This window comes from Sinohyriopsis cumingii, chromosome 15 (assembly GCF_028554795.1).
Source record: "Sinohyriopsis cumingii isolate HCF-2022 chromosome 15, ASM2855479v2, whole genome shotgun sequence".
In the NCBI taxonomy this organism is placed as follows: domain Eukaryota; kingdom Metazoa; phylum Mollusca; class Bivalvia; order Unionida; family Unionidae; genus Sinohyriopsis; species Sinohyriopsis cumingii.
Window position 1 is genome coordinate 11,755,268 of NC_142975.1, and position 144,179 is coordinate 11,899,446.

At 37.3% G+C, this 144,179-nt stretch overlaps 1 protein-coding gene across 2 annotated transcripts; it reads right to left on the bottom strand.

The window, feature by feature from the left end:
- Positions 1-3,484: 3,484 nt before the first annotated feature.
- Positions 3,485-114,767, bottom strand: LOC149781264 (uncharacterized). 2 transcript variants are annotated; one of them, XM_089935351.1, is made up of 14 exons: positions 114,509-114,767; positions 109,408-109,475; positions 95,579-95,774; positions 92,067-92,222; positions 63,210-63,365; positions 60,189-60,273; positions 54,967-55,028; positions 45,434-45,539; positions 40,448-40,539; positions 32,706-32,732; positions 24,218-25,309; positions 22,492-22,827; positions 17,743-17,766; positions 3,485-15,637 (listed from the first exon to the last, which is right to left on the bottom strand). In XM_089935351.1, exons 2-14 carry the CDS (start codon positions 109,441-109,443, stop codon positions 14,175-14,177), a joined length of 3,831 nt encoding a protein of 1,276 aa, XP_089791477.1. In that variant the 5' UTR covers positions 109,444-109,475; positions 114,509-114,767; the 3' UTR covers positions 3,485-14,174. The 2 variants fall into 2 exon arrangements, with proteins under 2 accessions (XP_089791477.1, XP_089791476.1); XM_089935350.1 differs by having other exon boundaries at positions 114,495-114,767.
- Between the last annotated feature and the right edge of the window lie 29,412 nt (positions 114,768-144,179).

Consider the following 144,179-nt stretch of genomic DNA (forward strand, 5'->3'; position numbering starts at 1 on the left):
AAGCTTTTACAAAACAACCTAATAAGTGATTTTGTTTCTAAAACATATAACGCATATTTCTGTAACTAATATTATACCAGCTATCCAGTTGTCAATGATATAGACTATGTTAACACTATCTAAGTAATCAGAAATAGTATTAGTGAAGCGCAGTCTTAGTGTCACAAGCAGTCCTGGTGTCCTAAGCAGTCTTAGTAAACGAAGCACTCCTGGTGTCCTATACAGTCTTGACTCTTTGCTCTTAATAACCATAATACATGTGTAAGTCTTTTTCTTTATTAAATTTATTGTAAGTACTTGCCGTACGAGAGTTTTATAATTCTTTTTAAAAAAATTATTTTCTCATGTTATCTACTCGGGTGATTTAAGAATCTTAAAATATTTTCTTCAGTTTTACATTTATGAATTGATTTGCTTCTCTCCACTTATTTTCTAAACATTACTATTTTTGTAAACTATTATCAAGTTAGCATTATGTTTTTCAGATTATTTTCGAGCTACTTTCAAGCTATCTCTTAAATGAGTAATTATGGTTACTGCCCTTCTAAAGTAGCTATCTCCTGGTTTTCTTGACTTTGAGATTAAAGAACTTATTTGATTATCTCCCTTGCTTCACTTGCCTTTTTTTTATTAAAAATAATGTCTTTTAAAGGCTTTTAAGCTAGCAGTTATGCTGACATCAGTAATCAAAACCTAAAACGCACCAAATTATCTAATTATGTTGTTGTTAAGTATTATTATATCAACCCTTTCTGTAATTCGCTTAACATGTCAATTATAAGTTAATCAAGGTTGTTTTCCCCTGCAATTATTGCTTATGACAAATACTAATGTTAGCTGATCTGCAAAACATAAATGTTTTCTAAGTTTGTTTTGATACCTTTTATTCAATTCAATATCAGTTAAGTGTTTACCAGTTATTTAGTTGTATGTTCCACTTGCAACAGTAAGTTTTAATTCATGCTTGTTAGATTTCTATTATTTGTACTTTTCCGACGCAGCCTTCCGTCCCCGTTATATTTTGTATAAAGTCTATACAAATCCCCTCATTCATTTTCAAGCTGATTTTGATTCATTTATGAAGAACAAAATGGGTAATGGTTGGAAAGGGATTACATAACATAATCAAGTCGATACTACTTAAGACCAACATACACAAATAATACTACCGAAGATCTTGCTAAACAGACATATAGAAGAATTACCTCCTGTTCCTGTACTATCGGTATTTAATCAGCTAAACCGTTTCCGCGCACTACATAGTTAATGGTTAATTATTACTAATAATTGGTCATCCATGGATCAGAGACAGTTGAAATTAATTATAATCTAATCAAACGTTATTTACATATTTTAGAAAAGGTACTACCAAGAACAAGTTTAAACTAAGATCCAAAGTTCTACAAAGGATGACACACATATAATAATAGCACCTGCCTCTATCGCTGGACACTGAAGTGAAAATGTTCTGCTAAAAATAAATTAGAATCGAGAAAAGGTATAAATGCAGAAACAAACTAGTCGTTCATTACCTCTTGAAATATTGCTAATAGGTAAGTCACTTTTTCAACAACTTTGGCCTTATACAAGTTCAACGTGTTTACCATAATGGAATGGGAATAGAGAGATGGTTCATCTGTTTAAATCGTATTCTATGCTCCATCACTCCCAAAGACATTCAGCTACATCTATCGTAAAGAAATACTAAGTGCAGACCAAGCAAGAATTCGGCTTTTACATTGACTCCTTCACTTCAAAGTAACCATCAGAACAATGTTTCTGCATCCAAAATGTCACTAATAGCTTTGCAATAAACAACAAGTTTTATCTTCACAGATACGTCGTTAGTTTCTTATATCATTATTGCAACATTTTCACTTTCTTTAATTTTTTGTTTTAAATTATCTATGTCAGCAGGTCTTACATTAGCACAGCTAGATAGATGGATTGATGCACAGACAGATGGATGGATGGATAGATGGATGGATGGATATCTACAGCACGCTCCTTTATACCACGAATTCGGATATAACACGGATATGGCGTGGTTCCCAAATATTTTTACATATATTTTTCTTCTACGACAAAAATTGTACTTTCTTAAAAGTACGTGTAAAATGTTTATTTATTTTATCACACTGTAATCCTTATCTATTCACGTCATTATAAAAAATTGAATTACAACTATAACAACATTTTTTGAGTGGTTTGTGTATAAATCTTAATTTTCTAATTGCTAAATGCGATCTACATAATTTATGTGGAATAAGTCCATGTGCGAAAAAGTGTGTGAATTCTTTGTGCAATTTTTTAATTAACAAAAACAGCTTAAAATAGCTGAAATAGTATTCTGCTGGCCCGGGGTAAAGTCTTGAGGGTAAAAAAACCAGCCAGGACCTAGGAGTTAAACACTACTTGCAATGATGTCTGTGTTGCAAATCATGGAATTATATTCCTTGATCGCAACAGGTGTCAATTTATTTTTTTTTTTTTCGGGGGGGGGGGGGGGGGGGCAACCATAGCTACTCAGCTGAGACATCGACGCTTTCAAAGGGACCATGTTGTTGTCTCTGCACCTGTCCATGAAAACCCGCCGCTTCGTATCGTAAGCCTTCAAACAATAGGGCTTTCTTGCTCATGCGATTCTCTCAAACATGGAAGGCTGAAACGGTTCTACTCAAGATTCTCCTGATCTGAGCCATGCGTGGAGAAATTAGTTGGGCAAGTGGGGTTGTTCCAGTAGATTGAATTTCACATGAATTTACCTGGGCATATCTATTGTTGGGCCTAGCATATCTTTCACCTTGGGCTTGTGCCGTCTGAGAGGGGATACAACAACTATTCTTCTAGTCTGGTTCCTCATTTTTTGAATGCCTCGGTATCAGAACAGATGGAGTGGTGGGTAGCCTCAACTGACTGCCAGAGCATCTACGGACCAGGTCTTTGGATTCTGAATGAGATGAAGGTGGCCAGCTTTTGTTTCCACGGTGTTATCCGATGTTCCCAAAGAGGGCAATTCCGCTAAAAAGATGAAAGTGACCAGTGACCGCGCCGTATGCAGAAACTGGTCCCTTCTTGACAGAGAATCAGCAAAAACATTTTTTTGTAGAAATGTGTCTTACCTGGACCGATATTCTGCGACGGAACGTTAACTTTATAAATAAAGGAACAAATATTAAAATCACAGATATGATTATCAAACCTTGCATAACATTACATCACCCATTTAAAGGACTGATACAATTAACGAAGACCAAGAATGATTCATATAAGCAGTGCAGGACCCGGACGATGTTCATGCTGTATTTGCGAGGTAGACGCAAGTATTATTCAATATCAACGGCGAAACGAGAATATTTGTTGAGGGTTCGCATTTCATTCGAAACGACCAAATGTTAATCGGGGTTGTGTTATATCCAAGGTAGAGATCTGGGAACATAGAAACCAAAGCAATCGGCAGACAGACACGATAACAAAAATGATATAACTTTTGTTTTAAAAATGTTTATTTTATTATCACGCATTTCAATATCAAAACAAGTGATTGATTTCACTGACACAAATGAAATATTAAAGTAGGTCTGAAGGGGTATCAGCGGTATAACCATATATACATGTAAATGATCCAAGTACAAAATGTTACAGCAAAAATAACGTGAACGACACACGGCCTCGTCGGCCATGTTTGACATGGTGCTCTACCATCGATGTGGGCACTAGTACGGTATGATTAACTTCGAAGATTATTAACCAGTAGGTATCGAGGACTTCAAACTTTGCTTAACATATATGTAGTCTTTAACTAAACTTAATTTACAAAAATCACGAACGTTGTATCATACGTACAATATCTGACCGCTAACCTTTAAATCTCAAAATCATGTAATGTTTGAGCGAATCTGAAAAGATTTGAAACCAAGTCCTCTTAATTAAATTTAGTCAAATTCTGTTCAGCACTCTTTTTAAGAGGGTGTCGAAATATTTACATTATTGTATTAAAATGGTGGTCTGTGATCTGATACCGGATTGGAATTAATTAAATTGAAATCCTTACCGCCTTAATGATTACTGTACAATTTAGTAATATTCCGTGGAAATAGAACATCACGATGTTCTCATGAACATTTATCTAATTGGAGAAATATCCCCATTCTTAATATTTCAAAAATATGTATGACTTATGACCTAGAAACGGATACTATTTTAATTTTGTGTATTTTCCACAATAGGGAAAGTTGCCTAAAATTTAACGAAGCAGAAAATGCTCAATTACAATATCATTAGAAATTCTAATGGTTGACATACGTGAATAAATTGCTATTGCATGATTAATGAATATAAGGAATAATAATAATCTTGCTTTAATAGGTGGCACAAGTTCCTGTTTGTATGCCTGTAATTTACATTTTTAACGTAGCTTTTAACACTTGTAGGCATATCGCTACGATGCTGTGTGACAGTTTATAGTGATGTCCAGCACTGGGGCTTCATGCCGCAGACATGTAGCATTATGTCCCACCCAGTCATCTTATCCTGACACCAGGCTGACCAGTCGTAGAACTAACCTCTTAATGCTGAGTGCTGTTAGTACCATTTTTATAAATCTTTGGTATTCCTCGGCTGGGGTTTGAACCCGCGACCTCCCGCATCCGAGGCGGATGCTCTAACACAAGTTGCTGATGAACTAAATTGAATTCATTAGATACACATTAAATTTGTTAAAATCTATGATTTTTACTTTAACAGTTGAAAGAAAAGAATTCATTTATGCATTTAAAAATAAATCCAGAAATTTATCCAGATGGTGGAAATAAACAAACTCATGGCTGTTTTCCCCTTTACATGTAACATTTGATCATTACAATAAAAAATTCATAATAATAGTCTTAGTAAGGGGAAACCCCCTCTCCCTTGAAAATAGAAATACACGGCATATTTAAATAAATGATACACAGGGGTAGAACAATTCATTGCCCATCAAAATATTAATGACAGGCAACATTGTGATCCAGCAGAAAAGCCCAGTCTGGCCACATGAGGTACCAACAAATGTTAAAAATTACAATGTAATTTATATATTTTCCAGTGACAAGCGCGGCGATTAGTGTCCCTCGTGGTACTTTCAGCATTGTGCTTGTTTTATCTCCATACATGTACATGTAGTTGAATGTTAGGTGATTGCTGTTGGTAAGAGGCAACACTACCGTATATACCGCTTTTGAGTTCAACTGCAATCTACACAGGCATAATGCACTGGCAGATCTGGTTCTGTGCAGTTTGCTAGGAGTAATCAGTAGAACAAACAATATAGACCCTAATTTGCAAGCACATTGTGCTACAACAGATCAGAATCTTAGTTATTTGCAATTTGACTGGACATTTAAGCGAATATGTATGGTAATCCTTATGTGTCAGTTATTTGTTTAAGCAACCACAGCCAAACTATCAGTCACTCAGGGAAAGCCCATAAACTAATATTAATTGTGAATTTTCTTTTTTTTCCCAGAAAAAAACCCAAATGAAGCAGTATCTTTCTTCTGACCTTGAAGCTTATGATAAGTATCACTGGTTTTGATTGGCCAGTTAAAAAAAGGATGCCCCTGTTGGCTATAACTTTAAAAGACCAAACCAATCATAATTGTTGTTGCATATTATACTGGATCATGACTAAACAAAGGTCCCTGGAGGATTATTTCCAGTTCCTGACAGTTTAGTTATAGGATTCAAAATAACAATAGATTAATGATAAAATGAAAAATTATTATGTTACATCAGAAAAGCAAAATATGGAAACGGCTGTGGTCAATGGTGGCCAGCTGATGGTCAACATGATGGCATAAAATATTAAATTGTCTTTATATAGAGGAAAATATTAAATGTGTAAACTTGCATGACACATTAGCAGTACTGATGTGCAATTAGGACTAACTAGCTGTGTCATAAAAGTTGTTGAATAATTCTATTAGAGCAACCTTGTGGACAACTGCAACAATTTAATAGGCAACCAGACAAATCTACTGGGCAACAGGAGTTTCAAAAGTGGTTGCCCAAAAAAAAACATGTATTTTCAAAAAATTTCTACCCATAAGAAACAAAAGTATACATGTAAATAACTGTACATTCTGCTACATTTTGGTCTAACACCATTTATTCATAACCAATGTTAATAAACATACTATATATATATATATATATACATATATATATATATATATATATATATATATATATATATACACACATACACACACACATTTGACACAAACGCTTGTTTGACACACTTATCTTTTCTATCTTTGACAGAAGTTCAAGGAATAAGTCCGGAATCCATGATAGAAAAGGGGGAGCAACTCCATTAAAATGTAGCTGAAATGTATACAAAAGTTGCAACACCTTCAAAGTGTCAATTGCAGTAGTTAACAAACATGTTCAAGCTCCTACTGCCCTCATCTCCAAACAAACTTTTCCAAATTGAAACAGCTTTAACATTGGGTCAGAAACTTACAAGAAATAAAGCAACTTTTTAGCCCAGACTGTAAGGTCCTTCATATAACACAGTTCATTTCATATGGCAGTAGGTATGGACAGGGATCCAAGTCACAATATGTAAGTAACACTATCTATATTTTAGTAATTATACGAATATTGTTTTCTGAAATTTTCAACATTGTCGTTTACTACAATAGTGTAAAGAAGTTTTAACCCTGAAAACTTGATTAAAGTAAAGTTATTAGCTTCAGATCTATTTCTTTGCAGTCAATTACTTTATTGATACAAACTCATTTAAAAATTTGCCAATGTATGATCAAGCCTGCCAAATTTCAAATGTGAAGAACAAACTTTAAAAACATAACTATGAATACACAAAATGAAAAAGACTTAAGGGCAAATGAATGTAGCAGGCATTTTCCGTAATTAATGGTTTTACACTGTACATCTTTATTATAGCAAACAAAATATATTTAAATTGTTTGTTAAGTAAATAAATATATTTTACCCGTAAACATACAGAACACAAAAGTGTTGTTTCTTCTTTTCATTCTGGTTTGTTATTTATGAGTGAGTTTTAATTTGATATTCAAAAGTAGTTTTGGAGATGAAGGTAGCTACGAAACATATCCATATTACTGAAATTACAAAGCAGGTCTTACATCCAGCATGGTGAAAGTTCATGAAATTCTAAGGAAAAAGGACTGTTACATATATCATTATCAGAAAAAATCACATACAGGTGTACTTAAAATATTATATTACATGTAGTACAAGTATCATTTGTGGCCAGAGAAAATGGAACCAACTTGTAACAAAAATGCCGCATGCAAAAAAATTAAAATCATCTTGTAGCAAGAATGCCGCATATTGAAAATGGGACCAACTTGTAGCCAGCATGCCAAATACTGAAAATGGAACCAACTTGTAGCAAGAGATCCATGTACTGAAAATGGAACCAACTTGTAGTCAGAGTGCAGAATACTGAAAATGGAACCAACCTGTAGTCAGAATGCAGATTACTGAAAATGGAACCAACTTGTAGCCAGAGTACCATATACTGAAAATGGGACCACCTTGTAGCCAGAAATCCAAATACTGAAAATGAGACCAACTTGTAGCAAGAATGTCACATTTTGAAAATGGGACCAACTTGTAGCAAGAATGTCACATTTTGAAAATGGGACCAACTTGTAGCCAGAGTGCCAAATGATGAAAATGGAACAAACTTGTACCAAGCAAGTCATGTACTGAAAATGGACCTGACTTGTAGCCAGAGTGCTAAATAATGAGAATAAGACCAGAGTATACTGCAAGACTTTCTAAAAGAGGGACTACTGTAAAGTTTCTTCTGAATGACCAAGGAAGAGCAATAGCTGTTGAAACTTCACAAAAAAAGGATAGTAACCACTACAAAGACTGAATGGAAAAAGAATGAAGTGAAAATGAACAAGGAACTCTGTATGTACTCTACTCCAACAAATGGACAACTCTTTGAGCTGCAGATACTGCAAGAATCAAGTTTCATGATTTTGAAAATATTAATCTCAAAATTACATTCTGGAATAAAAAATATATCTGACATCTAATATAAGAGAATTTGAAATGGAATATGATAAAAACCAACAAGAAATGTGGTCATGGAACTTGGCTGCCCCATGACAGTGCCTGAGGTATTTCCTGAACAACAACAAAACTAAAAGAAAGTGTAATGGATGGATGGACAAAGGTAATGCTAATTATCCCACCTTTGCCATCTGAATCATAAAAGTTATTTATTGATCAGTATCATATGTATAAATTTCAGACCAGGATTATTTCAGTCCAAATCTGGTCAAATTCTGTTGATTGGTTTTGAAGATGTTTAAAGGTTTTTCAATTTTTTCAAATCTGTAATAGTGGCCACATTTTCATACATCATTTGACAACAAGTTTAATACTCTTCATGTGAGGAAGATTTCTGTAAAATCTGGCCAAATTCAACTGAGCAGTTTTTGAGAAAATGTCATTTAAAGGTTTATCAACTTTTAGTAATAGTGGCTATATTTGAGGGCAGGCTAGCATCATTCGGTGATATTCGAAACACCAACATGACTTTATGCTTCCTGCCCAGTTTGGCAGAATCAACCTTGTGATTTTTTAGAAGAAAATGTTAATTGTCTCACGCCTGATTTATGACAGGTGCAGTTTTGCATGGTCCTACCACAGACTTGCCTGATCTTATAGCGATGAAAGCTAAACATCACTGCATCATATGAACAGATCTCTCACCAGTGAGAGCCCATGCTTCCTTACAGTCAGTTTTATGGTACTGGACTCTTGTTTTAAAAAATGACAACAATTTTCTATAAACTGGACACTTTGTTTTTGACAGAATGTCATAGCCTTCCATTTTCAAAATTTTATAGAAAACTCTGTATGGAAAATCTTTTACTCATTTAACAATAACAATTTTTGTTGCAACTGCAACCCCTGTAATTATGTGCAAGTCAACTCTTCAAAACACACCAAAAAAAATATTACAAAAGGTTTCAAATAGCTATTTTTTCTATGATACACAAAGAATGACTCCCTTATGATAAGCCCAGAATGCTAGCCTTCTACGATTAGTCCATATGTACACTATTATTATATGTAACACTGAAGTATAAACTGCATAGCTGGACTTGATGATTTTTATAGTGTCTTCTTTAGAGGCAAGAATAAGAAAGAAAAATGAAAACTGGAAACACCTAGTGTTAATGCTCAATTGTACAGACCATTACCATGTCACTTTCACTCAACATATAAATCTCTCATTCACACTCAAGTCTGGTTGAAAAATACTTGCTTAAAACCAGAAACGATTTCATAAATAAAAGTTAAAATAATTTTTTGCAAGTCAAATATGGGCTCATTATGTATCCATCACCGGTAAAATTATGATAGGTAAGCATACATGAATATTTAAAAACTACATGGAAAGGAAGAAAACTGTCCTTCCTTGGATGAACCTCAGCAGCAGTGTCAGCTTCACTGTAAAGAACACGCTATTCGCTTTCATTGGGCCTCCGTCATCAGGCACTGAGAGGATCCTTGCTCTCTGGGTGTCAACATCCTCGGGCCCAGCTAACACCTTCAGCGTGTACGCCCCAACCCTCTGCTCCACCCACAAGGAGAAAGACATGTCTGTGAGGCTCTGGATCAAGCAATTTCCAGTATCCCCAACAGTTATGGCCTTTACCTACTAGGAGACTTCAATGCTAGGGTGAGAGCTGACCACGTGGCCTGGCCCACCTGCCTCAGCCCTCACGGAAGGGGTAAGATCAACGAGAACAATAAGCTACTGCTGGAGATGTGCTGCTCCCACAGCCTATGTGTGACCAATACCTTCTTCAAATGCAAGGAGATCCATCAGGTGTCATGGAGACACCTATGTTCCTGCCACTGGCACCAGGTAGACCTCATCATCACCAGGCATTTGAAACTGGCCAGTGTCTTCCTACCAGCTACTACAGTGCCGACTGTGACACTGACCATGCCCTCATGGCCAGCAAGGTGCAAATAATACCCAAGAAGCTGAACCACACCAAGAAGGGTCACTCATGCATCAACACTTGCTGTGCAAGCAACCCAGAGAAGACATAGCAGTTCATCAGCACAATGCAAGAGGCTCTCACCAAAGACACACCTGATGACATCATGGACTCCAAATGGTCCCACCTCTGTGATTCTGTGTACAATTCAGCCATCACTGCCTACGGGAAGAAGGAGTGCAAATATGCCGACTGGTATGAGGCCAACTGGGAGAAGATGGGTCCTGTGACTGAGGTGAAGAGTAAAGCCCTCCTGGCATACAAGGCTGCACCAAGCTCTAGTACACAACAAGCCTTCAGGACTGCCAGGAACAATGCCCAGCAGACTACTTGCCACTGCTCCATTAATTCCAAGGTGAACGGCAGGATTGCCAAGGAACCAGTAGTTATGGCCAGACTGAACCAGAGGGTCTGGAATGACCCCAACTTTACTGAGAAGACCAAACTGTGTGTCGACCAGGCCTGTGTGCTCAGCACACTCCTCTACAGCAGCGAGGCATGGACCACCTATGCAAGCCATGAGAGGAAACTCAACAGCTTCCACCTTAGATGCATGCAGCACATTCTGTACATCCAGTGGTAGGACAAAGTACCCAACACAGAGGTTCTGGAACGCGCCAACATGAACAGCATATTCTCCATTCTCAGCGAGAGGCACCTTTGCTGGCTTGGCCATGTCAAGAGAATGGACCCAGGTCGCATTCCTAAGGACGTGCTATAAGGCAAGCTAGCAGAAGGTGCACGACTGACTGGATGGCCACATCTGCGTTACAAAGATGTCTGCACGAAAAGACATGAAGAAAGCCAACATCAACATCAACGACTAGGTGAGGTGTGCGGACGACTGCTCCACCTGGCACCTAGCTGTCAGACAGGGTGTTCGGAAAGCCGAGGAAGCGAGAAACACAAACCTCACTGCAAAGAGAGCCAGAAGGAAGGCGAAACAACAACAGCCTCAACAAGCATTGATGTTCACCTGCAGCAAGTACAACAGAGACTGTCATTTTAGGATCGGGCTCTTCAGCCATTCGCAAAGGTGCAGATAGGACACCTAACTTTAAGTTACATCATCGTATCCCGAAGATGGATGGCTGCTGAGAGAGGTGAAAGATATTTGTTTGCTTTTGAATAAAAGTTCCTTTAATGGTTATTTCTTCTTATTATAATTGCTTCAAAATAATTATTGATAAAATCAAGTTTTTACCTGTTAAAGATAAAAAGTAACCTTTTAAAGCCAAGAAAGTCATTCTTCCAATTTTGATTAAAATAACACTGACTGCATTATGCAGTTGCAATAACTGTTGCTACTGACAACAAAATTCACCAATAACTTCTCTTTCACTAGCATAATACATTAGTATTCAATTGTTTATATTAACCATTCAAAAAAGAATGTAACAGCCGTTGGACAAATATGGTGGCGATTTCTGTTAGTCTAAATAAGTGCCATTGTCTCAACATATCAACAGCATGGGCATATGTCATTATCCATAGCTGTCCATTTTGTCCCATTAATGTCTGTCATCAAACTTTCTCTCACTAACATCAGAACATATGCAATGCATACATGCCAGCCCATGGTGAGGAAAAAGTGTAATCCAAGTGGGCAAAAAGAGTAAAATAATAATCCACATATAACATGATAAAAATTCAATGATCATATGTACAAAATGACATCAAATTACTGCTTCAAACTTTCATATATAGCACTATGAGCTTTAAAAAGCAACAGACTCTCAAACTGCATTTCAAAACACTTTGTACCAGCCAAGATTATGAAAGTTTTGAACACCAGTAGGGCAGTAAGTGATGGGTTACGGAACCTGGATCTGAATTCAGTTGTGTTTTTTTGTTAGCAATACAAAACAATCTTTCACAGTCAGCATTAGAATGATAAAAAATCAATATTCCTCTCATAACCTGACAAGGGAGAGGAAATATTTATCTTCCAATTATTGTTTTTTAGCTGGGAAGTAAGGTGCCATTGGACATCAACTCTGTTTGCATGAAATACATTATCAGTTAGAATGCCAACTTGATACGTCAGTTGCTCTTCTAATTTACTAGCAGGCTTTCCTGTGGCAAGGTGCATCATATGACAGGGACAAACTGATATGTACACTGATGGAGACAATTTTCAAAATATATAATGCAACTCCTTTATGAACTTATCTTTATTCAAAGCATTATTAAGCAAATAAAAATATTTTCTCTCAAGGAATCTACTGTTAATTCTGGTAATGAAAGAACACTCTGACTGTGCCCTTTTCATTGTCAAAGTCTCTTACACAGAATGGGTACAACCTTTTTGTCATAATCACTGCTCCTGTCTGTTGCAATACTAAACAGCTAAATTTTCATGACTTCTGCAATTTTAAGTGAATTATCTTCTTCTAAATACCTAAATATATTAGATGATTTTATTCTTGCACATGCGAATTTTCAGCAATTCTGAAATCAGAAAACATTCGTTTCAACAAATTAAAGTGTCTACTGCTAGGGGTAGTCCATGTTCCATTAAGAACTCTGTAAATAACACCTCAGGATTTATAAAACTCATGTCCACAATTTAGTTCTGATGTAAAAAAAAGAAGTTACCTTAGTATTGGAGTTAGTAAAACAAGTTAATTCAAGGTTTTTCTGTTTTACCACCATGACCAATATTAAAAACCATCACAATCAGCCTGCAATGGGTGTGAAGCTGCCCTAAAATGGAATGCTGTATTGTGTAATTGTTTTCATTTTTGAATCGGTTTTTCATCTTTTTATAATCCCTCTGAAGTTATTTGAAAAACATTTTTGCTCTAACACATGCATCAAAAAGAATATTTTTAGCACTAAATACCATCAGACTGGTTCTGTACCAGATTTGAATTAGAACAAAGACTCTGCAAGCAAAGATTAAAAGTTGGAAAACCAATCCGTTGTCTCCTAAGCCACACAGCTGCTATAAATAGAAACTGAGGTCAAAAGTTGAAAGTAGAAACCAGCGTGTTTCTTGGAAATAGGGCAGCTGTTATAAACAGAACATAATACTGTCAGGAAAGTGCATGCACATCTACGGGCAAGTGTACTTTTATGTCGTAGTTATGTACAAGCCATCTTTTCTAGAATATGGTCTGAAAGATCATTAGGATGTTAATAAAAATGAGAAAACAAATTATTAATTTTTGGGGATATACTGAAAACACGTAATCTGCATTTATGCGTAAGGTGTAAATGTAGTGAAAAAAATCATAATGATTAAGCCAAAAGCGTAATGGTTGGCATGCATGGCAATGATCAAAACGAAATTTTATATCTGACATTACATTAAGACTTAGGTCAATTCTGATCATGCATACTTTGGGACAAAAGTTAATGTAGTTATGGACACTATTTGACTTCCAATTACCATATATGCATGTTCACACATTATGCCCAACTGCACAGACCCAGCTCTGCCAGTGCATAATATGCCAATTGTGGCCAATGCGATTTCTTAGGAATAATCAGTAGAGCAAACACAGACCTTGTTCTGTCTGCACATGATGTGATGGAAGATCAGGGTTTATGCTGCCTGCTGTTTGACTTGACCTTTAAGTGTGTACATACAGTACATCATATTAGTGGTGGTATCTGTGTTCTACAGAAATATAACTTTGATTAAAGAATTCTTTTTATCGTCATCGAAAGAAGAAAGCAACATATATTACTAACCATATTAAAAAAATAAACCCTAATTTTTTGTAGAGTGAACATCATGAAATGAAATAATTAATTTTGTATTTACCCTTAAAGCTCACTACATGATGGTTTGGTTCTGTTGGTTTTACACAATTTTTCTGCAAAGGAATGGATATACATGGTGGCCAGTACAATTCATGGAGGAGGGAAAATCTAGGAAAATCCCAGGGAAACCACCAAACCAGAGGAAGTTAGTGGCATGCATTCTCACATATCCCTGTTGGCCAAGCTGAGACTGGAACCAACATGGCTGATAGTGAGATGTCAGAGAACCGTAAAGGCAATGCCTCAGATCACTCGGCCACACAAGTTTCCTCCCAATACAGTATTTATGTATATGCACAAACAGATTTTCACTACTAGTCTAACTGAAAAGATTTTCTGTCACCTGTCCTGTAAATTTTGGATAGCCTGTTCTTCAATGTCAATGCCTGACTCATCAGAATTTACACTTAGGGAGCTTGAATTGAATTCATTATGTACATCAATCTGACCCCTACTGGGTTCTTGCAGCTCCCTGTTTAGTTCGGCATCTCCATTTGAACATACTCCCTCGTCCTCACTATGTGAGGATCTCTGATCTGATGAACTCTCATCCACAACAGGATCTGTATCACTGACGAAGTCCTCAGCCTCTTTCTCAACTTCCTCCTGGCAACTTTTACTGTCCCTAAAACCACCATCCTTTCCAACATTCTCAAGACTTTTTGTCGCCTTATTTACATCCTCTTTATTCTGTAAGGAACGATATGAGTCACTAGTTTCTTCAGTGTCTAATTTGCTCTTTGCAGCACTGTTTAATTTGTTTTCCTCATGTTCCAGTTCTGATGAACTCTCATCCACAACAGGATCTGTATCACTGAAGAAGTTATTGCCCTCTTTCTTTATTTCCTTCAAAGAACTTTTACTGTCCTGAAAACTACCATCCTTTCCACTGTCTTCAACACCTTTTGTCTCCATTTGCATGACATTGTCCTCTTTGTCTTGTAAGGAATTATAGGAGTTACTAGTACTAGTTTCTTCAGTGTCTAATATGCTCCTTGCAGTACTGTTTAATTTGCTTTCCTCATGTTCCAGATCTGATGAAAAGGACCGGACTTGATCATCATTATGTAATGGAACATTTCTTAGATTAATCTCTTTATGTGAGGCATTTGCTCCCATTGCATGAAAATCCTTCCTTGATGTCTTTCCTTGAACCTCATCAGAACTATTCTCTGCTGTATCAGACGGGCTACCAGGATATACCAAGCCTACACAAATATCTCTGAGCTTTTCCTGGTCTTCAGCTATGTTAACTTTACAACCAATTTTCTCTGGATCATCTTCACAATCAGAATCCTGTCTTTCCAGTTCATTTCTGTCTCTCTCCAGAGTTGAGCGTAACAATGTTTTTGGGTCTGTTTCTTCTGACTGTTGACGTTCTTTAACTTCAGTTTCAAATACTTGTCTTGGTTCCATTGTCCTATTTACTTGATGGTGCGAAGGCACTGAAGCCCCATCTGGTCCTCCTCGACTCTGACTGGCCATCATCTGGATCTGAGATCCATTCCTTGTTGCAGATCTCAAACCACCTGTTCTTCTGGGCCCAGTATTTTCCATTTGTGTGTGACTTGCTATGCTCATTGGATTGGTACTGTAAGAAAAACTTGGGGGAGCATCTTCGCAACAGCTGCTTAAAGAAGGATTACTGGACTCTAGAGATTCATCCCTGTTTGATGCACCCCCAGCAAAGTGGACCACACCATAGGCCATGGATATGTCAGTAGATGAGTCAGCTGATATACTATCATCGTTTTCCACTGTTACTTCATCTTGTCTCTGGCTCCGAGTTTCTTGTCTCATAGCTTAAAAATGAAGGAAAAAAGATACATATCAGACATGTACTCAAAACTGTATTATTAATTGCAGAAGTCCAACAAAATTGTAATGGCATTTTCAAGAATTAAAGAAAGCAGCTACAATTAATGTGCTAGTGTACAATTAACAACAATACTAGTTTCAGTTTTTTACATACCCATACTGGCCGAGCTGAGACTCAAACTAATGTGGACATAGGTGAGATTGTAGTGTTCATTAAGGGTACCGTTACGACAACCATCGCCCTTTAAGTGACAGTAATCTAGACATTCACCCTTTTGACCCTAATATTGATAAGGTTCTTTCTTACCTCAAGTGCAAGCCATCAACAAAATCTGATAACTGTAAATGGTGGGGAACTCAAGCTACTGTCTGGAAGCAAACATTTTTGTCAATGAAGAGCTCAATGGAACATTTTCTCATCACAATACAATAGTCCTTCTAAGGGACTGAGGATCCACTGGCCCAAAGGAATGACCTGACTCCAAGATAAGAACACTGCTCCTTGTTAAAACTGTTTCTGATATTCTTGAGCAATAAAAAGATTTTCAAGGTGGTGGCCATAATGGTTGTTGGACTGGCATCATTTTCATTTAGAACCAACTAGACATCATATAAAGTCTTGTGATAAGACCATCTACTCATATGGAGTAGCAATGACAATATTTTCAATATGGCCACCATAGTGTCTGTATTAGATATTAAATTGGTATTATTTTGATCTTCAGCTGAAAACACCACTTGTTTTTCTTTCATTTAGGAGTAGCAATGAGTAAGATTGGATCAAATAGTCTTGTGATCAAAACCTTTTCTTGATATGACCATCCATTTAAAAGGAGAAATAAAAAGAAAATATTTCCATGATGGCAGCCATATTGGATATAAGAACAAAACTGACATCATAAGAAGTCTTTTGGTAAAATCCCAAAGTTGATGTGACTTTTCATTTAAAAGAAGATGGCCATACTGGATGTCTGAGAGGCATAATTTTTATTGAGGATAAACTTGGGATTAATGAGATGAATGCAAATGGAAAATTTCAGCAATAAAGTAGAGATGACAAATGTTTTCTCATGGACAGATGATAGAAGATAAACAACAGGTCATCTCATAAGCTCTTTTGGTCCATGATAAGTTGAGCTAAAAAAAAGAAAGATGCAAACCACATGTTAGCATTACATTTTGTTCCAGAGTGACAGTGATAACAAACTTTCAATGTGGCTGCTGTGGCAGCAATATTGGATGTCAGATTGGCACCATTTTCATTTAGAACCAACAAGACATCATAAGAATTCTTTCACTGAAAACTCCATAATTTATTAACATGACCATCAGTTCAGGAGAAGTAAAATAACAAAAATTTCAAGATGGCTCCAGTGGCAGCCATTATGGATGACTGAGTGGCACCAGTTACATTCAGGATCAACCAGACTTCATACAAAGTTATAATGAATATCCTATGCTGATATGACCATCTATTGAAAAAAAAAACAGCAAGAGCAAGACTTTAAGATAGCTGTGGCCACATGGTGGTGGCGTGGTGGTTCATATTGGCACCCTATTGATTTTGACCCATCCAGAGATCATAAGATGTCTTCAGGTGAAAATTCCACATTGGTATGACTTTCTGGTCAGTCACAGTAGCAAATACAATATTTCCTAGAATGGCAGCCATACTTGGGAATCAGATTGGCACTAGTTTCATTTAAGATTGACTAGACATAATAAAAAAACCCATTCTGTTTTGTGAAATCCCATGTTCATATGAACATACATTCAGGAAATAACAATAGGAAGATTTTCAAGATGGCCACTGTAGAAGCCATACTGGATGTACGGGTGATGCCTTCAGATGATTGGTATGCAAATCCTCCAAATAGTTTTGGGGAAGCAGTGATAAGAAACCTTTGCAATCAGATAGACGGCCATGGAAAATAGGCCATCCCATAAGCTCTTCTGGTCTATGACCAGTACAGGTACAGTAATATGCATTGACCATAAGAACCAACAAAAATTCATATTCTGTCATGATGATGTTTCATTGTGTAAAGTGAGCCTTATTTACAGGGCAAAGGAAAAACTGAATACTCACGTGGAACTTTAGCTGTGGGTCGATCTGGAACAGTGAAATAGAAAATAAGGAAAAACATTGGAATAAATACAATTACTATTATGTTCTAGTCATCTTTTGACAAGGCTGTTCTGTTGTGATGCGGGCACTACTTTCATAAAAAAAATTAACATATGTTATGTAACTTACACAAAAAATGTTGCTGTGTAAAAGTATTCTAGTGCCATACCAAATGTTATTATCTCATTTTAACCAGCTTGTTACAAAGCATGTGTTTAATGCAAACATCACAGCATTATTTACAAATAATTAGCATGCAAGTTGTTACCCACACTTGATGCTTTATGAAAACTGGACCGGAAGTAAGCAAACACCCTGACAGGGGTAATTTCACCAAATCTGTATTTCAGTTGTTTCATTTGCTGTCTGCAATTTATTCATGTTTACTGAATGTTTGTCAGCAAATTTCAGACTGCTCCAGTGGCCTAGTGGTTAAAGCATTCACCTCAGATGTGGAAGGTTACAGGATCAAACCCCAGCCAAGTCGTACCAAAGGCTTTTAAAAATGGTAATAGCAACTGCCTCGCTAGGTGCTCAGCATTCAAGAGGTTAGTATTGGGAATGGTCAGCCTGGTGTCAGGATAATGTGATTGGGTGGGACATGATGCCCCAATGCTAGACTTCACTATAAACTGTCAAACTGCAGACATCAATTTGAAAGCAATATGACTGAAATGTTTTTAAAGCTATATTAAAAATCCAAATTTTACACAAACAAATATTTCATTTTATTCAAATAAAAACTGTACATGTACATTGACCAGTGATGCCATTGGAACATGCCTAATAGGAAAGAAATACTACAGTAGGTGCCATTGCATATACGTATATCTTGTTTACCAAATGACAGGCTGCTAAAACCATACCAAGAAACCTTGATTTTATTAAAACAATCCGCCATGCATGGTTTTTTATCCTATTACCACTTAACTTTATTGGTTAAATGAATCTAGAAAATAGATCATTCATAAGCTTTAGTAAGTTCAAACCAAAAAAGCGACAGGGTGAGAAAAGGCACCTCTGAAGTGAAGAGCTACCAATGTGGACAAAGGGAGCTTACTCTTGTAGCATGGTTATAAATGTGATGGCAAGATGACTCTGTGTGTTTATTATGATTATCTTTAAAATAAAAAAGTTGACCTAATCTCAAATAACATTTTAAAAAAGTGCACACTGCAAATATTTAACTTCAGAAATTGTACAATCTGAATCATAATTTTCATATGAAAATTTTACCACTTTAATGCAATGTGAACCTTCGTTATTTTGGTAAGTTACATGAAAAAAAATAATTTCACCAAAAAAATAAACGTATGAAACATTAAGCTGAGAACAATTTAATGCTAAACACAGAAATTCACATACAATCAATATGTCATGCTACCTCTGGGTTAGACAAACTTAGCAGGTGTGATTATGCAATAATCCTACTCACAGCCAGTTTGAGATTGTTACGATGTCCATTCAATCTGAATAAAATGTTATTGATATATGTGGTAAACAGGTTAATCTAGGTAATTTATTACTCACGTACTCACTGTCAAGAAATATATAATTCTAACATTTGTATTGTACATTCTGATGTGAATCAGTTGAGTAAAATCAAAACATCGAAGGCACAATGATTCTCTGTGTTATGTGTGTGATACAGATACAAAAAGATAAAGTCATGTATACAAAAAAATATCTCCTCAAAATTTAAAAAAATAGTGAAAGAATATGGATAAGAATCTTTTAATTAAAGATATAAAAATTATTATTATATGCTCATTCTTTTCCCCGTTAACTTTACATTGTTGGAATTGTTCAGTATTCCCCGATACTGAACGCACATGACAATACACATATAGCATTCACGTGAATAAAGGAACTACTTTCTATTGTAAACAAGCAATGACGCTGACACCAGCACTTTTGATTTGTAAACAAATCATATACACTCGTGTAAGAGGCTCTTTACGTTGTGGTTATTTAAATTTTTTTCTGAATGAACTAAAACATGTTTCGTAGACTGCAAAAAAAAATAAAAAAATAAAAAAAAAACCAAGCTGTTTTGGCACAATCTGTATTGATACAATGTTACGGATTTAGGCTAACTACATTATATAAAAGACGGACGATTATGTCCTTACAAATAAATACAAGTGACAAGGAATATACTGTATTCTTTATATGGTGATAAGAATGGCAAAATAATATATACTTACAGTTTTACATCCTGAATTTCCTCAAAATGTTTTTTCTTAATTCTACAAATCTGAATTACATAAGCCATGTCATAAGTTTTCAATCTGGATTACACATTTCGAAAGTGTGCTGTAATTTCTATGATAAGTGCAATTGCATCCTCCTTACTGCACTCAAAATGAAATACACATTAAATTCCATAGTGTCTTTTTGAAAATTGCAATTGAAAGACTTCATATTTTCCCACATTATGATTTCAAACATTCAATGACAGAAACAGAAACACATTTGCAGATGTAAATACGCTTCTCCCGCGCCACTTCAATCCGATGTATTTCATGTATAATTTGCACAGATGAATCCAGTCCAAAATCACAAACTTTCGTCGAATCAAAATACCAAAATATATTCACTCCAGATCAAATGGAAAAGTCGTTGCAATGCGCATTCATTCACAATATGACTGCAGATTTCAATTTTAACTAGAAACGCAATTTTCTTTCGAAAGTTATGTCGACCGTGCGACTAAGTTCAAATTTATCTCGGCGGAGCTATGTGCGCATTAATAATGATGTCATTTTGTAATGTCAAATATGCGCTTGTGTATTTAGCTTGGAATACGGCATTCATTCATTCACGTTGTTTCTTGTAGTGTATTTTGTTTATATAATTAAACCTTAGGTAGAATTAAAAAATGAGCATAATAATAAAAAGGTTACTGCATTTGTATGGGAAAATATGAACTCGTTTTGTCAGAAGAATATACTGCACTCACAAGTTCGTGCAGTATTCATTCCAAAAACTTGTTCATATTTTCCCATACAAATGCAGTAACCTATAAATACAGTATATCCTCTCAAAGACCTCACCAAACAAAAATCCCCATAAACCTGAATATTAAAGTCCTTGTGTTAAGGTTATCCTTTTTTAATTTCTAAGAAATGTTCAATCATACATGTCAATTATCACACTAAACTAAAATGTATGTATGTATGTATGTATGTATGTATGTATTTATGTATGTATGTATGTGTGTCTGTTGTCTGTCTGTCTGTATGTATGCATGTATGTATGTATGGATTAATGGAACTTCAGCACAATCTTGGCTATACAGGACCAACTAGGTGTAGGTACCCCAAAATTTGCACACACAAAGATAGAGACCAAAATGGGTAAAACCTTAAAATGCAAAGTCAAAACATTTGATATAAAACACATTCTTTAAAACGTCCAAGACCTACTCAGCTGGAACACCAACCGAGAATGTACCCAAGGGCACAAATGTGAATCTCTGGGCAAAAATGTGAATCCTAGGCCAAAAAAGTTGTCTGTATTAGTAACTTTTTATGAAATGCATAGTGTGCAGATCAGAACATTTCAACATCCCAAAACCTGGGTTTCTGATGAGGTTAATAGATGTTTTTATTAACCTTTATTTTCGGTTGGTATCACTTTCCTAGGTCAATAAAATATACCACTATATACCATCATTTGTATCACATGATACATGAATTATTTTCACTCTTGCTGCATGCACCGAGAATTTATCTTGACAGTCTGAACAGCTGAGGTACCAAACAAATCTGTAGACATCAACAAGGTATTATTGCTACACCTGTTCAGCCATGATTTAACAGAATAAAATCCTCACAAAGGATATCCCCCCCATCTTTGTAACACCTGTATAATTTTCAACAAAACAGAAAGATCATGATACTATCTTGATTGATATAAAATATTACCTTATAAACATGTAACACTATGAGGAAATGAAAATTCCTGAATGATTTTGTTGTATATATTTAACTATTTGATACACTGGAATAGAAATGTTCTGTTCCGGATCTTTTTACATAATGAGTGTATATCTTTATTTAGCTTTTTTATCATTCTAAATGTATCACATTAATTTTGTTTTCAAACTATAGGTAAGTATTATTTAACGCTTAATTGTACATTAGTTGAAGCTGTTCTCTTAAAATTTAGCAACATTCATCAGCAATACAAGTATAAAAAATGTTACAATGGCAGCTGACATTGATTTTCAACGTCAGAATGCTATAAGTGACTGAAAACAGAAGATTTGTATTTGTTGTTTATAAAAACAAAATGCCATCTGAATTTTTTAAATTATTACCTGCGGCTTTTTGGAACCATTAGTAACAACAAAACAGTCAATTCTTTATGAAGACCAGCCTACCAGAAAAGTTCAATTTATGGCTTGGAATCAAACTTAAATATAATAACCACTGAGGAGGGGCAGCTTGATTCGACCTCTGTTAACAGGTGGCATTTATATTCACTTATGTAAGTATTATTCATTCATGTAAGTATTATTCATTCATATAAGTATTATTCATTCATATAAGTATTATTCATTCATATAAGTATTATTCATTCATGTATACATGGGAAGCAGAATGTAAGTATTATTCATTCATGTATACATGGGAAGCAGAATGTAAGTATTATTCATTCAGGTAAGTATTATTCATTCTTGTATTCATGGGAAGCAGAACCTACCTGCTGAGGATATCGATCTGTTCAAGAAAGGTCTGAATGGTGAGCTGTTGCTAGCACTGGTTGGAGAAAGTGGCATGGTTGAATACTGGGGACTTTGTGGACTGCCTTCTTCACTGTGTATTCTGGGTTCCTCATTTGGTATTCTGGAATCCTCACTGCATGTTCCGCTTTCTTGATTTGGTGTTCCGTGATGTAGATCTCTGTTTGCACTGCTGGTGAGCGGAAGTACTCTTACGACCTCTTTTTGAGGTAATTTACTGATATGTTCGTCTGTCCTGTTATCTACATCACCAGTACACATTGCTTGAGGAACTGTATTTTGTGCAACATCATCTTCTGCAAAAGTTTGTGTAACAGTTAAGCTGTCATTATCTGAAACACTATTTCTTGTATTGTTACAACAATGGACTTCAACCACTTAACAGAAAACACCAAACCAATAAGTTTAATAAAATTCAACAATAATTTATACCCCTGGAATGCAAAATAAAAGTTTACAAGGAACTTACAGTATTGTGAATAAATTGCCAAACATTTCTAAAAGCTCTATCACAAGTCCAAAAGTATAATATTTCCATCAATGAATTCCAGTGTTCTGAACAAATTCCAATCTTAAATGTGCTGATGTACCAATAGCCTGTTCTGTGCTGATGTGCTAACAGTCTTGCTGTGTCCCAGTGATATAATCAACAATGTCATAAATGAAATCACAATAATCCCCAAATATTGGTTTGGTCCACAAGGTCAGTGAGCACTTTGTAATTCCATTTAATTTAATAAAATAAATCATCTCAAATTATAACTGAACACAGCAGCACAATCCTGGTTATACAGTACCAAGTATGTGTAGATACCCCCAAGATGGCACACAAATCAAAGGTAATACAACAATGAGTATAAAAAAAAATACAAAGTCAAAACTTGATCCAAAACTCATTCTTTAAAAAGTCGAAGATCTTCTCAGCTGGAACATCAACAAAGAATGCATCCTAGGACAAAGGTGCACCCCAGGGTAAAAATGTTGTCTGTAGTAGTAAACTCTTATGACATACAGGGCATGTAGATCATACCCCAAATCTGTGTTTCTGATGAGGTTAATACACATTTTTATTAACCTCTGTTTGCAGCCAATATCCGTTTGCTAGGTCAATAAAACATACAATATATAACATCATTTGCATGTTTTCACTCAATCTGCACAAAGGTGTCAGAAATGGGAAAAGAAAGGAGCATTTATAATGAGTACGCTCATGTACATTTAAATTTTAACTTATATACATGTAACAATATTCTTCAATGATTCTGTCTGATATTTTTAATTACTTGGTGAACCAACATAGATATTTTCAGTTCATAATCTTGTTTTCATATAATAAGTATATATCTTCATTTAACCTGTTTTTATCTTTCTTAATTCATCCATTTTTTTTTCAAACTACATCTAGGCATTGTTTAATGCCAAAATGTTGATATGTGGAAGTGGTTTTCTTCCAATTTAACAAACTATATCAGCAATATAACCTTGACAAATGTAGCACTGTTAGCTGAGAGTGATTTTCCATGTCAGAATGTTATCAGTGACATAAACAGAAGATTTAAATTTCTTGGTTTGATTTTAACAAAATGCCATCTGAAAATCTTACTATATTTTAGTCTTTAAGAAGCTAGTAATAACAAGAGAATGTAAGTATTATTCATTCATGTATGCATGGGAAGCAGAACCTACCTGCTGAAGATGATATCGATCTGTTCAAAAAATATCTGAATGGTGAGCTGTTGCTAGCACTGGTCAGAGAAAGTGGCATGGTTGAATACTGAGGACTTTGTGGATGGCCTTCTTCACTGTGTATTCTGGGTTCCTCATTTGGTATTCTGGAATCCTCACTGCATGTTCTGCTTTCTTGATTTGGTGTTCCAAGATGTATACCTCTGTTTGCAGTGATAATGAGTGGAAGTAATCTTGTAAACTCTTTTGCTTGTATTTTACTGATATTATCATCTGTCCTCTTATCTACATCACCTGTACATATTGCTTGAGGGACTGTATTTTGTGCAATATCTTCATACCCAGAAAGAGTTTGTGCATCAGTTAAGCTGTCATTATATGCAAGACCATCTCTAGGGTAACTCCAACAGTGACTGTTTTCCACAGGAGAACCTCTTTCACCAAAGTAATCAGGATATCCTATATCCGTTCCTAGGAAAATCCTTTTTCTCCCATCTAAATTCTTATCCATCACATGACTTGAGGAACAGGGATTGTTTGAATCTGATGAAAAAAGAATACTAGAAGGCGGGTCTGTAACTTCAGCATGTACAATATTTTGGTTTTCATTCACTATGTCCCTACCTTTATTTTGATTATCAGTTTTACGATATCGAATTTGAACTGCATTAGAACCAGTCTGCAAATCTCCAAGATCTTTTCCAAGGTTATTACTTGGTTCCATTTGTTCTGCTGGGTTTTCTTGCCTATTTCTTATATCCATGTTCTCATTTTGATGAGTTCCCTCCCTTGGTTCTGTCAAATATTCAGGACTTTTATTGTTTGATAATGCAGACTGCTTCCTTTCATTTATGTATCCATGAGCACCTAAATCATTGCTGGATTCTGATGATTTAGGAGAATCCATGTCGTCTGCAACTTTATGGTTGTCAAAGTGATGATGACTACCAGATACCGACTGCTGTCTATTATATCCATTAGACTGCTGAATATTTGTCTCAGGAATGTTGTTTATAAGATGTGAGGATTCACTCTCTCCCTGATACTCTGTTGCAGGTCCCTGGTTAGCAACAGCAATGGTTGGAAATGGACCTGAATCAAGAAAAGATTTTCAGAATGTACTTTTTAGTGAACAAAGCTAATTTTAATTAATTACCTGTTACCACTGCACAGATTACCTTTTCCATGACACCAAATCCATTCCAAGTGAAATACTGCTTCCAATTAATAATTGACGACACAGAATTGTTGTTGTTTTGCAGGATTGAACACAATTTTTCAGCACAAGATAGGCCATGCATGGTGGCCAGTATAAATGGTGGAGGAAGAACCGGAGAAAACCTCGGAAAGAACCGAAGAACATGATCCCAATTTGACCCCATAGTTGAAGCCAACATACAGAATACATTCCTCTTTTGACTTGGACAACAGGATATCCAAACTGGTTGGGATGAGGTAACTTCCTCATTATTAACAGGTATGCATCACACAGTTAACATTTTACGATCCCCCACTACATTTCAATAGCAGTAATACATTACCTATTCCTATTGCTTTGCTGAATTTTCATTATGAGTGAGACTGATGGCCTAAAAAAAATGGTTACAAGAAAAAAATACACTTATCCTTATGTTAGGAGAGTTCACTACTGTAGGCTGGCAGAATAATTTGTTGTGCTGTAGCGATTGGAACTGACTTGCAAATGACTTTATTTTGTGGGACCTTGGGTGACTGAGTTGTCTAAGGCAACAGATCACTGACATCACACCTCTGTGTGCGTGGGTTTGAATCTTGGGCTCAACCTGCATAAGAATGTAGGAAAGCTTGCCAGTAGCTTCCCTTAGGTTTGTGATTCTTCCTCCACCTCTTTTAACTGGCCACAATGTATCATGTGCTGAAAATGGCATTAAATCCATATCAACTTTACTCTGGTGTTTCCAAAGATCAAAGGTAATTGGACACAAATTTAGTGACTTCCAGAAGGCTGTTCTTATAGCTCTGTTAAAAGAGGAACTATTTTAAGCTGGCTGAAGATGCAGCAATAGCCTACTCTTCTAAAATTCTCAAGAAAGTAGTTCCCTCTCAGTGAGTGAATACTAAGCTCTCTTAACAGTGAGTACAATTGGAGGAGTGCTTGTAAGTTAGAAAGAGAGAATCCTGACCCTTCCTTCTCCCTATCTCCCTATAAAGTAAGCTAAACAAAACATTATGGCCCTAACTGGGCAAAATAGTTTCTTGATCATCTGCAGAATTTGTGGATTGTTGTGCAAGAGACAGCAGGTAATTCTGTGTGGTAATTTCCTGGGCTCATCCATCAACAAGTTGTGTAGTTTGTTGAATGACAGCAACTGGATCCAAAGAGGGGTTTTAAGGATGAGTTGAGACCTGATGATCCTTACTTAGTGGAGAGCCTGTGGAAATATTTTTAAAGCTCTGAAGACATAAGTGTACAAATGATCCCAATTCTGCCTGCCAGTATCCAGCACCATGGCTATCTGATCTGGTACAGAAGAAACAAAAAATGAATTTGTTCAGTTTCACACTGAAAAGGTCAGCTAATAGTTTCTCCCAGAAGTGGAAAAGCACCTTTGCTATTGACTGGTGCAGAGACCATTACATAAGGACTGCCATTGGCTATCATTTTCCATCAGCCTAGAATATGGCACATTTTGAAAGTGACTTGTCCAAGGCTGCTGATTGAAGGAGGTTCTAACCTCCACAGAAAACTTGCTGCCTTAGGAATACTACTACTGACATGTTGTCCTAGGCAAACATGATGCCTTGTGAGTATTGCATATCTCTTTAAGGCTAGAAACATCTTCCACATTTCTGGATGAAGCTTCTTTTTCTCCCAAGACTTAAGTCCTTGAAGTGAGTATTGCATCCTAGATTGGATGCATATGTGCAGAAAGGAGTTTGGAACTTGCAAGGGTAAAAGTGAAGTCTCACATGGGAAATATGATTCACAACTACATACACTTCTTTGGAGAGACAACTAAATATCAGTTAAACAATTAAATCTTAGTCACAATACCCATAATGAGGGTCGAAAAAGGAGCAATCATGTCTGGTAGCCCTCCCATCATTGGTGAGGAAGTTATCAACATGTACATGAAGACAAGTCATCTGACCTTTCTTGGTGGGATATAAAACCCAGAGAAGTCACTGCTGACCAAGACAGGGATAGGACCTTAAGGAGAATGTGTTTTTTTGTGCATCAACCTTTCATACAAACACGAGAGGGCAGGGTTCCTAATGACATTGTGTAAGTCGCCATTACCCTCATCACCCTCATAAAGGGTCTGGGGGCAAAGGCAAGGCCAAACAGAAATGCCTGAAATTGAAATACCTCATAACTGAGACAAAACTAGAGGCATTTCCAAAGAGGTGGTAAGATGGGAATGTGAAGGTAAATGTCCTGCAGTTCTGTAAAGATTGCCCAGTCATAATGTCCTTATGACTTTCCTGACTGAGGTGATAATATCCACCTTAAAGCATTCTCTCCAATGAAATCTGTTCAAAGTGGAAAGACTGATGATTAGCTGAAACGTTTCCACTTTAAGGGAACAAACAGGGGAATGAATGTGATAGCTTGTGCAAGACAAATGGCTGAAGCACAGATTATTGTGGGAGGAGCAGACCACCCATTCTGCTACATGGTGAATGTTTGTCTTCAGGAAAACTTCTGTGCAAGCTCAAAATAAAAGCAGAGTGCAGATGCTAGAGTAGAACCCAAAAAGACTTCTTACTGGAGATGATCATAGTGTCCTTAGAAACGGAGATATTTGGGAACTAGTCTCAAGGTGGTCCAGACATTCTCCTCCTCCAACACCTGACTCAACAAACAGGAGAAGGTAGGGTGCACAAATGGAAGGGAAAGACCTGCTGTGACTGGCTTTTCTTATCTGACATAACCTGAATAGTCATTATCCTGAACTTGCATCGAGGGTGACCAACCTCTCTGTAATCCTTCTTTGGAGAGTGAGACAGAATTGGAGTTTGTGTCATTCCATAATTGCTAAGAGGGTAGTGGGTAGGAGTGAAATGGGATTATTCCCACTACCTGTTTTACAAGTCAAATGTTATTGCTCATCCTTTCTTGTCAGTCTCTTGGAGGAAAGAGGTAACCTGTCTCCTTTTTGTTTGACCTGAACCCTGTCCCAAAATAGACAATCAAAGCCTGGCTTCCGCTGCTAAATGGGCATAGCCTAGTAGATCAATTCTTGTTTCTGCCTCACATGGAAGAGTTGACTTCACTGAACCAGAAATGGATCCAAACTTCTAATGGGAACTGAGACTGTCATCTTCTGATGATGACGAGGTAGGGTCTTTCCTCTCCCTTCTGTATCTGCAGCAACTTTCTGACAGGTCCCATGCTTGATCTGTTTATAGGCAACATATGACATCTGTACATCTGTGCACAACCAGTGCACAATAGGGAAGTGGTGTGTGCTTAACTTACCCACACCCTGCAACAGTAATCTCTGAAAATAAAAAAATTACAACAAAAATCCAAACAAAACAAGATAAATGGGAACCATAGAAGTGAAGGCAATACTTACCCAAACTCTGGTTATTTAGGATGGGGTTAACAATGGACAGAGGCACTGCCATCTCAACAAAGTGCAAGCACCTTTCAGAAATAGCAAAAACACAAAAAACACTCAAATAATACATGGAATGGGAGAAAAACACTAAATCAACTCATAAAGGTAAATGACCAGCTGCAAAGACATTCAATAACAACAACACAAGCAAATTTCAATGAGCAATCTTGGTATATGTGTTCCTCAAAGCAAGCCACAGGAAATGAGAAGGGTATTCCATATACTAACTCTTACAATTTTCAATTCTGGGCCTACAATTAGTAACTGGAGGAGGGAATATTTAGCTCTGACTGAGTTTAGTTGTAGTTGTAGCTGTTGTAGGGTACAACACCGTTTTTCAGCACACGATAGGCTATACATGGCGGCCAGTATTAATGGTGGAGGAAGAACCCGGGAAAACCCTGGAAAGAACCACTGACTCACGAGAAGCTACTGGCAAGTTTTCTCACATACCCACATTGGCTGAATCTGAGATTCAAACCCATGCAGACAGAGGTGAGATGGCAGTGATCTGAAACGGAGAGCACTTTAGACCACTCGGCCACTCTGGGCCCCAGCTCTGACTGATGACTTAGCATCGTGGAAGAGGTATGAAATAGCAGTAGGTGATGTATTATTCCTATTAAACTCAGTTTTAAGAGTCATCATTGTGACCTACACTGTCCTTTGTCTCCTTCATGTTTCTAATATGAGACAACAAACAAGCCTGCATGAAAACTGGAACAGAATAGTAATTATGGAATTAGCTGAATACTTTAATCTCTTAACAGTCCTTGCCATGACATGATATGCTAGAAAATACCAACTTCAGGCTGAAAGAAGTCAAGTAGTATAGTCTGAAAAATGCTGACACAGAGAGAATTTTAAAGTTTAAAATACAACCACCCAAAATCAAGCTTTAGAAACAATATGTATAGTATTCCCATAATAATGTGTACTTAGGTATACATGTATAATCATGTGTACTCTGTACTTTGATATACATGTATAATCATATGTACTCTGTAATTTGGTATACATGTATCATGTGTACTGTGTACTTTGGTACACATGTATATTCATATGTACTCTGTACATTGGTATACATGTATAATCATGGGTACTCTGTAACTTGGTATACTGTACAATCATATGTGCTCTGTACTTTGGTATACATGTATAATCATGGGTACTCTGTACTTTGGTATACATGTATAACCATGGGTACTCTGTACCTTGGTATATATATATATATAAATATGGGTACTCTGTACCTTGTATACAATCATATATACTCTGTACTTTGGTATATATGTATAATCATAGGTAGTCTGTACTTTGGTATACATGTATAATCATATGTACTCTGTACTTTGGTATACATGTATAAACCATGTGTACTCTGTACATTGGTATACATGTAGAATCATGGGTACTCTGTACCTTGGTATACTGTACAATCACAAGTACTCTGTACTTTGGTATACATGTATAATCATGTGTGCTCTGTACTTTGGCATACATGTAAAACCATGGGTACTCTGTACCTTGGTATATATGTATAATCATGGGTACTCTACACCTAGTGTATAATCATATATACTCTGTACTTTGGTATATATGTATAATCATAGATACTCTGTATTTTGGTATACGTGTATAATCATATGTACTCTGTACTTTGGTATACAGGTATCATCATGGGTACTCTGTACCTTGGTATACTGTAGAATCATATGTACTCTGTACTTGGGGATACATGTATAATCATGTGTACTGTGTACTTTGGTATACATGTATAATCATGGGTACTCTGTACCTTGATATATATGTATAATCATGGGTACTCTGTACCTTGTGTATAATCATATATACTCTGTACTTTGGTATATATGTATAATCATGGGTACTCTGCACTTTGGTATACACGTAAATTATATGTACTCTGTACTTTGGTATACATGTATAATCATATGTACTCTGTACATTGGTATACATGTATAATCATATGTACTCTGTGCTTTGGTATACATATATAATCATGGGTACTCTACCTTGGTATACTGTACAATCATATGTACTATGTACTTTGGTATACATGTATAATCATATGTACTCTGTACTTTGGTATACATGTATAATCATATGTACTCTGTACTTTGGTATACATGTATATTCATATGTACTCTGTACTTTGGTATACATGTATAATCATGGGTACTCTGTACCCTGGTATACTGTACAATCATATGTACTCTGTACTTTGATATACATGTAAAATCATATGTACTCTGTACTTTGGTATACATGTATAATCATATGTACTCTGTAATTTGGTATACATGTATATTCATATGTACTCTGTACTTTGGTATACATGTATAATCATGGGTACTCTGTACCTTGGTATACTGTACAATCATATGTACTCTGTACTTTTGATATACATGTATAATCATATGTACTCTGTACTTTGGTATACATGTATAGTCATATGTACTCTGTAATTTGGTATACATGTATATTCATATGTACTCTGTACTTTGGTATACATGTATAATCATGGGTACTCTGTACCTTGGTATACTGTACAATCATATGTACTCTGTACTTTTGATATACATGTATAATCATATGTACTCTGTACTTTGGTATACATGTATAGTCATATGTACTCTGTAATTTGGTATACATGTATATTCATATGTACTCTGTACTTTGGTATACATGTATAATCATGGGTACTCTGTAACTTGGTATACTGTACAATCATAAGCACTCTGTACTTTGGTATACATGCATAATCATGTGTACTCTGTACTTTGGTATATATGTATAGGCATGGGTACTCTGTACCTTGTGTATAATCATATATACTCTGTACTTTGGTATATATATATAATCATAAGTACTCTGTACTTTGGTATACATGTATAATCATATGTACTCTGTACTTTGGTATACATGTATAATCATATGTACTCTGTACTTTGGTACACATGTATAATCATATGTACTCTGTACTTTGGCATACATGTATAATCATGGGTACTCTGTACCTTGTTATACATGTATAATCATGTGTACTCTGTACTTTGGTATACATGTATAATCATGGGTACTCTGTACCTTGGTATATATGTATAATCATGGGTACTCTTGTACCTTGGTATACATGTATAATCATGGGTACTCTGTACCTTGGTATACATCTTAAATCATGGATACTCTGTTGTATCTTGGTATACATGTAAAATCAAATTTACTCTGTACTTTGGTATACATCTAAAATTATGGGTTCTAGCTGGTGATAAATGATGCAAACTGACCCTCAGTATGACCACCATGGTGGTCATCATGGATGTTTTAACCATTTGTGTGTTGCAATCTGGTGGATGTTATAACTATGTATTTATCTACTAGATGATATAATGATCTATTATAGACAGATGTGTGCACTATAACCAGGTGCATGTTATAATCTTGTGTACATTATAATTAGGCATACATTATAATTTCTGTACATTTTAATAAGGTACATGTTATAATTGTCTGCACATTGTAATTAGTCATGTTATAATCATCAGCACATTGTAATTATCCATGTTATAATCATCAGCATAATGTAATTATCCATATGTTATAATCATCAGCATAATGTAATTATCCACATGTTATAATCATCTGTACTGTAATTGCATTTATTACAGTAGTGTGTACATTGTAATCAGGCACAAGTTATAATTTTGTGTGCATCATGATTAGGTACATATTAAGGACATGTGCACAATGTATTCAGGTACACATGAAAATCAGGTGTACATTATGCTCAGGTGTACACTGTAAATCAGATCCATATTTTACATGGCAAATATGGTGCCTTGTTTATAAAATACTCTTACCTTGAGAAATGCTTGTGTACTGTGAGCCTGAAACATAAGAATAAAAATAATCATTATTTAGATCATGATCTACCAAGACAGCTGTCAAAAGCTAAATGACGACACAAACTACACTCTGAATAAAAGCTAAATGACGACACAAACTACACTCTGAATAAAAGCTAAATGATGACACAAACTACACTCTGAATAAAAGCTAAATGATGACACAAACTACACTCTGAATAAAAGCTAAATGACGACACAAACTACACTCTGAATAAAAGCTAAATGATGACACAAACTACACTCTGAATAAAAGCTAAATGACGACACAAACTACACTCTGAATAAAAGCTAAATGACGACACAAACTACACTCTGAATAATTGTGCAAGGCCATGAACACTATCAAAATGGTGTAGAGGAAATGCTTTTTATTATAAACATGTAATGGAAGAAATATAACTGAAGAAACATTTAATACATTAAAAACTGAAATATTCTTAACTGTGCAAAGAGTTGTATACTCTTACTGACATGCAACTGGAATGTCAGCTTTAAACACGAGGTCTGTGTTGGACAGATCACTCACTTAGCTTACACAATATAACAGTTGACAATTATATTAGGCAGGATTATGTAGTACTGTAACAACAGATCACTCACTTAGCTTACACAATATAACAGTTGACAATTTTATTAGGCAGGAGTATGTAGCACTGTAACAACAGATCACTCACTTAGCTGACACACTATAACAGTTGACGTATTTATTAGGCAGGAGTATGTAGCACTGTAACAACAGATCACTCACTTAGCTGACACACTATAACAGTTGACAATTTTATTAGGCAGGAGTATGTAGCACTGTAATAACAGATCACTCACTTAGCTGACACACTATAACAGTTGACAATTTTATTAGGCAGAGTATGTAGCACTGTAACAACAGATCACTCACTTAGTTGACACACTATAACAGTTGACAATTTTATTAGGCTGGAGTATGTAGCACTGTAACAACAGATCACTCACTTAGCTGACACACTATAACAGTTGACAATTTTATTAGGCAGGAGTATGTAGCACTGTAACAAAAAATCACTCACTTAGCTGACACTATAACAGTTGACAATTTTATTAGGCAGGATTATGAAGTACTGTAACAACAGATCACTTGCTTAGCTTACACAGTATAACAGATGACAAATCTATTAGGCAGGATTATGTAGTACTGTAACAGATCACTCACTTAGCTGACACAATATAACAGTTGACAATTTTATTTGGCTGGATTATGTATTACTGTAACAACAGATCACTCACTTAGCTTACACAATATAACAGTTGACAATTTTATTTGGCAGGATTATGCACCAACCGACAAGAAGCTACTGGCAAGCTTTCTCACATACCCACATTGGCCGAATCTGAGACTTTAACCCACGCAGACAGAGGTGAGATGGCAGTGATCCATAATGGAGAGCACTTAAGACCACTCGGCCACTCGGGATTATGTAGTACTGTAACAACAGATTCTCTTACCTTCCAAACTTCATATCATGTAACTTTTACCAACTTTAGTACGAGAAAAATTATTTTCAAAAGTATGGATAGTAATGCATAATCTTTTGCTCATGATCAAGGTCATTCAAAATCTCAAAAAGTAAATCATGCTTGAATGTATGGTCAACAGAGTCATGATGCTTTCGCACAAATTTAAATTATAATTCACAGATTTAAAATAAAATATGTTTGGCCATGGGCTTGTCTACTTCCAGAAGGAAAGTATATTGAGGTATTTTTAAAAATTAAAAGCTAAAGATACAAAATATGTGTTACAGTTAATTTCTGAATCATAGCAATAACTATATGACATGCCATGATGCAGTATCTTGGTGATCTTGGATGAATATAATGATGAGTAAGACAGGTACATATAAGGGAAAGAACTCTTGCATAGCCCCAAAACTGCATATTTTTCAGTTACTTCAATTATCTTCCTTTAGTGAGATAGGGATGATAAAAACATAATAATTGCATAGTAATTGAATTGAAAACTATTTATAACATGGAACAACACTGAATTGTATTAATCTATGAAAATCTTCCCATAATAAACTCAGTAGAGATCTTGAGGATATAAGCTTATTCACCAAGTTTAAACATAAATCTTAAAAGAAATAGTCACTAAAGTGTTGGCACACTCAGCTAATCAGAGGCTCATGTTGATCTCGCTCATTATTATTCCAAAATCTTGGTGAATTAAGTCTGTTTTACCACGTTACTCAAAATACAGTCTCTAGCATGGTAACAAGTTCAGCCAATCTGATGAAAGATCATCTCATTTTAACATATGTGGATCTTTCTTGGTCATTACTATACTTCTTATCTTGATGGTGACACATTTAAAGTTTTATCAAACTGAATTACAAACACACCTTTGGCCAGTCTCGTGAGAACCATGTTCATCAGGAGTCTAAAGTTGCCATCAGAAGAATAAACATAATACTAAATTTCTGAGCAATAAATAACAAAATGGCAAGATAAAATCTAGGACATGTCATGCACAGTATTTAACTGAAAACAAAAAAAGGCATTAACTCTAACAATTCAAGGCTTTCTTAATCTCACTCACTATAAAAACTCATCCAAGATCTTGTTACAAGATCATATTCCATATCTGATTCAAACTGGACGAGATAAATGGACACCCAGATTGATAACGACTTCAGCCAAATAGACACACGATCATCTTTTATATGTACCTGTCTTACTCATCATTATATTCATCCAAGATCAAGATACTGCAAATGCTTATATTCCATATGTTGATCAAGAACAATCAGAAGCATATATACCAGAGTGGTGACAAGCTCAAACCAAAAGCTGACAAATCACCCATTGATATGAATGGATCTTGCTTATTATCACACATCTAGATGATCAGGTAATATTAACAGATTTATCAAAACTGACTCAATGTAACATCGTTAAAGTTTGCTAGGTCTGCTCGTAAGCAGCTGCCGTATGTTGCCACTGCACTGGCATGACAAATTTAAACTTTTCAATAGGCAATTAACTGACTCTTACCCTACACCACAACATAAAGGTCAAAGTATAAAAAATCGGTTGGGAAGGATCGTCGGATGTTTAGGTGCAACAAACATTAGTCCCAAGGAAACTTCGTTTCATTACCTAATCATCGAAGGTTTCAAACAAAAGCTGTCTTATGATCTCTGTGAGTATGAGCAACTTCTTAATCCATCAGTTGTCTAAAGTGTGAAAAACCTGTTTTCATGCATAATTATACCAACTGCCCTAAAACAATCACTGATGTGTGTTTCAAATATTTAATAAGTAATTTATTTAGGAGCCATTTATACTGATAATGAAATGAAGGTGTTTACATGTGTGTGAGGGATGTATAAATGAGTACATGCACAAAGCTGCAGTTTTCTTTTTTTGATGGGGATGTATTTAAAATATCAGATTGGTTTTATAAGACATTTAATGACAAGCGGTCGGGTACTGATAAAGGTACACACTGTTATTTCTACAAGAAAGATAATACATTTTGACATTAGCATGTACCAAAAGAAAAATATGAGGACACAATACCCTTGTGTGGCACTTTATTAAATTTTGTTATTTTTATTGTTTTTGAGGTCATTCTATGTGTACCTCCCGATTTCCTATCTTCCAAATTTTGCAGACATTGCCTATTAGTAATTACTGCATTATATCTGTCAATTTTCATTTCGCCTCAAAAGAATCCCACATAAATAGAGATATCATAATGTAATCCACAGAAGCCATGTTATATTTTATCACCCCTGAGAAGTGTTGAGACAAAATAAATATCGCAGTACAAACAATTTGCTTCTTCATTAAACAGAATGTTAGGTTTAAACATTAGTAACATAAATTAACAATTTTTTTTTTACCCCTACAATTCTAAAATTAGAAAATAAACCACAACAATAAAATTATTGGCAATTAATTTCAATCCTGAGAATGATCACTGTGAATGCTTTAGCTCTATTCCCAATAAAGAAACATACATAAGTAAACACCTTTCATTCTGTACCATATATGTGAACATTAATTACCATCATTTAACTAAAAGAAGGATAGAAAATACATACCATGCAGCATATGTGTCCTCAAAATACTAATTCAGAATAAATGTTTTATAGTGAACAATGTTAATTGCCTTACGAGTTGACAAGAAGTAAATAGGTGGGATATAACACGAGGGAAAAATAGTTGCCACATATATGATAACAGTGAGACTGCCTATTTAGGCACCTTTAGCTGCAATAGGGCATCCTTTATTCACCAGTCAATTGCTGGTGCTTACATAGCACACTGAAGAATATTATTTCTTTGAATAATGTCAAAGGGCCAGTCTTTACCACAAGGTAACTGCAATGATAGGAATTATACTGGCTTTCTTGCTTGCTTACTTAAGACTAACGTCTAGCAATTGTGTTGTTTGGCCAAAGCTGACCAGATCATGAAGGAGGTAATGTACTGGGGGAAAAAAGATGCATCACAGGGAGAAATGGTGCATCCTTTGAGAATTTCATGCATTTTGGACCCAGACGATCTGTAAATATTTAGTGAAAACAAGGCTTAAAAATTCTGCAAAAACCTCCTCTAACTGGCTTCTGAAAAGTTGACAGGTGTGGTATCATGGTAACACACTACTGCTACTAATACTACATGTGAAATATTACTACTAATAATGCTATTCGGTTCACAGAACATACATTTGTTATGAACAAAGTTTGAGAACTAAACCTGCCTTCAGAGGTCACCTGTCTACAAAGGACACTTTTGCCTTTTCCCATGTGTGGCTGCAGTAGACAGGTTTGACTAATTGATAATCGATAAACTCCCAAAACTAAAATACTCCACTCACACAATAAGCTTAAATGTTCTGACATTTTTGTTGCAAGTAATTTTATTTGTCCCAATGGTTTTTGGGCATAAAATTTGTTGTGAGAAATATATCCACTTAAAGAGGACTACATTGTGCTGACTTTATCTCTTGCAGTCAATGTAGAGCAAAACTTGCCAGAGATCAACCTACAATTTCGTTCTGGAGGCTACAACATTTTCATTTATTCAATACTTACCAGCCTTTATTGCACTGCCATCTCTTTTCCTTGTTGTTATTGTTGTAGTGTTTAACACTATGTTTCGACACAAGATAGGCTATACATGGCAGTCAGTATAAATGGTAGAGGAAGAACATGGGAAAAACCCCAAAAGAAAAATTGACCCTCAAGAAGTTATGGGCAAGCTTTCTTACATATCACATTAGCCGAATCCGAGACTCAAACCAATGCAGGCAGAGGTAAGATGCCAACGATCCATAACAGTGAGTGCTTTAGATGACTCAGCCACTTGAGGCCCCTCTTTTCCTTGTACTAGTCCTAATGTTGTTGTTGTTGTTGTTGTTGTTGTGGGGTTTAACGCCATTTTTCAGCACACGATAGGCTATACATGGCGGCCAGTATTAATGGTGGAGGAAGAACCCGGGAAAACCCCGGAAAGAACCACCGACCCACGAGAAGCTACTGGCAAGCTTTCTCACATACCCACATTGGCTGAATCTTAGACTCGAACCGCCGCAGACAGAGGTGAGATGGCAGTGATCCGTAACGAAGAGCGCTTTAGACCACTCGGCCACTCGGGGCCCCAGTCCTAATGTAAGGTGAATATTGGAAGAGCAGAACAAAAGCCAGACTGGGATTTATTATTTGTTCTAGACTTCCAATTACTTTGTTTTGGCTTTTTGTTGGCTTAATGGCACTGTTAACACAGTAATGGCCATACCATGCTGAGGAAATTGAGGTAACTGCTTGTCCCAATGATACACAGAGGCAATCAACCTAGGATGGCATAACTGAGCTACTTCTGCTCCCGCTCTGATTACTACATGCCAATGATACACAGAGGCAATCAACCTAGGATGGCATAACTGAGCTACTTCTGCTCCCACTCTGATTACTACATGGGTGAATACTAAAGCATCATGGTAGATCTGAGATCAATACATAATAAATGTAACGTCTGACAAGTTCTGAATATCATTTAAAAGCTGCCAGAAATGCAAGACAGATTTAGTCACAGTTACTTTTACCTCTGACCTTTAGACCCCAAAATTGATACTTATAAGTGCAAACAATGCAAAATGTTTGTTACATGTGAATAACGAAGAACTTAAGTTACTGTGAGGAAAGATATTTTCATCTTTCAGTGACAGTGACTTGCAAGATTAACCTCAAAATATATCCTACCATAATTGTAAGCCATCCACAGAATTTGGTAAATGTAGATGGTGAAGTAAAAGTTAGAAACAATTTTTCTTCCGTCTGTCCCTGTAATCTTGACATTTTACTATTTGGTCTCACAACTGATATGGTTCTTTCTAACGACATGTGCAAGCCCTTCAAAATGCCTGAAAACCATTAATGGTGGAAAACTTGTAATATTGTGTGGAAACCAGTTTTGTTCTTTACAACATTGTGACCCTGACAATTTACCTTTTCATTCAGAAATCATTAGGTTTCTTGCTGAACCCAAATACATGCTGCTTACTAAGTGTGGGAACTGTAGATCATTAAGAACTTGAGTCATTGTGTAGAAAACAATTTTTTTCTTGCAATCACTGGGATCTTTATCTTTGATCTTTTTACCCCAAACTTTGATAAAGAGTTCTAGATGGTTGAGAAACCAAGTTATTGTTAGGAAACAAAATTGGCAACAAAGACATGGCCACATGGCTAGACACGATGCTGACATAAAACTTTTCACCTGTGTATAAAATGAAATATTCAGTTTTAACAATTACAATTTCAGTCATGTGAAAATATGAGACCTTGATGAATAATTTGTGATTTACAACCTGTTATAAACTGGCTGTGCAAGACCTGTTGTGGAAAATGGATGTGACCTCAATAATGAAACAATTACTTGTCACCCTACATATTTTGTATGTGTATTTGACAAGGCATGGAAATTTAAGCATGTTTCAATGTTCATTCATCTGCTATTTTATCGACACTAAGTAACAGAATAGTCTCTGTCATATTTTTCATGTAATGTAATAATTTCCCTCATATTTCCGTGTAATGTAATAATTCTCTCACATTTCCATGTAATGTAATAATTTCCCTCATATTTCCATGTAATGTAATAATTTCACTCACATTTCCATGTAATGTAATAATTTCTCTCATATTTCCATGTAATGTAATAATTTCACTCACATTTCCATGTAATGTAATAATTTCACTCATATTTTTCATGTAATATAATAATTTCAATCCTATTTTCCATGTAATGTAATAATGACTCTTACTTGGAGATAATTATTTGCTTAAGTGTAATTATAAAAGAAAATACAAAACAACCTATATAACTTTTATAATTTTATATATCTTTAATAATTTTGGACTGCTTGGTAAAAATATAATATTTTTTAAAGAAGTTCAATATATTTTACAAGCAATCGTTGTAAACACAGGCAAGAAATTCTAGCATCAGGGTACACATTTTAGAAAACTAATAATATTGTTGGTAGTTTTGATTTCATTAAAGCAACTGACAGCTGAAGAAAGGTGATATTGAAAACTTGAATATAGTACCTTAAAATTGTTGATGTAACTGATTGTGAATATGTGATATTGCATTCACAAGTAAGATAAAAACCGAATTTTGCTATACAAAATTTTAACGGAACTTACTGCTGGCTCCACTTCTTGCATGGCAGAGTTTCCTTTTGACAAGAAAGACAGCAATAACAACTACAGTGGCACAAATCACTACCACCACAACCCTGAAAACACATACAAGATAACCCTAAGGAAAAGTAAGTCATTTAAAGGTGACAAATCCCACAAATTTCCACTTTTACGTTACTAAGCTACAGTGCAGTAATTTATTTACTTAATATGCTTTTTATTACATACAGGAAAATAAAACTATTCAATGTGAAATTTCTAAATATCAACAGACAAAATATGTACAATGTTTGGTTGAAATAACTTAATGGTTTGAGAATTGTTCTCCCAAAAGAAAAAATGTTTATGGACAGTGTGTATTTATGTATGATGGATGATCTCCTTTAGCACATTGCAGGATCTATGATGTGAACTAAAAGTTAACAAAAATAAATACAAAAAAGTTTCTGAACATGTTTATCAGTACAATGCTTTAAATGATACATCAGCACAATACTGACTACCAATTGAGTACCAATTAAAAGTAAAGTTCTAAAATGCCAAGGACATGAAAAAGTAAGAGTATGTATGTATGTACATAAGAATATATACACACACACGTATATATATTTATATATACACACATACATTCACACACACACACACACACACACATATATTTAATATACACACATACATTCACAAACACACACACATATATATTTATATATACACACATACATTTACACACACACACACACACACACACACATATATATTTATATATACACACATACATTCACACAAACACACACATATATATATTTATATATACACACATACATTCACACACACACACACACACACACACACACACACACACACATATATATATATATATATATAGAGAGAGAGAGAGAGAGAGAGAGAGAGAGAAATAATTTTGTTGTTGTGGTGTTTAACGCCATTTATCAGCAAACGATAGGCTATACATGGCAGCCAGTATTATTAGTGGAGGAAGAACCCTGGAAAACCCTGGGAAGAACCACCGACCCACGAGAAGCTACTAGCAAGTTATCTCAAATACCCAAATTGGCAGAATTCTAGACTCGAACCCACGCAGACAGAGGTGAGATGGCAGTGATCTGTAACAGAGAGCACTTTAGACCACTCCTGGCCCCCATATATATAATGTCTATGTATGTATGTATGTATGTATGTATGTACGTATGTACATATGTATTTATGTACATATGGATGTATGTGCGTGTGTGTGTATGCATGGGTGGATGGGTGGATGTATTAGGGCTTAAAATCAACACCATAATGGATATATGGAGGCTATTAGAAGTAAAGCTCTAAGACTGACAATATAAAAATGCCAGACAGACATAGAGATTACTTTATCTCTCCTCTCCCATGATATACCAAGATGATCAAGCCTCAAGAATATGAAGTCATCTTTATCAACTATCCCACCAAAATGTCTTCTAGGAAAGATGATAATCTGTTATCTTCATCACCCACCCCACGAGAAACAGAATGAGTTCTCACAGCTTTCAAATACATGTATCGGGAGCTCACAGTTACAGAGTACATGTATCGGGAGCTCACAGTTACGGAGTACATGTATTGGGAGCTCACAGTTACAGAGTACATGTATCAGGAGCTCATAGTTACAGAGTACATGTATTGGGAGCTCACAGTTACAGAGTACATGTATTGGGAGCTCACAGTTACAGAGTACATGTATTGGGAGCTCATAGTTACAGAGTACATGTATTGGGACCTCATAGTTAGAGTACATGTACTGGGAGCTCACAGTTACAGAGTACATGTACTGGGACCTCATGGTTACAGAGTACATGCATTGGGACCTCATAGTTACAGAGTACATGTATTGGGACCTCATAGTTACAGAGTACATGTATTGGGAGATCATAGTTACAGAGTACATGTATTGGGACCTCATAGTTACAGAGTACATGTATTGGGACCTCATAGTTACAGAGTACATGTATTGGGACCTCATAGTTACAGAGTACATGTATTGGGAGCTCATAGTTACAGAGTACATGCATTGGGAGCTCATAGTTACAGAGTACATGTATTGGGACCTCACAGTTACTGAGTACATGTATTGGGACCTCTTAGTTACAGAGTACATGTATTGGGGCCTCATAATTACAGAGTACATGTATTGGGGCCTCATAATTACAGAGTACATGTATTGGGACCTCACAGTTACAGAGTACATGTATTGGGACCTCACAGTTACAGAGTACATGTATTGGGACCTCATAGTTACAGAGTACATGTATTGGGAGCTCATAGTTACAGAGTACATGTATTGGGAGCTCATAGTTATGGAGTACATGTATTGGGAGCTCACAGTTACAGAGTACATGTATCAGGAGCTCATAGTTACAGAGTACATGTATTGGGAGCTCATAGTTACAGAGTACATGTATTGGGAGCTCACAGTTACAGACAACATGTATTGGGAGCTCATAGTTACAGAGTACATGTATTGGGACCTCATAGTTACAGAGTACATGTATTGGGACCTCATAGTTACAGAGTACATGTATTGGGAGCTCATAGTTACAGAGTACATGTATTGGGACCTCATAGTTACAGAGTACATGTATTGGGACCTCACAGTTACAGAGTACATGTATTGGGACCTCTTAGTTACAGAGTACATGTATTGGGAGCTCATAATTACAGAGTACATGTATTGGGGCCTCATAATTACAGAGTACATGTATTGGGACCTCACAGTTACAGAGTACATGTATTGGGACCTCACAGTTGCAGAGTACATGTATTGGGACCTCATAGTTACAGAGTACATGTATTGGGAGCTCGTAGTTACAGAGTACATGTATTGGGACCTCACAGTTACAGAGAACATGTATTTAAGGCACTGACAGATATATGGAGTTTGCTCCAGAAATAAAGAACAAATGTAGAAGGATGATGGACAAATAGACAAAACAATCAGAAAAACTTAACAGAAGAGTAGTGAATACTAAATGATACATCACTAATCTAATCTGTCATAAATTAAAATATCTTTAACAGTTTTGGAGTTTTGGAAATTAGTGTTAATTATGATTACACAAATAAGCAAAACCATTGAAACTACTGACCAACTAGGCATTATAAAAAGTCTTCTGAAGAAAATACCATTTTGATATGACCAACTAATCAAGAGAAACAGCAATAACAAGATTTTTATGATCGATGGTTAATTTTGCAGACAAATTGGAAATAACGTCAACAAATATTTATTTAGGACTAACTAGGCATCACAAGAAGTCATCTGGTCAAACTGCTTTCAACATAACATTCCATTCAGAAGGACTAGTGATAGAAAATAAATTCAAAATGGCTGCCAAGGTGGCAATATCTGACTTCTGAATGGCACCATTCCACTGAAGACAAATAAGACATCAAAATAAGAAATGTAGAAAAAAAGCCCATGTTGATATGACCATCCATTCAGGACCAGTAGCAATAACCTGGTTTTCAAGGTGGCCGCCAAACTGTATGTCCAAGTGGCATGATTTTCATTGATGACCAACTAGACAATGGGATGAATGCAATTTATAGCTTCAGGACATGAAGGCAGAACAACTGACTGTCATGTAGCATGCAAAATCATTCAGAAATGAGAAAAATGGATTATATTTGTTTACCCACAAAAGTATGGGTGAATCCAGTGTAGACTCGGCACCCACACCCATGAGGAGGTTCTGCTCAGGTTAAATGGGTCTGTTGGTTGCCTTGGCCACAGCTTCTATTGGTCTGCAGCAAGACCCCAGACATGGAAACTGAAATGTTGGCTGTACATGTTGTTCTGGGTTTTATTCATGCCAGCCAATGGTTTCAACAATATCCTAATCCAAAATGTTGTATCTTAACATGAAGCTTGAAAATATCACTCTAACATCAAATTTAACGGAAATGTTTCTGGCCTACTGAGACGTTATAATCTACCAAGTGTATTATCCACTTCAGTCAAGAAGCTAAGGTTTAAAGAGGAGTTATATCCCTTTTCTCTAGCTTTTACTGGAAGAACAAGGCATTGTTGGGCCCCACACCTTATATCCGTGCATTTCAAATTGAGAGCATTGAAGGGTCTTGCATTGCTGCCTCTACTGACTTATCAACTGAGAGCAGGTGGTGAATGGTTCTTAGCCATACAACCTGGTAGCGTTATTTGTAGTACAGAACCATCCAATCTTAATTAAAGATAATAAAAACTCATTTAACCCTACATGCCGAAGCCTGGGCTATTAAAAACATGTTTTTTGACAGTAGCTTCAATGATCTGCTGGTCTAAACTTCTCTGTGCAAAGTCGAGTCAAAACCCACAAAAGATTCCATGTAGGAAAAAAGGTCAGTGATCTTGGGTTATTTATGTCAAGTTGGCCAGTAAGTCACTGCAACGCTTTATTAAGTGCTCAGGTAAATGGAGTAAAGTGCCTTGCCCAAGGACATGCATTAATGACCAATCCAGGCTGATTCAAATTCACACCCTTCCAGTCAAAGGTTTGATATGCTAGCCACTGTAGTTACCTTGCCATAATTGGTATATATCTTGCCACAATTGGTAGTTATCTTGCCACAATTGGTAGTTATCTTGCCACAATTGGTAGTTATCTTGCAACAACTGATAGTCATCTTGCCCCAAATGATATATTGCTATGCTTATAATAAAACTACTGTGAATTCACTTTTATTGTTGGGTTGAAATGTTTATGGTATTTAAGATTGCTACATGCTACAACTTTCAAAACCCAATGAATAATGATCCAGCTTTCAAGACAAATGAACCACTCTGAGAAGTATATTAATCAATCTTAAAACTGATGACATTATTACATTTTAAACCTGTGACTCCATAACCGATCTCACTTGCTCCTACATCATTTTTTACTCTTCTTTATCTTCTACCATGTCCTTTATCTTGGTATGCACCAAGCATCCTCGGTTACTTACACAATAATCACACCTGTCTGAATGGGGGTATTATTCTTAGTTTCTGGCAATAATGCTGTTGTTGTCCTGGTGTTAGTCTCCTCAGTTGTACTGTTTGGTAAATAACCTGAAACATTTTGAGAAGAATTATGCTGATAGCTGACTCAACTTGTCAGACAGCCAATTATCTAAGTCAACTCTACATGTGTGTCCATCAACTTTGCATCCTGAACATTCAACTCTGCTTGACTAAAAGACAAAATACCTGTCAAACAGCAACCAATGCTTGTATAACAGTCAAGTCTGCATGTCTAAATGACAAAACTGCCTGTCAAACAGCAACCAATGCTTGTATAACAGTCAATTCTGCATGTCTATATGACAAAACTGCCTGTCAAACAGCAACCAATGCTTGTATAACAGTCAATTCTGCATGTCTAAATGACAAAACTGCCTGTCAAACAGCAACCAATGCTTGTATAACAGTCAATTCTGCATGTCTAAATGACAAAACTGCCTGTCAAACAGCAACCAATGCTTGTATAACAGTCAATTCTGCATGTCTATATGACAAAACTGCCTGTCAAACAGCAACCAATGCTTGTATAACAGTCAATTCTGCATGTCTATATGACAAAACTGCCTGTCAAACAGCAACCAATGCTTGTATAACAGTCAATTCTGCATGTCTAAATGACAAAACTGCCTGTCAAACAGCAACCAATGCTTGTATAACAGTCAATTCTGCATGTCTATATGACAAAACTGCCTGTCAAACAGCAACCAATGCTTGTATAACAGTCAATTCTGCATGTCTAAATGACAAAACTGCCTGTCAAACAGCCAACTTTGCATCACAACAATCAACCTTATTAAGATGTTAGTATCAGATATATAGGAATTAAATGCTAACATCTCAACATTGCTTTCTTACATTCTTTTATAAATAGGATTGCCTTTTCCAGCATGTCCAGTGCGGGGCATTCATTCAGATTATCATATGATGTGACTTTGGATACAATGTTGCATTTCAAAACATTTATTTAAGAAATAATTGGAAGTTTGACTGATTCCTTTAACATGTTGCTGGTAAAAACAAATATTTTGTTGCTGTCAACAACAATAAACAGTAAACCACTCACAAAATCTAACACAGGTATATTATTTCAATCTAATACACTTTCAAAACATTTGTAAATTGAGAAAAAGCAAACAATTCCCTGCAGCACTGCATCAAAGGGAGATTCATAATGTCATAACAGCATAAAAGTTCCTGACAGTATGTGATAGCTGACTGCTGCAAATATTGATGTTTGAAAACTCAAAAAGCACTTAAAATCTGACAATTCATCAGATCGTTATTTCAACAAGAATTATCAGAGACACAGGCTTGCTGGTGCTTGTTTGAAGCAAGGAGACCATGCCTTGATGTGGAGATTGGTCCTGGCTGACAAACTTTTAGACTGTTGTCAGCCTGCAAGCAACAATATGATTAATGCAAGAGAAGGTCACTGTAACAAACCTTGATTCTGTGCGGTTCTAAATGAGGTACACAACATCCTGACCAAGTTCTACCAATAATGCATACTGACAGCCAGAGCTGTGCTATTTTTCACAGGGGTTTAACTGTAAATAGCAGTCATTAGGTAGACTATTGTAGGCTAAAATGACCTAATTTCCCTTGGGAATATACCATATTTACAGCTTGAGAACTGCTGGGATAACAAAACTTTAAGAGTTGAGTTAACCTATATATAACAAAAATTATAAGTGTCAGAAAAGTAGGTAACTGTGACCTACTGGGGTGGTTCAGAATGCAATATGAAACACCCCGACCATGTTATAAAAACATGCAACACATACAGCTTGAGATCCGATGGGAAGACAAAACTTTAAGAGTTGAGTTAACCTATATATAACAAAAATTATAAGTATCAGAAAAGTAGGTAACTGTGACCTACTGGGGTGGTTCAGAATGTAATATGAAACACTCTGAACATGTTATAAAAACATGCTACACATACAGCTTGAGATCTGATGGGAAGACAAAACTTTCACAAGAAAGCTGGACAGTTAATAAGTTGCTGTTGTTGTTGTTGTAGGGTTTAACACCATTTTTCAGCACAAGATAGGCTATACATGGCGGCCAGTATAACTGTTGGAGAAAGTACCCTGGAAACCCTGGGAAGAACCATGAGAAGCTACTGGCAGACTCGAACTCAGGCTGACAGAGGTGAGATGGTCCGTAACGGTGAGCGCTTTAGACCACTTGACCACTCGGGTCCCCGAACAGTTAATAAGAAAATAATTTGTGCAAAGAAACAGGTCACTGTGACCTACTTTCCCCAACTTAAGTGACTGACCATTTATTTTTGTAAGTTCAGTAAAGTAGTAAAACTATGATAAGTGAAGTGACTTTGTATAAGCTTAAGGTGAATCCCACTTATATGCTATTCTAATTAAGGACTCATTCTGGCCTTGCCATGTTTTTATAAATGCTGAAATGTATGTTTATTTGTTAAAATGCTATTTGTTGGAGAAAATCATAGAGTGTCAGGTTTCCATTTCTCTCTCTCTCTCTGTGCCCAATATTAACATTTTTCATCAAAACCACATTTATTATTGAGCTTTTGTGAAGATTTTCTATGCTTTCTTTTCCAATATAAACAGCTACAACTTAAAATACACTGTCCTCATAATCGCAGTAAACTACGATTAGTTTGCAATTTATTTTACACAAGACGCTCTATGAAATGTCAAAAAAATAAATGCCATCAAGTAAATCAAAATAAAATAATTTATTTAATTGACAGGTGTGAAAGGAAGAAATTCAAAAGGGATGGACCAAACAGGATGCTTAAAACTGTAATGAAAAATAAAACAAAACTACTATAGAGTGGTGCAGGATGTCTTCAAACAAATTACATGAAAATACAAAGACTTAAGCTGAATTAAAGGAAAATTTCTAAATCTAGACAATAGGACACTGAGGAGCTAACAATGTCAGGGTACGGTTAAAGTTTTCTGGTACCTCATCCAGGCGAATATTGCATGACCTTAAAAGAGTGAATTGACTGATGCATTCCCACAATGACTATGTTTTATGACATACAATTTGCACCATGTTACAAAGTTTGATATCTGATTCACAAGAAAAATATTGTGACTACTATGTCAGGCATTGTGACTATTATGTCAGGCTTTCAGAATTTTCTTCACATGCCAAATACTTTTACCATAATAGTTATAAGACAAGAAGACTAAAGTAAAGAGAAAGCCTTCTGATGATTAACATACATTGATGAAAAGGAATGAGCAGAGAAAAACGGAAACTGCTGAACTGACACAAGAGAATAGTCATATCAGTTTGTGAGATTCCCACTCGATGGAATAGTAAAGATCAGTGTTATAAATCAACTCTCCACCTTAAGATAATGCCGTATCAAAATTCAATTTACGTCATGTGGTCTGGATGAAAATGCGAGTTGAAATCTTTTTTACATAGAGCTCAGTACTATTTACTTCCATTTTAAAAGATTTTTTATCTCCCCGAAAACCCATACACAAAGTCATCAAGTTTAGTATCTTTCCGCTATACCACAGTTCAGAACATGCTGTAGTTCATGTTGCTCTACAGTTTGGTACATACGGTGATCAGAAGTTATGGACCCCAACTACCATGTTTTTACGGAGGTAGAGTGGTAATTGGACAAGTGCATCTGAAAAAGGCAAGCAGCATTATTTTCCTGTATACCTTTGTGACCATTATACAGAGAAAGGTGCAACAGCTGGTTTGCAATTTTGTGGGTGTGCATGGTACATAATGTCATGGTGTATCAATCGTCAGCTTAGACTTGAATTTTAAGAAGTGACTTCTCTTTATTGGACAGAAAAGGAAGTGACAGCAAGGGAAGAAATGTAATAAATATATATATATATATATATATATATGCAGTGCATTCATATTTGAAAGTGTGTTATGTTTGTATGGAAAGGTGTATGTAATGTATTCTGGCCATATGACTATAAAAGAGTACACCAGTAACTACAATGTACTTAAATTTACTTGACAGTAATACCTAGATCGGAGTATAAATAAGTACAAAATTCCTCATGAAATGCCAGAAAAACAATTCTTTTTTTACCATGTTTCTCAAATTTCACAAGAAAATGGCACTTGAAAATATTTCTAACCTAGTTTGAAACAACCACTATAACATATTCATGTGAGCACATGCACATGTGTCTTCATATTATAATGTTCTATTCAATCAATGACATTACAGATCAGGAAGATAAACTTTTCAACTGATTTTCAGAGAGTTAATTCAAACTTAAATGTGAATCTTTTGGTGAAATTTTAAAAAAATTGGAAAAATGGAACTGATTCTTCTTGTGGCAGCTGATCAACTATTTATACCTATCTAATTACAATGATGTAATCTAGGTACTGATTAACTATTTATATATATCTGTAATTACAATGATGTAATCTAGGTACTGATTAACTATTTATACATATCTGTAATTACAATGATGTAATCTAGTACTGATTAACTATTTATACCTATCTGTAATTACAATGATGTAATCTAGGTACTGATTAACTATTTATACCTAATTGTAATTATAATGATGTAATCTAGTACTGATTAACTATTTATACCTATCTGTAATTACAATGATGTAATCTAGTACTGATTAACTGTTTATACCTATCTGTAATTACAATGATGTAATCTAGGTACTGATTAACTATTTATACATATCTGTAATTACAATGATGTAATCTAGGTACTGATTAACTATTTATACCTATTTGTAATTACAATGATGTAATCTAGTACTGATTAACTATTTATACCTATCTGTAATTACAATGATGTAATCTAGGTACTGATTAACTATTTATACCTAATTGTAATTATAATGATGTAATCTAGTACTGATTAACTATTTATACCTATCTGTAATTACAATGATGTAATCTAGTACTGATTAACTATTTATACCTATCTGTAATTACAATGATGTAATCTAGGTACTGATTAACTATTTATACCTATCTGTAATTACAATGATGTAATCTAGGTACTGATTAACTATTTATACCTAATTGTAATTATAATGATGTAATCTAGTACTGATTAACTATTTATACCTATCTGTAATTACAATGATGTAATCTAGTACTGATTAACTATTTATACCTATCTGTAATTACAATGATGTAACAAAGGTACTGATTAACTATTTATACCTATTTGTAATTACAATGATACAATCTAGGTACTCCATTCAAATAGAACTAATTACACCATATTGTTTCTAATGTGCTCATGTGAGGGCATATGGCCAAAATACATCAAATAGAGACCAAGGACATATAAACCTTAAGTAAGGGATGGGCCATTTAATAATATTTAAACTTTGAAATCTAATTGAATTGTTTGCTGATAAAACATAACCACAGCTATTCAATGATGATGAACTAACTGAAGACTTAAAGTGGATATAAGAATGAACCAGAGCCTTCTTTCCAAATGACTGCTCTGGTGGCCTAGTGGTGAGAGCATCAGCCTTGGATGTGGGAGGTCACAAGTTTAAACTCCAGTTGAGTAATACCAAAGACTTACAAAAATGGTACTAACAGTTGCCTCACTAGGCACTCAGCATTAAAAGGTTAGTGTTTGGACTGGTCGGCCTGGTATCAGGATAATGTGACTGGGTGGGGCATCATACATGTTTGAGGAAGAATGCCCCAGTGCCGGACATCACTATAAAAACTGCCACACTGCAGACATGACAGCAAGACAATTACTTGTAAAAGCTTGCACATGACCACATATAAAGGTTGAGTATTGGAACATTACTATTTTGAGTTCGTCCATCTAGTCAACAAGGACCATTTTAGTCATACATTTTATCATGGGAACAATGTGGATGTGGCTGAAGAGGTCAATGTGCATCTCAAATGTTCTATGGCAGCATGGACAGTGGATGGCAGCAATGGGGTGATTGGTTCGGGATTTCCTGACCTACCTCTTTTGTTCTGCTGTGGCTGTCCTGTTGGCCTTGCAAGCTGCAGCACCCATACGTATGGAGAAGCACCACAAGCCAAAATTGGGCAGTCTGCTCCCACATGTCATAACTATGCCAAAGTTCTTCAATAATGTCTGCAGAGTGTCCTTGTATCATTTTCTCTGGCCTCCGTTGGTGCATTTTCCTTGTTCAAGCTTGCCATAAAAGAGGTTTTTTAGAAACATGGTTCTGGTATACCAGCTACATGGTCTGCCCATCACAACTGTGATGCAGTACTAATGTTTTGTACACCTTCAGCTTTGTAGACCAATGCTTCTTCTTTTCGCTGGCCTCTGCAATCCTAGCATTAATTTCATCATCGATTATGGGTTTCTGGGACTGTGCTGCCAAGATAGGTGAACCTGTTCACTACATTTAATTTGTGGCCATTGACTGTGATACTTTACTGTTATGTTTGGCTGAACATACAGTTTTCCTTGGGCTGACTGATACATTACTTCAGCCTTCTTTGTGTTGACTGTAAGGACAAAATTTGTGCAAGCATCAGAGAACTTGTCTACACTGCATTGCATATCAGCTTCAGAGCCAGCTTTGAGGGCACAGTCACCAGAAAATAGAAAGTGTCTGATGATGTCTGTAGTGACCTTAGTTTTTGCTTGAAGCTGCCCGAGGTTGAACAGTTTGCCACCAGTTCAGTATTCCCAAGCCACCATTTCTGAAGGCATCAGTGAGTATGGCTAAGAACATGAGACTGAAAAGTCTTTGTGCCAGTACACAGCCTTGCTTCACTCCATTCAAGATAGGAAAGGGCTCATATGTCTCACCATTGTCCCAGACTCTAGCTTCCATACCGTCATGGAATTGTTGTACCATAGATGATAAATTTCCTTGGGCACATGTACTTGGCCATGATCTTCCAGTGGCCCTCTATACTTACAGTGTCGAAGGCCTTTTCAACATAGGTGGAGAATAGGTCAGCATTCTGCTCCAGACTCTTCTCTTGCCTAGCAGCGAACTCCACGTTGATGATTCCATGTGCCTTCTGGAATCCACACTGGCACTCTGGTAGGAGTAAATTTACTTTTAATATTTATAAAGTAGATGCTAAAACAAATCAATTCTCAAAAAGTTACCTGTTGCACAGGACCACCTGACTGCCTAATCACCAAAGAATTGCTTATGGTAACTATGAAGTGGAGGCTACCACAGAAGAATGCATAGAAAACTTACCTGTACATATCTCAGGCAGGCTGACTTCATGCACATAAAAATACATACAAGTATCACTAGCAATATTCATGAAATGGCTGCTATAATATCAACTGTAAGACAATGTTACCGTAGTTATGGCCAAATGAGGGCCTGTACAGGTAAAATAAGTAGAGCATCATATAACTATAAAGTAAATGCTTTACAAGATTAATACAGAAAAGTTACCAATACAATACAGCAATATCACACTAGCTTTCTATATCACAAACCAGATGTGCACCTATTTAAATAAGTTATGGCAATGTGAGGGAACTACAACTAAGCAGATACTATCAAGGGCAACTGAGCATTTGAGGATGGCAAAGTGATCACACTGAAAAGCCAGAAACGTTTTCACTGAAGAACAAAAAGAAAAGAAAAGATGAAAATTTATAGATGGAGTATACCTTCTTTGAAGACAACAATTCCTCAAACTTGCTTAAGACAGAAAATTTCCAAAATGCTTATATGAGGATTGTCTGTTGAGAGCATGCTACTTGGTGCAAGTTGTAACTGAGTTTTCATGGTGCCAATCCCTGTACCAAGGCTAGTTCACTATCTGACACCTTGGTGGGCAGATAGCTTGGCAAATAACCAGTATATGGGTGAAAACCTCACATTAGGTGATTTGAAAGAGTTATTTCCCCATGCCTACATCAGCTGTAGGCAGAATGTTGTTGCTGTTGTTGTAGGTTTTAATGCCATTTTTCAGCACAAGATAGGCTATACATGGCGGCCAGTATAAATGGTGGAGGAAGAACCCCAAAAAGCCTGGAAATAACCACTGACCCAGGAGAAGCTACTGGCAAGCTTTCTCATGTACCCACACTGGCCGAGCCCAAGACACGAACCTATGCAGACAGAGATGAGACAGCAATGATCCATAATGGTGAGTGCTTTAGGCCACTTGGCCACTCAGGGGCCCCATAGACAGAAAGATGATCATTGAAGGGAGCACTCACCAGTTATTATGTACTTTTGAGAGAGTGACGTATGTAAGGTGAAGTTGTTTGCATTTAACACATTAACCCCTAGCGACGACTTTATGGGACAGGAGGTAGTAGCCTACTGACAAGCTCTGTAGCGTCATGGTCATGCATGATACACTAAAGTGGGTGGTATTATAGAAAGATAGACTGATGTTGCTCTACAATGATACCAAATAATCTGGAATATCTAGTTGCAATACAAAATACAGATTAAAAAACCTCATTTTTTTTGGACCAGACTTATTTTTACCCAAAATTCGCCATTGGTCGGAATCCGATTTTGTGTCTGGATTTTAGACTTTTTGGTCTCAGATCTAAGTCAAACTGGTATGAACTGCAAACAGACAGATGAGACTTTGCAAAAAGTAGGATAAGATGGGCATTTGGGATAAAGAGTGGTCTCCATACAAAAATACTGGCTCCGTTTAACAAAGAAAATAAAAGATCCATCTTTTACCCTTATGCTCATGCACATCAAATAGCCAATGAAAAACGATGTTTCTAACAAAGCTAGGAAGTATGTTATTGAAAGATGACCGGGAATTTTTTGTGTTTTTGAGTCTATTCAGAAATAGCTTTTAAAATGTGTTTCCTACTCGATTTTCAGGTGAAAATGACAAAAAGCTCCAGGGGTTAATGTGTTAAAACATGCACAATGGACATACCTCTATGGTACATTAATGTAATGTGGATATTTCTTTGGATATTGTACTTTTGGAAATTGTACATGATCTAAGCACACTGCCAACAAAAATGACTGCTCCCTTGTGCTAAAAAATCAGCCAGAATTAGTGTGAAGTACACTATCCCTAGAAGCTATTAAAATAGGGAAAATGAATTTTGCCAGACTAGATAATACCTGCTTCTGAAAGTGAAATGAATGAATTACCAGATATATAAAATGTAAAATGGTTATCAGCTCTTTTTTATACAATTTACCTCTGAAGTTCAGGAAGTGAAAATGACCAAGTGGAGCTAGCACAGCTGGAGTAAGGCCAAGCTGTATACTCTATAACCATTATTACAAACATCAATCATACACCAAAATAAAGGGAATTAATGGTTCTTTGAATTATACCTAAGATTTACAATGTCCTTTATAAACAGCCAGTATAACCAGTTAGGAAAGCCAGGGAAATTCTTTATCTTTAAAATTCTAACCCTATGCAAAGTACGAAACTATAGTGTGCCACCAAAGTTAATTTGCACAGAGGGTATATTAAAAAAAGGAAAGATTGTGGCTGTCTAAGGGATCCAACTAAATAACTGTACCTGTTGTTGTCACCCAAACAGTCCTATTTGGAGTTGATGGAGGAACTAGAACCTTTGATGACCTGAAAACAAAAATAAAGGAAATCTGCCACAAAACTTTGTAAAAATAGTTTGAAAGAGTTTAAGTTTTGTTTTAAAAACTGGAAGACAAAAAGGTAAAATTAAAATTCTTAAGATGACATTTGTAATACTTGAATGAAACAACTTTTGTAATAATCCCAGTCTACAGTTTCTTATTCTACATCTAAGTCCTGTTTAAAATGATTTATTTTCAGCATTTATCTATAGTACAAATCACATTCAATAATCAGGATTGAATAGACTTTTGCTAAAGAAAATTAGTGTTACATTTTTAAAGATCAATGTATTATTTCATTTAAAATGAGTAAATAAACATACATTACACCTGTGACTTGCACTATAAATACATCTTGCAGGATATTTCCTGAAAATCTCTGAATCTTATAAGTTTACAGAAACCCAACCCATTGTTAACGTCAAAAATGTTAGCTCCCTTTGATGCCTTCTGGTGTGTAGCAGGTAACATTTTCTCTGGAAGTTTTTCCAACAATATCACTGCATATATTCCGTTTTCTTTTCCATTATTAAATATATTATTTTCATGATAATCCCAGTCAGTATTAATTGGGATATGGCTAAAATGTTGAGGTGGGCTGAAACTGAAGCCATCTTACATAAAAAAACTTGCCAAAATGTTGTAGTGGGGGTTAGAAGTTGCCAAAATGTTGTAGTGGGGGACAGAAGTTGCCAAATGTTGTAGTGGGGGATGGAATTTGCCAAAATGTTGTAGTGGGGGATGGAATTTGTCAAAATGTTGTAGTGGGCGATGGAATTTGCCAAAAGGTTGTAGTGGGGGATGGAATTTGCCAAAATGTTGTAATGGTGGGGGATGGAATTTTCGAAAATGTTGTAGTGGGGGATAGAAGTTGCTAAAATGTTGTAGTGGGGGATGGAATTTGCCAAAATGTTGTAGTGGGGGATAGAAGTTGCCAAAATGTTGTAGTGGGGGATGGAATTTGCCAAAATGTTGTAGTGGGGGATGGAATTTGCCAAAATGTGGTAATAGTGGGGGATAGAATTTGCTCAAATGTTTGTAATAGTATTGGATGCAATTCGTCAAAATGTTTTAATAGAGGGAGATGGGCTATTGATACAAATGGGCTTATGATTAGGTGAAATTGGTCTGTAGGGTATGCTTGGCCAAGGAAGATACCTGATGTCAAAGCAATGCCCTTCTTTTCCTGTCTAGAATCACAAACTGAATTAGTAGTATAGTAGTACACAAAAAAAACATTATCGCTTGCATTAATTTTCAGCTGACAAATTTATGGATGTGACATTGATAAAATTACCCCTCTCATCACATGAAAAATATGGAAAGCATATTTGATAAGATTTAAATATACAATGGATGAGAGAAATGAAAAAGTCAGATGACATGGATTCACTTTGTCAAGACTATGAGTAATAACATTAATAAGATGGATACTGTATATACTTGCTTATAAGTTGATGTTCTTTTACTGAAAATTCAGAGGTCCTCTTATAATTACAAATTTTTATAAAATGTATAAATCCAGGGATAATATTGGAAATGCTAGTTGTTTGCAGTACATTAAAATACTGTCTATTAAAATATTTTAAATTTTCGTGCCACTATTCCCATTCAGAAATGTATATATGGTATGAACTGTGTATATCCCTTTCATGACTATACGTTACACAATACTTGTATCTATATTTATTTTGATTTTAGTAGTTTAAAAAATATTACCAGTAAATTAAATACTATCCAATGAAAAGTGTGTCCATCACTGTTGTCTACTGGGAGTGTTTGATTGCAGGTATATTGTTTCCATTATCATGCAAGTCTGAATGACCTTTATTTATATTAATAGCTGTGTTTTGTTATGTAAACTCTCTTATGTAATATAAGCTTTGATTTAACTTGCATAAGTTAGATTTAATTCCCAAGTTTTTTGCCAGTGCACACAGCTCATTAAAGCCCCTGGCTTGTTAAGGTAGCACACACTGTTTTCTGGTTGGCAATCCTTTTGATTGAGCTGCAAATCAAGTACTTGTTCAGTGTCAAGGAGAGTTCTACAACTTCCTGTGCATGTTTGACCTTAATCCCACTGCTTGTAAAGGCAGCACCTTCTTTGTTTTCTCACTTGACAATCCTTTGACTGAGTGCTTGTAAAGGCAGCACCTTCTTTGTTTTCCCACTTGACAATCCTTTGATTGAGCCAAGAGCCTGATACTTGCTCAAAGCCCAGTAACAAATGGTCGTTATTTTAACTCCATGTGATTTTGCCACACAACAATAAGGATAAATACTTGGGCTTTGTAACAGATGACATTAAACAGTGACATTTATAGGATACTGTGAATCACAAAAATGTGGACTTCACTTTCATATTTTATTTGTAAGCTATGTGAAATCAACATAATGTGTTTTTGTGAATTGGATCATTCTGAACTACTATTTTAATACCAGTATGTGGCCAAATTCATTGATTATCATATCATTCAATAGATTTAAAATGTCTAGCATTGTGAACTATATGGATTTTAATACACAAAGATGGACAAATTATTGGTTATCAATTTATCTGTGACATATTCTACTCAATATTACAACTGTATACACAGAGGAATCTCAGTATTCTGGACTCTGTTTATCCAGAAACCTCACTATCTGGACATATTTCAAAGGGAACAGAATTTCTAAATGTTAATTTGCTCTGTTAATCCAGAAATTCATGTACTGGATCTGGAATTCAAAGTGTAATATTACTGTAAAACTTGCCTCAATAAACAAGAAATAATCTATTCAAAAATAAAAAATCTGAAGAATCATATATGAAAAAACAATAGTCAGATAACACATTCACCAAGACAAAAATGGAGATGTCATTTTATCAATCTCTGATCAAATTCTAGTGGCATGTTAAAGCTATAAATTAATCACATGATCATGTGTGTAGAAAAACTTCAAGATGGTGACCATATTATAACCAACAACTGTATAAAAAATGATGGGTTTTGCTATGCACTGACGGGGGGGGGGGGTAATAATTAAATAAACGCACTGGGATCAAATCTTCGATGCTTCTGACATTAAGTGTGCCATAAGCCTCCTTTTAAACCAACTATATGCAACAATTCAATGATGGCTATACAAATATAGTTGATTTATTTAAGCTTTGGACAGTATAGGGCATCATTTCAGAATAAAAAATAACATCAATAATTGGCTCATTAACAGAATTAAGAGTTATAAAAAAAATTATATAAAGATGACTGCATTTTATTAGTTCACCAAAATGCATTTGATTGTGAGACATCAATTTTTATTCATCATTCTTTTTACAATACATGTATTATGGTTACACCATCAAGCAAGTGTAGATGAGTAGAGAGATACTGGTCGGTATGAAATTTTTCGCCAGCAATTGTTAAACTTATATCTGTGTACAAGGGCATGTTAAAATAAAGTGAAATAAATACAAGTCAAAAGATGTATTTATTTCAACCATTAATGATACACATGCACAGCAAGCAAATCCATGTACATGTATATAATATGATGACAGTATACAATCAAAATATGCATGATTCAATTATCTTGACAACTTGTTATTCCAGGCATATTATTTAAATATTCAGTTTTTGCTTGTTTATTTTTCCAAAGTGCAACTCTAGCACTCTGGCTCACCAATGGTAAGTCATCCCTTCAGATGGATCTGACTTGCAAAATGCTCCCCGACTTATAAAATGGTCAAAGAGGAACTGCTTTTTTTTATAGCCATAAAATGCAAGGGAGAACTTATAGTCAAGTTACCTTGTAATCAAGTATGTATGGTACCTTCAGTAAGTTTCAAGACGACAATGAATTGACAATAAAAATGTACGCACAATTGCAATAAATAAAAAAATATAGCTGTTTCATTGAAATTAAAATCTGCACAGATATAAACATTGGTGGTGTTATCACATCAAGATCACCAACTTTGTATTTGAATATATGAGACACAAAAAGTACATTCTGACCCTGACATCCAAAGATAAAGGCATGATCATCAACTTTTGTATTTGAATATATGAGACAGAGAAAATATATGCTTACCATGTCATCAAAAGATATGGGGGTTGAACACAAAACACAAAAAGTACATTCTGACCCTGACTTCGAAAGATATAGGGGTTGAAGACAAAACACAAAAAGTACATTCTGACCCTGACTTCGAAAGATATAGGGGTTTGAAGACAAGACACATAAAAAGTAAATGCTGACCCTGTCATCCAAAGATATGGGGGTTGAAGACAAGACTCACAGAAAGTACATGCTGACCCTGTCATCCAAAGATATGGGGGCTGAAGACAAGACATACAAAAAGTACATGCTGACCCTGACATCCAAAGATATGGGGGTTGAAGACAAGACACACATAAAGTAAATGCTGACCCTGACATTCAAAGATATAGGGGTTGAAGATAAGACACACAGAAAGTACATGCTGACCCTGACATCAAAAGATATGGGGGTTGAAGACAAGATACACAGAAAGTACATGCTGACCCTGACATCCAAAGATATGGGGGTTGAAGATAAAACACAAAAAGTACATGCTGACCAGGACATCCAAAGATATGGGGGTTGAAGACAAGACACACATAAAGTAAATGCTAACCCTGACATCCAAAGATATGGGGGTTGAAGACAAAACACAGAAAGTACATTCTGACCCTGACATCCAAAGATATGGGGGTTGAAGACAAGACACACCGAATGTACATGCTGACCCTGTCATCCAAAGATATGGGGGTTGAAGACAAGACATACAAAAAGTACATGCTGAACCTGACATCCAAAGATATGGGGGTTGAAGACAAGACACACAGAAAGTAAATGCTGACCCTGTCATCCAAAGATATGGGGGTTGAAGACAAGACATACAAAAAGTACATGCTGACCCTGACATCCAAAGATATGTAGGTTGAAGACAAGACACACAAAAAGTACATGCTGACCCTGACATCCAAAGATATGGGGGCTGAAGACAAAACAAAAAGTACATGCTGACCCTGACATCCAAAGATATGAGGGTTGAAGACAAGACACACAGAAAGTGCATGCTTACCCTGGCATCCAAAGATATGGGGGATGAAGACAAGACCCACAAAAAGTAAATGCTTACCCTGACATCCAGAGACTTGTATTCACTAAACAGGCTTCACATCCCTCGTTCAGCTTGTAACTATACCAGGGACAGGCCTCACATGCTGAAATTTTTTACTTTAGAGTATAACTTTTTTTTTTATGGCTGTATGTTTCTTATATATTATTTTTTCTTCAATTCTTTCCAGTAAAATCCACCAAAAGTAAAGTATAATTATGAAAATGTGTTTACAATTGAATAAAAAACATGATACACTAATGCTGAACTATTTACAAGTGTCATGACAGCATGTCATACAATTCATTAGATGTTATGTAATGGCATTAACATTATCAAAGAGTTACACAAAGACATAAACATCACATGATAAGAAGAAAAAGAAGCTTAAATTTATGTTTATTTGACACGAAATTTATCAAATGTTGTGCAATTGTATCACATGCTGTATAAAACCACCTGTTGCATAATACAATATGTGACATGATATATATAATACAATGTGTCACCTGTTGCATAAAACAATATGCCACATGATGTACATTACCATGTGTCATCTGTTGCATAAAACAATATGCCACATAACATATAAGATCATGTCACTTGTTGCATAAAACAATATGCCACATGATGTATAATGTCATGTCAGCTGTTGCTTAAAATAATATGCCACATGATATATAATACAATGTGTCACCTGTTGCTTAAAACAATATGCCACATAATGTACATCACCATGTGTCACCTGTTGCATAAAACAATATGCCACATGATATATAATACCATGTGTAACCTGTTGCATAATACAAGATGCCACATGTTGTATAATATTATATACCACCTGTTGTTTGATACAATATGACACATGTATAATATCATCAGCAACCTAATGCTTAATACAATATGCCACATGTTATAAGCAGATCATAACATCTGATATTCTTTCACAAACCTCATGTATAATGAGCCCCATTGTATGATTCTCTATTAATTTTACATTTAAGTTTTCATTACAAAACAGTCTCTATAATGCTAGGCATTGACTATGGGTTGTCCTTGGGAAGGGTTTGAAAATTCAGTTAAAAAAAGGCTATAAAATGTTTGCATGTATTGACTGTCAATACAAAATACAAAGACTGTATGCTATTTGCTGACCAAATGGGTCTAAAAGGGATACATAATGTATGCTACTTGCAGGACAAGTGGGTCAGACAGGTACACAAACTATGCTATTTGCAGTTCAAATGGGTTTGAATGGGACACAGATTGTATGTTATTTTCAAGGCTATTGGAAGGTCAAATGGGTCTGACAGGTAACAGAGACTGGATGCTATTTGCTGTCCAAATTAGTCTTAAAGGAACACAGAATTGATGCTATTTTCAGGGCTATTTGCAGTAATTCCAAACTGGGTCTGACATGAACACAGAATGTATATCTGCAGGCCAAATGGGTCTGAAAAGGACAATGATTGTGTGCTATTTACAGTACAAATGGACTGAATGAGACATGGACTATATGCATTTTGCATGGCTATTTGCGGGACAAATGGGCCTGAAAAGGACATCAACAGCATGCTACTTCCAGGCCTACTGGGCCTGAAAAAGGACACCAACAGCATGCTACTTCCAGGCCTAATGGGCCTGAAAAGGACATCAACAGCATGCTATTTACAGGCCTAATGGGCTTGAAAAGGACATCAGTAGCATGCTATTTACAGGCCAAATGGGCCTGAAAAGGACATCAACAGCATGCTACTTCCAGGCCTAATGGGCCTGAAAAGGACATCAACAGCATGCTATTTACAGGCCTAATGGGCTTGAAAAGGACATCAACAGCATGCTATTTACAGGCCAAATGGGCCTGAAAAGGACATCAACAGCATGTTATTTCCAGGCCAAATACAACTGAAAAGGACATCAACAACATGCTATTTGCAGGCCAAATACAACTGAAAAGGACATCAACAGCATTCTATTTGCAGGCCAAATACAACTAAAAAGAACATCAACAGCATGCTATTTCCAGGCCTAATGGGCGTGAAAAGGACATCAACAGCATGTTATTTCCAGGCCAAATGGGCCTGAAAAGGACATCAACAGCATGTTATTTCCAGGCCAAATGGGCCTGAAAAGGACATCAACAGCATGTTATTTACAGGCCAAATACAACTAAAAAGGACATCAACAGCATGCTATTTACAGGCCAAATACAACTGAAAAGGACATCAACAGCATGCTATTTACAGGCCAAATACAACTAATAAGAACATCAACAGCATGTTATTTACAGGCCAAATACAACTAAAAAGGACATCAACAGCATGCTATTTACAGGCCAAATACAACTAAAAAGGACATCAACAGCATGCTATTTACAGGCCAAATACAACTAAAAAGGACATCAACAGCATGCTATTTACAGGCCAAATACAACTAAAAAGGACATCAACAGCATGCTATTTGCAGGCCAAATACAACTAATAAGAACATCAAAAGCATGCTATTTGCAGGCCAAATACAACTAAAAAGGACATCAACAGCATGCTATTTACAGGCCAAATACAACTAAAAAGGACATCAACAGCATGCTATTTACAGGCCAAATACAACTAAAAAGGACATCAACAGCATGCTATTTGCAGGCCAAATACAACTAATAAGAACATCAACAGCATGCTATTTGCAGGCCAAATACAACTAAAAAGGACATCAACAGCATGCTATTTATAGGCCAAATACAACTAAAAAGGACATCAACAGCATGCTATTTACAGGCCAAATACAACTAAAAAGGACATCAACAGCATGCTATTTGCAGGCCAAATGGGCTGAATGAGACATGGACTATATGCTTTTTGCATGGCTATTTGCAGGCCAAATGGGCCTGAAAAGGACACCAAAAGAATGCTATTTACAGGCCTAATGGGACTGAAAAGGACACCAACAGCATGCTATTTCCAGGCCAAATATGACTGAAAATGACACCAATATCATGCTATTTCCAGGCCAAATATACAATGAATGTTAAGTTTCCACAGATACCTCCAGTCAACCTGTTCATCTGTTCGTTTAATTTACATTTCTCTTGCTTTAGCTGACACCTGCAGGGATCATCTCCATGGAAACAGTTGCTAGCGTTGCACTCACAGGGGAGCCCACAACTGGCAACAAAGTTGCCTCTCGCTGGTAATGTTTCTTCTGAAAAGAGAACTGACCATAAGACACAACAAAAATTAAAGTATAAATTATTTTTAAATTCATATTAAATCAGTACACATGTAACAATATAATATGCTGACAAACAATAACGAATCAAGTCCAATGAACAATGCTTTTCAAAATTAGAAAATGTATCAATATTCATTACTTCTTTCACAAATTTAAAATAATTACACATCCTGTATGCTGTGATCTGTGAAATATAACAAATATTTTTGTTTTGCTATAAAAGCAATTGTATCATTGTCTTTGCAAGGCAAGGGCCATCAATCCACCTCATTCTACATTGCCACTTGAAATATGGGGATTGGTTTACACTAGAGATGAGGTTATACAATAAATCATAATTGCATAAATCTAAAGTAAATGCACCTGCACATCTTGTGCACAAGTCACAGTGCATGGTGCCAGTGATGGTATAAAACCTAGCACGGCAGCACAAATTAAATGTTATTTCCTCATTATAAATGTTGCTAAAATGAAAGTGTAAATCAAACTGGCATAAATAGAGTCACCTGTATAGCTGGCAGAAACAGAATTAACTCCATTGCAATCTTAATGGATATAGCTGTAAGAAATTATTCAATAAAATGTCTTTTTCTTTTGCCTTGTAAGACAGTTGGGATTAATCACTGCAGTCTCTGCTGACAATGGCTCATTTCATTATCAGTTTCTCATGTGAACATCATGGAATAATTGTTGTATCAAATATCCTGCATGTGTAATGAGCTCTCATTGGTCATTTGATTTACCTTGTTACTGGCAGTAATGTAATGAGCTCTCTCATTGGACATCTGATTTACCTTGCTACTGGCAGTAATGTAATGAGCTCTTTCATTGGTCATTTGATTTACATTACTTGTGGTAGTAATGTATAGAGCTCTCACTGGACATTTGATTTACCTTGTTACTGGCAGTAATGTAACAAGTAAACTCTCTCACTGGTCATTTGATTTACATTACTTGTGGCAGTAATAAGCTCTCTCAATGGTCATTTGATTTACATTACTTGTGGTAGTAATGTATAGAGCTCTCTCACTGGTCATTTGATTTACCTTGCTGCTGGCAGTAATGTAATAAGTAAACTCTCTCACTGGTCATTTGATTTACATTACTTGTGGCAGTAATGTATAGAGCTCTCTCACTGGTCATTTGATTTACCTTGTTACCGGCAGTATTGTAATGAGCTCTTTTATTGGTTATTTGATTTACATTACTTGTGGCAGTAATGTATAGAGCTCTCTCACTGGTCATTTGATTTACCTTGCTACTGGCAGTAATGTAATAAGCTCTCTCATTGGTCATTTTATTTACATTACTTGTGGCAGTAATGTACTGAGCTCTCTCACTGGTCATTTGATTTACCTTGTTACTGGCAGTAATGTACTGAGCTCTCTCATTGGTCATTTGATTTTCCTCGTTACTGGCAGTAATGCAATCAGCTTTTATGTGTCCAGTTGATTTACCTTGCTACTGGTCATTTGACTTACCTTCTTGCTGGTCATTTGATTGACCTTGCTACAAGCTACTTTATCTGCAAGATAATTTACAAAATAATGACTCACAGAATAAAAACTGTTCTGTCTACTGATTAGCACCATGGGAACATAACAACCAATGAAAAGAAACAGTTGAGACACAAAAACATGTTTATATTTTAATACAGTAAAAGCAGTGATTGCTGCAGGAGTTATTCACAAGCCAAGAAAATGCAATTCATTTTAATTAATCAAGCGCTGACATCAATAGGACACTATTATAACTTAATGTGTGTCCCGTCATAGCTTTTGAAGCTAACAGCAGCTTGTGAACTATTCAAAAGTTTGAAAACTTAAACATGCTTGCATCAGGTAATGTACCTAATAATTATACAAACTATACAATAAGCTTATGCTGAAGCTATGGGTAATATTTCTACTTGTGGAAGGGGATGAAGGAGGGACAGGGAGGAGGTCATCATGCTGGACAGGTGATTTAAACACAAAGTACACATTCATGTCTTTATTGAACTCTTATTGAGAATAATTTTTCCACAGTGCTGTTTTAAAGGTTAAATTTCATGGTACCTAACCTGTCTGTATCATAGGAAATTACCTTTCATGCTGTTAATGTTTTCTTTTGAACATACATATCATAAAATTAAATATTTTCTAAATAGCCCACAAGACACACTGATGCAACCCCACCTCCAAATATAATAATGATGACCCTCTGGCACCTGCTAATAAAATGCAATGTTCAGAAAAGTTATGGTATTTGAGAAAATTATAGATGCTAAAATAATTAGGAATTAAGATTTATCACAATCTGATCTAAATTTTAATGAAGCATTATGTATCTGTGTGTGTGTGTGTGTTGGGTTTCATATCACATCAAGTACAACACAATTCTGGGCTAAACAGTGCCAAGACAATTTGGCCACCTAGTATAACGCATACAAAACAAAGATTACCGCTAAAACATGATCAAAATTATAACAATTCTAAAAGTAAGATTTTTATACCAATTTCTTTTAAAAATCATCGAAGATATTAGTGTGAACATGATGAGATGCATCATAGTTTGTCTCCATAAGTTACCTCTAACGATATGTAGGAGGGTGCAAAGGACCTCTTCTACATTCTTATGGCCTCGACGCAAGAACAAAGGGCAGATGAAATAAAAAAAATGATCTTTACTGATTGAGGATTTATGCAAAAAATGTATTAAAATTTGAGACAATAATGAAAAGTACATAAAGGAATTCTTAAACTAGGAACTAAAATCGATATACCCTAGACTAATCACATAAACATTATATCACTAATGCTACACTCATCAACACAAGGAGCTCTACACCATCGGAGTGCAGTACAGTAGAACCTGTCTTGAAAGACCACCCTTTCTGCCATTTCTGCCAAAAGACAATGGTCTCTCAAGACAGGTCATAACACTATATAATCAATAACTCTGTACATGGAGATCCTGGTCTCTCAAAACAGGTGGTCTCTCATGACAAGTTTTAGTGTACAGTCAATATACTCTGTATCACATAACGTTTAAGTCACAAATTTTTCAAAGTTGTTTTTAATTATAAAAAACACATTATTGTGCCAAAGCTGGGGGCACTAACATCCTCATTTACAATTCAAACTTCAGTAAAAATATGCAGTATTCATAATAGTATAAATGTATACAAGTTTTTGGAGAGAGAGAGAGAAAGAGAGACAGAGAAAGACAGAGGGTTCAAAAGATAACATCCAAACTGACATATCGAATTGCAGACTTCTGGCAACCCAAATTTATATTTATGTCCGTGACCAATATTTTTTTAAATATTGAATTAAGATGTACCTGTTAAAATAAGAGAGAAATAGTAAAGAAAGCATATATATATAAACACTCAGGAAACAGAAAGAACCCAGTAGACTCAACCCCACAGATCACATGTAAAATCATTTTTTAGTGGGGAGAAAGCTGCTGAGTAGACCTGGCTTCAAGAAGTACTGACAGACATGACCAAGTGATAAGGGAAATGGGCCTGAATAATATCTTCATTTAAAAGGACTACTTAAGCCAGTCTTATAAGATGAAAGCGACTATGTGCAGAGCATGTGGGGGAAGCAAAAGCTGTAATTAATATACCGATGAGAAGGCAAGATTTTGCTGGAGAAAATCCAGAATTTTTATGTTAGTGTTTTGATTTTTAAAACAGAAACTTTATAAGGATTATTCATCAGCAGCATTGTCCACGGTTTTGACCTTATGCTCATCAAGATAAATCCTAATATCACTATGGACACAATTCTTGAACTCTTCAAGTAATGCGATTTGTCTCAGACTTTCGTAATCCTTACTAACCTTTCTAGAAGAGCATCATCTGTTGAATTGTCATGCTTTTCCCCTTGCAAATTCAAAATGTATTTGGTTAGTTGATTTTTCAGAATTCCTAAAACCTTGTCGAACAATCCTTGGGTACCAATTCATAACCCTTCAATATATATTCCTTAACCACATCCTAATCAGCACTATGCAGTAGTGACAATGTAATGTAAATATCACAAGCTTAACCATTAAATACACACTGTAATAATAAAGTCCAGTACTCTCATGGCCACTTCAAGTCCAGTACTCTCATGGCCACTTCAAAATTTCAGCATTTTTTTTCAGTATGAGGAAAATATCTGTTGCCTTCTTTTTCTCTAAAAGGGGGCACTAACCTAATATTCTTAGTAACATCAAAACCTGAATTCTTTTAATCTAAATTAAAATTCTTTCTTCCTTTACTTTTAGCATTTGTCTCTCTCTCTCTCCTCTTTCTCCAACTGCAACTGAATTTATGTCTCTCTTTCATCTTTCTACAATTGCATTTGCATTTGTTTCTCTCTCTCCTCTTTCTCCAATAGCATTTTCATATCTCTTTGCTCCTGATTGCATTTGTTTTTCCTCTTTCTTCTGTTGCATTGTCCTTACTCCTTCCTATTTATCTAATTGCATTTGTTTCTCTTCTTTCTCCAGTTGCATTTGCATTTGTTTTTCCTCTTTATCGTTCTGAAGTTCAAGCTTTTTTTAAACTCTAATTCCATCTTGTATTTTAATTCCTTTTTTTATGTTAGTCAATTACAGACTTACTAATCAAAATCAAATCACCGTTATCAAAAACATTCTTTTCTACCAAATATTTTTTTATTTCTTCTTTTGTTAAAGAAGCATTTGCCTCAGAAAGATCATATTTTCTGACAAGCTGAATCAATTTCATTCTTCTTTCAAGGAATCTAACTGCTACTGGGTAGGATTTGAAATAAAGATCTCCACTTTAGATGACATTGTAAAAAAGCTTGTTGATCTGACTAAAGATTTCTAAAATGTGAAATAATACTTGCATATTTAAAAAAGTCAATCGGGTCAAGCAGAAATGAACTCAGTTTTGGACAAGGTCAAGTCCAGCAAACAATGTTACATTACAAAAACATGTAATGAAATAAATAAAATTACTACTAATAGACGAACAATTAAATGAAATATAAATAACAACAGGCATGCCTAGAATAAAGAAAATGCTTTGTTTCTGAATTGACCACTACAAGATTTGGCTGTTGTAGCATCTGCTGGGTTTTTTAAAATAAAAAAATAAAAAAATTCACTCATCCAGTCAGGCTGGTATTAAACATCTTGCTTGCATAGAACCAACTCTTAACCAATAAACTATTATAGAAAAGCTAATCATGTTAATGACCTAAATTTAATCATGCAATTGTGAAAGTTTCCTTTCCAGAAATTAGTCTTAAACCCTTCTACCACAGTCGTTAGTAATTACATTCTCCCTCTGGTAACATAATCAGTTGTAATGATGAGCACAAAGCATTGGAACAAGCTTATCAAAATAAATGGAAAGCAGTAGAAAGTATGGACTTTTCATGAACAAAGTCAGCAAAATTCTTGACAGATTAGAGAGATATCATGGTCAGCATGAATCAGGATAGGGAAATTCATATGACCACGTGAAATTTTCAATCACCATTCTGACTTGGAGGACTGAATTTTCAACTCTGGTTAGTGTAAGCAGTTTATAAAAGCACAGCAAATCTGGTTAAAAAATTTACTTATGTTTACTTACCTTTGATAGCTGGAATGAATTATTGCCAAAATTACATTATTAAAATTACACTTATCATGATAGTCCTGAATATAATGTGGTCAATTTAGCTCTGACAAAGTAACCTTCACCTTGATTTTTCAATTAGTCAACCCCCCCCCCCCGTAAATGAATATTTATTTCACATCTGATAACATTCCATGGAGGTATGCAAACGCCCCTTGACCATCAATTCAAGGAAAATGGTGACAAGATTTTCAATATGGTCATTGTGGCAGTCATATTAGCTGTGTGATTGGCACCATTTCCATTTGCGAACAACTGGGTATCATATTAAATCTACCTGAAAATCCATTATTGATATGGCCATCCATTTAGGAGGAATAGATATAATATCCTCAAGGGTCACATTGCATCATTTTCATTTTGGACCAAAAAGACAACAAACGAACTCATCTGATGAAAACCCCATATCAAAATGACTATGAATTTATATGGAGTAGTGGGAACAAGATTTCAATATGGTCACCATAGTGGCCATATTGGACATCAGATCAGAACCGTTTTAATTTAGAATCAACAAGACATTTTGGATACAAACCGCGTCATTGGCATAGTGGTTAGAGCATCTGCCTCGGATGCGGGAGGTCATGGGTTCGATCCCAGCCGAGTCATTCCAGAGACTTACAAAAATGGTACTAACATCTGCCTCACTTGGCGTTCATCATTAAGAGGTTAGTGTTAGGACTGGTCGGCCTGGTGTCAGGATAATGTGACTTAGTGGGTCATCATGCAAAATATCTGCAGCATGATGCCCCAGTGCTATCACTATAAACTGGCACAGTGCAGACATTGTAGTGATAGGACTGAAAAATTGTTAAAGCTACATTAAAAATCAAAATCACATCACATCTTGGATACAAAATTCCATTCAGGATCAACCAGATAACATAAAAACTCTTGGGTGAAAAACCATCTAGAAGTAAAACTAAGAATTTCAAATTGACCATTATAGCAGCTATTTTTGATGGTTAGATATGCATTATTTTCATTAATGTCACACTAGACATAAACAGTGTCCAACTAGGCATAAACAGTGTCAGGAAAACAAGCAATATTATGATTTTAAAGATGCCCACTGTGTTGGCAACACAGCATGTCTGAGCATCACTATTTCATTTCTGTCCTACTAACAATCAAATGAGGTATTTTTGTAAATACCCCATACTGATATGACCATAAATTCTGGAGAAGTCACTATTTCATTTCTGTCCTACTAACAATCAAATGAGGTATTTTTGTAAATACCCCATACTGATATGACCATAAATTCTGGAGAAGTCACTATTTCATTTCTGTCCTACTAACAATCAAATGAGGTATTTTTGTAAATACCCCATACTGATATGACCATAAATTCTGGAGAAGTATAAAATGTTCAAGATGGCTGCTGTTGTGGCCATACTGGATGTGCAAGCAGCAGCATTTTCATCTAGGACCAACTAGACCATGGGATGAATGTGTCTGTGAAGTTTCATAGCAATCCTCCAAGTATGGGAGGAGAAGTGATAACAAAGTGAGACAGATGCATGACAGGTACTGGACCATGCCATACGCGCTCTAGTCTATGACCAGCAGAGCTATAAAAACGACCATTTTGTAAACAGTGTATTTATAGATATATTCTATATGGACAAATCTTCAAGAAGGTAATGCATATGAAGACAAAGGTACATTTGGTGGACACCTACAATGAATACAATCAAGATAATATATAATGTGCACAAATGCATAAAAAAGTCTACATTCAACAGGCCATCATGGCATGGGGATGACAATCAGCACTCCCATTCGCTTTTTAAGTTAAAGAAAAACGCCCCATATAATAGCTAAATTAAATGCAACTAAATGTTGCAGAAGGTTGAAAACCAAATATAGTAAACCATAGTGTAATGGGTGTCAACTGTCATGTACGATGTATAATTCAGGAAACAGATTCTATTAATATCAGATAATTCTGCTTTCATTCTTAATTCCTAACTAGGCAAATATTTAAATTCAACACGGGATCAAACAACTTCAAACATTTCCATTATAAAGTACATTGTGCTAAAAATAGCACACATGTCCTACTTATCTTGACCATTAGAAAGTAGTTTATAAATTTAAATTTCATCATGACTTATATGTCAGATACAGTGTATATGCAAATTAGTCCATTTTACACTGCTTACTAACAGCTTTGTGGTAATTCAGGTAATTTTATACTGCTTACTGCTTTCTGACAATTCAGCCCATTTTACACTGCTTGCTAACTGCTTTATGGCAATTCAGCCGATTTTACATTGCTTACTGCTTTATGGCAATTCAGCCAATTTTACACTGCTTACTGCTTTCTGACAATTCAGCCCATTTTACACTGCTTGCTAACTGCTTTATGGCAATTCAGCCAATTTTACATTGCTTACTAACTTCTTTATGGCAATTCAGCCCATTTTACACTACTTGCTAACTTCTTTATGGCAATTCAGCCAATTTTACACTGCTTACTGCTTTCTGACAATGTAGCTCATTTTACACTGCTTACTAACTGCTTAATGACAAAACAGCTCATTTTACATTGTTTACCAAGGCCAAAATATTAAAAAAATGTGTTTCTGATCAGCCGACTGTCTTTGTTTCTCATTGCCAACCCTAGCACATTTTTCTCCCATGGTTAAAACTTTTTCACATTTAATATGTTTTTAAAATTTTAAAAATATAAAAAAACAGACCTGCCTAAAAAAAAAAAAAATGACCCGCTTATCCTAATTTTAAAACCAGTGCATTAGGAAACACACATTGTTTGTTTGGACTAACTACATTCAGATAATTGTGCTGAGCTTAGTTGCAGACTTGCCGACACAAGATCATCTCAGTAATGCAGTTGATTTATTTCTATAAGTCTGATCATTTTTCAGTAACGTGTAACAAAATATCATGTAGTGCTATTGTAAAGTTGGAAAACATATCTGAAAAGTTTGGTATTTCAAAATGATGAATCATCAATGGTAAACATTATGTTCATCTGAAAAGTTTGTAAAGTACTCACAGACCTTCTATAACTCTAGTACAGTTGCTTAAATTTCAGTTTCGAACCCTATGCAGATCAATGGCATGATGCAACTTGACATAATTTTCTTGGAATTATTTTCTTTATTTCACATGATGATGGCAATCGTATCTCCCACTACATGACATACTCAAACTAACAAGTAATTTCAATAAACATGACTGGGTCCCTTCGTGCTTTTTATTCTGAACAATTTTATTATTCTTTTTATTTTTCTGCACTTATTTTTTTTTTAAATTTAAGAGATTTTTTTTTTCCTTTCATCTTTAATATGTATCTTTAGCTGAACACAATTTTGTAAAAAAAACTATATACACAACAGTTTCAACATGCAGAGTGATTGAATTCTTAATACGATGATGTTTCCACAGATTTACTATCATGAGAGCTAAATTTGATACCCCATGTACTACACACACAGGCACTCTTGATAATGAGACATGACGCGACACTACACAGGCACTCCTTGACATTAAACTTGACTGGACTCAATGTACACTGGCATGGTGATATGGGACCAGACTGGACATGATCTACACAGGCAATCTTAATACGAGACATGACTAAACAATCTACACTGTACTTTTGATATGAGACATGATTCAACACTATCTGCGCTGGCAATCTTCAGGAGACATTATTTTACACTACTAAACAGGCACACTCTGACTATAAACCTGATTTGACACAATCTACACAGGCACTCTTGACGAGACATGATTAGACACAATCTACACAGGCACACTTGATATGGGACATGATTCAACATGCTCTACACAGATACCCATTGACAAAAGGCATGATTAGACACTATCTGCACAGGTATGTTTCATATGGGACATGTTCAAACACTATCTAAACAGGCACTCTTGACATAAAACATGATTAGAAATGATCTAAACAGGCACTTTTAAAATGAGACATGATTAGATGATATCTACATATTAGACACATATAGCAGCAGGGGGGGTGATTCGGACAATATTCCGACAAATTTTCGATTAAAGCCTCAAAACAACAAATAGAGCCTTCCTTCGAAATCTCGCTTTTTAAACAAGGAAAAAATAAAGTCTCCGTTTGGCAAATGGAGACTTATCGTTTTTTTGCTCGAAAATGTCATATTTCGCGACAACATCTCGTTGGTGCTTTCCAGTGGTAATCATCGGGCATTCCGCGTCGATGTCATCACCCCCCCTGCTGCTTGGATTTGTATGAATCCATATGACATTGACTCCATCAATAAAGGAACTGATTGACATTTCCTTCCATGACTCTGTCATGGGTCTGACATTTAACCATGTATGACATTTACCAGCATCGATGGAATTAATAATGACATTTTCTTTATTGGTGGAGAAACTGTCCTGGTTCCTATGAATAATTATTATGACACTTTCTCCATGTGTGGCGGGTTAGTTTTGTAAAACAACATCAATGAAGGAACTGTCCTAGTTGTTATAATAATAATTATGACACTTCCGTCATGGGTTATTATTGTTGTTGTTGTTGCAAAATAAAAAATTTTTTTATTAAATAATGCCCCATCGGCGGATTTTGACCGACGAGGATACCAATGAAATAATAAGACTCCGTGGGAAAACACCAATATCGGAAATAGCAGATCGATACAAAATCAGTTACCAGCGCATTTACAAGATATGGAAAAATGAACCCGACAATGATATCAGAATGATTGACCTCAGCATCGACGATGAAATAAACCAGATTGTTGATACACCCGGTGATGCGAATTCATCCATGGACGCCATCGTGGATAAACAGACCATTCAGGACTTGCAATGGCGGCTGAATAACCTGATCAACGAGAATAAATCATTGCAACGACAACTTAAACACGTGTCAAGCACGGCCGATTATAATCGAGTACAACGGCGTTATGATTATTTGCAACAGCGTTATGATGATTTACAACAGCGACACGATGATATGCAACGGCGTCACGATGATGTGCAACGGCGACACGATGATGCGCAACGGCGACACGATGATATGCGACGCATCATTGGTGGGCTTCAGCATGAACTCGGGGTTGTTCGGAAGGAATTGAATGAAGCGCAACACGATAATGCGCTACTGATTCAGCGAATCACCGAAATGACCGCAGTCTTCCCCCATGATTTTATCATGGATGACTCTGTCCATGACAGAGTCATGGAGCCGGAAATAATCAGAAAAAAGAATAAACCCCCCTCGGACAGACCTCGTGAGGATAAATCTCGTGAGGATAAACCTCGTGAGGACAAATCTCGTGAGAATAAATTTACGATCAACGAAATTCCCGGTGTGGTATCTCGCAGCGATATTAGGTTTGTGAACCGCATGGACAGGGCGCTTCAAGATAGCGACTAGGCCTTTCGTTCGGTAATTACCCATACTGTGTCAAATTGTTTGACGTCATGGTTTGGAAACATTTTTTCATATTCTCGTTGGCAGTATTTATTGCGGAGAGATAACCGAGCTTTCGCTGAACGGCTTTCGAATACCATACAATCGTATTTATCCCCGTTGGGGAATTTTTGAACTGCATGATACTTTCCGTTTTTAAATTTTACACTGATCGGCGTTTTCGGGCAGGATTTTTTATACTCGCTGATGACGCTGTCGAATTTCACCGGGTGATATTCCAACAGCGACATTATAATTAAAGCCGTTATTTAATTAAATATTAAAATGATATCAGAATAGTATGGGGCTTGGATCGCGTCTTGTTCCTCATGATGGAATAAATTGGATTGATCGCAGTAATAATGATTTACCGCCTTATGTTCCACCACGGCAATTTCGATATGATAAAACCCGAAAAACAACACCCGATTACTGGAAAATAAATACTATCTGTTTGAATATTTCAAAGAGAAAAATTATCGAGTTTGATTCGGCGCCAGAGACCGCTAGGTACTTTGGTATTCATCAAGTCTACTATGATGACCTTCCCTATTATCTCGTTGATAGAATCGGAGACATTTGGATCATACTTCGCGGGAATATTCCCGACGAAAAATGCGCTTGGTTTGACAACCTCGAAACGTTATTCGATAACGCCGTTAATGATCTTCCGTTGCGTTGCCGCAACGAGGTAGCGCGAATGCTTCGACGGTCGCCGTTGAAACCATCGTGATAAAATCATGACCTTGTCATGACAGAGTCATGGGTGGGGAAACTGTCCTAGTTGTTATAAATAATAATTATGACACTTTCCCCATGATTTTATCATGGATGACTCTGTCATGACTCTGTCATGGACCGGGAAAACCATCCATTAACCGACCACACATGAAATCGTAACATTGTAGTGTGTTCGTCCGTCGCGGTAACATCCTTTCCAGCGAATCCAACATCATCGATGGTCTCGTTGATCCACGCCGGATCATTTACAAAATCAGATTCTGGCCAGTCGGGATAATACAATGTGTAATTCGATCGATCAGCGTGTTTAGTGTCATCGGATATTAATTGCCCGCCGAATCCCTTGTATATCGATTTGATTTTTTCAATGATATTTTTTAGCGTTAATTTACCCCTTCGAAACCTCGTGTCCGGAAATATATCGCCGAAATGTTTCAACAGCGCGTTGTACTTGTCAAGTCGGTCTGGTTGCGCTAGCATTTCTGAGACGCTATTGATTAATCCAGCACGACTCACAGGAACACTCTTTACATCAAGTCGATCCGGAACCACATCGGGGAGACTCAACGCGCCAAGAACGTTTCTGACAATTTCGAGTTGTTGCCGGGGGTTGATTTTATCAGACCGACACGGCGTCGTTGCTACGGCGTTACCGTTATTATACTTGTCGACGAGAACGCGCTGATATCGTTGCAGCCGCGAAACATTTTTATTCAGATGCTCTATCCGGTATTTATCTAGTTTTCTTACGTCGGTCTGGAACGTGTAATTGAGATACGTCAACGCCTTTTCGTATGGCTGCAGCCGTTGTTCGGGGTCGTATTGGTAGTATTTATCGGTGATTTCATCACCACCGGTAATTTCATCACCAGCAATTTCATCGTCGGTGATTTCATCACCACCGATTTCATCGGCGACAGTGATTTCATCGCCACCGGTGTTGTCACCGGCGATTTTATTTCCCGCTGCAGCAATTCTCTCTCCGACGGAGGATTTTAAAAAATCATCTACGCGTGGATCACTATCGAGCACAGCGTCGCTGACTCGTTTCCGCTGCTGTTGTTTTTTTTTCTTCCATATTTCGTATTCATCTGGTAATTCCCATTCAACTGAATAACCGGTTCGTTTCATCATTTCAACGAGTCTGCACGTGAAATAACGTTTTGAATTGTTCTCGTCGATAATCGCGCTAATAAACATGTATCCGTAACCGGTATGTACATCACAGCGGTTGGGCGTTCTAAACAGCAACTCCGTCGACGATAAATTCCTTTCATGTGATTCGATCGCGGAAATAATATCATCGCGGGTCAGTGGAAGCTCTGTGCGACTCCGTTTTGTTGCTGAATAATGAATTTCAGAAATATTTCGGAAACGATGGATGGCTTGTTTGGTCGCCTCTACAGAATTTAATTCCTCGGAAAACACCGTCATGTACTTGAATCGCGGGTCCACAATGGATATCCCGGCCTCGATGGTGCAATTGTAGATCACCACGTCGATGTTTTCAAACGCCGCAGTGGTATCAGCGAAATCTCGTTGTTTTTCGGCCGGGTCAGTGTCCGCATGATAGTACTTTACTCGGTATCCTAAGTGCTGTAACAATCTAGCGAGTTTCTCCACGGAATAATTTCCGCGTTGTTTATTGTGCGTGAATACAACTGCACGATTTCCTCGTCGTAACGTGTCTAACAGTTTACTGTAGTTGTCTCGGTGAGATTGTTCCACAATAAATTTTTTACCATGATCGGGCCGATATTCGTTGGTGATGAATTTCATGTCCGGGCGATTCAAGTATTTCCTGAATAATTCCAAGTCGTCATTGTTAGCGTCCGCGTCAAGTACAATTACCCGCGCCGCGGATGAGATCAGCCATGTTAGTGTTCCCCAAATCTGTTTACCGCGTCTTGATGAGACTATCTGTCGAAGAATTCCGTGCCACTCATCCAGCAATAGAACATCGGGAATTCCCCCGACCCGTACAATTGCTTCTACTTGTGAAATGACTTTACGAGGTTTTTTAACGTTGAATACAATATCTCCATGGATACTCTCGTACGATTCGAGATTGTAGTCGATGGCGGTCTTTCTGGTAAAGGTCTTTCTGTACGAGACGCACAACACAGACTGATCATCTCGTATTGATTTCCACGCCGACTCTGACTTGCCGAGTCCACAGTGGGATCCATCCATGTAGTCGTCGTTGAGAATGATTTTGCATCCGCGTCCACCTTCATGAACGGGTGATTCGTGGTAAGTATAATCGGGAGTCCTCTTGGGAAACTCTCCACTGTAGTCGTTGCGGCGATAATTGAAACTCCTTACATACCTTTCGTAGAGGGTTTTATCGTTATTACCGGTGATCTTGTCACCAGCAATTTTATTGCCGATTTCATCACCATCACGCTGTACTATTATTCGCTGCGTGCTTCTGTAACAACCGATCACAAACTGATCAGAGTAAACACGCACAAATGCGTCAATGGCCTTTCCCTCGATGAATCCACCGATCTCATTGTACCCGTGACGTCGCTGACATATGTTGCAAAATGAACCCGCAACTCGCCGTAGCGACACTATGTTGCCGAGTCTATTTGTAGTTCCGGTGATTTGATCGGGTTGTCCGGACAACAACGTGGAGAATTGTCGAATTTGTTCAGCGGTGATTTCATCATCAGTGATTTTATCACCAGCAATTTCATTGCCGATTTCATCACCGATTTCAGGTTTCAGTTGTTCGTAACACTGCTGAATAGAAACCGGACAAGATAGCAGCGTGCTGGTGAATCCAACAGGATAAATCAATCGCTTATCAACGCTATTTGGTCGCGCCGACCTGGTTCCGGACAATTTGATGCTATACAGTCCAGCTTGCGTATCAACATTCCATGTTGGTCTATCCGCGTCTACTTTCTTCAACAGCGATTGATGTTCCTCGAAATCTACCGGGATTGTTCTTAACATGATGTGATAACCGCCGCTGGTTTCAAAAACCAAAACATCGTTGACGGAGTCAACTAACTCATGGAAATACGACAACAACTCGGCCAGCGATGGCGTCTTGGAATCCACGTCGATGGTAGGATATCTGCACCGGTGTTTCGGAATGATTTCATTGACCGCGGAATGTCCCCGAAATTCTCTTATGTCCGGATCATCTACGAACACGTGAAATCGCCCCATTTGTTGGATGATTACTCCACGAATTTGATAGTCTGCGACGGTGAGAAGATCAATTGCGGACTTTTTACTGGAAACACTCCAAGATGGACCTAAATGCCTTCGGTAGTATTCTCGTACGTCGTGATACGTTTCCGGGTGTGTAAAAAATTCATCCGGGGATTCTTCGTAGTAAGATGTTCCGCGCCCCAATTCGTCGATGAAGGTGTTATTGGAATAATGATTATCCATTATACTGTATGCTTTTTAATATTTAATTGAATATTTAATAATGGTTAATAATAATGGTTAATCCGGCGCTTGCTGTCAATAAATGCAAATGGCTTCCCCAGGGATCAGGGGTCCCATGCGGAAAAAACTGCTACGGTGAGTTTTGCGGGGTGCATAACAGTAGATCAAAACAGGGGAGTAAGAACGGTCCTCAGCCCTGTCTCAGATGTGGAACGGGCGTCCGAGGAAAGATCCGAATTTGTATCAGCTGTGGAAGCCCCCAGTATCGGTCCGCGGTAGAATACTGCCAACGAAAGAATAAACCGATACCATCCCAGGAAGAATTCTTGAAATCACGATGGGGCGACCCGTCATTGTGCCACCATGACTCTGTCATGTGGTTAAAAAGTCGAACCCATGATAAAATCATGGATGACAGTCAAGTGGGGAAACTGTCATAATTATTATTTATAACAACTAGGACAGTTTCCCCATGACTCTGTCATGGTCCATGACTGTCATGACTGTCACCCATGACTCGTCATCGAGGAAATGTCAATAGTAATTCATCAGCGGAAACTGGTCGGAGTAAAAAAAATATAATTATTGTTCTTGTTAATTCTGACTGTTTTTGGCATTTTTTTGACTGTTTTTGGTCATTTTTTACTGTTTTTTGGCCATTTTTCGACTGTTTTTTGGTCATTTTTTACTGTTTTTTGGTCATTTTTTACTGTTTTTTGGTCATTTTTCGACTGTTTTGGTCGTTTTTTGCCAACTATAGTCGTTTTTTCTCGATTTTTCAGAAAAAACATCGATTTTCTCTAAATGATTTCCTTGGGTTTTTACCCTCACAAATGGTAAAAAAATGACCAAAACAGTCGAAAAATGACCAAAAAACAGTAAAAAAATGACCAAAAACAGTCGAAAAATGGCCAAAAAACAGTAAAAAATGACCAAAAACAGTCAAAAAAATGCCAAAAACAGTCAGAATTAACAAGAACAATAATTATATTTTTTTTACTCCGACCAGTTTCCGCTGATGAATTACTATTGACATTTCCTCGATGACGAGTCATGGGTGACAGTCATGACAGTCATGGACCATGACAGAGTCATGGGGAAACTGTCCTAGTTGTTATAAATAATAATTATGACAGTTTCCCCACTTGACTGTCATCCATGATTTTATCATGGGTTCGACTTTTTAACCACATGACAGAGTCATGGTGGCACAATGACGGGTCGCCCCATCGTGATTTCAAGAATTCTTCCTGGGATGGTATCGGTTTATTCTTTCGTTGGCAGTATTCTACCGCGGACCGATACTGGGGGCTTCCACAGCTGATACAAATTCGGATCTTTCCTCGGACGCCCGTTCCACATCTGAGACAGGGCTGAGGACCGTTCTTACTCCCCTGTTTTGATCTACTGTTATGCACCCCGCAAAACTCACCGTAGCAGTTTTTTCCGCATGGGACCCCTGATCCCTGGGGAAGCCATTTGCATTTATTGACAGCAAGCGCCGGATTAACCATTATTATTAACCATTATTAAATATTCAATTAAATATTAAAAAGCATACAGTATAATGGATAATCATTATTCCAATAACACCTTCATCGACGAATTGGGGCGCGGAACATCTTACTACGAAGAATCCCCGGATGAATTTTTTACACACCCGGAAACGTATCACGACGTACGAGAATACTACCGAAGGCATTTAGGTCCATCTTGGAGTGTTTCCAGTAAAAAGTCCGCAATTGATCTTCTCACCGTCGCAGACTATCAAATTCGTGGAGTAATCATCCAACAAATGGGGCGATTTCACGTGTTCGTAGATGATCCGGACATAAGAGAATTTCGGGGACATTCCGCGGTCAATGAAATCATTCCGAAACACCGGTGCAGATATCCTACCATCGACGTGGATTCCAAGACGCCATCGCTGGCCGAGTTGTTGTCGTATTTCCATGAGTTAGTTGACTCCGTCAACGATGTTTTGGTTTTTGAAACCAGCGGCGGTTATCACATCATGTTAAGAACAATCCCGGTAGATTTCGAGGAACATCAATCGCTGTTGAAGAAAGTAGCCGCGGATAGACCAACATGGAATGTTGATACGCAAGCTGGACTGTATAGCATCAAATTGTCCGGAACCAGGTCGGCGCGACCAAATAGCGTTGATAAGCGATTGATTTATCCTGTTGGATTCACCAGCACGCTGCTATCTTGTCCGGTTTCTATTCAGCAGTGTTACGAACAACTGAAACCTGAAATCGGTGATGAAATCGGCAATGAAATTGCTGGTGATAAAATCACTGATGATGAAATCACCGCTGAACAAATTCGACAATTCTCCACGTTGTTGTCCGGACAACCCGATCAAATCACCGGAACTACAAATAGACTCGGCAACATAGTGTCGCTACGGCGAGTTGCGGGTTCATTTTGCAACATATGTCAGCGACGTCACGGGTACAATGAGATCGGTGGATTCATCGAGGGAAAGGCCATTGACGCATTTGTGCGTGTTTACTCTGATCAGTTTGTGATCGGTTGTTACAGAAGCACGCAGCGAATAATAGTACAGCGTGATGGTGATGAAATCGGCAATAAAATTGCTGGTGACAAGATCACCGGTAATAACGATAAAACCCTCTACGAAAGGTATGTAAGGAGTTTCAATTATCGCCGCAACGACTACAGTGGAGAGTTTCCCAAGAGGACTCCCGATTATACTTACCACGAATCACCCGTTCATGAAGGTGGACGCGGATGCAAAATCATTCTCAACGACGACTACATGGATGGATCCCACTGTGGACTCGGCAAGTCAGAGTCGGCGTGGAAATCAATACGAGATGATCAGTCTGTGTTGTGCGTCTCGTACAGAAAGACCTTTACCAGAAAGACCGCCATCGACTACAATCTCGAATCGTACGAGAGTATCCATGGAGATATTGTATTCAACGTTAAAAAACCTCGTAAAGTCATTTCACAAGTAGAAGCAATTGTACGGGTCGGGGGAATTCCCGATGTTCTATTGCTGGATGAGTGGCACGGAATTCTTCGACAGATAGTCTCATCAAGACGCGGTAAACAGATTTGGGGAACACTAACATGGCTGATCTCATCCGCGGCGCGGGTAATTGTACTTGACGCGGACGCTAACAATGACGACTTGGAATTATTCAGGAAATACTTGAATCGCCCGGACATGAAATTCATCACCAACGAATATCGGCCCGATCATGGTAAAAAATTTATTGTGGAACAATCTCACCGAGACAACTACAGTAAACTGTTAGACACGTTACGACGAGGAAATCGTGCAGTTGTATTCACGCACAATAAACAACGCGGAAATTATTCCGTGGAGAAACTCGCTAGATTGTTACAGCACTTAGGATACCGAGTAAAGTACTATCATGCGGACACTGACCCGGCCGAAAAACAACGAGATTTCGCTGATACCACTGCGGCGTTTGAAAACATCGACGTGGTGATCTACAATTGCACCATCGAGGCCGGGATATCCATTGTGGACCCGCGATTCAAGTACATGACGGTGTTTTCCGAGGAATTAAATTCTGTAGAGGCGACCAAACAAGCCATCCATCGTTTCCGAAATATTTCTGAAATTCATTATTCAGCAACAAAACGGAGTCGCACAGAGCTTCCACTGACCCGCGATGATATTATTTCCGCGATCGAATCACATGAAAGGAATTTATCGTCGACGGAGTTGCTGTTTAGAACGCCCAACCGCTGTGATGTACATACCGGTTAAGGATACATGTTTATTAGCGCGATTATCGACGAGAACAATTCAAAACGTTATTTCACGTGCAGACTCGTTGAAATGATGAAACGAACCGGTTATTCAGTTGAATGGGAATTACCAGATGAATACGAAATATGGAAGAAAAAAAAACAACAGCAGCGGAAACGAGTCAGCGACGCTGTGCTCGATAGTGATCCACGCGTAGATGATTTTTTAAAATCCTCCGTCGGAGAGAGAATTGCTGCAGCGGGAAATAAAATCGCCGGTGACAACACCGGTGGCGATGAAATCACTGTCGCCGATGAAATCGGTGGTGATGAAATCACCGACGATGAAATTGCTGGTGATGAAATTACCGGTGGTGATGAAATCACCGATAAATACTACCAATACGACCCCGAACAACGGCTGCAGCCATACGAAAAGGCGTTGACGTATCTCAATTACACGTTCCAGACCGACGTAAGAAAACTAGATAAATACCGGATAGAGCATCTGAATAAAAATGTTTCGCGGCTGCAACGATATCAGCGCGTTCTCGTCGACAAGTATAATAACGGTAACGCCGTAGCAACGACGCCGTGTCGGTCTGATAAAATCAACCCCCGGCAACAACTCGAAATTGTCAGAAACGTTCTTGGCGCGTTGAGTCTCCCCGATGTGGTTCCGGATCGACTTGATGTAAAGAGTGTTCCTGTGAGTCGTGCTGGATTAATCAATAGCGTCTCAGAAATGCTAGCGCAACCAGACCGACTTGACAAGTACAACGCGCTGTTGAAACATTTCGGCGATATATTTCCGGACACGAGGTTTCGAAGGGGTAAATTAACGCTAAAAAATATCATTGAAAAAATCAAATCGATATACAAGGGATTCGGCGGGCAATTAATATCCGATGACACTAAACACGCTGATCGATCGAATTACACATTGTATTATCCCGACTGGCCAGAATCTGATTTTGTAAATGATCCGGCGTGGATCAACGAGACCATCGATGATGTTGGATTCGCTGGAAAGGATGTTACCGCGACGGACGAACACACTACAATGTTACGATTTCATGTGTGGTCGGTTAATGGATGGTTTTCCCGGTCCATGACAGAGTCATGACAGAGTCATCCATGATAAAATCATGGGGAAAGTGTCATAATTATTATTTATAACAACTAGGACAGTTTCCCCACCCATGACTCTGTCATGACAAGGTCATGATTTTATCACGATGGTTTCAACGGCGACCGTCGAAGCATTCGCGCTACCTCGTTGCGGCAACGCAACGGAAGATCATTAACGGCGTTATCGAATAACGTTTCGAGGTTGTCAAACCAAGCGCATTTTTCGTCGGGAATATTCCCGCGAAGTATGATCCAAATGTCTCCGATTCTATCAACGAGATAATAGGGAAGGTCATCATAGTAGACTTGATGAATACCAAAGTACCTAGCGGTCTCTGGCGCCGAATCAAACTCGATAATTTTTCTCTTTGAAATATTCAAACAGATAGTATTTATTTTCCAGTAATCGGGTGTTGTTTTTCGGGTTTTATCATATCGAAATTGCCGTGGTGGAACATAAGGCGGTAAATCATTATTACTGCGATCAATCCAATTTATTCCATCATGAGGAACAAGACGCGATCCAAGCCCCATACTATTCTGATATCATTTTAATATTTAATTAAATAACGGCTTTAATTATAATGTCGCTGTTGGAATATCACCCGGTGAAATTCGACAGCGTCATCAGCGAGTATAAAAAATCCTGCCCGAAAACGCCGATCAGTGTAAAATTTAAAAACGGAAAGTATCATGCAGTTCAAAAATTCCCCAACGGGGATAAATACGATTGTATGGTATTCGAAAGCCGTTCAGCGAAAGCTCGGTTATCTCTCCGCAATAAATACTGCCAACGAGAATATGAAAAAATGTTTCCAAACCATGACGTCAAACAATTTGACACAGTATGGGTAATTACCGAACGAAAGGCCTAGTCGCTATCTTGAAGCGCCCTGTCCATGCGGTTCACAAACCTAATATCGCTGCGAGATACCACACCGGGAATTTCGTTGATCGTAAATTTATTCTCACGAGATTTGTCCTCACGAGGTTTATCCTCACGAGATTTATCCTCACGAGGTCTGTCCGAGGGGGGTTTATTCTTTTTTCTGATTATTTCCGGCTCCATGACTCTGTCATGGACAGAGTCATCCATGATAAAATCATGGGGGAAGACTGCGGTCATTTCGGTGATTCGCTGAATCAGTAGCGCATTATCGTGTTGCGCTTCATTCAATTCCTTCCGAACAACCCCGAGTTCATGCTGAAGCCCACCAATGATGCGTCGCATATCATCGTGTCGCCGTTGCGCATCATCGTGTCGCCGTTGCACATCATCGTGACGCCGTTGCATATCATCGTGTCGCTGTTGTAAATCATCATAACGCTGTTGCAAATAATCATAACGCCGTTGTACTCAATTATAATCGGCCGTGCTTGACACGTGTTTAAGTTGTCGTTGCAATGATTTATTCTCGTTGATCAGGTTATTCAGCCGCCATTGCAAGTCCTGAATGGTCTGTTTATCCACGATGGCGTCCATGGATGAATTCGCATCACCGGGTGTATCAACAATCTGGTTTATTTCATCGTCGATGCTGAGGTCAATCATTCTGATATCATTGTCGGGTTCATTTTTCCATATCTTGTAAATGCGCTGGTAACTGATTTTGTATCGATCTGCTATTTCCGATATTGGTGTTTTCCCACGGAGTCTTATTATTTCATTGGTATCCTCGTCGGTCAAAATCCGCCGATGGGGCATTATTTAATAAAAAAATTTTTTATTTTGCAACAACAACAACAATAATAACCCATGACGGAAGTGTCATAATTATTATTATAACAACTAGGACAGTTCCTTCATTGATGTTGTTTTACAAAACTAACCCGCCACACATGGAGAAAGTGTCATAATAATTATTCATAGGAACCAGGACAGTTTCTCCACCAATAAAGAAAATGTCATTATTAATTCCATCGATGCTGGTAAATGTCATACATGGTTAAATGTCAGACCCATGACAGAGTCATGGAAGGAAATGTCAATCAGTTCCTTTATTGATGGAGTCAATGTCATATGGATTCATACAAATCCAAGCAGCAGGGGGGGTGATGACATCGACGCGGAATGCCCGATGATTACCACTGGAAAGCACCAACGAGATGTTGTCGCGAAATATGACATTTTCGAGCAAAAAAACGATAAGTCTCCATTTGCCAAATGGAGACTTTATTTTTTCCTTGTTTAAAAAGCGAGATTTCGAAGGAAGGCTCTATTTGTTGTTTTGAGGCTTTAATCGAAAATTTGTCGGAATATTGTCCGAATCACCCCCCCTGCTGCTCATATGATACAAGACATGATTAGGCACCCTACACAGGCACTCTTGACACAATGCATGATTAGACACTATACAGGCACTCTTGATTTGACATGATTAGACACCATCTATACAGACTGTTGATAAGACATGATTAGACACTACACAGGTACTTTGATGTGACATGATTAGACACTATCTACATGTATACAGGCACTCTTAACAAGATATGATTAGAAACTATCAATACAAGTGCTATTGATAAGACATGATTTGACACTATCTAAATCTAAATAAGTGTTCATGATGAGGGATGATTAGACACTAACACTTTGGCTACAACTCCAAATGCAAAGTTAGATTTATTACATAACAAAGTATAATATCACACTGAAAAAACATCCCCATTCTGCTATATCTTCATGTCTGCATGTTAAAATAACATTCTATCTAAATTTTATCCAATAATAGATCCATACACAATGTCTCATCCTATCCTTCTATCCAGAATCACTCCATATATATAATCTCATCATTACAGTCTCATCTTGTCTTCTGCCCAGAACCTCTCTGTATATATAATCTCATCATTACAGTGTCTCATTATGTTTTCTGCCCAGAACCACTCTGTATATACTATATCATTTCTACACAATGTCTCCTCTTGTCTTTTACCCAGAACCACTCTGTATATACTATCTCATTGTTACACAATGTCTCATTCTGTCTTCTGCCCAGAACCACTCAATATATACTATTGCAGTGTTATGCAATGTATCATCTTGTCTTCTATCCATAACCACTCAGTATATACTATCTCATTTTTACACAATGTCTCATCCTGTCTTCTGCCCAGAACCACTCAGTATATACTATCTCAGTGTTACACAATGTCTCATCCTGTCTTTTACCCAGAACCACTCAGTATATACTATCTCAGTGTTACACAATGTCTCATCCTGTCTTCTGGCCAGAACCACTCAGTATATACTATCTCATTGTTACACAATGTCTCATCCTGTCTTCTGCCCAGAACCACTCAATATACACTATTGCAGTGTTATGCAATGTATCATCCTGTCTTTAACCCAGAACCACTCAGTATATACTATCTCATTGTTACACACTGTCTCATCCTGTCTTCTATCCATAACCACTCAGTATATACTATCTCATTGTTACACAGTGTCTCATCCTGTCTTCTATCCATAACCACTCAGTATATACTATCTCACTGTTACACCATGTCTCATGTTGTCTTCTGCCCAGAACCACTCCATATATATAACCTCATCATTACACGTGTCTCATCCTGTTTTCTGCCCAGAAACACTCAGTATATACTATCTGAGTGTTACACAATGTCTCATCTTGTCTTCTGCCCAGAACCACTCAGTATATACTATCTCATTTTTACACAATGTCTCATCCTGTCTTCTGCCCAGAACCACTCAGTATATACTATCTCAGTGTTACACAATGTCTCATCCTGTCTTCTGGCCAGAACCACTCAGTCTATACTATCACAATGTCTCATCCTGTCTTCTGCCCAGAACCACTCAATATACACTATTGCAGTGTTATGCAATGTATCATCTTGTCTTTAACCCAGAACCACTCAGTATATACTATCTCATTGTTACACCATGTCTCATCTTGTCTTCTGCCCAGAACCACTCCATAGATATAACCTCACCATTACACAGTGTCTCATCCTGTTTTCTGCCCAGAAACACTCAGTATATACTATCTGAGTGTTACACCATGTCTCATCTTGTCTTCTGCCCAGAACCACTCAGTATATACAGTAAAACCTGTTATGAGAGACCGCCCCTTCTGCCAACCAAAAGCGGTCTCTCAAGACAGGTGGTCTCTTATAAGAGGTGTGTGAAAATGGACTGGTTTTCAGGGTCAATAGTTAGCATTGTTGAAAAATAAATAATACACATACTCACTGTACATGTATCATATCCTTTATTCATGAATCTTGTTAAATAATGCATGCATTCCTCTCAAAATATCTTTATATAATAAAGATATACATCTATCAAACGAGAATAAAATTTATATTTCAACACCACATTAATATATACAAAAAATTAACAGTTAGATATGATGTATATATCTTATTTTATACACTTATTCACTTGTTTTTTTAAAGAAATCCATTATACTTCTTTGTTGACATGTTTTACTCAGCTATTTGGTCTGAACATGTATCTCAATTATTGCCCTTTCATGAATCAACTTCCCAAATACTGGTATGTTTTTACTCCTTGCGACACAAAACCACTCCCATACTCGCTCGTTCAGATCTCCGTAAACTGTCCGTCGTGCTGTGGCATATTTCCTCTGTGCTTGTGCACCTTTCTGCCATTCGTTTCTAATGGACTTCTTGTCTTTGATTACATTTTGAACTTGCATTTTACCGACGCTTAAGCTGACTGCTATTTTGCGAGTGGTCTCGCCTTTTTCATTTCTTTCAATGACATTAATTCTTTCTTCCAGTGTTAAAATTTTTCTTTTTTTCAGCGGAGATTCTGCCGTTGTTATTAGTGTTGACGTTATAAAGACTATCGGTTTTGATCAGGTTTTGGGGAATTGTGGAATAAATATATATTATGTACCAATGAATGAAACCAAAAGACATAATTAACTCATCAGGAAACAATACTGTACATTTATTCTGAGACGAAGTTTAAATCAACAGCGTTATAGCTCGATAAACAAATGTTCCGACCATCTGCACCCACGTAAACAGATTGTGGCTTGGTGAAACACTAACAAAAGAAATAAAAAATAATTTTAAAAAAATCCGGAAATGATTCTCACTTACTAGTATTAAAGACAATGAGCTCATTCACCCTCCAGGCATTATGGATTAACTGGAAAGCAAATGACGTACTCAAACCAACACTGAAGCCCTTTCAAACGATTTCTCACTTAGACATAAGGACTACCGGTGTTTTGTGAGTTTTCATACAGATAAAGAAAAAATACAAACCTCTAAATTGACTGCGTATATCCATCATTACTCCCTTTGATGTTACTCTTACTGGCTATTCACATGACTTCGGCACTACAATGGCAGTTAGTGACATGTACTTTAGTCTGGTTTACTGCAGTTTACAAATGACACCATACGCTGGAGTTGTAAATTTCACAAAACTGGTACTGTAGCAAGACAAATTATTTTTAAATACTTTATTAGAGCAATCTTTGCTATTTATGCAGTCTTTGTTACAAAGGATTAAATGATGGTTAGAGGTGTTTATCCCGATATATGGTTGTTCAACTATAGTGTTATTTAATGTGCACTTTGTTTGCATACTACATTTATCCCGAGCTCTAGTGTTTACAAAGGATTAAGTTAAGGTCAGTGGTGTCAATCTGTTTTGATTTTTTGGCGATGCGGTCGTTCATAGCAGTGTCAAAATGCATATTTTGCCAAGAAATCGCGGTCGCTGGTCACGTTCAGCAGGTGGTCGTTCATAACAGACCGTTTATATAGTAAAATCGATCCGTGCATTACGATTGTGGTCGGAAATGACAGGTGGTCGCTCATAGCAGAAGTCGCTCATGACAGGTTTTACTGTACTATATCACTGTTACACAGTGTCTCATCCTGTTTTCTGCCCAGAACCACTCAGTATATACTATCTCATTGTTACACAATGTCTCATCCTATCTTCTATCCATAACCACTCTGTATATACTATCTCATTGTTACACAATGTCGCATTCTGTCTTCTATCCATAACCACTCAGTATATACTATCTCATTGTTACACAATGTCTCATCCTGTATTCTGCCCAGAACCACTCAATATATATAATCTCATTGTTACACAATGTCTCATCCTGTCTTCTGCCCAGAACCACTCAGTATATACTATCTCATTGTTACACCATGTCTCATCTTGTCTTCTGCCCAGAACCACTCAGTATATACTATCTCACTGTTACACCATGTCTCATCTTGTCTTCTGCCCATAACCACTCAGTATATACTATCTCATTGTTACACCATGTCTCATCCTGTCTTTTACCCAGAACCACTCTGTATATACTATCTCACTGTTACACCATGTCTCATCCTGTCTTTTACCCAGAACCACTCAGTACATACTATCTCATTGTGAGGTATGTTCAGAATGTCTCTTTGTAAGCAACAACTTGTTTCTGTCTTACATGCAGAGCTTCTAGGTCTTACATGCAGAGCTTCTAGGTCTCACATGCAGAGCTTCTAGGTCTTACATGCAGAGCTTCTAGGTCTCACATGCAGAGCTTCTAGGTCTTACATGCAGAGCTTCTAGGTCTCACATGCAGAGCTTCTAGGTCTCACATGCAGAGCTTCTAGGTCTTACATGCAGAGCTTCTAGGTCTTACATGCAGAGCTTCTAGGTCTCACATGCAGAGCTTCTAGGTCTTACATGCAGAGCTTCTAGGTCTCACATGCAGAGCTTCTAGGTCTCACATGCAGAGCTTCTAGGTCTTACATGCAGAGCTTCTAGGTCTCACATGCAGAGCTTCTAGGTCTCACATGCAGAGCTTCTAGGTCTTACATGCAGAGCTTCTAGGTCTTACATGCAGAGCTTCTAGGTCTCACATGCAGAGCTTCTAGGTCTTACATGCAGAGCTTCTAGGTCTTACATGCAGAGCTTCTAGGTCTCACATGCAGAGCTTCTAGGTCTTATAGGTCTGAAAATTTTCCTGAGCAAGTAAACACAATTCTAACTAGCTAAGAACTTTAAACAGAGAAAAGAATATTAAATTTTGTGTAATATTTTTACAAATATTCATTGAAAATAAATAACATTATTAATATAAAAGATGATAATTTTGTGTGAATACAAAATCATTCATAAAATATGTGTCCAGAAATTTGGTATCTTTATTGTCAGGATTTTGTATTGATGTTCCAGGCAAGTTCAATACTTGTTGAAAGTGGGATAGGAAAACTAGGTTGCATTACCTCCTTGATTTCAAATAAAATCATGATACCGTTTGAGTGTTTCCTTTCACAAAAATAGAATTCTAGTTGCATTTCTGTGCCACTTCCAGTCACTGCCATGTAAGTGGTATCAGACACATTGAATTTGACGTGATCGCTAATTTAATGTTGGTGCAAAAATAGAGAGACAGAGAAAAAAGGAGCATGAACATGTGTACATGATAGTAGTACAAGTTTGAACTCACTGCATTTTTTCAGTCTCAAAGCAACAGATGCATTGTTTCATAAAACTAACAAACGTGGTGCAAAGAGTAAGCAACTGTTATTTGTATTTTCATCTAATTTATAGTACCTACAAACAATCAATGTCGGCCAAATGCAGTAAAGGATGTCTCACAAGAAGCTTGGTTGGTATTAATGGCACTTTTAACACAGTACTGTAATGGGTCAAATATGCTGAGAAATGGCAGCAATGTGTCTTTTCTATGGACACAATGAGGCAGCCAATCTGAACTTAGGATAGAACCCATGACCCAAGGAGAATGAGTTGAGAGACAAATTAACCATGCCAAATCACACATTCAATTCTTGATGATGCTGTTGAATGGCTTCATGAAATGTCATTTAACATCTCAGATCATGGGCTTAGTCAAACTAAATATTAAAACTAATACAATAAACAGTTTTAAACATTGTATGTATATACGTGTGTGTGTGTGTGCATGTATGTATATTTTTCATGTATAAATAAACTTATTTCTAAACATATTTTCTTCTTTTTAATCATTCTTTAATTTTGACAAGATCTGGATAGAAAAAAGTGGATAATGTGTAGATCTGGTATAAATTATGTGTGGAGAAATGGCATTATAATAATGCAGAATTATTACACATATATATTTATTTCAACTAATATCCATACTAATAAATATGCACAAAATATTTGAAATTTTAAACAAGTGTTTTCCTGGTATGATGGTCATCAATTCAATCATCTGTTTCTGAACGTTCCTTTGTTTATGTGCCTATTTGATTTGTTTTTTATATTTTCTTTGATCCCCATAAATGTGCTTGATGGCCAGAAAATTTATTTACTATGGAAAATTATTACATATATGAAAATATGATTTCTGGATAAATTTGGGGAGTAGATGTTTACATTAATGATGGTATAAAATTTTAAGAAAACTTTGCAACCTATTAAAGTTACATTTCTTTTAGCTACAGATATCTGGGAACATAAGTTCCAAACTCATCTCACCAGATGGGTAAAATCTTAAGTCAGGAAAACATCAAACAGTATGGGAAAACTTAAAAATATAGCAACTAGACTCACCGTGAATACACTCTTCTTCGTCACTTCTATTAACAAGGAAACATGTTGCATTTACTCCATCAAATGAGTGCACAAGATAGTACTGTTTATACGAGTTCTTGCACTCCACACATGAGTCGTTCCCCCTATCCACGCTGCAGAATTCTATGCCATAACCTGTTCAATGGTTAAATCAAATTGTTAGACATTTTGTATAATGTAACATGCTTGCACTACTTTCCCACAACAGGGCCTGCAATGAAAAAAAAGACATGGCTTTATAGTTCAAAAACTGTTAATCTGAAAACAAATTTTAAAAAAATTAACGCTCAGAAAGTTGATGATAGTATTTTCATCAAGCTTTCACTAAAAGATATAGCAATTTAATGTCATAAAGGCATTTTCTTACAGATCATTTCTGCAGACAATGTTCCACAGGCTTTATGAAGATAGTTCCAAAGAGCAAAGTATACCAGTTTTTTGCTGGTATAGTGTTACATGCATATATCTGCCACATCCAGATCAGGGGATCATAAAAAACTCAAAAGTTTGAGTTTGTGATTGGGTTTTCAGTATCACCCAATTAGAAGCAACCATTCAAAACTATCATCAGTATCACCTAATTAGAAGCAACCATTCAAAACTATCATCAGTATCACCCAATTAGAAGCAACCATTCAAAACTATCATCAGTACCACCCAATCAGAAACAACCATTCAAAACTATCATCAAACTAACATCAGTTTGATAGGTGGGGGAATTATTTTTTTAACTAGGAGTAAAGCTGTAGACTTTGTGACTAGATTCTCAATATTACCCAGTTAGAAACAACTATTCAAAACTAAAATGTTTGAAAAAGACAAAAATGTTGAGCTCAAACTAAAGTTTGAATTTTATGAATTCCAAACCCTACAGTCATAAACTTGTGCAAGGTAAATATCTGAACTAGTCAGGTTCGAAAAATGCCAATATATTACTTGACTCCAGATCATGACATTTTTTGGAGTATCTAATTATTATGTTTACACACAAGTCCAATATTTCCACAAGACAGCTTGATTGATGATTGATGATTTTCAGTTTTAGCATCCAAATTAAATTTTATTCAATTTTTGTGTACATAGTTTCCTGACTTCATGGCTAGACCCAGATCTGCTGCTGCATAACATGCAAGTAAATCAGGTACTACACCAGGGCCATGAACCTAGTACATGTATACTCTATTTTCAAAAAAAAAAAAGTGACAAATAAACAGACAAATAAACATTTACATGTCAATCTTCATTAATTTGTCCAAATTAAATTCCTGTTTTAAATAGTTACAATGATTTTTATAGTAACTGACATTTTAAAAAAAATGCAGAATTAATACAAATGAAATGCAGAATGGCTTTAAATTAAATGCATCATGCAAATGAAATGAAGAATAAATGCAAAGAAATGCAGAATGAAGACAGATGAAATCCAGAATAAAAACAAATGAAATCCAGAATGAATATTGATGAAATCCAGAATGAATACAAATGAAATCAAGAACAAAGGCAAATGAAATCCAGAATAAAGGCAAATGAAATCCAGAATAAAGGCAAATGAAATCCAGAATAAAGGCAAATGAAATGCAGAAAATGATCAGTAAATATGGATTTAGGGCCACTACAAAATTTCAACAGTTGAAAATCATTTAGCGTCATAATTTGATATCTCGAATCCATGCAGACAGAGGTGAGATGGCAGTCATCCGTAACGGTAAGCGCTTTAGACCACTCGGGGCCCCTGGAAAAAATGTTGGTTTATGCTAGTTCATGCTTTTGTTCATGGTTCAGCATCCCCGTAAAATGATCCTGCATATTCTCTAACACTGTTTCTTTCAACTGGGATACCAGCATTTCTTTGTCATCAAACAAGAGTCCCACAAAGGGACTAATGATCTATTAAGTAATATGGAATTTTAACTGCTGAGTGTTGAAACCATCTCTGACGTTCCTGAACAATAACAAGATTTTCATCTGCTGTGATAGGCATGCTGGATGTGAGAGTGGCGCCATTTTCATTTAGAACCCAAGTTGAGATCATTTTGGTGAAAACCACATGTCAAGATAACCATCCATATTGTGTGCATGGGTAATGATAGCAAGATTTTCAAGACAGCCCTCATGGAAGCTACACTGAATGTATGATTGGCACCATTTTCATTTAGGACAAACTAAGTATTATAAGAATTATATTGGTGAAAGCACCAGTTGATATAACCATCAATTTGGGAAGGAGCATTAATGACTCTTTTCAAGGTGGTCAAAATGATGTTCATATTGAAAGTCAACTGGCATCATTTTCATTTGATGACACACCACCTTCCATGTCAAAGTGACTTTTCTTGTGCGAGGGTTATTAGATAAAAGATTTTCAAGATGGCCACCATGGTGACCATATTGGATATCAGCATTATTTCCATTTAGGACCAAGAAGTCTTCTGATGCAGACACATGTCAACATGCCCAGTCACCTAAGAGAAATACAAATAAACAGATTTTCCCGATGGCCATTGTGGCAGTCATATAAGAGTGATGACAATTCTTTCAAGATGGCCACTGTGATGGTGTGCAGCACCACTGCCTTTCTGGACCAACCAGACATCACGAGATGTTTTTTTTAATGACCATTCATACAGAAAGAGTAGTGATAAAGAGATTCTCAAGATGGTAGCAATGGCAGCCCAATTGGTTGGATGAGTGGCACCATTTTCATACAGGAACAACTAGATATAATAAGAACTCTTCTTAACATGACATTTTGGTCTGGTGAAGCAGCAAAGATTTCCAAGAAGGCTGCTGTGATGGTCATACTTGAAATCAGATTGGCACCATTTTTATTTTTTATTCAGGACCAACCAGACATCATACAAAATCTTCTAGATAAACCCAATGCTGATACGATCATCTATTTAAGAGGGGTAGTGATAACACAATTTTCAAGACAGTTCAAAATGGACAGGATTCTTCCATAACCCAAATGCATTCCATCAACATGATTTCGTAAATGGTGGACAACAATAATCTTTGTGAAAAAATAAAACTAGTAATAGACAGACAGGACAACAACACAACATAATACGTTGTGTCACATACTGAGCACACGCACACACACACACAATTTTAATCAATATAGTCACTATATGCAGCTGAAAATTAGATTTGCTTAACTTTTTCTTCACCAGACTTTATATCTATCTGAAGGTGAATTACTTTTTTTGTTGTCATGGCTACCAGTCCCACTATTGAGTTATGAGGGTCTACGTCAATAAAATCATCAAACAGTACAGTTGTCTACATCTGTGATCCACCCCTTACATAATGTAAAAGGTTCATCTCTAATTCATCAGCACAGGCTCACACTATGCATGAAGAGATTGATGGATGTGATCTTTCTGACCCTAATTTAATGTGTTTATGAACAAATCCTGCATGCTATCCCAACCACCATCCCCCCGCCCGCTGGGGATATAAACACAATAAATTAAGTGTGAGTGAATCACCTGGTCGACAATTGAAGACTGGGTAGCAGCATCTACCAACACTGGCCTGCCATATGTATGGGAAGGTACACTTGATATCCTTGGTGTAGGGATAATTCCAATCTTTCAGCAGATGGGGTAGGGTGGATGATGGCATAATGGGTTTTGGAGTCCATCTCTCTGGCAATGCCACACTACAGGACTGGTGCATCAGAAGCTTAAAAAAAGCAAGAATACAGGTGACAGACAGATGTAAAAAAATCATTTCAAATCATTATTCATCCTGCAAGGTGAAAGGTGACAGATGATACACTATTTAATAATTTCTACCAGTTTATCAATACTGTTGATTGTAAAATATCATGAAAACAATTGCTTCAGGGTTTCACTATTTCTGTATCTTCAACATGATATATCCTGTAATGAAAGGCCTTGATGACAGAATTCATTGTCAATTTTGGTCGCATTGTTTCAACATTTCATTCCACATATACAGGTACATGTAAAGCTGTGTTGATGTTTTTCTATTTTAGCATTGTTCTGTTTTGGGGAAAATGGCAAAATCGTTTATACCATAGTCAGCTTTCAGTCAAATTTGATCCAATTTCTTTGAGTGACTTTGAGAAGCCACTGTTTAAAATTTCACACATATTTAGTAATGGCAGTAATATTTTATGGTGGATTGGCACCATTTGTATAAATCTGAAATCCCTGTGATGGTGGATTGGCACCATCTGTATAAATCTGAAATCCCTCTGATGGTGGATTGGCACCATTTGTATAAGCTGAATACCCTCTGATGGTGGATTGGCACCATTTCTAAAATCTGAAATCCCTGTGATGGTGGATTGGCACCATTTGTATAAATCTGAAATCCCTGTAATCGTGGATTGGCACCATTTGTATAAATGTGAAATCTCTCTGATGGTAGATTGGCACCATTTGTATAAATCTGAAATCCTAATTTTAATTATGTTATATTTTATTTTATGTAAGGATGCTTTTTGTAAAATTTAATTTGAGGTCTCACCTGCCTTCTACAAAGTAGTGTGTTGCAACCAATGGCCTCAATGCAAGTGATGGCAACTGCCTCCACTCAGCCGCTTCTTGCAACATGCAGCAATAATGAATAGTGGATTATTTTTATATATTACCATGCCCAAATGGGGGATAATGAACCCGTAAAACAATCATTTTCATAACATGTGCAAGCATAGCAGAGGAATAAATTCTAAAGAAAGCATCTCACCATACAGTGTATATACTGGCTTATAATTTGAGTCAAACTGTAAAACAAGAGATCCTGATATGCCATAGCATAATGCACCTGTAGATCAGGGCCTATGTTGTTGTTCTACTGATTACTCCTAACAAACTGAACAGATCCAGATCTGCCAGTGCATTATGCAATGGCAGATATGGGTCTGTGCAGTTTGCAGTTGGACTCTTCTCTTTAAGCAAGCATATATGGTAATGACCCAAATTTCTTGGCCAAATGTCAGCCAATTGAGCATTCTCAGCGTTGCTTGGGTCTTTTGTTTTGTTATCACTGTGCAGCTGTCTCAGATTAGTCCATGAAGATTTTAAAAAAAGGCTGGCGACAGTTAAGAGATGGCTATTTCAACATCTTAACATATTTGTGTCTTTTCATATATTCATGTGCAAATTAGGGAAAACAATAGAAATGATAAAAGAGACGTCATCACTAGACATTACTGTATCTTACCAATCAAAATTCATGTGTTTAAGTTAAATGGCGTGTGAGAGAGAAGGCAAGGTGGTGTGTGGGAGTTTTCTCTCACAATACCTTCCATGCTTTATTAGTAAATCATATTCTTGGAAATCTGAAACAAAGATCTTTTTCTACATATGTTTCCACTATATGTAAATGAACACTAATTTAAGATACAGGAAGTTTAAGCATGAATACAAATTCTGAATGTATATTGTATTGTAGGTTAATGCGTACTGAATTGAGTGCTGTTTTCAGTTCAGTTTACATTGTACTGAAAGCATATCAATTCAAAGACAGTTCCATAACAAAAGTACAGTATTAAATGATGATAAAATGGGAAGTATTTGAAATAAAAGAAAATTCATTAAAATGTATAAAGGCTGGGCTTAAAAGGATGTGTAGTAAATTCCCTGTCCTACTAGTATGTATGTATGTATGTATGTATGTATGTATGTATGTATGTATTTATGTGTATGTATGTATCTATGTATGTGTGGGTGGGTGGGTGTATCTGTGTGTCAGACAGACAGAAAGCAATTTATGGCACCTTGGCACAATAGTTGGTATGTGGTGCCAACTAAAGGTAAATGTTTGAAAACGTAAAAATGAACTGCATAAAAACTTTAGGAAGATAAACCCAACCAAATAAGTGTAAACATTAAGTAGACGAATATAAAATAAAGAATGCAAAAATGTTAAAATTTTGTCAAATATATATAAAAAAATTCAAAATGGACACTGATAAACCTCCCTAAAATATGGTCCAAATTTTTTATATAAACTTGTCTCCATACAAAAATCCAAGATTTTCTCAAGTGGAAATTCATCATACAGTTTTTTTATGCAACTGGCATCAAAAAATATTTCTGTCTCACATGGGGGGAAGTCAACACACTCAAAAAGAATGTGTTCCAATGTCAGTGAAAACTGGCATGGTATATGATCTGGTCAATGTTCACCCTTTAGGAGGATATACATAAGTCACATGTTGATCAGATACGTACATGATACGCATGACATCTCTAATTTTCTGTATAGGAGACATGCAACTGCCAATGGTGGGTTTGATTTTCTTTGATATGTTGAGTTTCATTTCACCTATTTTGCTGAGTACTATAAACATGCTGATTTATACACTATTTCACTTCAATATAAGGAATCTTCAATTTGGAGATGGGTGACTAAAGGGGTTTCATTTCACTAATTTTGCTGAGTACTATAAACATGCTGATTTATACACTATTTCACTTCAGTATAAGGAATCTTCAATTCGGAGATGGGTGACTAATGGAGTTTCATTTCACTTATTTTGCTTAGTACTATAAACATGCTGATTTATACACTATTTCACTTCAAAATAAGGAATCTTCAATTCGGAGATGGGTGACTAAAGGGGTTTCAATTCAGAGATGGGTGACTAAAGGGATTTCATTTCACTTATTTATTTTGCTGAGTACATGTACTATAAACATGCTGATTTATACACTATTTCACTTCAATATAAGGAATCTTCAATTTGAAGATGGGTGACTAAAGGGGTTTCATTTCATTTACCATAAAGACTCGCGTATAAGCCAAAAAATTTAGGAAAAAAGTAAGGCCTGGAAGAAGGGGGGGGGGGGGTCGGCTTATCTGCGGGCCAAGGTCCAAGTCTGAAATTTGTTAACGATTTTTTCCCTCGATTTCCAGTATTTATTGTTTCTGTCGATCACCGAAGATGAGATCACATGCCTAATGATGCCACATGGCTCAAAAGATTTGTGTTGTCGTAAAGAGAAACATTTTTTTCTAACTTACGTGGTAGGATAATGAATGAAAAACATGTTTTAACATACTTGACATCTATTTGACAGATGTCCATCCACTAGAAAATGCAGCCATAGGTGTTATTTAAGACACGGTGGTACGTGTATATTCCAAAAGAACCGCCATATTAGTAATCTCCAGTCAAGTATTTAACCCTCAGCTAATCAGTAATCATTAAACTCTACGGTATCATACGAATGCACGCTAGCTTATTTCAGTGTAAATATGAAAAGAATCTACATAATAAAATAAAAGAATTACGATACTGAAGGTATATACAACAAACATTTTGATCGAGAGTAGAAATACATGTACGATAGTCTTAAAGGAACAATAGCGAGAGGCTCCATAGGGGTTTGTTGTGCGCACACTTAGGAAGGGTAAATAACAGGGCAATATACGAGTCTGTGCGAATAATTGTAAAACAATATAATTTATGGGATTTCTTTGACAGGTGTTTTAGAAGTAATCGGCAGACACAGTTTATATACTACTGTTGTTTAGTTGTTTGTAAAGAAAAGTGGTTTGTTAGCGGTAGAGTGTTGTACAATAGCTACCATATGCTTAATCTGTGGTAAATGCCTCGGGGATAATAGGTTTGTTTTATTGCACAATGCCAATGACTTTACTAATAACTGCCGACTCTCAGATGTATTGTTTAATGAGATATGGTAGTGGACATGGTTTCTGCTCAAAGTTATAAACTGTCACAATACTCGAAATATGTCCATGCTGAAACCAATCATATTTTCATAAATGAATCACACTACCGGTAGTTTAAAAAAAAAACACAAATAAATAACAATGATAAATAATTATCAAATACAAATTGATAACCAACCACACATGGAAATAATTACAGGATAAGGTATATAAATAGTATACTACCACTATATACAAGAGACTAGGTGCAATTCTTCGGAAACCTTCAATGCTTGTATGGGATATGTTTCGTGCACACAAGACCGATGAAGTAAAAAAGGAAACAAAGAAAATGAAAACAACACTGGCTGTGATACCAGGAGGTTTAACGTCAGTGTTACAACCTCTTGATGTCTGCCTTAACAAACCTTTTAAGGACAAGTTACGAAAGATGTGGGCAGAATGGGTTTGTTCAGGGGCTGTGAAAATGACAAAAGGTGGGAATATAATGAGGCCGGACATCGATTTGGTCGCCAAGTGGGTAAAAGAAGCGTGGGACTCAATTCCATCAGAAATGATTGCAAAATCATTCAGGAAGTGCTGTATCACCAATGCCATGGACGGAACAGAGGATGATGCTATATTTCAATCCGACAATGATGAGAAGAGCGAGAAGGAGAACGACATACTATCGGATGACCATGATGACAATGATGACTTATATGATGAAAGCACACCCGTAACAGAAGCTGAGTTTCGTGAACTGTTTGGCAAGTCTGATACAGAGCCAGATTTTGAAGGATTCTAAAAGTGATAGAACTTTCATAATTCATGATTTTAGAATGAGGATTAATTAAATTTCCATTAAGACTTAACACTTTAGAATTGTTTATATTTCAACATATAAATTAGCTTTCTTACTTTCATTTTATTTAATAATATGATTTGCCTAAATAAACGTATTCAGAACTCACTTTGTGCATCTTATGATGTACCAGATGTCTAGAAATTGTGGGTCGGCTTATACGCGGGTCATGCACTTTATAACAGTTTTACCAATTCAGTTTGTGGGGGAATCGGCTTATACGGGACGGGCTTATATGCGAGTATATACGGTATTTTACTGAGTACTATAAACATACTGATTTATACAATATTTCACTTCAATATAAGGAATCTTCAATTCAGAGATGGATGACAGCAGGGGTTTCAATTCGGAGATGGGTGACTAAAGCAGTTTCAATTTGGAGATGGATGACTATGGGGGCGCTCACCAGTTAATATGTACTTTTGAGAGAGTGACATATGTAAGGTGAAGTAGTTCGCATTTAAGACATGCACAATGGAGAGAATGTTGGCATATCTCTATGCTACATTAATGTAATGTGGACGATATTTCTTTAGGATATTGTACTTTTGGAAATTTTACATGATTTAAGCATGCTGCTAACTAAAATGACTGCTCTCTTGTGTTAAAAAAATCAACCTGAATTAGTCTAAAGTACACTATACATAGCAGCTATTAAAATAGGGAAAATTAATTTTGCCAGACTAGACAATACCAGCTTCTGAAAGTAAAATGAATGAATTACCAACTATATAAAATGTGAAAAAAGTTATCAGCTCTTTTCTATACAATTTACCTCTAAAGTTCAGGAAGTGAAAATGACCAAGTAGAGCTAGTACTGTTTTGAAAGGTGCACATCTGAAGTAAGGCTAAGCTGTATACTCTATAACACATAGCACACCCATTAATCATACACCAAAATAAAGGGAATTAAAGGTTATTTGCATTATACCTAAGATATACAAGGTCTTTTTTTAAATAGCCAGTATAACCAGTGAGGAAAGCCGGGGAAATTCTTTTTCTTTAAAATCCTAACCCTATGCAAAATATGAAACTATAGAGCGCCACCTCAAAGCAAATATAACAATGTTTGCAATTTTTTTTTATTTTCATATAATTATGTATGATGTTCTGAATAAAATGGTACATTCATATTGATGTTAAGCATTAAAATAAGCTAATTATGACCATTTTGCTCCTGGTTACATAATTTGCCATGAGGTATGTTTGTGTGAGTAGTGACCTTAATAATGAGGAAATTAACAGTCTTAGAATATAGGAACAGAGTCAACTTAAATTTAAAACTGTTGCAATGTGACAGAAATATATGGTGAAGATGTTTCTTTTCATTTATTTGCAATGAAATTTAAAATAAAAAAATGATGAGAAAGTGAATTTGCATCTTCCATATTAAACAATAGGCAAATATTTGACCCTTTGACCTTTATGAACCTGAAAAGTTACCTCCCTTTTCAAATTATAAAATTCTTTGTTGATATCTCAGAAATAATTCTAGCTAGTTTCCTGTTCCTGTCATTCAGCATAACATTAGCTGCTATGTTTACAAAATGTAATGTGCATTCTTAAAACAGCTCACTTTTTATCACAGCGTCACAAGCGTCATGAGAGATGCAGGTGTGGGGCAGCACCTAAGCAATCAAAAAATGCCCTCATGTGGCCGTCCGGTTAGTCTGAGTTTGAGATCCCTTCATTGTACCAATGTGACATGCAGCCACCAATACAGAACATTTTCCCCAGATTGCAAGAGACCATCATGTTCCAGTGATATCTTGGATATTAAGTGGTTGTCAGATTTAAGGTTCTACAAGGCATTCAATGTGGCAAAGTGAATCCATGAAAATGATGCAAATTTTGCACACGTGTAAAGGTTTCAATATTGTAGAAAAGCTCCGACTACAACTGTAATTTCTGCAACAGAGATTGAGTTTTTAGCCTGTAACTGCCTTCAAGATGGTTTCATACAGTGTAGCAATAACAGCTCCAACTTAATCTTGTCCATCTGTTTACAGCGACATACAGTGTATGTCTACAACAGCAGGCTTTGAGTTTATTGTGAAAAGGGTCAGGACTTGTTGAGGACTTCGTGAATTCCCAAAAATCAAATATTTTGGTTTTTTAATAACAACTTTGGTGTTATGGAAAAAAAGAATTTTGTAATAATTACAACAATGATTATTTTCATTTCAATGATCGATACTAAAGGATGGTTTATTGGATTTGGCATAAAAGGTTTCTAACGGGGATGGTCTAAATGTATCCAGACTGAGTCTAAGTCCTTGACTGTCTGTTGGATCAAGCATCTGCAGGTAAGATTTCCAAGCTGATCCATGCACAATCGAGCCATAGTGAAGTTTAGATCCTGCTAATCAATTGTATTATCAGAGCAAGACCTAATTTACTCACCAACCTATCTTTGCCATGACTCGTATTAAATCCAAAGCTTTCCAACATTTGTCCCTGTGGTATCGAATATGTGATATAATAGATACCTTATCTAAATTACGACTACCTTATAACGAAGAACATAAAACATACTTCCTTATTATAATACTGTCTATGGAAGCCATGTAGTATACCATTTTAAAATATCATACATGATATGATAGTCTACCCTCATTATAATGATGTCCATTGAAGCCATAGAGTATACCACTTCATAGCAAGACTGCCTTAAAATGAATTCATGATAGTGTACTCTCGTTATAATGCTGTTCATGGAAGCCATACAGTATACCACTTACACCATGATCATATTTGCCTTATAACAGAAACAATGTTCTTATTCAAGGGCCTTATAGTAACTATGTTCTATTTTTAATTTTCGTATCAAAACAACCTTCCTTAGCACATTTGTAAGATAATAAATTGTAACCAGAAAATTGCTCATAGAACAAGGATTCATCACAACAGTAAATGTAGCTGAAAACTGCCTGAAGTGTCAAATTTAACCAAGGTATGACAGATGGACAAACCAATACAATACTATATGTCTACACATGCTGTTGTTCAGCATAAAAATACATTTAAACCACATATACATGATTTACATTTCTATCACCCACATATACATGATTTACATTTCTTTCAACCACATATACATGATTTACATTTCTATCAACCACATATCCATGATTTACATTTCTATCACCCACATATACATGATTTACATTTCTATCACCCACATATACATGATTTACATTTCTTTCAACCACATATACATGATTTACACTTACATTTCTATCAATCACATATACATGATTTACATTTCTATCACCCACATATACATGATTTACTTTTCTATCAACCACATATACTTGATTTACTTTTCTATCACCCACATATAAATGATTTACATTTCTATCAACCACATATATATGATTTACATTTCTATCAACCACATACACACGATTTACATTTCTATCACCCACATATACATGATTTACTTTTCTATCAACCACATATGCATGATTTACATTTCTATCAACCACATATACATGATTTACATTTCTATCTACCATAAATACATGATTTACATTTCTATCACCCACATATACATGATTTATATTTCTATCACCCACATATACATGATTTACATTTCTATCAACCGCATATACATGAATTACTTTTCTATCACCCACATATACAGTGGAAAATTGCTTATTTATGAATAAAACATTTGAACAACTTAATGCCACTGTATCCAAAGAAATTCACAGACCTGAAGCATAGAAATATCTGCTCTATGCAACAAGGTATAGACAGGGATAAAATATTGGAACCTTGACTAGCAAAGATGCTAAAAACTAATGTACACAAACTAGGTGTTGTCACTGAGTTGTTATGATTGTACATGTACATAAGATATACGGACTGGCATTTGGGATGGAAGTGTCAAAAGTTGGGAGAGGTGGAGGTATTAGTGCAAAAGGAGAGAAGGAAGCATAAAGCTCCATATTGCTATGATTGTGTGTTAGGACTGTAACTGACTTTTTGAATGATCTCAGTGTTTCGCACAAGGAATTTCAATTAACCAGCCTGGTCTGATTTGACTGGTGAAAATAAATGCCAATGCAATGCTGTATCACCCACATATAATGGCTTAAATGTTCAATGAGCTTTAATTATTTCCATTTGTGGCATCATATAAAAGTGTTATGATGCCAGGTCTTAAACTATGCAGCAGAAAGTAGCAAATGCAGCAAGTTCAGTAAAATCAACAAATAACTTATTTCTCAAAGTTACAAAGTCTACAAGACACAAAATGTACTGTGAATTAAATCCCAAATATCCTAATGACAAGCCTAAAAGTATAGCTGTTCCGAATGAATTCCAATACCAAAGGTCTTGAATGTTCTGATGTACCAAGTCTTGAATATCTTTGTTAGTAATCCCAATGTTGAGGTTTAGTCCACAAGTCAATGAGCACTTTGTAATTCCAATGGATGATCTAAATAATTATACCTGAACATAACTACAAACTCTGATCATAGATTCCCAAAGACTGATAACAAACAGAAATGAATAATTTGTTTACCAAATCCTATACATACTAAATTCAATGGACTTAAGACACAACAGAATGCTATGGCATTCGCTAGTTGTAAGTAATCTCTAATGGAAATTTCCATTAATTTGTAAACAAGTTCACTTCCAGAACATTCTAAGTTTGTAAACAAGGTTAGGCCTTGAACTTAAAGTTTAGTAAAAAACTTGTTTACTTCTTACAATCATAACAAAGATCAGGCAGATATTAATTCCACAATCCACAATCATGGACACAAATTAAACACACAAGATAGATATACATAACAAAAGTACCGGTAACCATTAAAATGTACTTTGTTCGTTGGTTTGTTTTAATGACAGTTTTACTGCATTAGTGGCTATATAATGCAGTGAGAATAGGAGCTAAGTGTCTTTATTAAGGACACACAGAAGCAACTGAACTGGACTGGCCTGGATAAGTATCGAACCGTGGATTTTGCTGGAGGAATTAAACTGTTTCAATTAGGCAAAAAATCAGGTTTACACATTATAGCATAATATAAAATTAATTTTTACTGCAAACATTATGTGGTACAGCTAAGAAAAGATTTTGAATGGTTCTGATCCTGTAACTTTTATCACATATGAATAAATATTGATACCGACCATCATCTCAGAAAGTAATTTGACATAAACTAACATGAACTGATTAAAAAAAGGATCAAAAAAAATTAGTAACACCTACATATCTTATGTTTTTTCACACATTACTAGAAAGACATTGTTTCTGTTTTGGCCTAAAGGATGTGGAGTCATTTTGTTGTTTTCCTTGTTATGAATGGGTTTTTATGAATGGGGAGACATTATGCTTACACTAGTTCTAGATTTGGCCCATACCATATGTAATCACTGATGAATGGAGATCTTTTTCCTCATGAAAAACAGAAATATGAAATTATTGACTTGTAAGCCAGATATACTGAAAATCCCTGACTTCAAAGCTAAACATATCCAAAGTATTAAAAACTAGCTGTTTTGTCCACCAATGATCTCACTGCACATGGTAAGATTATAGTGTTGCAGAGAACTAAATCTATTTGTTTTCAAAGCATGTAGACATCGGAATTCACCAATATGTACCTAACATCACATTGGACTCAAACTTTCATGCCAAATGATTTCTTACTGTCAAATCTAATAAGATGATGTTATAGGAATTAAGAAATGAGTAAGAGATCAAATTTTATTGACGTCTCTCATGTTGCAATGCTGTAGTTGGGACACACAGCTGTCAAATGCATTATGTAATGAAACCCTGCTATAGTGAGCATAGTCAATAAAAAGGCCAGTTAAACATATAGAAAATTAGTTTATGTACAAGAAAAACATTGTTTGCTTCAAGATATTTGTACAGTTAATATTGCACAATAATGTTTCAAAAAGGAAATAAAGATATAGTACAAAAGCCTCAACTTCCTACTCCAGGCTGATCACAAACGGTCAGGAAGTATATGAATATAAATTGCCCCCATCCCCCTGAAGACATTCCCTCAATTCTTCAACAAAAGATGCAGCCCTGCCCAATGTGCTACTCTGAATGAGACCTCATTACATGTATTTGGGTTCACAGTGTGGAAATCGATTAAGAGTTGCTAGAGACGTTTTCTAACCTTACCTCCTTTGTTAAAGGGGTGGGGGTGGGGGGAATCAGTCTAAGTTTTTTAAATCCTGGTCATGAGGGTTAAAACATAACATTTATGCATGAAATCATGTTATAGTGAAGGTCACTGTATCTAGGGTGAGTGGTAAAATAATATATACAGTAACTTCTTTATCAGCATTTAATGAGATTATTTTGAGCCTAATGTTAAATGCCTTGAATTTAACATGAATTTACTTGTACTAAAAGTACTAATAGATTGAGAAATTTACTAGTCCTGCTGAACCTACGAGGCCTTCTTCACTGGACAACTGACAAATTTTTTCCAGAAAATCAATTTCTTCCTTTTAACTGCTGAGTGCTGAAACTATATGATATTCTTTAGCAATAACGATATTTTCAAATCAGCTGCTATGGTTGTGAGATTGTTGCCAGTTTCATTTAGGACTAAAAAGACCTCAAAATGTCTTCTGGTGGAAACCCCATGTGGATATTACTTTGTTTCTGAGAAATAACAATAACCAGATTTTCAATATAATTGTCATGGAAGCCATAACGGATATCAGATTGCAACATTTTCATTCATGGACCAACAGGAGATCATAAGAAGTCTTTCAGTGAAGCACAAGACTGATATGACCAGCCATCTAGAAGAAGCAGCCACAACAAGATTTACAAAATGGCCACTGTGGTGGTCATGTTGGAGGTCACATCAGCACAAATTTGATTATGACCAACAGGACATTGTAAGTCTTTCAGTGAAAAACCCATGCTGGTATGACCATTCATTAAGCAATAACGATAAACAAGATTTTCAAGATGACCACTGTGGTGACCATATTGGATGTTCAAGTATAATTTTCATTTAGGACCAGCCAGACACAATCAGAACTAGTGGTAACATGATTTTAAAGATGGCTACAATGGTGGCTATACTAGTCATGATACTGGCACCATTTTCATTTAAGACGAATCATGCATTATAAATCTTTTTGTGAAAGCCTCAAGTTGATGTGACCATCCATTGAAGAGGAAGAGCGACAAGACTTCTAAGATCACTGCACTTGTAGCCATTAGAGGAGTGAAGTATTACTGGTATACAAGTTTACCAGGGATTTTTTTCTAGTGGTATGTGCTGTGGTGCATTATTCATTGTACATGTAATTTAATACTTGTGGGAGGGTGCTGCAATTTTAATTTGAGCTAAGACATTTTATTTTCTTCTATCTCATGACAATATTGTGTTCAAATAATATAATGATATAATACTGAATTATTTTGCAATAAATCAAAGCAATATTGTTTTTCCAGCTATTGACACAAAATCTTCCTTAAAACAGCATCAGGGCCCTGTCTCAGAACATTAATTCTTGGTCATTAATATATTTGTGGTTTGCCATGGTACATATCAAGATATTTCAGAAATACCACATCACAATTTTGTCATAGTACCCTGCACTACTAACACTAACGGACATCAGATCTGCACCATTTTCATTTAGGGGTGACTAGACATCATAAGTCTCCTAGTGAAAATCTCATGTCCATCTGACTTTCATTCAGGGTAATTCTAAAGATGGTTGCTTTTCATTTATGACCAACTAGACCATGTGATGAATGTACGTGTAACATTTTGTGGCAATGTTCAAAGTATTTTATGAGGAGCAGTGATGACAAACTTGTACAAATGTATGGCAAACAAACCATTCCATGGCCACTGAAGCTAAAACTGATTGTAGAAAAATTACTAATTCTGCTTAATAACAATAGAGTTAACTTAAAAACCTTAATACAGAAGCAATGAAATGATCTATGAACAATAGTTGGTCTTTTCCTACCTGAAGGCACAAAACTGGGTCACTTCTGATACGCACACACACACACACACACACAGAGATATATATAAGTAAGCACAGTGTACCTGCAGCAGAAGTAGTTGTATTTAACAATTTTAGACGATAAATAAAACTTCCAACACCCCACCCCACATTTTGAGTAAAACATTCTTCAGTGGGTAAAATCTGTTCAGATTAACCTACCAATATGAAATTCTCTACAATTTTTAAACATTTTAATCTGGGTTTTCTTGGCCTTTCCTCTGGGCTGAAAACTCTAAAAATCCTCTTGCAATGAAATGCTCTTGCATGAATCTGATCAAAACAAATATCTGGCAGAGATTAAGGCCCTTTAGTGAACCAAGTTAGCAATATTCTCCAACAATCTGCCATTTAATTAAAGAGAAACACTGGTCAGCCTTGAATCGGCACTCACCTGTGAGTCATTAAATAATTCAGCTTAATGCAGGAAATTTTCAACTACCAATCTGAGCTCAGCATGTAAATTTCTAACCCCTAAAACATTTATGTAACAGTCCATCCAAAAGTTAAATCTTTGGTCTTGTCTGACAAGTGAATAAATAAGTTATTTTAGAATAATAACTAAAAAATCATCAGCATGTCAGTCAAATAAGAAATTTATCAACCCTGTCAAAACTTCACTGATCACTCCCACAAAATAATGCAGTACACATAGGAATAAACTAGCCTTATAACTTTTTAAATTACAAAAACTACTAGCCCAAGAAGAATTTCACTAGCCTCAGGCTACCATATTACTGCTAATTTCAAGCCCTGAGTCAGGATTAATTAACTTACCAGAAGGCCAAATACAGTCCTCTGAATATCTGGCATTTCTATACATGGACCTTCCCTTCAATGTGAAGCTGTAAAAGGAAAATAACACAGTATAGTGCATATATATATATATATATATATATATATATATATATATATATATATATATATATATATATGTATACATACACACACACTGCATTCTTTTTATGATATAATAATACAAATTTTCAGGCACTTATTTGTTTGAGGCAAGGTTAAGTCAGGGTGTTTTTTAGAATAGACCCATGGAGTCATAAAACATTAATTCTGAATATTAAAATGTCTGACATTAAAAACTTGTGTAGCTAACAGTGAGAAAGTTATCATGGAAGCCAACAAAATTGGTTTCTTGGTAAATATGACATATCATACATGAAATGCATTACATAATGTATTTTGTCCCTCAGTGGCTAGCAAACCCCACAATTGTAGTGGTAGTCCCAAAGTCAAATCAAACTTTTTATTTGGAGGGGGTCCCAGACTATAGTGGGGGGGGGGTAAGAATATCTTCATGTTTGCAAATTTCTTCTGTGACAAAGTACAAACCATTAAAGATAAGCTTGACACCACAATTTCAATTGACTCATCGTCACCATACAGTTGGGATACAGAATTTGAGTGGCAACCATTAGCAGCATTTGAACCTGTCCAGAGGTCTCGCTAGGATTTTAAAACTAGGAGTCCAGGACTCCCATTTTGGTAAAATGAGTCCCACCATCAAAATTTGCAGTCCCTTCTTTCCTATAGAATCAAAAAAGACGCGAGTGCATCTAGTTTTAGATGGAGAGGTTTTTGTAATGTAATTACTCACTTTAATATAGCTTCATTACAACAGTCCATTGACAGGATTGCAAATTTATGGTTTATTTATTTGTTTACGTCCTTGTAGTAATTTTAGGCAATGGTTAAACACTATCTGATTTGTTGTTTTTCCCCCATATTTTTGCAAATACGTGTCAGGTCAGAAAACAGCTTAGACCTTAAAGCGCATCTCGCCAATTCCACAACATAGCATTGTCCCATACATTTCTGACCTACATAATTTGCATTTTAAAGTTAAATCTTTAATAAAATAATACCTTGGCTTTGCTTTGAATGATCTGTATATTTTTCTGAAAATATCTGAACGATGATTTACAAAAACAGACAATGTAATAAACGGTACATCCAGACTTAACGAAGTCCAACATTATTTTCCGTTAGGCCTAATGGTTCACTTGGAGTTTCAAACTAATTTTATGATGAAATAGTGTACAAGAGGCAATTAATATATATCCAGATCACCGATTCTGATCTTAAAACACATGTCTGTATGTTTTATCATCAAAGGATATCATGCAGGAAATTGATAGTTTCTACCTTACTCGGGGAAAGGGTTAATGGTCAGTCAGCTATCAAACATATGCTTGTGAATGGGCAAGAGTTTGTTTGTCAACGTAATTGATATCCCGCCTCATTGATTTCCTGCATCCCAGATCAAAAATTGGCGTCCAAATACATGTAATTAAGCGTTTCCAAGATCTCTGCTGTCTCTATGGATTTCGTACGTACAATCCTGATGAAGAGTGCACCAACGTCATGTGAACTCTTGATCCAATTCCAACAGCACTGCTGCTTGAGTGCTTAGATCCAGTATTGCCTTCACTAACTGATGTTATTAATACCTCTCTGTCATCTGGGGAATTCCCATCATTTTTCAAAACAGCCATTGTAAAGCCTCTGCTGAAGAAACCAACACTAGACCATAACAATTTAAAAAACTACCACCCAGTTTCTAATCTCCCATTCATATAAAAAATATTAGAAAAGGTTGTTCTATCCCAGTTTGTATCTCATCTAAATTCAAAGTCTTTTTATCAATGTACAATCTGCATATCGTTCTTGCCACAGTACTGAAACTACTCTTCTAAAAGTAGTTAATGACATTCTCTCTGCGTTGGATAGTGGAAAGATTAAAGTCCTCACCTTCCTTGATTTGTCTGCAGCATTTGACACAACAGACCATGATATATTACTTCACCATCTGCAGCATGTATTTGGCATTCATGATACAGCCTTACTGTGGTTCAAGTCGTACTTGGTCAACAGGACACAAATTGTATCTGTAAATGGAATACACTCCAGCCCAGTTGATCTATGTTGTGGTGTTCCACAGGGGTCTGTTCTTGGACCTGTTCTCTTCATTATGTACACTCAGTCGCTCTGAAGTGTCATAGATCATCATCCAGTGTCTCAACAAATGTACGCTGATGACACCCAAATATACAAATCTAGCCACCCAACTGAAGTTGATGCTACCATCCAAGGTGTAGAAAGGTGCATTTCTGATGTGAAATCATAGATAACATATAACAAGCTGCAGATGAATGATGATAAAACTGAGGCCATTCTGATCACAAAACAAAGACTTTCTCATTCACATTGTTTACCTCAAACAATAAATATCAGCAACACCAACATTAAATTCACACAATCAGTATGAAACCTAGGTGTTTCTCTGGACAGTATTCTCACATTGCATCAACATGTCATGAACATATGCAAGGCTGCATATCTGAGCTGAGACGCATCAGCTCAATTCGCAAATATCTTTCAGTCGACGCCACTAAAACATTCATGTGTTCATTAGTACTTTCAAGACTGGACTATTGTAACTCAATTCTGTCTGGTTCATCTCAATATCTGCTCCAGAACTTCAAAACACAGCTGCTTGGATTATCATAACCTAGAGTACCACGATCAGAGCACACCTCCCCACTGCTCTGTACCCTACACTGGCTATCCATTCGAACCAGAATCAAACACAAAATTTGTTCTCTGCTACATTTCACTGTCAGAATCTAGTCCAACATACCTATCCGACCTCACCCAAGTGTACACACCAGCAAGATACGTACGCTCCTCATCTGACAATTGTATATTCATTATTCCCACTATGAAAGCAAAGTCATATGGACAGAGTTCTTTTGCATACCAGAGCCCAGCAACGTGGAATGAATTGCCCACTGAACTTAGATACAAAGACACAGTGATCACATTCAAGAGGGCTTTCAAAACTCACTTATTTCAACTGCAAGAACAAACTTAAAGACCTAATAAAGTTTCCTACCTTAAATATTCTCAGCATGTTTTTTAATGTTTTCTAATTTCATGGTGGTTGTTTCTGTAATCATATCATTATATGTTCTTTATCTTATAGGTGTTGTCTAATGTTGTAAAGTGCTTAGAGCTTCTAAGGATTAGGCACTATAATACAGTGACTATACAAAGTCCTCATTATTATTATTAATATTATCTGATAAAGTTCTCCATCACTGAAAATAATTCCATAAATTTTGGAGTTAATATCTTTGAACACAAGTATAGTAGAGTTTCTCATTTTGATTTGTTGAATTTATTGGAAATATTAAAATTAGACATTACAAATATTATATGCAGATGAATTTTTACCAAAACAGAAAGTTCTAGAATCCAGAAATGGATAGTGAGCAGAATGTCTGCTTGTTTACATCAAGAGCTTCAATTTGGTCTAAAATGACAATAAGTTGCAGTGTTAGGGACCCCTGGTGACAACTGGGTGAGGAATATTTATGAAATGATTTAAATTAGTAAGTTTTGTGCTGCAGTTCATTTTAAATTCTTGATGCTTTTCAGGTCATCAACAACGTTTTGTCTTCATGTATAATTAAATAATATAGGATCAGTCTATTATAGACAACCACCAATGATGTCAAAAGATGGAAAACAACTTGTTGGTGCACTAGCACAGGTACTTGATTCTGGGATAAATTAATGTGTACACTCAAAATTGCAGTGCACACATCAGTTTACCCCAGAATTAAATGCCTGTGTGTATTAGCCCTACAGATACCACAGGGACTAACATCCTTGCTTACAATTTAACAATCAGTTATATATGTACTATATAACTAACTAACTAACTATATATATATATATATATATATATATATATATATATATATATATATATATATATATATATATATATTATAGTATAAGCAGCTGCGTACATGTATGACAGGGGCCCCGAGTGGCCTAGTGGTCTAAAGTGCTTACTGTTCCGGATCACTGCCATCTCACATCTGTCTGCGTGGGTTCAAGTCTCAGGCTCGACTAACGTGGGTATGTGAGAAAGCTTGCCAGTAGCTTCTAGTGGGTCGGTGGTTCTTCCTGCAGGGTTCATACTGAATTCTGAATGATAAATTCAAGGACTTTTCCCAAACTTTCAAAGGCAACAAACAGATTTCTAAGACCTATTTTTGCTAACATTTTGTATACAAGTTATGTTGTTGTTGTTGTTGTGGGGTTTAACGCCATATTTCAGCACACGATAGGCTATGCATGGTGGCCAGTATTAATGGTGGAGGAAGAACCCGGGAAAACCCTGGGAAGAACCACCAACCCACAAGAAGCTACTGACGAGCTTTTTCACATACCCACGTTAGCCAAATCCTAGACTCAAACCCACGCAGACAGAGGTGAGATGGCAGTGATCCGTAATGGACAGCGCTAATTTAGACCACTTGGGGCCCCATACAAGTTATGTTATATGAGAAAACAACAAATGCAAAATGCTACAATATTGTTTAATGATGAAATTAAACTGAATCGTCATCAGAAGAAGGAAACCAGGAAAACTCAACTACATCCGAATCAACCTTGGACAATTTTATTTGTGATTATGGAAAGAAATTAAAATGTTTCTTTTAATTTTCAAAGACCTCAGGGTAATCTGCTCGATTTTCCCAAACTCTCAAGGCTTTGAAAAAAATGCTACCTCATTTTTCCCAAACTCTCAAAAGACTTTCAAAGACCGTATGAACCCTGTCCCGTGGTTTTCCAGGGTTCTTCCTCTACTAGTTATACTGGCCGCCATGCACATCCTATCTTGTGCTAAACCCTGCTACAACATATATGACAAGTAAACTTAAGTGACGATACGATATTTCTACACAGTAATATGTTTTAACAACGAACGTACAGACTGTATCATTAATTAACCAATCATATCATTAAAAGTATAATCACTATAACTGCTCACAAACCTTAATCCACTGACCATTCACTTCCTGAATCTTGCTTTAAACATTTCGCTTCGGTCGGAAAACGCCGTATTAGTTTCGGTTTAAATTGTTCCTACAATGAATCATTTAACCAATCCCGTCGAAGTAACACGTCATTATATAACAACTCGGCATATGGTATGCTTTTCAAGAATTATTATCTTAGCTAGTAACCTTTGAGCTGTCCCACCATGAACTGCTAAACATATCGTTTCTCTCTACTAGCTTACTCAACAGTGTCTTACAGTGCACATCCGCGATGAGAACCGGAAGTCCACTGCTAGAACCACTGCCAAACATCCACGCTGAGAACCAATTCAAGAGTAATTTCCCTTTATTAACAATTATACGAAGAAAAAGAACTAGAACAAAAAAGATTATGTGTGAGTGTGTGTGTAATGAGGATTTTTAACGTAGCTTAACAATTTAACAATTTAACAACAAAAGAGATAATAAATATGTTACCTCTGTCTCTTCAAGTAAAGTGAAATAACAATATTTCTTCGTGCACGGAGTACTGTAATAAAGCGAAGGCATATGAAAACACATCTCTCTCTCTCTCTCTCTCTCTCTCAAATTTGATATTTCAGTGCAACATGACAAACTCATCACATATGTTTCTTACGTTTACAGAGAACATTTGTTTACAAAATATTAACCTCAAAACTTATTTCTGCTACTAAATATGACATCATCAGTAACTCTCTCTCTCTCTCTCTCTCTCTCTCACACACACACACACACACCTCACACAGAGCAACAGTGAATCTCACAAAACTCTCTCAAACTCTCTCTCTCTCTCTCTCTCATTTAGATACACCCGCGATATGAATTAAATAAGCGCACGAGCTACCGCACCTTACGGAGCGTATTGTGACTGCACAAAATTCAGGTGAAATTAAGGGACCTTTTGGAATCCTCGATTAATATGGGTAAATCCTGACAACGAACAAACGACTCATAGTACAATGGACGTAATTATAAATCGCATTGCAGGCTTCCTTACACCATCCTCATCTCGAACTAACCCCACTTCTTTCAGAATGTTTACATTTTTTGATAAGTCTCGCATACAGATCTCAGAAGAAATGTCAAAGTTGCAGATCTTTATAGCACTGTACAAATTCACGACATTTTTTTTGTTTATTTTTTTTTTAAAATCCTGTACCCATAATATGTGGAATACGAGCATTTACATCAGCGATCATAACATTTTCACCAGTAACCAAAACAATTAAAGGCATTTTCTAGCAATAGTCAAAATCATTCCTCAGTTTATTCAAATTCTGTGTCTATGATCAATCTAGGAACTTCACGAAGCGCTTTTACTCTGTCATGTAGCGCCTACTAAAATGGGGTATGTAATACCACTCAAATATTTGCATCCGTACTTTAGACCAGCCTCTAGATTCGTGTTTCTCTACAACACAATAATAAATATAGTCTAGTCTGCAAATGTACAGAAATCAACGAATATGATGAAATTCTATTGTTTCGTGTTCCTGAGAAGAGATATGGACATGTGCTATGAAGTACCATATGAATTCTAGCACCAGTATAAACAACTAACTTATTCATCTGTGTTTGTATGTGTATAAATAAAATGTACTGGGCTTCCTTCACATCAACCTACCGTTTCAATTTTAGCATACCTGCTCAGAACCAACTTGTGTATTTCTCTATGAAAATGACTAATATATATTGGGTTTCTTTCTCATTTGTAGACGTCAATTTATCTCCACGTAGAATAAGGACATTCACATCATGAATGATAAAATCCCCGCTTGGAACCAAAACAGCTTCACGTATGTTTTATCATACTATAGTTAGCATATCTGAAATTCTGTGTGCTGAATAAATCAACAAATTTCATAATGTCCGTGCTTTTCATGTTATTTCACTTACATCAAAGATTCATGCACCTGAGCTAAGAAGTGACGTATCAAATTTTGCTTCCGTGCTCAGAACCAATTTATATATTTCTCTTTCCTAAAGCCTGAGTCATATAAGTAGTGAATGGGGTCACATTAGCGACAATGGGAATTAGCATTAAAAACCACCCTGGGTCACTTTGCGACAATGGAAATTTAACATTAACCACCCTGGGTCACTTTGGCGACAATGGAAATTTAACATGGGCAAAAAACCTGGGTCACTCTGGCGACAAGGGAATTTAACATTGGAGAAAGGAAATATCCATGCTAGGGACATTCTAGGGACAAAGGCATTCGAACAATGGAAATTTAACATGGGAGATATTGCTGGGTCACTCTAGGGACAAGGGGAATTGAACATGGGGAATAGAGTTTGGGTCTGTCTAGGGACAAGGGGAATTGAACACGGGAATAGAGTTTGGGCTTGTCTAGGGACAAGGGGAATTGAACATGGGAATAGAGTTTGGGCTTGTCTAGGGACAAGGGGAATTGAACATGGGAATAGAGTTTGGGCTTGTCTAGGGACAAGGGGAATTGAACATGGGAATAGAGTTTGCGTTTGTCTAGGGACAAGGGGAATTGAACATGTTAGAAAAAAAAACTACTTTAGGGACAAGGGGAATTGAACATGGGATTTTTTTTATTTTAAAAAATATTTTTTAAAGAAAAAAGGGTAGGCAATGGAATGTCAGTCTCTTTTCGAGAAATAGAAGTGGCCCTGAAAAGGGCTTTTGGGTTTCTTCTTCTTCTTCTAATTTCTTCTATTTCTCCACCAACTTCTTATTTTCTGTCCTACACTCTTTCTCTTCTTTTCTTCCTTTTTTTCTCTTCTTTCTTCTTCTCCTCCTCTTCTTTCTTCCTCTTCTCATTTTCTTCTTCTTTTTCAATTTTTTCATTCCATGCTCTTATCCTTATCCTTTCCTCTTCATCCTCCTTTTCCTCCTTTATTTCTTTCATCACATCACTTATCATGTCCTTTACTTTTCTTAAGTTGTTAATCTCCATCTTCACTCGATGGGGACTATAAGAATAGTGATCTTCGTTTAGCCTCACTAGCATTTGTTCCATCATGCCCAAATTGTCCAGGACGTCTTGCAATGTTTGCATTTTATCGAGGTAGTTTGAAGCCATCTTCTCTGTAGAATGGTTTGAACGACGAATACTGTGGGTTCTTATACGAAAAGCGCGTACGTGATGGAAAACATCCCCCTAAAACAAAATTGATATTACCTAGATTATCACTTAAAACGCGCGGACGTGATGGAAAACATCCCCTACTCTTCTCATTTCATATGATCTACTATCCACATACGTGAAACATCAATAAACAAACCCCTAATCTACTATTTACACACGCAAAGCATTAAAATGAAACCCAAATTTACTATCCACACAAACCTACGTCAGCGCTTACAAACACAAACACAAACACTATTAAAAAAGAGTCAGTGTTTATATTCACACTACTCTATATACTCACATTGGCAAATCGATTGTTATTTCTTTTCTAGAGATTGGGGTAGCCCTGAAAAGGGCTGTTTGTTTTGTTGTTTTTTTTTAACTCCATGACACCTGGTTAATGATGGCACCTTCCAGGCCTGGCACCACACACACATCTTCTTCCCCAGTCTCTTTTCACCTTTTTGGGGGGAAGAGCAGAGGCGGGATAAGTGGCTTCAGAATCCCAATTTTCTGTCTCTGAGATTCTGAAATTTTCTCTCTCCTCTTCTTTGTTTCTTCTCTCCTCCTCTTCTTTGTTTCTTCTCTCTTCTACTAGGGCCTCTGCAGCCAGCTCATTCACTATACGCCTAGCATATTCCAGGTGTACATGAAATTCAAGCAGTTTTGCTAGTCTGGTGTTCATTCTCTTGATCAATCAACAAGGGTAGCTAGACTGCCGAACGAGTTTCAATTTACACTAAAAGCGCGGACGTGATGGAAAACATCCCCTAAAACAAAATTGATCTTACCTAGATCATAGCCAAACAAACGCGCGGACCTAAAAGAAACACTCACTCACTTTTTTATACTGCCCATCACTATTCACATACGCAAAGCAATCCAATCCAACCCCAAATCTACTCTCCCCACACCTCAAACAGCAAAAAAAAAAACTATGATCTTAATCTACTATCCACACCAACGTACGTGAGCACTTATAAACACACAATCCTATACACAAATACATACCCTCACACTATAAAAAAAAGTCAATGTTTATATTCACACTACTCTACATACACACATTGGCAAATCGATTGTTATTTCTTTTCTGGAGTATTGGGGTAGCCCTGAAAAGGGCTGTTTTTTTTTTTTGCTATGGCAATCTTTTAGTTTCTAAGAATGCGACGTCCTCTGAGGATAGACTTTCTGACGATAGGTCTGCTTCTTCGAAAAGAGAAGAAGAACTCTTTGGTGACGATACGACAATCGACAAAGCCTCTGTCAGGTTCAGGTTGATGCTGTTGCTGTTGCTGCTGTTGTTGTTGTTGTTGCTGCTGCTGTCTCTGAAGTCTCTACTTCTCTGTCCATTCTTCTTTCTCCCTGTTCACTTCTTCTCTGAAGAGCTCTTCTATCAGGTCTTCAGTGACTTTTAACATTCTCACATTCTCTATCTCTTCTGGCTTCGGTATCAGACTGTGTCTGACCCTATGCAAATTCACGTAGGCTTCGTTTAGCTTAGCTAGTTTGGAGCACATCTTCGTAGGAGGATGAGTCGACAATGGATGGTTAGACTGGCAACTTCCCCCGGTTCTTAAAGTCAAAGCGCGGACGTGAAGGAAAACATCCCTCTACGGTTTTCGAGCCGCAACGTTCAATGAGTGTCATGAGAGAGATAGAGAGAAGTGAAAGAGCATGAATCAACATTCTTATAGCCAAACAAAAGACAAAGGCATTTGTTTCAAAACACAACATTTTTTATTCAAAATCACTTAACACTAACCAACAACTCTAACATTTTTAACAATAATCCAACAATATAACATCAAACATTTTTTTTCAAATGACAAACATTTATTTCAATTAACACTCTACTTTAAACAGGGCTGACAACGTTGTGAATGAAATTGTGATTTCCACTGTTGGAAGTCATTAGGCCATTGATGGACACTACGTTTCCTAGCTTGAGACAAAATATAAGCATAATGGTGACAAAACCATCGATCTACTTTCACATCGTTTCTAGAAGAAGAACGAGGATCAAAATGAGTCACTAAATGTTCTAAGGAATAGCCCAGGCTGCGATGATGCAGAAAATACACACAGTACTGTCCACACACCAAGGAATCTGTGCCTTGTAATTTCACATTATTGAATCGGGTGATCTGAGCATTTCTTCTCATAAAGTCAGTGATATCGTCGTCCAAAGGGGGCAATCCGTACGAATCGAAATATTCCATTCATCCTTCTTGAGGAAAGTAAACGGCTACCCAGTGGGTTCCTGGGAGATGACTGTCGTCCGTGTTGATCACATAAGCTAGATGGTCTTGAGGTTTGCGATGAGGGAGTTCATCTTTAGCACAGACGACAGGATTCCAAGAAGCCGTATACGAACTGTGGTTCAAAAGGTAATAAAGTTACCAGGTATCCATGTTTTGTTTTTTTTTCTTCTTCACAGGTAATAATAAGTCATCAATTCGATCCTGACATTTTGCTTGAAAATGTCTGACAAATAACCGTTTCTTCGTTTCGTCTCCTCACTTTGATTCAGGAGAGCTTCGATACGATGGATCTCTTGAGTGGTTAATGGTGGACAAGAATGTTCACGCAAGTCTTTATACCACTGATGCAACACGACTTTGTCCGAGATGAGACTCCAAGCTTCGTCCAGATACTCGTCCAATTTTTCTTCTTGACTCAGCATCAGGCATTTATCGTGTTGAATTTGACTGGGATGATCGTTTTGACATCCATAGCAATCTTTCTTGATCAATTCCGTCATTTTTTCCACCAAGTGTTTGGCAAAACAGGAGACTAAATGGGCTTCTTGTTCTGGCCATCTTGACTTCATCATGATAACTTCTTCGTCTTTGTCTTGAGATTCTTCTTCCCCGGTCTCCTCACATTCCATGCCTAAAGTTTCTCCACTAGGTAAAGAGGGATAACAGTCTTCCATAGCTTCTAATAATCTAGAATGACTTCTCTCAAACTGTTGATTTCTATCGTATTGTCGAACTCTGCATACAGGATGACGTTCAACGTTGGATCAGCAGGGTCTCGGTTTGCAAACTGAATTTCCACACGAATTTGGCCGGATTTTATAGGGTGGAAATGTCCCTCGTCGCTGCCTTGGTCTGGAGTGAAATCAAAACCCCACAAAGCATAGCCTCCTGCATAATCCTCGTACGTAATGCCATGACTGGTGTTGGTTCCTAACTGTCCCGTGGTTTCGTACAGGGACAAGTACGATCTCAAGTAATTGTTCTGGGTAAAGTTAGGCTCAAAGGGTCGGGTACACAAGGTCTTGCCGTCGCGACTGACTTCGATCTTGGACACGCCAAAGTGTCGAAACTCAAAAGGATTTTCGTTGTGAAATTCATTGAAAGCTGAATTCCTGACGATACCAACAATCAAACGTTTGGGTAACTGTCCTTGGAACAGATGATCTTCGATCATGGATCGCTGTCCAACAGGAATGGTGAACGTTTTCACTTCTACGCGTCGGATTGGATACTTGGTGGTCGTTCTGCTCAACGTCTGACTGACGTCGTTTCCCACTTTAGGTAACACTTCCACACGACGCACGTAAAGTCGGGCGTCTTGAATGAAAGTTTTGTATTCATTGGCATGGGCCATCAAATGGAAAGCGGCACTGCTACGATTCAGTCTCAGACGGATATCCACTCCGTTCAGCAAATACCTTTCTTGTAACCACATGCCCAAATGCAAACGATCCATCAGTTCTAAACTTCGCCTTTGCAGAATTTTATTTCTACGTGTGTTAAACCCCACATTGTGAGCATTCCCTTCTTCTGTCAGGACTGTGTCGTTAAACGTGTTTGCACCGGCTGTGTCAGGTTTCCATACCACGCAAGCATCCACATGAGTATTCTTGGCTTCTTTTCCGTACGTCAAGAGATTTTCCAGGTAGGCACGATATGGGTAAGTATCCATGCTGCTGCTGACCAGTTTGTTATTCAAGTACAAGTCCACTGAGCTGAACAAGGAATGCATGAAATTGTTGACGGGCGCTACCCTATCATTGGCTCCAGGATTGGTGTTGTCCGTTTTGATCACTTTCACTTTCAAATACAGGTAACTGCTATTCAGATCGATGTAATCTTCGGGCTGACCTTTGATGTCAAACTCGATGGGAGCAGAATCCGTCAAAGAGGAGACGGGATGAAATTCCACCCACTGGGATTCTTGCATCGTCATCATGGTGGGGGGCATGGCAAACAGATCCAGTTCCGACTTGGAACAAGCGCAAGACTCTCGGTGCATCACTTTTTTTGTTCTTTCTCAATAATCGAAAACGTCTAAGTCTCGAACGGTTCTTCTTTTCTTTGTCTTTCTAGCTTTAGACGTGTGAAGTCTGGTGAAAGGGTGTTTTCTTCGTCGTCTCTTTCTGCCTTGTCCTTGCTGAATGCGCCTGAGGTAATTTGGCCGTGTAACAGCACAACGTGTTCTTGGGAAACACCTCCATGGAACTGTCACTGGGTAAGGTTAAGTAAAATTGGTTTTGGTGACTCATAATTCCAGAGTTCTGTGGCTGTCCGAGGGGTTACTGGACGTCAGAGGTGTGTCTCCGCCCAAAATGGGGTTCTGGTTGTGGTTGTTATTGGAGTGGTGACTGGCACTGGCACTGGACACAAGGTTCCCGTTCGAGGAGAATTTCAGGGAGGGATTGGGAAGCAGGTAACCGATGCAGCTGCTTAATAAAATGGTCCACAATTGTTTGTCTCCTTGTTGAAAACTCAAATTGGCGATGGCTCCCCCGATGACACAATACACCACGAAGATTTGGCAGAAAAAGACGATTTGCGTTTTAGGCACACGTTCTCCGCACCACACCCACAAGGGTTGTTTTTTGTAAATCTTGCACAGAAGATCTGGGTGAAGGAGTGGTCGACGTAGCTGCGTCTGTGTGAAAGGGCATGATGGTCACTTCTTTTTATAGTCGATGACTTGCGAAGGGTCGATCCAAGAATCAAAACTGGGTGGATATCCTTTCCAACGTACTTTGACTTCTTTGACACGTCGTTTGCCCACTTTACGGGTTCTGCGTTCGAGAATGCTTTCGATGTCGTACACGTCGTCTTCTTTTTTGGTGACACGTTGTAACTCGGGCAAATAAAACGTTCCTTTGAGCACTTCTCCGCTCATGTCTTCCAATTTATAGACGGCAGGATGACGGCCATGCACTCGTCCAGTGACACGAAAAAATTCGGTCGTCCAGTTAGGTAAGTAACCTTTGTCGAAAGTGCGTTTGGTTTTGCCAATGCGCACCCAATCTCCTACGGTCAACTCTCCACTTTTCTTGGGGACAGCCCTCGTCGGGGACGTACCAAACAGGCGCTCAAACACCAGCACTTCGTTGTCGGGAGTCACTTCTTGCGGGGCACGTCCGATGCTTCGATGGTAAGATTGGTTGTACGCTTGCACCAGGTGCGGTAAGATGTCGATGTACTTCAGAGTGTGGCGATGCGTAAAATATTTCCACATGCGTTCTTTGAAAGTGCGTTGAAAACGTTCCACGATGCTGGCTTTGGTTTCGGGATTCTCGGTGGTAAAAAAATGAATGTCACGTTTCTTTAATTCTTTTTGGAAAGCTTGGTTCAGAAATTCGGTGCCTTTGTCCGTTTGCCATCGAAGAGGGTGACGACCGCTTTGTTTCAACACTCGTTGCAGGGCTTGTACTAACTCGCTGCTCGATTTGGAAGTCAAGGGCACGACCCAGGCAAATTTGGAAAAGACGTCGATGACACAAAACAAACATTTGAAGCCGCGATTGTAGCTGGCCAAATGAGAGACATCGGCTAAATCGGCTTGCCATTGATGATCGATGCCTTCCACTCGGGTGCGATTTCTGGCAAACTTGCGTCGAATGGGTTTGTGTAAAGTGTAGGTAGCTTGTTCTTGTAACCATCGTTGCACTTGAGGTAAACGGAGACTTTTCAGTCGAGTTTTGGCAGCACGATACAATTTTTGAACTCCTGCGTAACCTGCAGGATGCGAGGGATCGTAGTAAATGCTGGCTAAGACTTTTCCATTTTTGTGTGTTAATAAGTCACCCACTCTTCGGTGATGCTACTTTGGGTGGGACGAAAGGGTGGTTTAGAAACGGATTTACGTGTCCGATGGGCTACGGGAGTAGAAGTCGAAGGTAGTGGTGGTGGAGGTGGCAATGGAATGGCTTTGGTCTTCTTTTTTTTTCACTTCTGGTTTCCCTTCTTTCTTTTTCACTTCTGTCGAAGGAGGAGTGGACATCATCTTTTTAACCCAAGCTTTCATTTCTTCTCGTTGGGGTGTGGGGGACGGGGTCAACAAGGATGCTGCAATCTTACTTGAAATGGGAGCTGTTGACGGTGTTTGAAACACTTCTCGCATCTCTTATTCCTCAGGTCTTCGTGGGGTAGCATCTCTGGGGACCCGTGGGGATGGCAGTAGTGGTGGTGGTGGTGGTGGTGGTGGTAGTGATGATGGTGCTGGACTTTTCATCAAGGTCTTAAAATCTTTCAGAGTGGGTAGAGCTGTTTCGTCTAAAGCTTTCTGGTGAAAGAGTTGCAGTCGTTGCAAGAGTTGACCGTACTTTTGCGATTTTTCTGTTTCGGACAAATCTTGGCGATCCATCAAGGACTGCAATTCGTGTTGTAACTGGGAGGTAAATGCGAGGTGCGTTGTTCTTGCCAACGATGGTATTCCATCCATCGTTTGTAAGGCACTAAAGCTAGTTTTCGTCCTTCCATGGGGTTGTCAGGGGTCGATTCTGAGATCTTGGGATTCCGAGGACCTTTTTATCTTGCTCCCACCAGTCCTCCCAACATGGTTCCCAAGACTCCTCTCAGTAAGGGACCTAACAAGAGGGGTAAAATACCTCCACGTTGGACCAACATCTTCTTCTTTTGACGAATGGGAATTTTCATTTGAACCATTTGGCGAAGAACGTGACGATGTTTGCTTAAGCATTGTTTTTGGTGTTTGGACAAAGGGATCGTGCCTTTCAAGACGTTCAAACAACATTCGCACACGGTATCGATGACCTCTTTGGAGGCTGATTGAATGAGTTTTTTTCGTAGGGGTGGAGAAGCTTTGGACAGGACAGATAACATGTCCCCATGTTTGACTAAACGAGGAGGCAATCCTTTCCTTTTCTTTCCTTGGGGTTGTTTAGAAGAGGGATGTTTTCTGGAGGGTGACATCTTTGAGTCTTCAGCACCAAAAACACTGATACCCCCGACTTGGTCACAGGCCTTTTTTATACTGGAACGCGTCGCCACTGATTGTCTTTACGTCGTATCAGTTTGAGGACAGGCATGACACGTCGTGCAGGGGTACGTAACGGACTAAATCGAGCCATTTCTTGCTTGGACAAATCCAGTAAACTTTGTAGCATGCCCGATCTTTCTTGAACTTTGATTTTGGGAGAAGGTACTTTGTGAGCAACAGCCACTGCCACTAAATTGGAGGGTCCTGCCACTGGGGAAGTTCTTGGGGTCATCAACGGAGAAGTTCTTGGTGTGATCAACGTCTCCAAGTACTCTTCAGTTCTTGGTGTCATCAACGGAGAAGTGGATGAACGTGAGGCTGCCGGAGACGCAGTCACCGCTGTGGCAGGTCGTGGTTTGCGAGTGTAAGGTTGCGTCCTGGCCGAAGTGCCTCTCTTGCGACTAGTTTTCTTCTGTGGGCTTTTCTTTTTCTGGGGACTTTTTCTCTGTTTCTTTTTCTGGGGGCTTCTTTTCTTTTTCCGGTGTGGTGTCAGGTAAGAGGAGGGTCCCGCCACTGGAGAAGTTCTCCTTGGGGACCTGTTCTTTTTCTTCTTCTTCTTCTTGGAGCTTCGTTGGACTTTTTTCTTGGGGAGAAGTTTGGGGGCATTAGGATCCCATCTTAAGAGAGAGCGAATGATGACCCCTCCTAGAGTACCGCTCCCTCCAGGTTTCAAAATGATTTGTTTTTTGGTTTGAGTGTCGATGCGGGGATCGGCCAGTTGGGTCAAAGCAACTTTGTTTCGATCAAAAAAGCGTTTGGTTTGATGAGGAATCTGAATGATCCCTTGCAGTAATTGACGTGCCGTCACCGTGAACCATCGTAAGACTTCTTTGAGACTAGCTTCTAAGACACGAGCTCGTATTTGTGGATTTTTTTCTCGACTGATGCCGTACAAGGCACGAATCAATTTGACGGGAAGATGCTACTGAAGGGACGTCATGTTCAAAATGTGTGTGAGACAGACGAAAAGGGTCTGAGGTTTTTATAGATTTTTTTGTGGAGTGAAATTAAGTCGAGGACGGAGACGTGTACAGGACAGGCCCTCCGTCTTGGCACCAGTGGTGAAACAAGTGGGTACGAAATCGCAATTCCTCGGGGGTCGTAGGTTTCAAATCGACGAGTAAATAGGCGTGTGGAGTTTGAGTGGCATCGTCGTACGCCTGAGTCAGCCAAGGCGTTCCTAACTGTTTGGCTAAGACTTGCACTTGCGATTTATCTCGAGGGCTTTTAAACAAGACCACGTAATGCGCATTGAGACTGATGGTGCGATGGGCTTTACTTTGTTGAAACAAATTTTGGGTGATGTAACGACACTGGCATTACGGTGATGCCCTTTGCGCGTGAACCACAGTTTAATATCTTCTTCGTCTTCTCCTAACATGTCGTCAAAAATGACCAAATGGGTTTGACGGGAGTCAGAGACGATGCCGTCGTCTTCTTTAGGAATGCCTTCCACAAACACGATGGAATCGCCTTGACTTTCTCGCAAGAGGCTGTACGCCGATTGCCACTCTTTGTAACACCACACGATCCGCTGAGGTGGCCGATCGATCAAATGATGTTTATGTTCGATCAAACGTTTGACGAATTCGGTTTTGCCTGAACCGCTAGGTCCGGCAATGAGCATGTTAAAGGGATGGCGAAGATACAAAGCCTCCCAACTGGCACGATCTAAGTGTTCGTCGATGACTTTGACAGTGGAGGAAGAGGGAGCAGAGACAGCAGAGGTATCCATAGTGTGAGGAATGTCACTTGTGACACAAAAAACAAACAAGACGAGAGTTTATATACTTTTTTTCAGAACACGTTTATTGAATGTTTTAAACATGAATACGAAAGACAAAAATACATAAAAGCCAAAGGCTTAAGTACAACGATAAAAGGCACATGATAACCATTAACGTGGAATAAAAACAAGTGTCTGTACAACATGTTTTGGCTAAAGTTCTGACCAGTTCTATAGGGGGTAAGGTCACACAAGTGTCCTCCCGAAAGGGTCTTTCAGGCCTGTCCACGACAGTCCTGTCCTGGGTGACGGGTTCTTCTGGTACTGTCACTAACACAGGTTGAAAAAGTCGCAAGGCTCACAATCGCATTCCACTTCAGAAGCCCCACACTTGAATTGTGCCTGTCTAAACTTGTTTTGTTTCTCTGAAAGTATTCATCTTGTTCGCTTGGTAGTCACAATGAACTATCGATCTTGCCTAGGGTTCCTTTTTATATACAGACCAATACCGACGTGTCCATACGGTAAGGTGAAATGATTGGAAAGTCGCACTCGCTTCTGGTACACGATTTGATAGACTTTTTCCAAGGGTCGACTGACGATGTGGTGAGTGGGTAAACGTACAATCTTGTTCGGTTGATAGGTGGTCACTTTAAAGTGTTCATCCTCTCCCGATTGCAAGGCTTCTTTCAATACCCCAAAGTTGACCACACGACTGGTACGATAATTTAGAGTCAATCCTTTCACTTTGCATGTCGTGTGCACTTCTCCTTGTGGGTCCCGGTATTCGTAGCCGTAATTTTTGGGACCGCCACTGACGAAACGTAGAATCTTGTCGTCGGGATGTTCGTCTGTCCAGGCTCCTAAACGGTCTCCTTCGATATCAGGGTGCTGTTGACTCGGGTGATGGATGTAAATGCAACTGTCCGTGTCAAAGTACAGGATACGTTCCCCTAACAGTTCTAAAGCTTCGTACAATTTTAAGCGAGCATGAGCTGTCACGTAAGCCGCAATGATGACATTTCCAAAAGGGTCGTCTTGTACAAAGTCCAGATCTTCTTCGTAATTGACCAAGATCAAATCCTCGCGAACGACGTCCACGTGTTTCATGTATTTGGTTTTGTCGTGAATCATCTGGAAGTAGCGGGAAGGTTCTGTCAAATATTCCGTCTTGGGTAAACACGGTCGTTGTGCCATTTTACCCCACAAGCAATTTAACATCACTTTGGCAAACGGTCGCCTGCCTTCGTTTTTCTCGATGTGGTCTAAAGAGATGCCTTCTTGTTCATAGTATTTCTCTTTGAATGTCTTTTGGTCTTCGGGAGTGTGACATATAGCCGCTGGCTTCTTGCTTCAGTTTCAAAAAGGCATCCACGTAGTCGGCGAAAATGCCTTTCTGACTGGAGTCACCCTTGTGGTATTGTTGTGTCTTGGGAAAGTGGCAAATTTCGTACACTTCTAACAGTTGGTATCCCACGTCCAGAGCTTTGAACAATTCTACGCTGACCCAGGTTCCCTTCAAGGCCCGTTCTTCCTGGGTGTGCTGACAAGGTTGGTCTTGGTTGCACGTTTCGGCACAAGTACGGCACAAAGGAAACATCAGTTTGCCTTGGCAATGGTGAGGTAAGACGGGATGGTATAGGTTCGTGGGAGGCAAAACTTTACACTTGATCAAGCCTTCGTATTGTCGAATGTTTTTCAGGTCGATGTGTTCCGTCAGCAATTGTGGGTGCCCTGCAGGAAAGCGACAATATTTGCACACGTAAGGTTACAGCGAACACACGTCCAAGTATTTGATTTCTTCTCCTTTCTCTTCGTCGGCTTGGTACAGCAAACATGTGGCATTGGTCCTTCCTCCCTACAAACTATCCCTCGGGTTCAGGGGGTCCATCAGCTTGTAACTTTCCACGACACGTTTAAACTCGGGATCGGTTTTCATACGGTGATCGTACTCGTGTTCCCACATTTCCACCACTTGGTATCCTTCCTGTTCCAACTTGAGGCGTCGCTGACAAGTGGCCTGGTATAAGTCTTCCATGGTTCGTTGTAAAAACTGATTTTTAGTGCCACGGTCAGGATAACAGACGGGACATCCGTGAAATAAGCAACCGTTAAACTCGTACACGATCTTGGGGTTTTCTAAGTCCCAACCATCCACCGAATACGTTCCGATGGTCTTTTCATCCCCTCCGTTGCGGGCATGCTGAATCCACTTGTCTTCCTTGTCGCACAAGTAATGTAACCAACGTAGGGCTTTAACCGAGTATTGACGTTTGACAAAGTTGGTCGTTTGAGGACTGATGACAGCTACGGTGTTTTCAGGCATGAATCGTTGTCGATACACTAAGGAACACGCTTTGGCAATGGTGCAAGCTTCTTTCAAAGGATCGACCCCTCCGTGTTCCATGAACAGTTCTCGAAATTTTCCACAGCAACGCCGTAAAATGTCCACGTCGGAACGACAATGCTTTAACATTTCTTCCTGAAAGTCGAAAGGGTCGGAGGCGTGAGCCTGGTACCAAGCGTAGAAAGCTTCTCGTTGTTCGGTACGCATGTTGTCAGGGTCGTAATAGTGAGCCTCAGGTAAATGGGGTAGAACGGCGTGTTGATTGTCTTCCGTATTGAAAAAGTGTGGAAAATACCCTTTAGCCATTTCTGTCATTCCAAACGTTTTAGGCATTCGACTCAAAGGCATGGTCAAGTAGCTCATCGAATCTTTAAACTGCACTTGTCCCACTTGCATGAAAATGATTTTGGCTCCGTTCAAAGTGACTTTAGGACGTTCGGTGCCTTGTTCCGTATAGTATCTCAAAAGAAACTGTCCATCGTATCCGGAGAAATTGTGAGCCATCACTGTGGTATGACGATGACAATCTCCGTAACGTTCGATGTCCTCTTGGCTCCACGTCTTGTCGATGGAGTCTAAGACCCATTTGGCAAAATCGGCTAACGTGTTCGGTCCTCGAAAGATTTTTTCACGCCCTCCGAGAATCTTACTGCAGTGAGGGCAATGACTGAAGATAGGTTCCTGAATGCACTTCTCGCACGCTCGATGAGCCACGCAGAAATTAGGAATGTGAATGCCGGTCTCTTGCATGCATTCGAAATCGAAAAAGATGAAATTGCCTTTCTTCTTGTGACCGTCTTCTTTCTCTGGTGGGGGTTGGTATTTTTGCATGTAGCATTCGTGTTCCAAGTCCACGATGTGGTGACAAATGTGACATTTTTCTTTCCTGAACGTACGTGTGTCTTGGTACTGTTGGTACGTAGGCCTTGTCCACACGTAGGGCACAATCTCAGCAGTTTACAAGTACATTTCTGCTGTGAACCTTGCGTCTTGAGATGTTGTTGGTAACAGGCAGGGCTGACAAACGTGCGCAGACAAGCAGGACAGTGTACTCTTTCTTGTCCTTCGCTCAGACAGGGTGGAGAGGCCAAACATCCTGAGCATTTCCATCCACAATGTTTGTGTTGTTCTCGATTTTTATGGCCATGGTCACATTTCTCACAATAATAAACATATCCCAGGAATCCGGTGATACTGGTAATGGTATCGAAATGGTCATCGTGATAATAGACATGAATGTATTTTCCATCCTTAAAGTCTTTCCCTCGAAACAACAGAGGTCCGCGCATTTATTGAGGGTGCACTTTCAAGGTGTAGAATGGAGCTAGGACATCTTGCAATTTTTGCATCTCAGGAATGCCACAGGGTGTGTCTTTGGACAGTCCGGCTTGTTGTAACAGGAGTTCTGCTTCGTTTCGTTGTTTGGCTCGGTCGGATCGTTGAATAGTTTTCCAGGCTCTTTTCCATTCTGTCGTGTCGTTCTTGTTGGCATAGGTTCGTCCCACCACGATGGCTCGGGCTAAATACATCTGGTCTTGAGGGTTGTTAATTTGGACGAGACTCTTTTTGGTGCTGCGAAGGTCGTTCACCAATAAGACCTTTTTGCGTCCTGTCCCTTGAGGAAGAGAGACGTGGGCCATTTTCAGTGTGGCTTTACCATCGGTGATGTCAAACTGATCATTGGATTGTTGTACGTGTTGAATCTTGTCCATGACTTTGGAAGAGATTAGTTCTGCCGGTCTGCTAAACTCGATCCAAACAGGGGATTTCAAGCTGTCGTGATCTATGGATAGTGTCACGCGATCGTCTTCTTTGAGTTGACATTGTCGCTTGAGTGCGGTGAGCAAAGAATCCCACATCTCGGTGATAAACCCTTCTGCTTTCTCCAATGGTACGTCGGCCTTGAAATCTTTAAACTTCACTGTGTAGGTGTAAGCCGTGGTTCTAAATTTTCTAGAGGAGCGCTTTTCCGTCTCTCGAATGGAATAGTACTTTTCAGGGTTGACTAAGGGTGGTGAACTTTGTTTAGAGGGTTCAGATTCTGGTTCACTCATGTCCTCTTCAAAATCACTGGCATGAATTTGTGCCAAGATTTCAGCTCTGGTACGAGGCGATAGATCACGTTTCTGCCTCTTACTTTCTTCTTCTTTCTTCTCGAATGAATAGGATCGTTTCATCTTGAGTGCAAAACGTCAAATGACTCAAGTTTAAACACCATAGACTAATGTATAGTCATGGCAAACCAGCGTATATAAAAGGGTGTGTGTCTTGTCCTTTCACTATTCATTTCACTCTCAAACCGAGCACAACGAAGGAAGAGACTACCCAGATGGAACGTTTCATCAGTGCTTTGCGAGGGGTCATTAGAAAATTCTCTTCAGACCAGCCGACGGACTACTCTCCTTCCTTTCGAGATAAAAGTCAAGATACTTGCTATATCTGTCAGAAGAAAGGGCATTGGTCTTCAGAGTGTCCAGACCGTCAAAAAAGAAAAAAAAAACAGGGGCTAGAAAAGACAAAAGTCAAGATACCTGTTATTATTGTCAAGAAAAAGGACACTGGTCTCCAGATTACCCAAAAAAGAAACAAGAGGAGTCAGAAGAAAAGAGGGATTCTTCAGAAGAAGAGAGAGATTCTTCAGAGGAAGAAAGCAGCCAGGTGAAGAAAAAGAAACAGGAGAAGAAAAGAAGAAGGGAAGAAAGTGAGGAGGAAGAGGAGGAAAAGACTGTGACGGTGAAGAAATTGAAAAAAAAAAGAGAGAGTAAAAAAAGAAACAGAAGAAGTGAATGTAATTTATAAAGTGTTCTGTTGTGAATTGTGAATTGGATTGTAACTATGGAGAAAAGAATACATTAATTATATAAGGTAAGTGTCTTTGAGTTTTGATTTTAAATAAGAAGCTACACTCACGCACTCATACACAGACACGTACTATAAGGGCAAAATGGTGTTTTTTTGTTGATTTTTGAGTTATTGGCAAATTGAAAGGCTATCTCTTTTCGAGAGAAGTGGGTGGCCCTGAAAAGGGCCTTTTTTTGGTGTAGGGGTGAGTTTAAGCAATCAGCTTTAACTGCCTTAAGCCTTTGCCACGGCCGAGGCCTACTTCTGATGATGATGATTGGGTTGAAATCACTAAGGATGGTACGGTAGGCTTAGTCACAGGGTTGGCGTGTTTAGCTCGGGAAGGTCGTATTCTCTTCGGTCGTGATAAAGAAGTCTGATACATTTGTTTCAGACTTCTTAACTCCGCTAAAATGTCCAACAGTACCGTGACCGTTTGATTTTCACCCTCTTGTTTCTTTGCTGCTACTTCTTGTTGTTGTTGTTTTTTTCTTACCTCTTCTTATTGCTGTTGCTGTTGCTGTAGGAGAAAAGCTTGTTCCGCTTCCTTTTGTCGTTGCATAAATTTCTCCAATTCTTCTTTCTGTCTCTGTCTAAAATTCTCCACTTGCGGTAATGAAGAATGAGACGAAGGTTCCGGAACAAATTCTTGCGAGGTAAGAAAATCCACAAAATCCCAATGTACCTCTTCTGAAAGTAAATCCGGGTTCCCTTGGGTGGTCTCCACTGCTGGTGCACCCCAGTGAATCGTTTTCTGAGTTTCCGTCATGTTGAATCACTGTCGCATAGATTGACTGCACACAGGCACTAGCGAATCTATACAGACCACGTGACGTCACAGATGCTGTCTTCGGATTGGATGCGGGCTGACTGAATTTTGTCACGCGTGTTTGGATTGGTCAATGAACTCAATCCGTTTCAATCCTGCCTCTCCCTATAAATAAGCGCAGTTCAGCGCAATCACTCACCTGTTCTCAGAGTCTCAAGATGTGGACCGACGTTCAATCTTCCACCCTTGTGTTAACAATGATGTCCAGGACGGACATACCCATGTATGTCCGGTCCAAGTGGACTGTTGTCGATAGGACAGATACTAGTCTATGGATGAGAAGAGTTTACATAGAATGACAAGGATGCCTCAAGAGGGTACTTGTGTATGGACCTGCAGTTAGAAGGAGTTTAAGAAGAAGAAGATGTGACAGATGCCGTCTATGTTAATATTAACATAAAACTAAAGGCCCTTTTCAGGGCCACCCACATTTCTCGAAAAGAGACTGACTTCACTGGTCAACAGTGAAATCATTACTGACTTGAAAAGGCCCTAATCTGTAGTATTTTGGTGTGCCGAACACGAATATAACCGTGAAAAATTTGTATTGGCTCTCGTTTTGAAGATATTCATATACCTCATTTTCTATGTTTCACTGTGTAAATTTCTCCAGTAGGACTGCAGCAACATCCGGAATAATGATGTAACATTGCATAATACCATCATGCTCACATCATCCACAGTTGATTGCATCATTTTCTGATGCAATGCAATACTAATGCCATGCGGCTGCTGAAGTAAGTTGACGTCAGCAGTGTACTATACATGTGTAGGCCTATTATACTAATGCCAGGCGGCTGCTGAAGCTGACGTAAGCAGTGTACTATATAAAGCCCAATCAGATAGGTTCAGCATTTAAAATATTTTAGACGTTGTGCGAGACAGTTCAAGCTACTGTTACATAAAACTTATTATTTTATCCATTTACGTACAATAAAGAACAGTAATGCCTCGAAAGTGTGTTAATACCGCGGACAATTTTTGCTATATTTGTGGGGAAGTGACATTTGCCAACCAGAAGAAAAGTATCAATTCTCAAGTGAAGAAGGCATATCATCTTTACTTCGGATGCAAGGTTGGTGACCAAGACAAGCCTTGGGCTCCGCATATATGCTGTGCTACATGTACAACACAGCTTTCACAGTGGTTGAATTGCAAAAGGTCATCAATGCCGTTTGCAGTCCCAATGGTGTGGAGAGAGCCAAGCAACCACCTAAATGACTGTTACTTCTGCTTAGTTCCTCCTCTTTCCGGCGGAATAACGAAGCGAAAGAAGTCGAGAATAGTCTACCCAAACATTCCGTCTGCATTGAGACCAGTTCCACATGGTGAGGGACTTCCTATTCCAGAACCTCCAGCAGAATATTCTCTTGATTCATCTGACGAAGACAAAGGTGAGTCGACCTGTTCTTCTCCTGGTCCATCAGCATGCAGTGATCCAGATTTTCACTGTGGTGCATCATCAACCCCACACAGAATAACACAGGAAGAACTAAATGACCTGATTCGTGATTTGGACTTATCAAAGAACAAGGCAGAATTGCTAGGATCAAGACTCCAACAATGGAATCTTCTAGAAGAAGATGTCACAATTACTGCATATCGAAAGCGCCACCAGCAATTGGAGCCTTTCTTCAGAAAGGAAAGTAATCTGATATTCTGTTCCGATATTGAGGGCCTCATGAATGCTTTAAAAATCACTCATGACCCACAAAAATGGAGACTATTTGTGGACTCTTCGAAACTGAGTCTCAAGGCTGTGCTTTTGCACAATGGAAACATTCTTCCATCTATTCCAGTAGCGTATGCTGTCCACATGAAAGAGACATACGATAACTTAAAGCAGCTACTGAATTCCATTGAGTATAACAAGTACAGCTGGCACCTCTGTGGTGATTTGAAGGTAGTTGCCCTTTTAATGGGACTGCAGCAAGGATATACAAAATACATGTGTTTCTTATGCGAGTGGGATAGCTGAGCAAGGGAAATGCACTACATGAGGAAGGAATGGACTCACAGGCAGAATGTAGCCATTGGAGAGAAGAATATCCAACACCCAGCTCTGGTTGAGGCTCAGAAAATCTTGCTACCACCCCTTCACATCAAACTAGGTTTGATGAAGAACTTCGTGAAAGCCATTGACCGGACTTTGCCAGCATTCCGATACCTGCATGAAAAATTCCCTCGACTCAGCGAAGCAAAGATTAAAGAGGGAGTTTTTGTGGGTCCTCAGATTCGAGAGCTTTTCAAAGATGACCGGTTCAACAACTTGCTGGAAGGTGACGCGAAACAAGCATGGAATGCTTTTCGCCTAGTTTCTACAAACTTCCTCGGAAATGTTAGGGCAGAAAACTATAAGGAACTAGTAGAAGACATGTTGATGAAGTATAAGAAACTTGGCTGTAATATGTCTCTAAAGATTCACTTCCTTCATTCCCATTTGGATTTCTTTCCTAGCAACTGTGGTATTGTTAGTGATGAACACGGCGAACGTTTTCATCAAGATATCGCAACAATGGAACAAAGATACCAGGGAAAATGGTCCACTACAATGCTGGCTGACTACTGCTGGACACTCCTCAGAGATGCTCCCGAACAGCTGTACAAGAGACAGGCGAAGAAATCTAAGATGTAGTCAATGACTTGATTTTTTATAGGTAGGCTATTACAGTTGACCTTTTACTATTGGAATGCATTTCGTTATGTAAACATTAATTTCTTGCAGATTACAAAAAAACTAGAGCCAATTTTGCAATTTGACTGTCATATTCGTGTTCAGCACATAAAAATTGATAAGAATTGACTAATTTTATTTCAGTAACATGACTTTTGTAAAAATTTGTTGTCCAGTGCTTTCCATTGCCTACCCTTTTTTTAAAAAATATTTTTTTTAAAAAATCCCATGTTCAATTCCCCTTGTCCCTAAAGTAGTTTTTTTTTTTTCTAACATGTTCAATTCCCCTTGTCCCTAGACAAATGCAAACTCTATTCCCATGTTCAATTCCCCTTGTCCCTAGACAAGCCCAAACTCTATTCCCATGTTCAATTCCCCTTGTCCCTAGACAAGCCCAAACTCTATTCCCATGTTCAATTCCCCTTGTCCCTAGACAAGCCCAAACTCTATTCCCATGTTCAATTCCCCTTGTCCCTAGACAGACCCAAACTCTATTCCCCATGTTCAATTCCCCTTGTCCCTAGAGTGACCCAGCAATATCTCCCATGTTAAATTTCCATTGTTCGAATGCCTTTGTCCCTAGAATGTCCCTAGCATGGATATTTCCTTTCTCCAATGTTAAATTCCCTTGTCGCCAGAGTGACCCAGGGTTTTTTGCCCATGTTAAATTTCCATTGTCGCCAAAGTGACCCAGGGTGGTTAATGTTAAATTTCCATTGTCGCAAAGTGACCCAGGGTGGTTTTTAATGCTAATTCCCATTGTCGCTAATGTGACCCCATTCACTACTCATATATACTTCGTTTCTTACACATCTGTATACGTCACATTATCTCCATGTATATCATCTAACATCTCTTCATCTTTAGGTATTGCAATTTAGCAACTATATTCTTAAATCGTTGCTCACAAGACCAATTTCTTATCCAAGGTACCCTAACTCGTTTCTTTGAAGCTATGCATCTGCGCTCATAACCACGAATTTCTTACCACTGCCTGTCACATCGCAAGTTGATGCCAAAATAACAATCAGTATTAGTATTTTTTTTTACAATAACCATCTGATACTAACCACCAGTAAATTAATGGACTATTCTTTTTTTTATAGACAAAAACCGTATCACGAGAATATCAATCGACCATAGTCTATTCTTTACTGCATGTTACCTTATAACATCCGTGCCTGGAACCAAGATTTCCTGATAAAAGAAAATTACAAAAGTTCCGATGCTCATACATCTTTCAGAACAGATGACAAAATGAATAAGATATTTACTGCCGCATATAAATTCACGTCCTTTACCCAATCATGTGCCGATAACATGTAGAACACGGACAATTACTTCATCGATGATAACATCCCCGCAGGGAACCAAAACAGCTTTATATATGAAATACCATGCTCTAGGTCACATCTGTAATAGCATATTTAAAACTATGTGTCCTGTATAAATCAACCAACTTAACACTGTTCCTGCTTTTCAAGTTCTTTCACTTACATTAAAAGATCACGCATCTGACCTATAAAGTACGTATCATATATATTTCGTTTCTTACACATCTGCAAACGTCACATTATCTCCACGTGTATCATTTAACCTCTCTATTGCAATTTAGCAGCTATGTTCTTAAATCATTGACCACAAGAAGTGGTTCCTATGCAAGGTACCTACACTCGTTTCCTATATATATATATAGTGAACTTGAGCTGTATTCAGGATGTGTACACATTTGTATTATTTGCTGGATTTAGTATTTATGTCAAGACGGAAAATATTTAGATTGGTCATCTCAGATACAATACAGAATGGACCTAATGACGGCTTTTATTTACCCGTATTTATTTAGACCATGTGTATCTGTGTCAGTCAGATTACGTTGTTCAAATGTCTCTTTAATTGTGTAGATGGGAGTATCGGACGGGGCTAACGATGGGTGGTGTATGCAATTATTTTTCGAAACTCTTTATGCGTCTTTATTGTAAAAAGTATATAAACAATATGTAATAGGTTTAGTGATGGATGCTATCTACAAGACATTTTTAGGCTGTGTAGTTATATGCATTGGTATAATAGTATGGTAGTTGTAAGACATAGCTAATGCCGAATGCAGTGTATACTTTTCAGTTTATGTTTGGAAAGTGTGTATTAGAGAGAACAATATATTACACTGGGTGGAACTACTTTTGAATGCTCTGTTGGTCTTTCATAAGGCAGTGCAAGTATCTCTTGTGCATATGGCACGGGCTTAATGACAGTTTTTATCTGCAAATATTTATTAACGCCTCTATATGTATATATTGTCAGAATATCACCATGGAATTGGATGTTTCAGTTTATTGTTGCTTCCCAACAGAACCATTTCTTTTTTATGCATTGTTCTTAGGAACGAAGCATCTATTACAATCTGGGTGTATATGTGCGTATGTACACACACACACACACACACACACACACACACGTGAGAGAATTGTAATGCTATCATAATCGGGGTTACAATATTGAACAGCAAAGCGAGATCTCCATAAGGGAACGATTTCGTAACTGAGGTATAAGTGGGTTTCAGAAATGGTCTTTACACGAAATACCAAATACTCTAACCTATTGATGAATATATCACTTCAAATAAAAAAGTATAATAAATATATGATACACTTTGGTCAAACTAATTGTACATTTTCTAATATGGGAAATGATTTTAAGTTTTATGTGACATATATAAACGTGTTAAATCTTGTAGTAACATTAACGCCATCTATGTGACCTGTTTTATTGCGATATACGCGAACGGAAGGGGGACGATCAATATGAAGAATTATTTTAAATTTGTTTCAGTAACTTGTAGTCTTTCAGAAAACGGTAGCGATGAAAATGCATAAATTTGATACAGTTGATAACTATTGAAATGTAAAACCCTAATAGTGTTTACTTTGTTCTAGCTGAAAATGATGACATCAAATATTGCACCACAGCAGCTAATTTGAAAATCTTGTAATTGCTAAAGAATGACAGAGATAATTTAAAAGCATCGACAGTCTAAAGGAAAGCAAATGGTCGTATTTCCAAGTCATGGAAATCCTTTTCACCATGAAGGTCGTCGGTACCTTTGAAGGACTCAAGATGTTATTTGGAGAAGATAATGTTTCTATTTATAAAATCGTTATAATTATGACTGCATGCTATTATACTTGATATGATTTTTATTACTTTGTTCTATATTAGGTAATTAGTTATATTGAGATGTATGTAGACATTAAAAAAGTAAAACATTTCGTGGTATAATGATGTAAACAAAGAAACTAATAATCCGGATAATCGAAATTCGGATAATTTTAACTGAAGAATAAAAATATCTCTCTGAAATTTTAATTGCAATATACTCATTATGACTGCATATATTGAGAGACTGGGACATTAAACTAGGAAGTTGTACATATTGGTCCAAATCGTTTTAAGTAGTTGATATTGTATTCATGTTCTAGAGTCTATGTGTATTCTTCATAAGAAGCCGATCAAAAGCTATGAAAGTAAACTGTGCTATATGATAATTTTACATGCATGTAAAGGTAAAACCCTTTAAAACGAGATTTCGTTATAACGCGATTCCGCTTACAACAGCGATAGTAACATAGCTCCCATATTTTAGCTGAAGGTGACTTCTGTTCTGAACATCTTAAACATATGATATCGGAAAAGCCGATTATTCGTATCCCTAGCAGATTTTTAGTCCCAGCAATTCGTTTAATGTTGAGTTAACTTCACCGTGCACCTTTTCCGCCATATTTGCATTTATACAATTAAAGACTGCAGTATATTTTATGTCCGATGGACCCGGCGGACAAAACAAGCGATATATGATCAAGAGATTAGGTAAAACTGATGACAATGAAATGCACATTGTCTACGGAGATTTTTTTTATTAAAAAAAAACGTTCTTAACGCGATACCGCTTATATCGCGATATTATTCTTTTGATACGAGCATTGAGTTATGACGCATTTTACCTGTATTTCTTATCAGTGTAGTTTCCATTGCTATATTTCATTTTCATGTGTGGGATCAATGGGTTTATGTTAAATCTGGGTTTCGTCAAATGCATATAAGACATTTTGGGCTGTTCATGAGTAGCCGGCTCAGGAGCTTTCAAGCTTTAAAACTTGTCAAAAATAAGTATTGAGAGTTTTAGTTAGTTAGTTTTGTTGATTGTTTATTAGTTTTCTTCATAAGTTATAATTTGCATTTCCACTTTGTGTGTAATAAACAAAGATTAGTAATATGTAACCGAATGATAATTCATGACTATCATGAAATTTTCTGTAAGCTGAGTTTGACAATAAATGATTAACTATAACTGGTATATTATTAGTAAATGCCTTTGTAAATTTGTCATGCAATGTAAAAAAAAATATGATGTCAATTGCGTTTCTTAAACTATTTATCAAATAAACAATTTCTTCAATGAAAATCATCGTTTCATAATTGTATTATCACTACTCCCCCGAATCTATCAGGCCACCATATCAACATCTAATGATGTACATATTACAACATCCCCAAACATTTATATCTTACCTGACTCAAAGCCAGACACACAGAGCATTAAAATATAAACCTTTCTCAGTCTTCTTTCCTCAAAAACTATTTCTTCATTCACTTACTTTTTTATTTTGTATCCCAGATACAGACGTCCAAAGAAATGAAATACATATAGAGAAAACTTTTGGGATATTTAGTTTTGTTTTTGCTTTTCTGGTCATATACTAGACGTGCTTATATGATTGTATGTTGTGCTTCGTCCGTCCGTCCGTACTTTAACACAAATTTATTATTACTACTCAGAATGTATCAGACCAACATCCAGCGAAAAGACTGGTTATGGTGTCTGGCTTGTAATAAAGGAAAAGGAGGCCAATTTTATGTCCAAATATGACCTTTACATTGGCCATGCTGAAAAACAACGTTATCGCTGCGGTTCATAAAACGATGATGATATTCGCATCGGGTTTTCTCAAAAGGCTTGTTTTGATACCTCGAAGGTTCTGAATTAAAATGGGTCGGATCTTATACCCAATACGGCAGCCACAGCAGCCATATCTAAAATCGTGTCGCTAATCAGACCTGAACAATAATATTGCCATTGGTGAGTTACCCTGATGACTTCTTATGATGTATAATTGATCCAACATAAAACTGGTGTTCATCCTATGTCAAATATGGCCACCACAGAAGGCATCTTTAAAAATGTCATCAGTTGATGATCCGTTTATCCGTCCATCGCCCACGTTTATTACCGCTACTCCTAAAGTATTGGAGGATTAACATGAACATTAGATACAAGTTCAGCCATCATGTAGTTGAACCTAATAAAAAAAATATGCCACTGGTACTAACAATATGACCGCAACAGTGGCCATATTTAAAATCTTATTATCGCTATTCCTCCTGAATCGATGGTCATATCGACAGGATGTTTTCACTAAAAGACTTCTTATGTTATCTTTATGGTTCTAAATGAAAATAGGGCAGATATGATATTGAATATGGCCAACGCGGTGACTACTTGGATCTATAGATAATTTCTTAAGAAGAGTAGTTAGAGAACAAACTTTAACGTTTTTACCGAACTTTTCATTATAAGAAAAGGAAGACGATCTCCATCAATAACTGGAATATCAGTTGAAAGCACTGATGACAATATTTGGAAAAATAAATTAGCGAATAAGGGCAATATTGTAAACAAAAAAAGAAAAAATAAGTGAAATGCAGGTGCTCAGAAAACGATGTTATTTATGTATAATCAACTACCACGTGTTAAGAAAAATGTTAGTACACTATAGTACAAATCAATGTGTGTGTGTGTGTGTGTGCTTTTAATTTTTAACGTATCTTTAACATATTTCAGTCATATCACTACGATGTCTGCAGTATGACAGTTTATAGTGATGTCTAGCACTGGGGCATCATGCCGCAGACATGTAGCCTGATGTCCCACCCAGTCACATTATCCTGACACCGGGACGACCAGTCCTAACACTAACCTCATAATGCTGAGCGCCAAGCGAGGCGGCTGTTAGTACCATTTTTGTAAGTCTTTGCTATGACTCGGACGGGGATCGAACCCACGACCTCCCGCAACCGAGGCTGACGCTCTAACCACTAGGCCACCAGAGTGGTTAGTACAAATCAAACAGGGTCATGTACGCGTATCTGCTTATCTTATCTTAAATCAAATATTAATTAATGTTTTAACATTTAATACTAATTTTGTTTAACCAAAACATATTCAGCCGTGATTATTGAATGCTATACACCTTAAGTATCATCAAGAAACTTCCAGACGAGAATTATCGATAGCTATGGATTTTTATACTACGGTAGTCAGGTACTAAACTGGGTCAAGAAAAGACCACGTCGAGTCTAATCATCACAGTAAAGGGTAATATGAATATGGGTTTTGACGTATGTACTTCTCGTGGTGTGTAAATAATGGTCTTTCCAAGGAATATGGATGTTTAGTAGGTGTTGAACGCGTACATGATCCATATGACTTTTTACTACAGTAAAAACTAGAGCAAAAGTCATACGTCAAATATGCGTTCAACAGAGATTATTTCAGTAATGGGTGTCATTTATTGTAAAAATTTAATCTCATACCTTTAAATGGCAAATATTCACTGTATTTGGATCCTCATACATCCATGATCATTTTCAAAGCCATTACCAAAAGGAATAGAGAAGTATATAAGGCAGAATCAGTGGTAAAGTATGTGGGCACGCACACACGCAAAAGTCTACGAGTATACATTTTAGGATGGACCACGCTAGATTTTCGCCTTCAACCAATCAGATAATAAACCATTCTCTTACGTATGCCCTCTCTCTCTCTGAAGGGTAGCATTTAACACCTTATAAAAATGACATCAAACCAGTCATACAACTCATTATTATGCTTTACTGTTGGTAATTTTTCTTGTACGACACGCATCAACCTCTCTTCAGATTACGAAACCTAGTTCCATTTAATCAATACATTTCTTTAACAATAGTTGATTCAGATGCATTTCCTCGCTGACACGCAAATTAACCACTATATGTTGTCATTGCATTCAATAAACAATGTTTCCAGGACATGAAGAAAATATTCGTTATATATGTTGATATTGATATGTCGTACTATATCAGTTAGATCCGGAAGTGAAGCAAATATAAAACCTGGTTCTCACCACGGATGCTAAAATTCGTACAGCACATTATAGCACATGTCCAGGAATCTTTGATTTATTTGAAACAGAATGAAACGAAAAACTATATGATATCCGCTGATTTATGGTCTTGTATTGGTTCCAAGAGGTGACCTTATCGTCGATAACGTCGAGAGAGTTGGGGGGGGGGGGGGCATGGAGGACGCTGATGTTGTATTTCCTTTAGTCAAGATTGATTAAATGTCGTTACAGCCATTTGTTTTTTGTTTTGTTTTTCTCCAGAAAATGAAAGGGTGTCTACTTAGGAATGTTATTGGATACCTTTGATATAGTTGAAACAACATGAAAAGAACGAACTTTGTGAAATTCGTTGATTTATACTGCACACTCAGTTTCACGTGTCCTAGTAAAGATGTTAACTTTGGCATGGTAATTCATACACGAAGTTGTCTTGGTTCCCAGTGGGGATGTTATCATGGGTGATGTAAATGTCCGTATTGTACATGTTATCGGTGTACATGATTGTGAAATTCTCTGTGGCAATGAAGATATTTATTTTTCCTTTGTCATTTGTTCTAATAGCCGTATAGGAGTCGGACCTCTACTACATGTATTTGTAATTTGCTTTCAAAAAGGAATGTTGGTTCCAGGCACAAATGCTGTAAGGAAACTTGCAGTAATGAATAGGCTTTGGACGATTGTTACACTATATACTCTAATGATAACCTTTTCGTCTAAAGTAAAAACAATAGTACTTACTTTAATTTACTGGTGGTTAATGTGAGAGGATTAATGCCAGAATCATAATATTCTTATTTTTTGTGTGCATCAACTAACTTGTGCTTTAACAGGCAGTGGTAATAAGGTCGTGGGTCTGAGCGAAGATGCATCGCTTCAAGGGAACGAGTATAGGAACCTTACCTAGGGGCCAGCTGTTGTGAGCAATGACGTAAGAATAAAGCTGCTAAATTGCAATTGCTAAGGATCAAGATATATATTCCCGAGGCATTTATAATGAAGAATGTTTAAGCTGGTTCTGAGCACGGATTCTAAAATTGATCCGACACTATAACAGAGGTCCAGGAATCTATCATGCAAGTTAAACACGGAAAGTACGAATAGTATGAAATATGTTGATTTATACTGAATTTCAAATATCCTAGTTAAGACGTTAACTATAGTATGATTAAACATCTATGAAGTTGTTATCATTCATGACATGAATGCCCGTATTCTACATGTCGCGGCACGTCATTGGGAGTAGGACATGAATTTCAATGTAACAATAGAGATGTAGTTTTTCCTTTGTCATTTGGTCTGATAGCCGTACGGGAGTCTGACCTTAATATTTCTAGTTTTCTTTCAACAAGTAAAGTTGGTTGCAGGCACGGATGCTATATGGAAACTTGGAGAAATGAATCGTCTTTGGTCGCAAGTCACACTGTATACACTGAATACACTCTCGTGATAACCGTTTCGTCACAAAAAAGGAATAGTACTTACTTAAATTTACTGGTGGTTAGTGTCAGATGGTTAGTGTAAAAAAAACACAATATACTTATTTTTATTTTGGCATCAACTCGTGATACAAAGCTAAATGTTAAATGCATTATTGAAACAACTGGAAGAAAGAGAAGGATTTGTTAGGAAACAACAAGAAGCTTAAACTTATAATGCCTTGAGAACT

Bases quoted from the DNA above. Each gene is read 5' to 3' on its own strand.
- LOC149781264 (XM_089935351.1), bottom strand. From the start codon at position 109,443: ATGCCAGATATTCAGAGGACTGTATTTGGCCTTCTG. The intron at 22,828-24,217 runs GTAGGTTCTGCT...AAACTTTTGCAG, and splicing joins ATCGATATCATCTTCAGCAG to AAGATGATGTTGCACAAAAT. The intron at 17,767-22,491 runs GTAGGTTCTGCT...TCACTGTTCCAG, and splicing joins CAGATCGATATCCTCAGCAG to ATCGACCCACAGCTAAAGTT.